Source organism: Mustelus asterias, chromosome 10, assembly GCF_964213995.1.
Source record: "Mustelus asterias chromosome 10, sMusAst1.hap1.1, whole genome shotgun sequence".
Classification (NCBI taxonomy): Eukaryota; Metazoa; Chordata; class Chondrichthyes; order Carcharhiniformes; family Triakidae; genus Mustelus; species Mustelus asterias.
The window spans coordinates 113058743-113202921 of NC_135810.1; the positions used below are offsets into that span (position 1 = coordinate 113058743).

At 47.0% G+C, this 144179-nt stretch overlaps 1 protein-coding gene across 1 annotated transcript; it reads right to left on the bottom strand.

The window, feature by feature from the left end:
* Window positions 1–42705: 42705 nt before the first annotated feature.
* Window positions 42706–115014, bottom strand: LOC144499873 (interleukin-13 receptor subunit alpha-2-like). Its single transcript, XM_078222478.1, has 12 exons — window positions 114853–115014; window positions 81994–82136; window positions 81724–81893; window positions 77241–77395; window positions 74446–74593; window positions 68937–69057; window positions 68682–68842; window positions 68442–68581; window positions 65186–65327; window positions 56137–56230; window positions 49361–49451; window positions 42706–44797 (listed from the first exon to the last, which is right to left on the bottom strand). Exons 3-12 carry the CDS (start codon window positions 81809–81811, stop codon window positions 44711–44713), a joined length of 1227 nt encoding a protein of 408 aa, XP_078078604.1. The 5' UTR covers window positions 81812–81893; window positions 81994–82136; window positions 114853–115014; the 3' UTR covers window positions 42706–44710.
* Between the last annotated feature and the right edge of the window lie 29165 nt (window positions 115015–144179).

Below are 144179 nucleotides of genomic sequence, written 5' to 3' on the forward strand. Positions count from 1 at the left end.
GATGTTGGATTTATGTCACATTATCAGTAACCCCCACAGCTTGTTCCCTGGTCTTGCAGAATCTCACTAGCTGTTCTGTCTGGAGACAATACACATCTCTTTAACCCGTGTTGAATGCTCCCTCCACCCACATTGTCTGTACATTTAAGACCTGGCTGGCTGTAGAGATTTGCATTCTAATCAGTATTCTGTAATTTGATTTCTGTGTCTGTTTGCACTGTTTGAGGACAGTTATCCACTCCATTTGACGAAGGAGCTGTGATCCGAAAGCTTATGGTATTTGCTACCAAATAAACCTGTTGGACTTTAACCTGGTGTTGTGAGACTTCTTACAGCATTTATTGCCCATCCCTCGTTGGCCTTGAGAAGGTGGCGGCGAGCTGCCTTCTTGAATCGCCGCAGTCCATAATGCCCACAATGCCGTTGACCCACAATGCCGTTAGGGAGGGAATTCCAGGATTTTGACCGAGCGACTGCGTAGAAGCAGCGATATATTTCCAAGTCAGGATGGCAGTGGCTTGGAAGGGAACTTGCAGGTGGTAGTGTTCCCATGTATCTGCTGCCCTTGTCCTCCTAGATGGAAGTGGTCGTGGGTTTGGAACGTGCTGTCTAAGGGTATTTGGTGAATTGCTGCTGTGCATCTTGTAGATAGTACACACTGCTGCTACTGAACATCAGTGGTGGAGGGAGTGGGTGTTTGTCGATGTGGTGCCAGTCAAGCGGTCTACTTGGTCCTGGATGGTGTCAAGCTTGGCCAATCCTTGTGTATGCTTGTCATGTTTACATCAAAGAGGGAAGAATGTTACATGTCAGTGGTGGGGAAAGGAGGTATTGGATCTAAGAACAAAGACTTGGTCAAAGAGTACGGCTTAAAAGAGTGTCTTCAGTGAGGTAACGAGTTGGAGAGGTTTAGGGAGGTAATTCCTGAAGCTCAGATCCTGGGCAGCTGAAGGCACAAATGTCCAATGCTGGATTAGTTAAAATTGAGAATGTGCAACTTAGTGGCACAGTGGTTAGCATTGCTGCCTCACAGCGCCATGAATAGAGGTTTAATTCCGGTCTTGGATAACTGCGTGTGTGGAGTTTGCACATCCTCCCTGTGTCAGCGTGGGTTTCCTCCTGGTGCTCTGGTTTCCTCCCACAGTCCAAAGACCAGTCTGCTTGCAATTCATGAGACTAATACATCACATTCTGTCAAGGTAATGATTGATAGCAGTTCAAGTTAAGATTCTTTAAAGATATACTCACATCACATCACAACATCCACATTTTCCAACTAAAGGTTTCCAGAATAAACTACTTACATGAATCCAAAAGAAAATAACATTGGGCGGTGCTGGTTCCAGTACAAAAACCAGATCTTACCACACTCTGATAACAGCTGCTGTGTTTCACGCCATCATGTGGGGGGGGTGGGTGACCTCATCAGGCTGGCAAAGCCCAGCTGCACGGAGATTAGGGCATCATGTTTAAAGAGTGCTCTGATCAGAACATAGCAATCCTAGAAACCCAACAGTGCAGAAGGAGGCCATTCAGCCCATCGATTCTGAACCGACAACAATCCCACGTAGGCCTTATCCTCATAACCCCACATATTTATCCTGCTAATCCCCCTGACACTAAGGGACAATTTAGCATGGCCAATCAACCTAACCCGCACATCTTTGGAGTGTGGGAGAAAACCGGAGCACCCGGACGAAACCCACACAGACACGGGGAGAACATGCAGACTGCGCACAGATAGTGATTCAAGCCGGGAATTGAACCTGGGTCAACGGCGCTGTGAGGCAGCAGTGCTAACCACTGTGCCACCGTGCCACTCATTTTACCATGTAATCACGCAGTTTGTAGCGTACTTCACAATCGTAGCCTTGTACTTTGACCAGTGGGCGATGTAACCCTGCTACTGCATAATGCCGAGGCTTGCTCCAGATCAGGGGTTCCCAAACCGAATTCTGTGGAACCCTGGGCTTCTGTACGAGCCTCTCAGGAGTTCCGCCGGTGGTCAGACAGATCTGCAGAGTTTAAGTTTTGTGCTGTTTCCAACATGTCCAATCAGAGGTTGGATTCTTCAGGGTCCAGCTTCGGGATTGGAAAATCTAGAAACAGCGCAAAACTCAAATTGTATAAATCAGAGTGATTGTGGACAGTGGAACTGGGAAGAGTGGTCAGTCCCAGGGGTTGGGTCCCAGGCCTGGAGCACAGCGGTCAGATTCCATTCCTGGAATGGAATGGGGAAAGATTCCATGAGGCCGGAATGAGTCCTGTGGAAGCAGGTAAGTTCTATTAAGTTAGATTAATTTTATGTTGATAGGATTCGCGCCCTCTTTGGGCATGAAGCCACTCTCGCTGGCAAAACAGGGCCGGGAAGGGAGTAATCCAATTTGCGCCAGATGGGAATTGGTTTTTTATCCTTGCCTGTTATCTTCCGACTCACCATGCTGATGGACCAGCGCGACGAACTGGTAATATCGTGCCCGAGTGCGTGTTTGTGTGTGTGTGTGAGAGAGAGAGGTGAGTGCGTGTGTACGAGAGAGAGAGAGATAAGTGTGTGTATGTGTGCGTGTGAGAGAGAGATGAGTGTGTGTGTGTGCAAGCGAGAGAGAGAGGTGTGTGTGTGTGTGTGTGAGAGAGAGAGAGAGAGAGAATGTGTGTGTGTGTGTGTGTTACCAATGTGGGAATCCAGTATTCCAGCAGCACTCTTCCCATTTGAACCAAAGGAACAGCAACATTCCCCCCAATTAAAAATGACAAAGGGAAGACCGGAGCGTATTTTCTTAACAAGAGAACTTTTAAATTATATCAAACAGTTACATAAAAAATAGAAAAGACTTCTGTAAATTAGGTCATTGTATGTTTCTTTTATATCCATTCATGGGACACGGGCGTCACTGGTTGGCCAGCATTTATTACCCATCCCTAGTTGCCCTTGGTGGTGAGCCGCCATCTTGAATCGCTGCAGTCCACATGCTGTGGGTTGGCCCACAATGCCGTTAGGGAGGGAATTCCAGGATTTTGACCCAGCAACTGCGAAGGAACGGTGATATATTTCCAAGTCAGGACGGTGAGTGGCTTGGAGGGGAACTTGTAGGTGGTGGTGTTCCCATGTATCTGCTGCCCTTGTCCTTCTAGATGGAATGTTGTATGTTTACAACATTGCATGAAAACAATCATTTTTTTTGTGGTTTAATTCTTCAACACAATAAAAATGTTTCTCATGGGTTCATTCAATTCTCTTAGGAGGTCAAAAGGGTTCGGTGGCTGGAGAGAGTGTGTGTGTATGAGATGAGTGTGTTTCTGTGCGAGTGTGTGATGAGTGTGCATATAAGTGTGTGTGAGAGGTGAGTGTGTGTGAGGTGATTGTGTGTGAAATGAGAGCTACTTCAGGGTAGGCGATGGCCTAGTGATATTATTATTAGACTATTAATCCAGAAACTCAACTACTGTTCTGGGGACTTGAGTACAAATCCTGCCACAGCAGATGGTGGAATTTGAATTCAATAAAAAAATATCTGGAATTAAGAATCTACTGATGACCATGAAAGCATTGTAGATTGTCAGAAAAACCCATCTGGTTCACTTTTTAAGGAAGGAAATCTGCTGTCCTTACCTGGTCTGGCCTACATGTTACTCCAGAACTGCTTTTCTGAGGCAGTGGGAAGTGTAGACAGAGTCAATGGATAGGAGGCTGGTTTGCGTGATGAACTGGGCTACGTTCACAACCCTTTGTAGGTTCTTACGGTCTTGGTCAGCAACTTGGTCTGATTCTTCACTGGGACATTTACTGATGGTTTTGTCTGCTCTTTTATGAGTTCATGGCTTCATAAGTATGGCAGGATTATAGGCATTTTGTGACTGGAATGGACACTATGAAGAGAGGGGTTATTGTAAAGTTAAAGTTCTCTGGATTCTGCAATTATCTACTTAGATTGTAAAATTGCAAACGTAACTCCATTATTTAATACTAGGTGAGAGGAACTAGGAAATGATAGACCCGCTTTTCGTTATTCTTTCATGGAAAGCTGGTGGGCTAGATAAAGCCAGCATTTGTTGCCCTTGAGAAGGTGGCAGTGAGCCGCCTTCTTGAATTACTGCAGCCCATGTGTTGTAGGCACACCCACAGTGCTGTTAGTGAGGAAGTTTTGGATTTTGACCAGTGACTGTGAGGGAACGGTGATACAGTTCCAAGTCAAAATGGTGTGAGGCTTGGAGGGGAACTTAGAACCATCGAACCCTACAGTGCAGAAGGAGGCCAATTGGCCCATCGAGTCTGCACCAACCACAATCCCACCCAGACCCTATCCCCATAACCCCTTGTATTTATGCTAGCTCGTCCCCTGACACTAAGGGGCAATTTAGCACGGCCAATCCACCTAACTCACACATGTGGGAGGAAACCGGAGCACCCGAAGGAAACCCATGCAGGCACGGGGAGAACGTACAAACTCCACACAGACAGTTACCCAAGGCCAGAATTGAACCCAGGCCCCTGTTGTGAGGCAGCAGTGCTAAACATTGTGCCACCGTCCTGCCCCAAACGTACAGGTGATGGTTTCCCCCTGCATCTGCTGCCCTTATCTTCTCAATTGTAAAGGGTTTGAAGGTGCTGTCAAAGGAGCCTTGGTGAGTTTCATGGATCTTGTAGATGGTGTTGATGATAGATGAAGTGAATGTTTAATGTGGTGGATGGGGTGCCAATCAAGCGGCTGCTTTGCCCTGGATGGTGTCAAGCTTCATAAGTGCTGTTGGAGCTGCAATTATCCTGGCAAATGGAAAGTATTTCATTGCACACATTCCTGATATGTGCCTTATAGATAGTGGACAAGTTTTGGGAAGTCAAGAAGTGAGTTACTCACTGCAGAATTCCCATCCTCTGATCTAATCTATTAGCCTCATTGTTTATGTGGCTGGTCTAGTTCAGTTTCTGATCAATGGTAACCCCCCCCGGATGCTGATCGTGGGGGCTTCAGTGATGGCGTTCCATTGAACAGCAAGGTGAGGTGGTTACTTTCCCTCTTGCTGGAGATGGTCATTGGCTGCAACAAGTGTGTAGCACGAATGTTACACGCCACTCATCACCAAAGCTTAAATTTTGTAGGTCTTGCTGCATATTGACATGGATTACTCCAATATCTGAGGAGTCACAAATGGTGCTGAACATTGTGAAATCATCAGTGACTTTCCACCCATTCTGACCTTATGATGGAGGGACGGTCACTGGTGAAGCAGCTGACTATGGTTAGACCTCAGACACAACCCTGAGGAAGTCCAGTGGTGATTGACAGCCACAACATCTCCAACCAGCAGAGAGTTTTCTCCTGGATTCCCATTAACTTCGATTTTACGAGGGCTCTTTGATGCCACACTGGATCAAAAGCTTCCCTGATGTCAAGGGCAGTCACTCACCTCTTGAGTTCAACTCTTTTGTCCACGGTTGAACCAAGGCTATCATGAGGCCAAGAGTGGGTTCGACCAGTCCTGGAGCACAAGTCTTCAGTGGTATTGCCAGAATACTGTCAGTGCCAATAGCCCTTGCAGTATCCAGTGCCTTCAACTGTTTCTTGATGTCAGCAAATCTACAGTGCAGGATGGGACCATTCAGCCCATCGAGTCTGCACCGATCACAATCCCATCCGGACCCCATTCCCATCACCCCATGCATTTTACCCAACCTAGCCCCCTGACACTAAAGTGCAATTTAGCATGGCCAACCCACCTAACCCACACATCTTTGGATTGTGGGAGGAAACCGGAGCACCCGGAGGAAACCCACACAGATGCAGGGAGAACGTGTAGACTCCACACAGACAGTGACCCAAGCCAGGAATCGAACCCGGGTCCCTGGCGCTGTGAGGCAGCAGTGCGAACCACTGTGCCACCGTGCTGCCGCATGTTGAATAAATCAAATAGGCTGAAGCCTGGAATCTGTGATGCTGCCGACCTCAGGAGGAAGCCAAAATGGATCATCCATTTCTGGTTGAAGGTTGCTGCAAATCCTTCAGCCTTGTCTTTTGCATTGATGTGCTGGGTTCGCCATCATTGAGGATAGGGAAATATGCAGGGTCTATTCCTCTCATTAGTTAATTCCCACCCCCATTCACTGGAATGGCAGAACACCCAATCCCCCAACCCCCATTGTATCCCACCCACTGACCACATAATTCCCTGGACACAATCTATCCTGCCACTGATCACCCTGACACCCCCGATACTCCCCAGTCTACCCAACCCCTCCAACCCATCCTCCCACCCCTTTCCCCGCTATCCAACTCACTTACTTAACACAATTAACTTCTCAAAGTGACTGGGACCTTTAAACTCACCTGCTTTCCGATCGCTGGTTCCATTCAAAGGGTTCATGCCTTCCTTTTCTCCGACACTGTTGCACTCTGGAATCTGCTACACTGCACTTTTCTTACCTGCCCCAGGCGGAAGGTCGGTGCGAAACATGCAGCTGCATTCTAATGGAAGCTCAAAGTCGTTGAGTGGAAACCCAACAGTGACAGCCGCTCCGTAGACATTCTGGCCCAATATTTCTCAATGGGGTCTCACCAAAACTCTGTACCTCTGAAGCACTACCGTGGGGCGGCACGGTAGCACAGTGGTTAGCACTGCTGCTTCACAGCTCCAGGGTCCCGGGTTCGATTCCCGGCTCGGGTCACTGTCTGTGTGGAGTTTGCACATTCTCCTCGTGTCTGTGTGGGTTTCCTCCGGGTGCTCCGGTTTCCTCCCACAGTCCAAAGATGTGCGGGTTAGGTTGATTGGCTAGGTTAAAAAAATTGCCCCTTAAAGTCCTGGGATGCGTAGGTTAGAGGGATTAGCGGGTAAAATATGTGGGGGTAGGGCCTGTGTGGGATTGTGGTCGGTGCAGACTCGATGGGCCGAATGGCCTCCTTCTGCACTGTAGGGTTTCTATGATACACCCTTTTAAATTCCAATTTCTCGAGATAAAGAACAGACACACTTAGAAACCGTAGAATCATAGGATCCTACAGTGCAGAAGGAGGCCATTTGGCCCATCGAGCCTGCACTGATAATAATCCCCTTAACCCCACACATTTACCCTAGCTAGTCCCCCTGGTGGTAAGGGACAATTTAGCATGGCCAATCAATTTAACCCGCACATCTTTGGAATGTGGGAGGAAACCGGAGCACCCGGAGGAAACCCATGCAGTCACGGGGAGAATGTGCAAACTCCACATAGAACAAAGAACAAAGAAAATTACAGCACAGGAACAGGCCCTTTGGCCCTCCAAGCCTGCACCGACCATGCTGCCCCCTAAAATCCCCTATCCTTCCGGGGACCATATCCATCTATTCCCATCCTATTCATGTACTTGTCAAGACGCCCCTTAAAAGTCACTACCGTATCCACTTCCACTATCTCCCCCGGCAACGAGTTCCAGGCACCCACCACTCTCTGTGTACAAAATCTGCCTCGTATATCTCCTTTAAATCATACCCCTCGCACTTAAACCTGTGCCCCCTGGTAATTGACTCTTCCACCCTGGGAAAAAGCTTCTGTCCATGCCTCTTATAACCTTGTAGATTTCTATCAGGTCTCCCCTCAACGTACGTCGTTCCAGTGAGGACAACCAAGTTTCTCCAACCTCTCCTCATAGCTAATGCCCTCCATACCAGGCAACATCCTGGTAAATCTTTTCTGTACCCTCTCCAAAGCCTCCACATCCTTCTGATAGTATGGCGACCAGAATTGAACACTACATTCCAAGTGCGGCCTAACTAATGTTCTATAAAGTTGCAACATGACTTGCCAATTTTTAAACTCAATATCCCGGCCGATGAAGGCAAGCATGCCGTATGCCTTCTTGACTACCTTCTCCACCTGCATTGCCACTTTCAGTGACCTGTGTACCTGTACACCCAGATCCCTTTGCCTATCAATACTCTTAAGGGTTCTGCCATTTACTGTATATTTCCTATCTGTATTATACCTTCCAAAATGCATTACCTCACATTTGTCCGGATTAAACTCCATCTGCCACCTCTCTGCCCAAGTCTCCAACTGATCTATATCCTGCTGTATCCTCTGATGGTCCTCATCGCTATCCACAAATCCACCAACCTTTGTGTCGTCCGCAAACTTACCAATCAAACCAGTTACATTTTCCTCCAAATCATTTATATATATTACAAACACAAAGTGAATGAACCTGGGCAGGTGTCAGATCTCTCAGCGGGAGAGCATTTTGGGGATAGTGATCATAACTCTATCTCCTTTACATTAGCATTGGAGAGAGATAGGATCAGTCAAGCTAGGAAAGTGTTTATTTGGAGTAAGGGCAATTATGAGGCTATTAGGCAGGAAATTAGAGGCATAAATTGGAAGGAGGTTTTCTCAGGGAAATGTACAGAAGAAATGTGGCAAATCTTCAAGGAAAATTTGTCTGGAGCTCTGCACAGCAACATTCCAATGAGACAGGGGAGTTATGGTCGGTTACAGGAACCATGGTGCACGAAAGCTGTAACGAATTTAGTCAAGAAGAGAAGAAAAGCCTACAGAAGGTTTAGGGAGCTCGGTAATGTTAGAAATCTAGAAGAGTATACAACTAGTAAGAAGGAACTTAAGAGGGAAATTAGAAGAGCCAAAAGGGGTCATGAGAAGGTCTTAGCAGACAGGATAAAGGAAAACCCCAAGGCATTCTACAAGTATGTTAAGAGCAAGAAGATAAGATGTGAAGGAGTAGGACCTATCAAATGTGACGGTGGGAAATTCTGTATAGAATCGATAGAAATAGCAGATGTACTCAATGAACACTTTATTTCAGTGTTCACAGTGGAAAAGGATCTTGGTAGTTGCAGTGCAGACTTGCAGTGGGCTGAGAAGATTGAGCTTGTGGATATTAGGAAAGAGGATGTGTTGGAGCTTTGGTTAGCACTGTTGCTTCACAGCTCCAGGGACCTGGGTTCGATTCCCGGCTTGGGTCACTGTCTGTGTGGAGTTTGCACATTCTCCTCGTGTCTGCATGGGTTTCCTCCGGGTGCTCCGGTTTCCTCCCACAGTCGAAAGATGTGCGGTTAGGTTGATTGGCCATGCTAAAATTGTCCCTTAGTGTCCTGGGATGCGTAGGTTAGAGAGATTAGTGAGTAAAATATGTAGGGATATGGGGGTAGGGCCTGGGTGGGATTGTGGTTGGTGCAGACTCGATGGGCCGAATGGCCTCTTTCTGTACTGTAGGGTTTCTATGATTTCTATGAAAAGCATGAAGTTAGATAAATTGCCGGGACCGGATGGGATGTACCCCAGGTTACTGTGGGAGGCGAGGGAAGAGATTGCTGAGCCTCTGGCGATGATCTTTGCGTCATCAATGGAGACGGGAGATGTTCGGGAGGATTGGAGGATTGCGGATTTGGTTCCGTTATTCAAAAAAGGGAGAAGAGTTAGCCCAGGAAATTATAGACCAGTGAGTCTAACCTCAGTGGTTGATAAGTTGATGGAGAAGATCCCGAGAGGCAGGATTTATGAAGATCTGGAGAGGAATAGTATGATCAAAAATAGCCAGCACGGCTTTGTCCAAGGCAGATCATGCCTTACAAGCCTAATTGAATTTTTTGAAGATGTAACTAGACACATAAGCGAGGGAAGAGTGGTAGATGTAGTTTATATGGATTTCAGCAAGGCGTTTGATAAGGTGCCCCATGCAAGGCTTATTGAGAAAGTGAAGGGGCATGGGATACAAGGGGACATTGCTTTGTGGATTCAGAACTGGCTTGCCCAGAGAAGGCAAAGAGTGGTTGTAGATGGGTCTTTTTCAGCATGGAGGTCGGTCACCAGTGGAGTGCCCCAGGGATCTGTTCTGGGACCCTTGCTCTTTGTGATTTTTATAAATGACCTGGATGAGGAAGTGGAAGGATGGGTTGGCAAGTTTGCTGATGACACAAAGGTTGGAGGTGTTGTGGATAGTGTAGAGGGATGTCAGCAGTTGCAACGAGACATAGATAAGATGCAAGACTGGGCGGAGAAGTGGCAGATGGAATTAAACCCAGATAAGTATGTGGTGGTTCATTTTGGCAGGTCGAATAGGATGAAAGAATATAATATTAAGGGTAAGACGCTTGGCAGTGTGGAAGATCAGAAGGATCTTGGGGTTCGGGTTCATAGGACGCTCAAAGCAGTCTCGCAGGTAGAGGCTGTGGTTAAGAAGGCATATGGAATACTGGCCTTCATCAATAGAGGAATTGAGTTTAGAAATCGGGAGATAATGCTGCAGCTGTATAGGACCCTGGTCAGACCCCACCTGGAGTACTGTGCCCAGTTCTGGTCACCTCATTACAGAAAGGATGTGGAAGCCATAGAAAGGGTGCAGAGGAGATTTACAAGGATGTTGCTTGGATTAGGTGGCATGCCTTATGAGGATAGGTTGAGAGAGCTAGGTCTTTTCTCCTTGGAGAGGCGAAGGATGAGAGGTGACCTGATAGAGGTGTATAAGATGTTGAGAGGTATTGATAGAGTGTATTCTCAGAGGCTTTTACCCAGGGCTGAAATGGTTGCCACAAGAGGTCACAGGTTTAGGGTGCTGGGGAGTAGGTACAGAGGAGATGTTAGGGGTAAGTTTTTCACTCAGAGGGTGGTGGGTGCGTGGAATCAGCTGCTGGTAGTGGTGGTGGAGGCGGATTCGATAGGGTCTTTTAAGAGACTTTTGGATAAGTTCATGGAAGTTAGTAAGATAGAGGGTTATAGGTAAGCCTAGTAGGTAGGGACATGTTTGGCGCAACTTGTGGGCCGAAGGGCCTGTTTGTGCTGTAGCTTTTCTATGTTCTATGTTCTAAGGTCCCAGCACTGATCCCTGAGGAATCCCACTTGTCACAGCCCTCCATTCAGAAATGCACCCTTCCACTGCTACCCTCTGTCTTCTTTGACTGAACCAGTTTTGTATCCACCTTGCCAGCTCATCTCTGAACCCATGCAACTTCACCTTCTGCACCAGTCTGCCATGAGGGACCTTGTCAAAGGCCTTACTGAAGTCCATGCAGACACCATCCACTGCCCTACCCTCATCAATTATCTTCGTCACTTCCTCGAAAAATTCGATCAAATAGGTGAGACACGACCTCCCCTTCACAAAACCATGTTGCCGCTCACTAATACGTCTACTTATTTCCAAGTGGGAATAAATCCTGTCTCGAAGAATCCTCTCCAATAATTCCCCTACCACAAATGTAAGGCTCACCGGCCTATAATTACCTGAATTATTCTTGCTACCCTTCTTAAACAAAGGTACAACATTAGCTATTCTCCAATCCTCTGGGACCTCCCCTGTATGTGGAGATGCCGGCGTTGGACTGGGGTAAACACAGTAAGAAGTTTAACAACACCAGGTTAAAGTCCAACAGGTTTATTTGGTAGCAAAAGCCACACAAGCTTTCGAAGCTCCCCTGTAGCCAGTGAGGATACAAAGATTTATCTCAAGGCCCCAGCAATTTCCTCCCTTGCCTCTCTCAGTATTCTGGGGTATATCCCATCAGGCTCTGGGGATTTGTCTACCTTAATGTTTCTCAAGGACCCCAATACCTTCTCCTTTTTGATCTCAACATAACTCAAACTATCTACACATCCTTTCCCAGACTCATCATCCACCAAGTCCTTCTCTTTGGTGAATACTGACGCAGAGTACTCATTTAATACCTCGCCATTTCCTCTGCCTCCATGCATAGACTCCCTCCCTTGTCCTTGAGTGGGCCAACCCTCTCCCTGGCTACCCTCTTGCTGTTTATATATGTATAAAAAGCCTTGGGATTTTCCTTAATCCTGCTGGCCAATGCTTTTTCATGACCCCTTCTAGCCCTCCTTACTCCTTGCTTAAGTTTCTTTCTACTTTCCTTGTATCCCACACTTGCTTCGTGTGTTCCCTGCCTCCTAGCTTTGACAAATGCTTCCTTTTTCTCTTTGACTAGGCTCACAATATCTCTCGTTATCCAAGGTTCCCAAAACTTGCCATACTTATCCTTCATCCTTACAGGTATGTGCCGGTCCTGAATCCCTATCAACTTACACTTGAAAGCCTCCCACATGCCAGATGTTGATTTGCCCTCAAACATCTGCCCCCAATCTACATTCTTCAGTTCCTGCCTAATATTGTTGTAATTAGCCTTCCCCCAATTTAGCACCTTAACTTGAGGACTACACTTAACTTTATCCATCAGTACCTTAAAGCTTACTGAATTGTGGTCATTGTTCCCGAACTGCTCCCCTACTGAAACATCAACCACCTGGCTGGGCTCATTCCCCAATACCAGGTCCAGTATGGCCCCTTCCCTGGTTGGACTACCTACATACTGTTTCAAGAAGCCCTCCTGGATGTTCCGTCCAAACTCTGCCCCATCCACACCCCTAGCACTAAGTGGGTCCCAGTCAATCTAGGGGAAGTTAAAATCTCCCACCACAATAACCCTGTTATTTTTACACCTTGCCAAAATCTGCCTACATATCTGTTCCTCTGTCTCCCGCTGGCAGTTGGGTGGCCTATAGTAAACCCCCAACATTGTGACTACACTTTTCCTATTCCTGAGCTCTACCCATATTGACTCGCTGTATGAGCCCTCCGAGGTGTCCTCCCGGAGTACAGCTGTGATATTCTCCTTAACCAGTAGTGCAACTCCCCCACCCCTTTTACATCCCCTTTTATCCCGCCTGAAACATCTGTATCCTGGAATGTTAAGCTGCCAACCCTGTCCTTCCCTTAAACAAGTCTCTGCCATGGCAACAACATCATAGTTCCTAGTACTAATCCAAGCTCTAAGTTCATCTCCCTGCTGTTACACTAGACAGTGACCCGAGGCCACAATTGAACCCAGGTCCCTGGTGCTGTGAAGCAGCAGTGCTAATCATTGTGCCACCTATTGCCACCATGCGGCCCACTTGCCTCATCATTGACCTGGACACTGGGGAGAAGTCCCCTGTTTCTCTCCGAAGTATGCCTCAGGATCATATTCTGAGAGAGCAGATGGGGCCTCAGTTTAATGCCTCACCCAAAAGATTGCAGCGTTGACAATGCAGCACTTCCTCAGTACTGGACTAGAGCAGCCTTACATAGAAACATAGAAGCATAGAAGATAGGAGCAGGAGGAGGCCTTTCGGCCCATCGAGCCTGCTCTGCCATTCATCACGATCATGGCTGATCGTCCAACTCAATAGCCTAATCCTGCTTTCTCCCCATAACCTTTGATCCCATTCACCCCAAGTGCTATATCCAGCTGCCCCTTGAATACATTCAGTGTTTTAGCACCAACTACTTCCTGTGGTAATGAATTCCACAGGCTCACCACTCTTTGGATGAAGAAATGTCTCCTCAGCTCCGTCCTAAATGGTCTACCCTGAATCCTCAGACTGTGACCCCTGATTCTGGACTCCCCCACCATCAGGAACACCCTTCCTGCATCTTCCCTGTCTAATCTTATTAGAATTTTATAAGTCTCGATCAGGTCCCCCCCATTCGTCTGAACTCCAGCAAAAACAATCCTCACCTCGTCAATCTCTCCCCATACATCAGTCCCACCATTCCCGGAATCAGCCTGGTAAACCTTCGCTGCACCCCCTCGAAAGCAAGAATATCTTTCCTCAGAAAAGGAGACCAAAACTGCACACAATATTCTAGGTGTGGCCTCACCAAGGCCCTGTGTAATTGCAACAACGCATCCCTGCTCCTGTACTCAAAACCTCTCGCAATGAAGGCTAACATACCATTTGCCTTCTTTAGCACAGTGGTTAACACTGCTGCCTCACAGCACCAAGGACCCAGCTTCGATTCCCGGCTTGGGTCACTGTGTGGCGTTTGCATGTTCTCCCTGTGTCTGCGTGGCTTTCCTCCGGGTACTCCAGTTTCCTCCCACAATCTGAAAGATGTGCTGGTTAGGTGCATTGACCGGAACAGGTGCCAGAGTGTGGCGACTAGGGGAATTTCACAGTAACTTCATTCCAGTGTTGATATAAACCTTACTTGTGACTAATAAATTAAAAAAACCTGCATGCTTACCTTGATTTTTGCGATCAAGCCCTGGAGCGCGGATGTCCCGAAGTAATTCCCTCCCTGTGCCCTGCAGGGAGATTTAGGAAGTAGTGGTGGCGGGAGGCCATGATGAGGCAATTAAAAATGGCGTCAGAGTCCTAATTGGTCTCTTGGTTAAATATATTTGTTTAACTCTTGCGTATTTCTGACAGGGGTGGAGACTGTCTCAGTTGAGGCCTGCTTGAAAATTGCAACAGACTGGCCGATGACAATAAGTTGGCAATTGTTTTTTTTTTCATTTTTCAAATCATTATCATCCCAGTCACAGTAGAACATGGCCAAAAGGGAAACAAAAATCCACCCCTTTCACTTCTTTCAAACCTGCTTTGGGGGCCTGCACAGAGGCAGACTTTTTTCCCCCAAGTAATTTTTAAAAATTTAATAGTCACAGGTAGGCTTACATTAACACTGCAATAAAGTTACTGTGAAAATCCCCGAGTCTCCACACTCCGGCGCCTGTTCGGGTACACTGAGGGGGAATCTAGCATGGCCAATGTACCTAACCAGCACGTCTTTCGTGGGAGGAAACCGGAGTGCCCGGAGAAAACCCGTGCAGACACGGGGAGAACGTGCAGACTCCACACAGACAGTGACCCAAGGCCAGAATTGAACTTGAGTCCCTGGCGCTGTGAGGCAGCAGTGCCAACCACTGTGCCACCGTGCCGCCCTTTGTATTGTAGCACGGAGGTGCTGTAGCCTATTCAGTAGATGGAACCTTCAAATCAGTGTTTGATCATTGGGAGAGACAGATGCAGCCAAGATCATGTCCGCTCTATACCGGAGGCTAGCCTGCCAATATATTTTGGTTCCATTATTGGAGTCTCATTCACTCTGCGGATGATTGACGTGATTTCTTAAACTGGAGGATGGAAGAGTGAATTGGTTTGAACCAGTATCAGAAGACATTGCGACAGCTTTGAAATGTTTTTTCTTTGATGTGGGATTGAACCATTCACATTAGCAAACTCCCACGTTGATGCCCTCACTATTAGACTCACGAATGAAGGTGGCCAAATCATACAGAACTGTAGCACAGCGTGAATCCACGTTTTTTTAGGACACTTATTATTGTTATTATTAATAAAATGAACACAGTGAAGGCTTTGGAGATATTTTATCAATTTATTTAGTCCCTCTATTTGATAGCACCCCAATCACAGCCAATGCTGTTAACCTGTTCTTAAGGAGAAAGGTCCACGCTACTTAATATGTGGTGTGTTCACTTTAAGTATGAAGTCTCGCAATGCCACGTGAAAGAGCAGCATGGTGGCACAGGGGTTAGCATTGCTGTCTCACAGTGCCAGGGACCCAGGTTCAGTTCCTGGCTTGGGCCACTGCCTGTGTGGAGTTTGCATGTTCTCCTTGTATCAGTGTGGGTTTCCTCCCACAGTCTGAAAGATGTGCTGGTTAGGCGCATTGGCCATGATAAAATTCTCCCTTAGTGTACCCAAACAGGTACTGGAGTGTGGTAACTAGGGGATTTTCACAGTAACTTCATTGCAGTGTTAATGTAAGCCTACTTGTGACACTAAGAAATAAACTTAAAGTCCAACAGATTTATTTGGACCTTGCTCCTTCATCAGGTGAGTGCAGCACTCTGAAAGCTCTTGATTCCAAATAAACCTATTGGGTTTTAACCTGGTGTTGTGAGGCTACTTACTGTGCCCACCCCAGTCCAACGCTGGCAACTCCACATCATGATTACCACTTTAATTATGTAAGCAATAGGCTTTTTACCTAGCAATACAATATACAATCATTAAGCTTTCTTAATGTTCTATGAGATGCTGATCCAAGCTTGTTCTAACTGACCACACTGCAGTAATGTTGATGAGTGATTAGGCTGGATTCGCAAGCTGCTCAGCCATGCAATTTTCTTTTCAGGCAGCAGGGAGCAATAGCTTCCCATCCACTGATAACAAAGCATTCAATCTCCATTTACATGTTCAACATAGAGCAATGTTCCTACTGAAAACTTTGAAGGCTTTATGGAATCTCAGAATCCCTGCAATACAGAATGAGGCCATTCAGCCCATCAAGTCTGAAACGACCACAATCCCACCCACGCCCTATCCCCGTTACCCCATGTATTTACTTCCTGGCACTAAGGGGGAATTTGGTATGGTCAATCAATGAACCTGCACATCTTTGATTTGATTTGATTTATTATTGTCACATGTATTAGTATACAGTGAAAAGTATTGTTTTTTGCGCGCTATACAGACAAAGCATACCATTCATAGAGAAAGAAACGAGAGAGTGCAGAATGTAATCTTGCAGTCATAGCTAGGGTGTAGAGAAAGATCAACGTAATGCAAGGTAGGTCCATTCAAAAGTCTAATGGCAGTAGGGAAGAAGCTGTCCTTGAGTCGGTTGGTACGAGACCTCAGACTTTTGTATCTTTTTCCTGACGGAAGAAGGGGGAAGAGAAAAGATCCAGGGTGCATGGGGTCCTTAATTATGCTAGCTGCTTTGCCGAGGTAGCGGGCAGTGTAGAGAGAGTCAATGGATGGGAAGTTGGTTTGCGTGATGGATTGGGCTACATTCACAATCTTTTGTAGTTTTTTGCGGTCTTGGGCTGAGCAGGAGCCATACCAAGCTGTGATACAACCAGAAAGAATGCTTTCTATGCTGCATCTGTAAAAGTTGGTCAGAGTTTAAGCTGACATGCCAAATTTCCTTAGTCTTCTGAGAAAGTAGAGGCGTTGGTGGACTTTCTTAACTATAGTGTCAGCATGGGGGGACCAGGACAGGTTGTTGGTGATCTGGACACCTAAAAACTTGAAGCTCTCAACCCTTTCTACTTCATCCCTTTGATGTAGATAGGGGCATGTTCTCCTCTACACTTCGTGAAGTCAATGACAATCTCCTTCGTTTTGTTGACATTGAGGGAGAGATTATTGTTGCCGCGCCAGTTCACCGGATTCTCTATCTCATTCCTGTACTCTTTCTCGTCATTGTTTGAGATCCAACCCACTACGGTGGTGTCGTCAGCAAACTTGAAAATCAAATTGGAGGGGAATTTGGCCACACAGTCATAGGTGTATAAGGAGTATCGTAAGGAACTGTAGGGCACCGGTGCTGAGGATGATCATGGAGGAAGTGTTGTTGACTATCTTCACTGATTGTGGTCTGTGAGTTAGAAAGTTTAGGATCCAGTCGCAGAGGGACGAGCCGAGGCCCAGGTCATGGAGTTTGGAGATGAGTTTCGAGGGAATAAAGTGTTGAAGGCTGTGGGTTGTGGGAGTGTGGTAAACCACTGTTCGCTTATTACCTGTATATGTGACATGCCTGGATGTAGGTACAGGGGAAATGTTAGGGAGAAGTTTTTCACACAGAGGGTGCCTGGCGAGTGGAATCGGCTGCCGTCAGTGGTGGTGGAGGCAAACTCAATAGGGTCTTTTAAGAGACTCCTGGATGAGTACATGGGACTTAATAGGATGGAGGGTTATAGGTAGGCCTAAAAGGTAGGGATATGTTCGGCACAACTTGTGGGGCCGTAGGGCCTGTTTTGTGCTGTAGTTTTCTATGTTTCTATGTTTTTATCCCTGCCGGCCCTACCCGAGACTCCTCCCCCACCCCGGTGCGGGTATAAAGGCGACTGCTCCTCACCCTCCTGCCTCAGTCTGGACCAGTTCATCGGCATGGGTGTGCTCCAAGTCTTTTGCTAATAAAAGCCTATTTGTTCTTGCATACAAACTAGTCTTTGCTCGATTGATGGTGCACCAGGGAGGAAACCGGAGCACCAAGAGGGAATCCATGCAGACACGAGAAGAACGTGCAAACTCTGCACCGACAGTGACCAAGGCAGGAAGTGAACCCGGGTCCTTAGCACTGTGAGGCAGCAGTGCTAACCACTGTACCACCCTGATAACACAGTGGCCAATAATCCCATAATATAAATGCTATTTGACAGAGCTGTCCAAATTAGTATCCTGCTAATGCTCCATAGAATTTTGTTATATTTTCAAGTACTTTTCAAACTTAACACTGAATGTGCTTCCAGGCGGTTCATTCCAACACATAACGTTTCACTGTGTAAATACTATTTGTTCCTTCACATTGCCTTTGGTTCCTTTGAAAATTATTTTAAATTTGTGTTCGCTAGTTACCGGCCTTTCTGCCATCTGAAAATGTTTCTCCTCATTTCCTGTCAGCACCCGTCATGATTTTGAACAACTCGATCAAATATCTTTTTATCCTCCTCTGATCTAAAGAGAACACATCCAACTTCTCTAATATCTTCAAATATCTGGGGTCACGATCTTCCCAAGAAAATTCAAAGTGTTAGCCCCCCCCCCTCCCCATGGCAACACGGACCACCAGCATTGGCACCCTCCCGATGAGCCCCCTATCAGGACCCCCTCTGCAGCCCTCCCCCTTTGACAATCAGCCCCCCCATGTATACACCCCGCCCCCCCCCCCCCGTTGCTGATCACTCCCCCACAGTTGATCATCTCCCTTTTCTGATCACCCCGCTTTTAGAGTCACCAAGTTATAGAGGTTTACAGCATGGAAACAGGCCCTTCAGCCCAACTTGTCCATGCTGCCCGTTTTTTTTACCACTAAGCGAGTCCCAATTGCCTGTGTTTGGCCCATTTCCCTCTGTACCTATCTTACCCATAAGACCATAAGACCATAACACATAGGAGCAGAATTAGGTCACTCGGCCCATCGGGTCTGCTCCACCATTCAGTCATGGCTGATATTTTTCTCATCCCCATTCTCCTGCCTTTTCCCCATAACCTCTGATCCCCTAATTAATTAAGAACCTATCTATCTCTGTCTTAAAATGACCTGGCCTCCACAGCCTTCTATGGCAAAGAGTTCCATAGATTCACCACTCTTTGGCTAAAGAAATTCCTCCTCATCTCTGTTTGAAAGGATCGTCCCTTTAGTCTAGTTGTGCCCTCTGGTTCTAGTTTTTCCTATTCATGGAAACATCCTCTCCACGTCCACTCTGTTCAGGCCTCACAGTATCCTGTAAATTTCAATAAGATCCCCCCTCATCCATGTAACTGTCTAAATGCTTTATAAAAGACAAAATTGTACCCGCCTCTACTACTACCTCTGGCAGCTTGTTCCAGACACTCGCCACCCTCTGTGTGAAACAATTGCTCCTCTGGACCCTTTTGTATCTCTCCCCTCTCACCTTAAACCTATGCCCTCCAGTTTTAGACTCCCCTACCTTCGGGAAAAGATGTTGACTATCTAGCTGACCTGTGCCTCAATCTAGCTGATCAACTGCCTTGCCTCCGCTACTGCAGAACTCTGCCACTTGCTTTCCCCCTGTCATAACCAACCCCCACTCAGGTCCCACCCCCTTGACACTGCCCCGGCACTGTTATGGTGCCCTTTGGGCAATGCGAGGGTGCCCGGTGGTTCCAGATAATTTCAGTTTTTGGATAATGCATGCAGGCCTAGGTCGAAGCCTGGGGTAGATACCGTCTAAAGTAAATAAAATGGCTAAAAAAGTAAGATATACCACTGAATAATAAATGCAGAGACTGTACCTGTAATGATTCCCTTCTTGACACCACCTGCGCTTCTGCTTGTAGGTAAGGGTTCAGAGTGTTGATCCTTCGCTGGCAGGCATTCTTGAATAGTTTTTTCCAGCTTTCTCTGCGTCATCAATATTGGGGTTGGTTTGGGTCAGAGACTTCCAGCGCTAACCATCAGGTACGGTCAGCCTGCTTCATGTCGGTTCAGCTCAGACTACCCATACTACAAGTCTGGTTCTTTTTAAAAATTCATTCATGGGACATGGGCGTCGCTGGCTGGCCAGCATTTATTGTCCATCCCTAGTTGCCCTGGAGAAGGTGGTGGTGAGCTGCCTTCTTGAATCGCTGCAGTCCCTGTGCTGTGGGTTGACCCACAATGCCGTTAGGGAGTGAATTCCAGGAATTTGACCCAGCGACTGCGAAGGAACGGCGATATATTCCCAAGTCAGGATGGTGAGTGGCTTGGAGGGGAACTTGCAGGTGGTGGTGTTCCCATTTGCTGCCCTCGTCCTTCTAGATGGAAGTGGTCGTGGGTTTGGAAGGTGCTGTCTAAGGATCTTTGGTGATTGGCACTGCTAGGATGCCAGGTGTGCCCTGATAGGATGGCACTGCCTGGTCAAACCCCCCACTACCCGGGGACTTCAATGGCCTCCAATCCTCCCAGCATGGTCATGGCTCCTGGTCCCTGCTGGTGGAGATCAATAGTGATTCTCGCTGACGTGATATCATGCCAGTGATGGGGGAGGAAGCCTTGCCGAACCCAGTAATCACATTGTAATTGAGGCAAGTCTACGCAAATAGCCTTTGTGCCTTCTCTGGGTGTGAAGTTATTTACACTAGCAAAACTAGCAATCCAATTCACCCCAGACCCGCACATTATCTTCCCGGCTTGCAATGCTGATCAACTGGTGGGTCAAACCGGTAAGATTGCACCCATATGTCTGCCAATTTCATTACTATATACCTTCCTGAAGTCTGTTACTATTCTTCTCACTTTTCATGATGTTTTTGAGTTTTGCCTTGCCTGCAAGCTTTAAAATTATGCTTTCTTTGTCAAAGTGCTGGTGGGCAGCATGGTGGCACAGTGGTTGGCACTGCTGCCTCACAGCGTCAGGGACCTGACTTCGATTCCCGGCTTTGATCACTGTCTGTGTGGAGTTTACACATTCTCCTTCGTGTCTGTGTGGGTTTCCTCCGGGTGCTCCAGTTTCCTCCCACAGTCCAAAGATGTGCGGGTTAGGTGGATTGGCCATGCTTAATTGCCCTTTAGTGTCAGGGGGACTAGCTAGGGTAAATGAATAGGGTTATGGGGATAGGGCCTGGGTGGGATTGTGGTTGGTGCAGATTTGATGGGCCAAATGGCCTCCTTCTGCACTGTAAGATTCTATGATTAGTATATATCAAAATGTCCCAACACTGCCCCCTGAGTGATACCACTGCACAATTCCTTTCACCCTAAACAAATTTACTAATTTCTGCTTTCTGTCCCTTTGTCTACTTTGGATAATCACATCCTTTTAATCCCACAGGCATTAGGTTTGCTTACAAGTCTGTTGTGTGATACTTTGTCCCAATGCCTTTAAAAAGTTTCTCTACACACCAACTGCACTACGTAACTTTGTAGCACCCATGTGCCAGGCAATATTATCTCCAACAAGAGAGAATCTAACCATCTCCCCTTGACATTCAATGGCAATTCTCAAATATTAACATCCTGGGGGTTAGCATTAATTAGAAGCTGAACTGAAAAAGCCACATAAGTACTGTAGCTACAAGAGCAGGTTAGAGACTGGGAATTCTGTGAAGGATAACACACCTCCTGAACCCCCAAAGCCTGTCCATATTCTTGGCCTAAGTCAGGAGTGTGATTGAGAACTCTCCGCTTGCCTTGCAGGTTCAACAGCACTTAGGATGCTTGATGAAATCCAGGACAAAGCAGCCCACTTGATTGGCACCCCACCCATTACCTTCAACATTCGCCACCTCCACCATTGTTGTACAGTGGCAGCAATATGTATCAGCTACAAGATGAACTGCAGTAACTGTGGAAATTGTGTTCTAATCCCGGTTATGGCCAAATATTTAATTCACTTTGTTCTGTAAGATTAAGGATGCTCACTTTAAATAGAGAACCATGGGGTTGCTGCGAAACTATAGATAACCGCAGTTAAAAACTGCAGATGCTGGTGTGGAAAATTAAGTTACAACAACAACAAGACAACTCTGTCAGTGAGAATGGAAAGAAAACTTAGCAATAAGGCCTCCAGTGAGGCCAGCGCTTGGGTATTCAGGATAAGCGACTAATCTAAACCTTGTGCCAGTTTCACAAACACTGTGTTCCCTGCTTTGACCACAGGATGAAAATAAAACCCTTTCAATAACAAAATTCCAAACAGCAAGAGACTCCTGGGTGAGTACATGGAGCTTAATAGGATGGAGGGTTATAGGTAGGTCTAGAAGGTAGGGATGTGTTCGGCACAACTTGTGGGCCGAAGGGCCTGTTTGTGCTGTAGTTTTTCTATGTTTCTAAGATACAGTGAACTATAACTATTAATGTGACTTTTAAGGGGTGCCTTGACAAATACATGAATAAGATGGGAATAGAGGGATATGGTCCCCAGAAGAGTAGGGGGTTTTAGTTCAGACGGGCAGCATGGTCAGCGCAAGCTTGGAGGGCCGAAGAGCCTGTTCCTGTGCTGTAATTCTCTTTGCTCTTTGTTCTTTGTAATTATCTGTATGAATCAACAGATCTCCATAGTGAAATTCACTGTGTCTATTTTCCTTGCTCGCAAGTAATAAAAGCTTAAAAGATTTGAGATCCTCAACATAACTCACCATGGTCTCAAAAACAGCACCATCCAAACCGTGACCACTTGGAGGGACAAAGGCAATAAGTGTATGGAACGACACCGGCTGAAAATTCTCCTGCAACCACATAACATCCTGAATTTATCGCCATCCCATCATTGTAGCAAGGGAAACAATCTCCTGAACGCACTTCGTAAACTCTTTCCCCTCCTGGGCCCTTTACACTATTATTATCACAACTTTACATTAGGATAATTAATTCCACATTGTCACTACTCCAGAGAATTTCTACTTTGCCATAATTGTCCCTGCAAGTTTATTCCACTTTAATTACTTACACATCGATAAAATTCTAATATAGTTAAATGAGTGAAGAATTCCAGGATTCCAATTAATTCAAGATTTTTAATCTGACAATACTACATGGTTGCGTTTTTATATTTGTTTCCAATTCTAAATTCAGTCTACTGGAAGAATCAGGCCGTGAATGTAGCCCAATCCATCACGCAAACCAGTCTCCCATCCATTGACTCTGTCTATACTTCCCGCTGTCTTGGAAAGGCAGCCAGCGTAATTAAGGGCCCCCATGCACCCCGGAAATACTCTCTTCCATCAGAAAAATTATACAAGAGTCTGAGGTCACGTAACAGCCGACTCAAGGACAGCTTCTTCCCTGCTGTCACCAGACTTTTGAATGGACCTATCTCGCACTAAGCTGATCTTTCTCTACACCCTCGCTATGACTGTAGCAATACATTCTGCACTCTCCCCTTTCCTTCTCTATGAAAGGTATTCTTTGTCTGAATAGCGCGCAAGAAACAATATCTTTCACTGTATACTAATACATGTGACAATAATAAATCAAATCTAATCCAATCAAATGAGGTCAATAATAATCAGTAAAAGAATTCAGTGTGTAACTCAGGCATTTAACACCAAAGGTACAATGTACACTCTTGAAAACACAAGATGAGTTTAAAGTTTATTTATCAGTGTCACAAGTAGGCTTGCATTAATACTGCAATGAAGTTACTGTGAAAATCATCTTGTCGCCACACTCTGGTGATGTTTGGGTACACTGAGGGAGAATTTAACATGGCCAATGCTGTAAACCTAACCAGCACACCTTTCGGACTGTGGGTGAAAACCAGAACACCCAGAGGAAACCCACGCAGTCACGGGGAGAACATGCAGACTCCGCACAGACAGTGACCCAAGCCGGGAATCGAACCTGGGTCCCTGGGAGGCAGTGGTGTTAACCACTGTGCCACCGTGCCACCCTTACCAAGGCCAAGGTAACTTAGTGTCAGAGCGATTTGAGTAATTCAACTCACAATATATAATGTACAGTTTGTACGAACAACTGCATAGCACAATTAAAACCTCTTGAAAGAGCAGACAGAAAACACTGAAGGAGAGATTTAGGGAAGGAATTGCAGAATGGCTAAACTATGAAAGGAAAAGGATGAATTGGAAATTGGATTAGAAGACAATAAACCACTCAGAGAGTCAGAGCTGCCAAAACTAATCCAGCCCTTCCGGCTTGAGCACAATGTGGTTTCAACCTCTTGCTTATTTACTTGTGAGGTTTGCCAAAAATCCTGCTGCATTGTACTGTTTGAACAAATCAGGTGACTTTTCACCTCATGTGTCGTTATGTCTTGTGGTTCCCAGAGGTTTAAAATAATCACACTTTTAGACACAAAATGCTGGAACTTTCTGCAGTGGACGGCACGGTGGCACAGTGGTTAGCACTGCTGCCTCACAGCGCCAGGGACCCGGGTTCGATTCTGGCCTTGGGTCACTGTCTGTGTGGAGTCTGCACGTTCTCCCCGTGTCTGCGTGGGTTTCCTCCGGGTGCTCCGGCTTCCTCACACAGTCCAAAGATGTGTGGGTTAGGTGGATTGGCCATGTTAAATTCTCCCTCAGTGTCAGTGGGAGTAGCAGGGTAAATATGTGGGGTTACGGGGATAGGGCCTGGGTGGAATTGGTGTTGGTTCAGCAACAGCATGACATGGGTGCTTTCAATATTGGTGTTTACAGCACTCTATAGATGCAAAAAGTGAAAGCAAAGGTATTTTGAGCCTTGTCCTCTGTGCTTTTTCACCCAGGTTCCAGCCCTTATCTCCTATGTTCTCCTGCAGGTACTGACTCTTTGAGCACAAATTTACCTCAGGCCCAAAAGAACCCCCCAAGAACTTTGCTCAAATGGCCATTCCTTATAAGAACATAAGACTAAAGATATAGGAGAAGAATTGGACAATTTGGCCCATCTAGCCTGCTCCGCCATTCAATCATAGAACATAGAACATAGAAAGTCACAGCACAAACAGGCCCTTCGGCCCACAAGTTGCGCCGATCACATCCCCACCTCTAGGCCTATCTATAGCCCTCAATCCCATTAAATCCCATGTACTCATCCAGAAGTCTCTTAAAAGACCCCAACGAGTTTGCCTCCACCACCACCGACGTCAGCCGATTCCACTCACCCACCACCCTCTGAGTGAAAAACTTACCCCTGACATCCCCCCTGTACCTACCCCCCAGCACCTTAAACCTGTGTCCTCTCGTAGCAACCATTTCAGCCCTTGGAAATAGCCTCTGAGAGTCCACCCTATCCAGACCCCTCAACATCTTGTAAACCTCTATCAGGTCACCTCTCATCCTTCGTCTCTCCAGGGAGAAGAGACCAAGCTCCCTCAACCTATCCTCATAAGGCATGCCCCCCAATCCAGGCAACATCCTTGTAAATCTCCTCTGCACCCTTTCAATGGCTTCAACATCTTTCCTGTAATGAGGTGACCAGAACTGCGCGCAGTACTCCAAGTGGGGTCTAACCAGGGTCCTATAAAGCTGCAGCATTATCTCCCGACTCCTAAACTCAATCCCTCGATTAATGAAGGCTAGTACGCCATGGTTGATAAGTTTCTCAACACCATTCTCTCACCTTTTCCCCGTAACCTTTGATTGCCTTACCAATCAAGAACCTATCTCTGTCTTAGATATACTCAACGACCTGGCCTCCACAGCCTTCTGTGGCAATGAATTCTATAGATTCACCACCCTCTGGCAGAAGAAATTCCTCCTTATCTCGGTTCCTATGTCCCCTAGTTTGAGTTTCACCTGCCAGTGGAAACAACTTCCCTGCTTCTATCTTAACGATTCCCTTCATAATCTTATATGTTTCTATAAGATCTCCCCTCATTCTTCTGAATTCCAATGAGTATAGCCCCAGTCTACTCAGTCTCTCCTCATAAGCCAACCCTCTCAACTCCGGAATCAACCTAGTGAATCTCCTCTGCACCACCTCCAGTGCCAGTATATCCTTTCTCAAGTAAGGAGACCAAAACTGTACACAGTACTCCAGGTGTGGCCTCACCAGCACTTTATACAGCTGCAACATAATCTCGCTGTTTTTAAACTCCATCCCTCTGGCAATGAAGGACAAAATTCCATTTGCCGCCTTAATTACCTGCTGCACCTGCAAACCAATTCTTTGAGATTCCTGCACAAGGACACCCAGGTCCCTCTGCACAGCAGCATGCTGCAATTTTTTACCATTTAAATAATAGTCAATTTTGCTCTTATTCCTAGCAAAATGGATGACCTCACATTTACCAACATTGTACTCCATCTGCCAGACCTCGCCCCCTCACTTAGACTATCTCTATCCCTTTGCAGACTTTCAGCGTCCTCTGCACACTTTGCTCTGCCACTCATCTTAGTGTCATCTGCGAATTTTGACACACTACACTTGGTCCCCAACTCCAAATCATCTATGTAAATCGTAAACAATTGCGGTCCCAACACTGATCTCTGAGGCACACCACTAGTCACTGATCACCAACCTGAAAAACTCCATTTGCCCCCATTCTTTGCTTTCTGTTCATTAACCAATCCTCTATCCATATTAATACAGTACTAACACTGTGCACCTTTATCTTATGTCGCAGTCTTTGCACCTTGTCAAATGCCTTCTGGAAATCCAGATACACCACATCTACAGGTTCCCCATTGTCCACTGCGCATGTAATGTTCTCAAAGAATTCCACCAAATTAGTCAAACATGACCTGCCCTTCATGAACTCATGCTGCATCATACCAATGGAACAATTGATATCCAGATGTTACCAATGGGACAATTTATATCCAGATGTGGTTCTAAAAGGTTTACCCCTTATCCTCAAACTATGACCCCTTGCTCTGATCTCCCGCACCATCGGGAAAATTCTTTCTGAATCTACCTTGTCTAACCCTGTTAGGATATTATAAGTTTCTATGAGATCAGATCCCTTTTCACTCTTCTAAACTCCAATGAATATAATCCTAACTGATTTAGTTTCTCCTCATATGACAGACCTGCCATCCAGGAATCAGCCTGGTAAACTTTCGCTATACTCCATCTATAGCAAGGACATCTTTCCTCAGATAAGAACACCAAAACTGCACATAATACTCCAGGTGTGGCCCCAGAAACACCCATACAATTGCAGCAAACTGCCCCTATTCCTATACTCAAATCCACTCGTTATGAATACTAAGATGTCCATTCATTAAAGTACAGAGTATTCCACTGGAATCCTGACTTGTGTCATGTGGATGATGAAAAGGTTTTATGGAATTAAAAGTTGAACCACTCTCATCACATGGTGACACAGTGGTTAGCACAGTGCCAGGATCCAGGTTCGATTCCCGACTTGGGTCACTGTCTGTGTGGAGTCTGCACATTCTCCCTGAGTCTGCGTGGGTTTCCTTCAGGTGCTCTGGTTTCCTCCCACAGTCCAAAAGATGTGCCAGTTAGGTGGATTGGTTATACTAGTTAGGTGCCGGAGTTTGGCGACTTGGGGATTTTCACAGTAACTTCATTGCAGTGTTAATGTAAGCGTACTTGTGGCGATTGTTTCACACAGAGAGTGGTGGGTGTCTGGAACAAGCTGCCAGAGGTAGGGGTAGAGGCGGGTACAATTTTGTTTTTAAAAAAGCAATTAGACAATTACATGGGTAAGATGGGTATGGGGGATATGGGCCAAATACGAGCAACTGGGACTAGCTTCGTCGTAATACAAATGGTGGCATGGACAACTTGTGCCAAAGGGTCTGTTTCCATGCTGTAAATCTCTATGACTCAATGGGCCTGATTTTACGGGCGCGAAAACTTGGTAAAGTCGGGCTTGAGGTGAGTAGCGCGATCCGTGTCCGCCTCCATGCTGGTTCCCCCTTTACCAAGGCTTGAAAATGGCCGCGATCAGGACCACGCCCAAAATGGACATGACGGCGATTTAAATGCATTTGCATGCATTTAAATTGAGTTAATGGGCTGTACGCCCAACTTTCCCGGCACTTCCTCCTTTACCACCACGTTCGCCCGTCCAGAATCTGCGCGAAACAGACATGCTCCACAAAAGTCCGATTTGGACGTCCCAGTTCGTGAGGGGGTAAGTGCCGAGCATCCGATGGTTCTCTGCTTCAGATCAGTGGTGTGGGGGGCAAGGGGGGTCCGCTGCCACTCTGCTTGAGATCGGTGGAGGGGAAGGGGGGGAGGGGCCTGTGATCAGTCTGCGTGGTGGAGAAGGTGGGGGAGATAAGGGGGTCAGTAATGTTGGGGGGGGTGGGGCGATGTGTACACTCTGTCTACACTGTCCGCTGCCTTGGCAAAGCAGCCAGCATAATTAAGGACCCCATGCACCCCAGACATTCTCTCTTCCATCTTCTTCCTTCGGGAAAAAGATACAACAGTCTGAGGTCACGTACCAACCGACTCAAGAACAGCTTCTTCCCTGCTGCTGTCAGACTTTTGAATGGACTTACATTGCATTAAGTTGATCTTTCTCTACACCCTAGCTATGACTGTAACACGACATTCTGCACTCTCTCGTTTCCTTCTCTATGAATGCTTTATCTGTATACTGCGCAAGAAACAATACTTTTCACTGTATGTTAATACATGTGACGATAATAAATCAAATCAAATCAAATCAAATCAAATGTCTGTGGGGGCCGAGGGGAGGCATTATCCAGCCCGGGAGTGATGTGGCAATGAATCCGCACTCTTATCACTTTTTTTCTGCGCACGCGCAGTTGGAGGCGTCAATCGGAGCTGCAGGGTTTCAGGCGCGTTAAGCCACGCTCACAGGCTTCTGCAGCGTGATTCAGAATCACTGATTTTTTTTCAGCCAGAGTGCAGATGGGGGCACCTGAGAACGGGTCTAAAAGTCGGATCTGAAACACTCCCAGTTTCAAGTCTGCCCAGCGCTTAGAATAAAAATGGTAAAATAGAGCCCTATGACTCCATGACTAATAAAATAAACTTTAAACTTTCCTGGAGTGGTCATGACATTTATGTGGTTACCTGGCTGGGCCTCTTCCATCCCCAAGACCCAGTGTCTGAGCAGTGAGGCCCGGTGGGGAAGTCATCACTGCTCCTCTGCTCCGATCTCTGACTAATAATTACGGACCCCCAGATCGCTGGGATTATTGCTGCTTTTTATACACAGACCTGATTCGGACTCAGAAATCAAAAATACCATTTGCAGATGCTACCAAAACAGGGGGTAGAGTTAATACTGAGGAAGAAATAGCAAAAAAACAAGAAGGCATTAGTAGACATGAAGGATAGACGTTTAAAAGGTAAATGAATTTCAATGCAGACATTTGTTCAGTGGTGGCTTTGATTTGGAGAATACCTGAGGCCCAATACTCCTCAAAGTGCGGTGGATGCTGGGACGGTGAGTAAGTTTAAGGAGGAGTTAGACAGATTTTTAATTATGGGTTGAAGGGTTATGGGGAGAAGGCAGGAGAATGGGAGTGAGGAGCATATCAGCCTGATGCGCGATAAATCACACGGGATGCTGGATGTACCCGGGAAATAAAGGCTTTTATTGCCAACAATAACGGAGCTACTATATACAATATACAATCCCAGACTAAAGGGTCACCAGGCAGAGCAGTGACCTTTATACCTCTCCCGGAAGGCGGAGCCAACTGGGGTGTACCATAGGACTATATTAACAGGTAGAACAGCCCAACCCTAACCCCAACAGTAACATACCTACAGACTCATAGTGCTGGCCAGACCATGGCTCAGCACTCCTGGTGGTAACCAACAATGGTTCACCACACAGCCATGATCGAATGGCGGAGCAGACTCAATGGGCCGAATGGCCTAATTCTGCTCCTATATCTTATGAACTTATGAACTTCTTGGATAATAAGAGTTTAGATCTTTTCTTTGGTCGTTCATGGAATTTGATGATGAGCCATGATCATAATGAATGGTGGAACAGGCTCAAAGGGCTGAATGGCCTACTCCTGCTTTTAGTTTCTATGTTTCTATGTAGAGTGCAGACGTTGCTGGCATTTGTTGCCGAATTTTCCTCGAACCAAACTTATCATAGGCCAGTTATGAGTCAACCATATTGCTGTGGGTCTGGCGTGATGCAGGCCTGGCTAGGCAAGGATGGCAGATCATTAGTGGGATGCAATTTTATGATGATTCATGGCAGATTCACATTCATCATTCCTGAGGGTAGATTTATGAATTGAAATTAAATTTCACCAGCTGCACAACTATGGCCCCATCACCGCGTTCCAAGGACTGCAATATTACAGTGGGAGGCGATGGCCTAGTGGTATTATCGCCAGACTATTAATCCAGAAACTCAGCTAATGTTCTGGTGACCCAGGTTCGAATCCCACCACGGCAGATAGTGGAAATTGAATTCAATAAAAAATATCTGTGATTGAGAATCTACTGATGACCATAAAACCGTTGTTCAAAAAAACCCATCTGGTTCACTCATGTCCTTCAGGGAAGGAAAATAGGGCGGCAAGGTGGCACAGTGGTTAGCATTTCTGCCTCACAGTGCCAGGGACCTGGGTTCGGTTCCCAGCTTGGGTCACTGCCTGTGTGGTCTGCACATTCTCCCCGTATCTGCATAGGTTTCATCCAGGCGCTCTGGTTTCCTCCCACAGTCCAAAGACATGCAGGTTAGGTGGATTGGCCATGCTAAATCACCACTTAGTGTCAGTGGGACTAACTAGGGAAAATACATGGGGTTATGTCATAGAAATCTAACAGTGCAGAATGAGGCCATTCGGACCATCGAGTCTGCACCGGCAATAATCCCACCCCATGCCTTATCCCCACATGTTTACCGCGCTACTCCCTCTAACCTATACATCTTGGGTCACTATGGGCAACTTAGCATGGCCAATGCACCTACCCCGCACACTTTGGACTGGGGATAGGGATATGGGGATCGCGCCTGGGTGGGATTGTGGTCAGTGTAGACTCAATGGGCCAAATGGCCTCCTTCTGCACTGCAGGGATTCTATGATTCTATGTCTGCTGTCCTTACCTGGCCTGGCCGACATGTGACATCTGTGTTGATATGCGCAATCTTCTTGGAGATCCTCTCCACTTGGAGCCGGCAGTTTGCGGTATCGATGGTAACCATATCTTGCATCTTTGTAGAAACTTGATGTCTGTCTCGATGGCTACCATCGACACCGCAAACTACATGTGACTCCAGGGCCACAGCAATGTGGTTGACTCTCGACTGCCCTCCAAGGGCAACTAGGGATGGACAATAACCGATGCCCATGCCCCATGAATGAATAAAAAAAAGTTAGTTGAATGCATAAAACTGACATCCAATATTGTTGAATAATTTGTTTGAGCTGTGGTCCATTGTGTCTGTGCAGTTCAACAGTATCCAGCAGATGGAGCTGTGGCGTCAAATCTCATACCTCAGCTAAACAACTATAATAAGGCTCACAATATAAGGACGCTGCCATTGGCAGATTGTTCAAGTAAAGTGAAGTAAAGTTTATTTATTAGTCACAAGCAGGCTTACATTAACAGTGCAATGAAGTTACTGTGAAAATCCCCTAGTCGCCACACTCCTGTTCGGGTACACGAAGGGAGAATCTAGCCTGGCCAATGCACCTGAGCAGCACGTCTTTCAGACTGAGAGGAAACTGTGAATCTCTAAGGGGCAATTTAGCACAGTGAATCCACCTAACCCGCACATCTTTGGACTGCGAGAGGAAACCGGAGCACCCAGAGAAAACCCACGCAGACACGGGGAGAATGTGTAAACTCCACACAGACAGTGACCCAAGCTGGGACTCAAACCTGGGTCCCTGCGCTGTGAGGCAGCAGTGCTAACCACTGTGCCACCGCGCCCCCTCATTCAGAACATCAGGAATAATTCCCATGCCCTTCTTCAAAATGGAAAAGCTGGAGGGCTCTGGATAGTCATGATGTGGAGATGCCGGCGTTGGACTGGGGTAAACACAGTAAGAAGTTTAACAACACCAGGTTAAAGTCCAACAGGTTTATTTGCGAAGCTTAATAAGCTTAACAGCGAGCTCCGAAAGCTTGTGTGGCTTTTGCTACCAAATAAACCTGTTGGACTTTAACCTGGTGTTGTTAAACGTCTTCCTGGGCTCTGGATAGAGCAGGTAGGGAGAAACTCTCCCCATTGGTAGAAGGGTGGAGAGTCAAAAGCCAACACTTCAAAGTGATTGGCCAAGGAACCAATGGGCGATATGATTGATAGAATCTTGGAATCCATACAGTGCTGACCACTGTGCCACCAGTGCCGCCCAAGCTGCCTGTTGCCGGGTAAAATACAGTAAAGTTTGTTGACAAATGGAAACATCGTGACATAACAAGCAGAGTGACAAAGTGGTGAGTAGCAGAGACAGTTGGGATGACGAAAGATGACTAATGTGGCAAGAGTGAAGTTGCGCAGCTGCTGAGGAAGATGAGCAAATCTCAGTGTAAACCTGTGGCTACAACTGACGTGTTCTGTGGTCACCCTAGTGTCGCAACTGGATTTAGACAGTGCTATTTATTTCATACTCTACATCATCGGTTCCCATTATGTAAAGAACTTAAGGGATTCCTGAAGTCATGAAAGGTGTTAAATGATAGATAAATGCAAGCTCTGATGAAGCGCCATCCAGACTCGAAATGTTGGCTCCAGTCTCTCTCCACAGATGCTGTCAAACCTGCTGAGGTTTTCCAGCATTTTCTGGTTTTGTTTCAGATTCCAGAATCTGCCATATTTTGCTTTTATCGGAGACAAATGCACATTGTATTTTCTGCAGTTTTCACAGAGGGGTATTGCAATGGATATTGACATACCTGTGTTTCTATGGCAGAAGTCATTATGGGCGGAACTTAGAACATAGAACATAGAGAAAATACAGCACAAACAGGCCCTTCGGCCCACAAGTTGCGCCGGTCATGTCCCTACCTACCTAGGCTTATATATAGGCTTACCTATAACCCTCAATCCTATTAAGTCCCATGTACTCATCCAGAAGTCTCTTAAAAGACCCGATCGAGTTTGCCTCCACCACCACTGACAGCAGCCGATTCTACTCACCCACCACCCTCTGAGTGGAAAACTTACCCCTGACATCTCCTCTGTACCTACTCCCCAGCACCTTAAACCTGTGTCCTCTCGTAGCAGCCATTTCAGCCCTGGGAAAAAGCCTCTGAGAATCCACCCGATCTATACCTCACTTGGCACAGTGGTTAGCACTACTGCCTCACAGCGCCAGGGATCCAGGTTCAATTCCGGCCTCGGGTGACTGCCTGCGTGGAGCTTGCACATTATCCATGTTTCTGCGTGTCTTTACTCTGAGTATTCCGGTTTACTCCCAAAATCCAAAGATCTGCAGGTTCGATGGATTGGCAATGCTAAATTACCCCTTAGTGGCCCAAGGTTTGTAGGTTAGGGGCATTAGTGGAGTAAATATGTGGGGTTACGAGGATAGGGTCTGGGTAAGATATTCCGTCAGAGAACAAGTGCCGACTCAATGGGCTGAATGGCCTCTTTCTGTACTGTAGGGATTCTATGATTTGAAAATCTTATATAAATGTTAGGTTACCTGAGGAAAAGGCCAATGGTGGCTCTGTTTGGTTTGCTAGGCCTAACTTTCACATGGAGAGCAAAAAGCAGGTGTACGACTGCTGCAATAGGAAGTACTTGCCCCTCCATCATCACTGCCCACATCCTCCTCCCATTTGTTTAATTCTTCTGACAGTGAAGAATCCAGATTTCAAAGAATGAGGTTGGGGAATGGACTAAAAGGGGTCACAAAAAAGCATTGGCCAGCAGGATTAAGGAAAATCCCAAGGCTTTTTATACATATATAAAGAGCAAGAGGGTAGCCAGGGAGCGGGTTGGCCCACTCAAGGACCCAAGGGTGGGAATCTATGCATGGAACCAGAGGAACTGCGCGAGGTATTAAATGAGTACTTTGCATCAGTATTCACCAAAGAGAAGGACTTGGTGGATAATAAGTCTGGGAAAGGGTGTTTAGATAGTTTGAGTCATGTTGAGATCAAAAAGGAGGAGGTATTGGGGTTCTTGAGAAACATTAAGGTCGGCAAGTCCCCAGGGCCTGATGGGAATTACCCCAGAATACTGAGAGAGGCAAGGGAGGAAATTGCTGGGGCCTTGAGAGAAATCTTTGTATCCTCACTGGCTACAGGGGAGGTCATGATGTGGAGATGCCAGCGTTGGACTGGGGTAAACACAGTAACAGTTTTAACAACACCAGGTTAAAGTCCAACAGGTTTATTTGGTAGCGAATACCATTAGCTTTCAGAGCGCTGCTCCTTCGTCAGATGGAGTGGAAATCTGCTCTCAAACAGGGCACAGAGACACAAAATCAAGTTACAGAATACTGATTAGAATGCAAATCTCTACAGCCAATCAGTTCTTAAAGGTACAGATAATGTGAGTGGAGGAGGGAGCATTAAGCACAGGTTAAAGAGATGTGTATTGTCTCCAGACAGGACAGCCAGCAAGTCCAGGAGGCAAGCTGTGGGGGTTACTGATAGTGTGACATAAATCCAACATCTCGGTTTAGGCCGTCCTCATGTGTGAGGAACTTGGCGATCAGTTTCTGCTCAGTGACTCTGCGCTGTCGTGTGTCGTGAAGGCCGCCTTGGAGAACGCTTACCCGAAGATCAGAAGCCAAATGCCTGTGACCGCTGAAGTGCTCCCCCACAGGAAGAGAACAGTCTTGCCTGGTGATTGTCGAGCGGTGTTCATTCATCCGTTGTCGCAGCGTCTGCATGGTTTCCCCAATGTACCATGCCTCGGGACATCCTTTCCTGCAGCGTATCAGGTAGACAACGTTGGCTGAGTTGCAAGAGTGGATACCGTGTACCTGGTGGATGGTGTTCTCACGTGAGATGATGGCATCCGTGTCGATGATCCGGCACCTCTTGCAGAGGTTGCTGTGGCAGGGTTATGTGGTGTCGTGGTCACTGTTCTCCTGAAGGCTGGGTAGTTTGCTGCGGACAATGGTCTGTTTGAGGTTGCGTGGTTGTTTGAAGGCAAGAAGTGGGGGTGTGGGGATGGCCTTGGCGAGATGTTCGTCTTCATCAATGACATGTTGAAGGCTCCGGAGGAGATGCCGTAGCTTCTCTGCTCCGGGGAAGTACTGGACGATGAAGGGTACTCTGTCCACTGTGTCCCGTGTTTGTCTTCTGAGGAGGTCGGTGCAGTTTTTCACTGTGGCGCGTCGGGACTGTCGATCGATGAGTCGAGCGCCATATCCTGTTCTCGTTTTTCGAACTGTGGGAGGAAACTAGAGCACCCGGAGGAAACCCACGCAAACATAGGGAGAATGTGTAGACTCTGCACAGATAGTGACCCTAGACGGGAATTGAACTGGGTGGGAGGCAGCAGTGTTAACCGCTGTGCCACCGTGTGGCCCATCAGAAGCCTAACACCTCTACATTTCCTACTTACTTGCTTATCTGCATGTTAACCTTTTGTGATTCATGCACTAGGACACCCAGATCCTTCTACATCCCAGAACCCTCACAGTATGTTGATGGAAGGGTCATCAACAGTGCTGTCAAGGAGCCCTTACTCAGCAACAAACTGCTGACTGACCCACAGTTTAGGTTTCACCAGGGTCACTCAGTTCCTTACCTCATTACAGCCTTGGTCAAACATAGACAAAGGAGCTGAACTCAAGCAGTGTGGTGAGGGTGCCTGCCCTTGATACCAAGGCCGCATTTGACTGAGTGTGGCATCAAGGATCCCTAACAAACTGGAGTCAGTGGGCATTGGGGAAAAATTTGCACTGGTTAGAGTTATAACTAGTAGAAAGAAAGATGGTTGGAGGTCAATTATCTCAGTCCCAGGACATCACTGAGGGAGTTCCTCAGGGTAGTGCCCTCAGCCCAACCATCTTCAGCTGCTTCATCAATGACCTTCCCTCCATCATAAGGTGTCAAGTGGAAATGTTCACTTAAGAATGTGCAACATTCAGTACCAGTTGTGACTCGTCACATACTGAAGTAGTCCCAGTGGCCGAAGTCCATGGCAGCAAGACCTGGGTAACATTTGGGCTTGAACTGATAAGTGGCAAGTAGCACTGGCAGCACACAAGTGCCCGGAAATGATCATCCCCAACAGAAGATAATCCAACCATTGCCCTTGATATTCAATGGCATTACCATCACTGAATTCTTCACTATCAATGCCCTGAAGTAGCCAACGGCCAGAAAATGAACTGGGCTAGCCATAAGAATACTGTGGCTACAAGAGCAGGTTAGTGGCTGATAATTCTATGGCAAGTAACTCACCTCTTGACTCCCCCAAAGCCTGTCCATTATCTACAAGATACAAGTCAGAAGTGTGGAGGAATACTCTCTAATTGCCGAGATGTGTGCAGCTCTATCAACACTCAACGCTCAACACCACCCAGAACAAAGTCACCTGCTTAACTGGCACCCTATTTGATTTGATTTGATTTATTATTGTCACAAGTATTAACATGCAGTGAAAAGTATTGTTTCTTGCACTCTGTACAGACAAAGCATTCTGTTCATAGATAAGGAAACGAGAGAGTGCAGAATGTAGTGTTACAGTCATAGCTAGGGTGTAGAAAAAGATCAACTTAATGCAAGGTTAGTCCATTCAAAAGTCTGACAGCAGCAGGAAAGAAGCTGTTTTTGAGTCGGTTGATACGTGACCTCAGACTTTTGTGAAGGTGGAAGAGAGAATGTCCAGGGTGCGTGGGGTCCTTAATTATGCTGACTGCTTTGTTGAGGCAGCGGGAAATGTAGACAGACTCAATGGATGGGAGGCTGGTTTGCGTGTTGAATTGGGCTACATTCACGACCCTTTGTAGTTTCTTGTGGTCTTGGGCAGAGCAGGAGCCATACCAAGCTGTGATACAACCAGAAAGAATGCTTTCTATGGTGCATCTGTAAAAGTTGGTGAGACTCGTAGCTGACATGCCAAATTTCCTTAGTCTTCTGAGAAAGTAGAGGCGTTGGTGGGCTTTCTTAACTATAGTGTCCGCATGGGGGGACCAGGACAAGTTGTTGGTGATCTGGACACCTGAAAACTTGAAGCTCTCGACCCTTTCTACTTCGTCCCCATTGATGTAGACATCTACTACGTTCAACATTATCTCCACCACTACCACGCACAGTGGCAGCAGTGTGTACTATCTAGAAGATACATCACAGCAACTAACCAAGGCTCCTTCGACAGCAACTTCCAAACCCATGACCTCCAACATCTCGAGAGCAGCAGATGCATAGGAACACAACCATCTGAGTTCCCCGTCAAGCCTCAGCTCATCCTGACTTGGAACTATCATACCATTACTGCACTATCGTGGATTTCTCTCCCAACTGCACTGAGGGTGTCCCTTCACCACATGGACTGCAGCAGTTCAAGGGGTCAGCTCACCACCCTCTGAAGGGCAATTAGAGATGGGCAGTAAAAATGTTGGCCTTGCCAGCAACCTTCTGAAATACTAAAAAAAAGGCCAGAATTCTCTGGTCTCAAACGCCCTACCACCACTGGCAGCAAGAATAGAGAATGTAGCACACAGCCAAATTTCCATTCACCGCAGCGGGACCAGAGAATTCCTGCCTCGGGCGAGGTTGGGGAATTCCAGCTTATACTTTCTTTTATTCATTCATGGGACATGGGCGTCGTTGGCCGGCCAGCATCGAATACCAAGCTCCAATTGTCCTTATTCAGAGGGCAGTTGAGAGTCAACCATATTGCTGTGGCTCTGGAGTCACATGTAGGCCAGACCAGGTAAGGATGGCAGATTTCCTTCCCTAAAGGACATTAGTGAACCAGATGGATTTTTCTGACAATCGACAATTGTTTCATGGTCATCAGTAGATTCTTAATTCCAGATTTTTTTATTGGATTCAAATTCCACCATCTGCTGTGGCGGGATTCGAACACAGCTCCGCAGAACATTAGCTGAGTTTCTGGATTAATAGACTAGCAATAATACTACTCAGCCATCGCTTCCTTTATCTCCCAGAGGATACTAACAACTAGGTGTGTTGCTGCGAAATCCCTGTGATCTGTCTTGGTCACATTAACCACTTATTGCGCAGTGTAGTGCATCTGACCACAGGTCATCTTTAATTTACAGGTGCCTTGTATTGATTCAAATTTTAGAGTATAAGATAGATCTTGTAAATTGTTTTATTTTACTAACGTGTTAAGTGATGTTTGCTTTGTTCACAAATTGTGGAATATTGTGGCTTTGTTCCCCTAGTAAATACATGGGATTTCATACTTCGTCTAATCTAAACACAATAGGGCGAATCTCCCATCCCGCTCCGCTAAGTTCTAGCACAGTGAGCCAGGAAATTCCAGCGGTACTCGATGCGCAGGATCTGCACTGGGCGTCCTGGCCCACTAGCATCTCCTAGCACCAGATTTCTGGCAGGGTCACATCCACGACAGAAACTGGCAGGGAGGTGCATAAATTACCATATATTTTAAATGCGATTAGCGGGCCCAGGACTGAAGTTTTCGGGCCCACAAACATCTCTCCGCACCGCCAGAGTGGTTCGTTCCAATAGGGTTGAGTCTAGTTCCCCACTTTCAGGGAGCTAGCAGCCCAACCCCGTTGGAGTGAAGGGGGCAATTGGGGCTTCCGAGAGTCGGGTGGTGCCCCCTGAGCATTGGCACCTTGGCAGTGCCAGCCTGTGTCCCCAGCACTGCCCAAGGTGCAATGTGCCAATACTTGACAGTGGGGCCTATGGGGATGGGGGGAGGGGGGTCTCTCTGCCACCGCATAAGGATTGGTGGAGGGAGGGAGGTCAGCATTCGGGGCTGGCCAATGGGATGGGGATGTGGGGGGGCAGAAGGGTCAGTCTGCTAGTTGGGGTTGCTTGGGGGGGGGGGGGGGGGCGCGCGCTGGGACCACTGGGTAGGGGGTCAGGACTGCACTGGAGGGAGTGGGGGGCGTCAGATGATTGGTGCTGCAGGGTGGGGAGTGGAAGCTAGGTTGGGCATGGTCGGGGAGCCAGCGATCAGGCCATGTGGAGGGCTGACATTGCAGGGGTTGGGGGGGCTGGCCAGCAATGGGGAGGCCGGCAGTGTGGGGCCACTGCGCACACTCCAATCTCAGCACTGACAGATCGGCATGTGCACCATGGCCCGCTCAGCATTATGCTGCTGGCTTCCCGGCTGGGGATAGGCCCCACTGAATTCTGGAGTGATTCATGCTCGTGCACTCTCTAGTGCACAGAGCGTGGGAGACTCATTTTGAAAATCCCGCTGAAAAAACAACAAAGGGATTTACTCCAGTTCAGGCGAATTCGACACTTAATTTTGGGGGGGGAAAGAATTCTGGCCAAAGTCACTGGTTTCTGACCAGATTGAATCCAAAACATGAGGATCAAATCAGATCGACATACAACTTACTCAATTTGCAAATTGCAGAAGCTAGTATTGAGCGGCGTCAAGAGCTTGCTCATTGCGTTGCACAATGTGTGGTAACTGTGTGGGAGAGCAGGCTGGATAGACCAGTCTTCCTGCTCAGTAACTGTTTATGTTCCGATCCTGTACTGTGTGTTAAGGGATGTTGAGAAGGCCAAAGGCATTCATAAGAACATGACCATCAATGGTGATGATCAAATTTCAATGTAAACCTGTCGCAGTAACCAGCAAGGTCTGTAGTCACCTGTTTCCCCAGAATACAGTGACAGAGTCAGAAGATGGACTGGAACTTGATTACAGATGATGCGGTAAATCAGGAAATAACGATCATACTTTAAAATGCTGAAAAGCAGAAAATGATTCAGATTGAAATTTTGTCTGCCCAGAGGGAAATAAATTGGGGTTGAACGCTTGGGAAGAAGTGATTTTACCTCCGCCATGACAAGGAAGGATGACCATTCGAAAAGACAGCAGAAAATGCATTCCTGCCGATCCCACAGCAATTTCAGATTTAAGCCCCCCCCTGTCCAAATGCAAAATTGTGCAGCGGGCAGGGACCATGCCAGAAGGCCATCAGGAAATAGTATACTCAGGCCCCTCCCTCCTCCATATCCACGAGCAGGGGAAAAGGAAAATTATGTCCATGGATTTCTCAATCCATAATCAACTGTCATTTTGTTGTGAAGGGAATGGGGACGAACATCTGGGAACCAAGAGGCTGCTTGAGCATTTTGACCTGACCTTTAATAAGCAGGTCTGGCAGCCTCTGCAGAGAGAGAGAAACAGAACTGAATTTAATTTAGGTGATGGGGTGGCTTGGTGGCACAGTGGGTGGTATGGTAGCATTGTGGGCAGCAAGGTGGCACAGTGGTCAGCACTGCTGCCTCACAGCTCCAGGGACCTGGTTTCGATTCCCAGCTTGGGTCACTGGAGTTTGTACGTTCTCCCTGTGTCTGTGTGGGTTTCCTCCCACAGTCTGAAAGATGTGCTGGTTAGGTGCATTGGCTATGCTAAATTGCCTCTTAGTGTCCAGGGATGTGTTGGTTAGAGGGATTGGCAGGGTAAATGTGGGATTGCAGGGATAGGGCCTGGGTTGGATTGTGGTTTATGCAGACCTGATGGGCCAAATGGCCTATGGTTCCTATGTTTCTCACTTGCTGGAAAGCTAGCAAGGTGATGGCCTAGTGGTATCATCATTAGGCTATTAATCCAGAAACTCAGCTAATGTTCTCAACATCCCTTAATACACAGTACAGGATCAGAACATAAACAGTTACTGAGCAGGAAGACTGTCTGGTCTATCCAGCCTGCTCTCCCACACATTGTGCAACGCAATGAGCAAGCTCTTGATGCCGCTCAATACTAGCTTCTGCAATTTGCAAATTGAATAAGTTGTATGTCGATCTGATTTGATCCTCATGTTTTGGATTCAATCTGGTCAGAAACCAGTGACTTTGGCCAGAATTCTTTCCCCCCCCAAAGGCATTGGAGTCAGGGAAAGTCCCAGAGGATTGGAAAATCGCTGTTGTAACCCCACTGTTCAAGAAGGGAACAAGAAAAAAGATGGAAAATTATAGGCCAATTAGCCTAACCTCAGTTGTTGGCAAAATTCTAGAATCCATCGTTAAGGATGAGATTTCTAAATTCTTGGAAGTGCAGGGTCGGATTAGGACAAGTCAGCATGGATTTAGTAAGGAGAGGTCGTGCCTGACAAACCTGTTAGAGTTCTTTGAAGAGATAACAAATAGGTTAGACCAAGGAGAGCCAATGGATGTTATCTATCTTGACTTCCAAAAGGCCTTTGACAAGGTGCCTCACGGGAGACTGCTGAGTAAAATAAGGGCCCATGGTATTCGAGGCAAGGTACTAACATGGATTGACGATTGGCTGTCAGACAGAAGGCAGAGAGTTGGGATAAAAGGTTCTTTCTCAGAATGGCAACCGGTGACAAGTGGTGTCCCGCAGGGTTCAGTGTTGGGGCCACAGCTGTTCTCTTTATATATTAACGATCTAGATGACGGGACTGGGGGCATTCTGGCCAGGTTTGCCGATGATACAAAGATAGGTGGAGGGGCAGGTAGTATTGAGGAGGTGGGGAGGCTGCAGAAAGATTTAGACAGTTTAGGAGAGTGGTCCAAGAAGTGGCTGATGAAATTCAACGTGGGCAAGTGCGAGGTCTTGCACTTTGGAAAAAAGAATAGAGGCATGGACTATTTTCTAAACGGTGACAAAATTCATAATGCTAAAGTGCAAAGGGACTTGGGAGTCCTAGTCCAGGATTCTCTAAAGGTAAACTTGCAGGTTGAGTCTGTAATTAAGAAAGCAAATGTAATGTTGTCATTTATCTCAAGAGGCTTGGAATACAAAAGCAGGGATGTACTTCTGAGGCTTTATAAAGCACTGGTTAGGCCCCATTTGGAGTACTGTGAGCAATTTTGGGCCCCACACCTCAGGAAGGACATACTGGCACTGGAGCGGGTCCAGCGGAGATTCACACGGATGATCCCAGGAATGGTAGGCCTGACATACGATGAACTTCTGAGGATCGTGGGATTATATTCATTGGAGTTTAGGAGGTTGAGGGGAGATCTAATAGAAACTTAGAAGATAATGAACGGCTTAGATAGGATGGACGTAGGGAAGTTGTTTCCATTAGCAGGGGAGACTAGGACGCGGGGGCACAGCCTTAGAATAAAAGGGAGTCACTTTAGAACAGAGATGAGGAGAAATTTCTTCAGCCAGAGGGTGGTAGGTCTGTGGAATTCATTGCCACAGAGGGCTGTGGAGGCCGAGACGTTGAGCGTCTTCAAGACAGAAATTGATAAATTCTTGATTTCTCGAGGAATTAAGGGCTATGGGGAGAGAGCGGGTAAATGGAGTTGAAATCAACCATGATTGAATGGTGGAGTGGACTAGATGGGCCGAATGGCCTTACTTCTGCTCCTATGTCTTATGGTCTTATGGACCTGGGTTCAAATCCCACCATGGCAGAAGGTGGAATTTGAATTCAATAATAAAAAAAGTATCTGGAATTAAGAATCTACTGATGACCATGAAACCATTGTTGATTGTCAGAAAAACCCATCTGGTTCTCTAATGCCCTTTAGGGAAGGAAATCCTTACCTGGCCTGGATTACATGTGACTCCAGAGCCACAGCAATGTGGTTGACTCAACTGCTCTCTGAACAAGGGCAACTAGAGATGGGCAATAAATGCTGGCCCAGCCAGCGACGCCCATGTCCCACAAATTAATAAAAGGGAATGTCTTGTTTCCTTCAGAAAACAATGTCACAACTCAGCAACAAGTACTGCAAAAATCACAAAACTGTCCCTTAAAACTTTAATAAAAATCAGGGGACATGAATATATATTTCATGCAAATTGTACCTCAGATCACTTGTTACTCGTTCGGTGATTAAATACCATTTAGACAATATGGGCAGGATTTTATGACCTCACCCGTCCCACAGCCAGAAAATCTCACCCAAGCTCAACGAACCTGTCCATGCTCCGCCCCCTCCAATTCCCATGGCAGGAACGGTGGCAAAATTCCAGCTTATAATTTTACCACAGTACTACTTGCTTAATGCAAGAAAATAAAATGCACGCAGTCATTTTAGATTTTGAAAAAATAAAACTATTTAATGCAATGAGACATTCTCACAAATCACAAAATATTTAAATCAATACACATCCCGGAATTATTTGCACATTTCTCTGCTAGTGAGCTGTAACGCTACCTAAAAGACTTAACGTATCATTTTTAAAATTTCAGATAGGCTAAAATAGGTAACCATTATCAAAGTCTTAGCTTAAAAATACTCTTAGCAGTAATCTGCTTTGCACACATTGACACGTTTCCACATCTCGTGAAAAGCTTTACACTGAGATAGCTGTGGCAAAGGTTTCCCTCAAGATGTGAAAAATGCTACGAAAGGGAAGTGCAAGTAAGTTTCCACAAGTGTAGAAATTGCTGATGTTATTCAGCAAACATTTGAAAGTATTTGTTTGACATTTTATCCTTCACTTCAAAAGAACAAAGAAAATTACAGCACAGGAACGGGCAATCCAAGCCTTTGCCAATCATGATGCCCTAACTAAAACTAAAAAAAAAACTTCTGTTCTTACTCAGTTGATATCCTTCTATTCCCTCCCTGTTCATGCACCCATCCAGATGCCTCGAATGTTGCTCATGTGCCTGCTTCCACCACCTCCTCTGGCAGCACATTCCAGGCTCCCACCACTGCGTGAAAAACTTCCCCTGCACATCTCCCTTAAAACTTTCCTCCTCACACCTTGAACCTGTGTCCCCTTGTAAGTGGCACTTCCACCCTGGGAAAAAGCTTCTGACTATCCACCCTGTCTGTGCCTATCAATTTTGTAGACCTCTATCAGGTCTCCCTCAGCTTCCCTCTTTCCAGTGAAAACAATACTAATTTATTCAACCTCTCCTCATAGCCAATGCACTTGAGACCAGGGAACATCCTGGTGAACTTCTTAGCACCCTCTTCAAAATGTCCACATCCTTTTGGTAGTGTGGTGACCAGAACAACACACAATACTCCAAATGTGGCCTAACCAAGGTTTTATATAGCTGCAAAATGATTTCCCAACTCTTGTACTCAGTGTCCTGGCCGATGAAGGCAAGCATGCCATGTGCCTTCTTAATCACCTTGGCCACCTGTGTTGCCACTTTTGGGGACCTGTGGACCTGCACACCCAGATCCCTCTGTTTGCTAATGTTCCTCAGGGTTCTGCCATTTACTGAATAATTCACACCTACATTTGACCCTGCAAAATGCAGCACCTCGCAGTTATCCACAGCCAGCAACTGCAGTGTGCCAATGAAAATTAACATCTCCATTTAAATAGCGGGCAAACATGTCAAATAGTCCAATGTTAACAAATGTATACTGGCTCTCAAGATGGAGATTACTCTGCCTTTATTGTAGAATCTAGTAATTTCTTGACAACAAACGTTAGGCTCACTAATTCCCTGGTATCCCCTCTCATCTATCAATTGTGGCATCTGAAGTATTGATTCCTGAATCGGGAGCACAGTCCAAGGATATAATTCGGGAATCTGCAATATTCTCATCTACATCCATCAGTTCCCTGGGATTTGTCAGTCTGAGCAATTGCACAGCTAAAAAATAAAGACAAATTGTAGAAATAAAAAAAGTTAGAATTACTTTCACATTCAGATTTTTCATCCTTATTTTTACCTGTCACCATTTACCCAATGACAGCTGCGAACAAGATAGAAACAGCAGAGTTGAGGTTGAGCAAATATAAAAGATTTTATATTAATATAACAGTTGAACAAATATAAAAATCAGCTGAATAAACAAAGCTAAATTGCTAGAAATAACTTCATACTTAAGAGGATTAAAGCACAACAGAGTAGGTTGCAATAAAACAGAAAATGCTGGAAATACTCAGTCTGGCAGTACTTATGGAACTGATCCTGAGACATATAGAAATACTGACTGACAATAAAGAGCAGCTTATAATGGATAAGGCACGGGTGGAATGAAGCACTCTGAACACTGGTTTGTACGTGCACTCAGGATGATGGCAGTCCGCCAAATGCAAAGGTTTGTTTTGGTGAAAGCTTCTTCATTTATGTTTCAGTCTGTGGATTTTCTTCAATGGTAACTGGATAGCATTCATCAACTTTTGAGTTTGGTATCTGATAGTTAATCCAGTTCTGCGGAGGGAGGAAAGACTCAATTTAATATTAATGCTTTCAGTTATCATAGAATCATAAATGGAGCTGGCACCAAAGCAGGCCATTCAACCCATCATGCTTGTGCACTGTAATGACTTCAATCAGGCCATTGAAGTTGGCCTATCGGATTATGAACTCCCTGATTAAGGGGCCAATTGATGGGTCAATCAGGGAGACTTTACTTTGTATATATCTGACAGTGTCAGTTCCTCTCTCACTCCTGAAGGTAGACTGTTAACTGACAGCACTCTGTACACTGCTGATGGAATTGTAAATAAAGAGGTTCTGTTGAAGGGACTTCTGCCTCTGAACTTATTACATGCACACACTGAATTGTAGAATGGTTACAGCACAGAAGGCTATTCAGCTTCCTGCAACAACCCCATGCCTTCTTCCCGTAGCCCTGAACATTTTTCCATTGCAGATAATAATTCCATCGCACCTCTGACCCATTCTACCACCAACTTCTCAGGCAGTGCATTCCTGACCACATGAGGTGCAAAAAGTATTTTTTCTCATGATGCCGTTGTTTCTTTTTGCCAATTATCTTAGATTGGTTTCTCAAGTTCAAAGTTTATTTATTAGTGTCACAAGTAGGCTTACATTAACACTGCAATGAAGTTACTGTGAAAATCCCCTAGTCGCCACACTCCAGCACCTGTTCGGGTACACTGAGGGAGAATTAAGCATGGCCAATGCACCTAACCAGCACGTCTTTCAGACTGTGGGAGGAATCCAGAGCACCCGAAATCTGTGCCCTCTCATCCTGATCCTTGAACTAATGGGACCAGTTTCTCCCTATTTACTCTGTCCAGACACTTCATGATTTTGAGCACCGTGATCAAATCTGCTCTCAACACTTAGCTCATAGAGTTCACAGAATCCTACAGTGCAGAAGGCCAATTTCCCCATCAACCAATCCCACCCAGGCCCTATCCTCATACCCTAGCTAGTCTTCCTGACACTAAGGGGCAATTTAGCATGGCCAATCTACTTAACTCAGACATCTTTGGACTATCTCAGTCGGTCCTGCCACCTTGTGGTTTATGCAAATATGTATCCAGATTCCTCTACACCCACACCACTTTTTGCATTGTACATTTTATATGACCTCCCCTGTGCTCTTCCTAAAATATCACTTCACACAACTGAGTTTACAATTCCATCAGCAGTGTACAGAGTGCTGTCAGTTAACAGTAACATTTCATCGGCCACTTGTCTACCTATTCCACCAACTTGTCTATGTCCTTTTGAACTTCTACATTCTGTCCCTCAGGGTTCCAATACTTAAGTTTTGTATCATCTGCAAATTTTGAAACTGTGCCCTTTAAGCCAAGATCTAGGATCTTAATATAGAATCAGAGTGATAAAGGAGACCATTCAGCCCATCAAGTCTGCATTGACCACAATCCCACCCAAGCCCTATCCCCATAACCCCACGCATTCACCCTAGCTAGTCCACCTGACACTAAGGGGCAATTTAGCATGGCCAATCCACCTAACCTGCACATCTTTGGGAACTGGAACACCCAGTGGAAACCTATGCAGACACTGGGAGAACGTGCAAATTCTACACAGACAGTGACCCAAGCCAGGAATCGAACCCAGGTCCCTGGTGCTGTGAGGCAGCAGTGCTAACTACTGAGCCACCGTGCTGCCCATGGTGGTTACAGCGCAGGATATATATCAGGAAGAGCAGGAGTTCTAACACCGATTCTTGGGGACTCCACAATAAAATTTCCTCCAGTCCAATAAACAACTAATATTCACTGTTTCCTATCACTCAGCCAACTTCATATCCTTGTTACTACTGTCCCTTTTATTCCAGGAGCTGGCACTTCGCTCAGAGATCTGTTTTGCAGGAAACACCTTTTGAAAGCCATGTACACCACATCAACAGCATTGCACTCATCGACCCTTTCTGTTGCCTCATTTAAAAACCCAGGTAAGTTGGTTAAACTGGATTTAGCCTGAAATCAACATCACCTTCACCCAAGTGACTATTGATTGTGATCTGTTTCTGGAAGCTCTCTAATGATTTTAATCAGGCAATTGAGGTGGGCCTGCTTTAATATGAATGCCCTGCCAAATGGATGATCCAATCAGGGAGCCCTATGCTCTGTAGTTAAACAGGTGTGTCAGTTCCTCTGGCACTCCATCTGGAGACTGCTAATTGAGTGCAATCTGTACAGTGTTGTTAGATCTTGAAAATAAATGAATTTGGGTGTCAGGACTTCTGCCTCTGAGGTGAAACTGACCTGTCAGCTATTCAATTTTAGAGGAATATAAAATAAATGGGGGCATAGATCAGCTAGATAGTCTCCCCTACCTTTGGGAAAAGATGTTGACTAAAACTAGAGAGCATAGGTTTAAGGAGAGGGGAAAGATACAAAAAGGCTCCAGAGGGGCCATTTTCTTTTTAAACAGAGGGTGGAGTGTGTCTGGAATAAGCTGTCAGATAGTAATAGAGGTGGCTACAATTTTGTTTTAAGCATTTGGACTGTTACATGGGTAAGACTGGTATAGAGGGATATGGGCCAAATTCAGGCAATTGGGACTAGCTTAGTGGTTAAAAGGCAACATGGACAAGTTGGGCTGAAGGGCCTGTTTCCATGCTGTAAACCTCTAACTCTAATGTCCTACTCGCTATGCTTTCCCCTTAGCCCCCATCATTTTATTCCTTCATTTCACCAAAGCTGAATGATATGATTGAATTCATTTTCTGCATCTTGAAAAGTTGCATATCTGAGATCATTACAACGTGTGCAAAAATAAATGTTTCCTCAGGTTCTTTTCCCAATTACCTTAAATCCATGTCCTTCACTTCTGCCATTTCTTTAGTCACAACTAAAAACACTTCATTTTGAACAACTTTATCAAATCCCCTCAGCTCTTAGAACAATTAAAGCTTTTCCAGTCTTTCTACATTAAAAAAAAACACCTTCCCATTGCTGGTACTATTTGTAATAAGTCCAGAGGCAAAAGTACCATCACCAAAAGTTGCTTTATTTATTTATAAGATCCCACCATACCATACGAAGTATGGTATCAATGGGGACAAAGTAGAAAGGATTGAGAGCTTCAAGTTTAGGTGTCCAGATCACCAACAACCTGTCCTGGTCCCCCCATGCCAACACTATAGTTAAGAAAGCCCACCAACACCTCTACTTTCTCAGAAGACTAAGGAAATTTGGCATGTCAGCTTCAACTCTCACCAACTTCTACACCATAGATGCACCATAGAAATCATTCTTTTTGGTTGTATCACAGCTTGGTATGGCTCCTGCACTGCCCAAGACCACAAGAAACAACAAAAGGTCATGAACAGAGCCCAATCCATCATGCAAACCAGCTTCCCACCCATTGACTATCTACACTTCCCACTGCCTTAAAGCAACCAGCAGCATTAAGGACCCCCCACACATTCTCTCTTCCACCAGGAAAAAAATACAAAAGTCTGAGGTCACATACCAACCAACTCAAGGACAGCTTCTTCCCTGCTGCTGTCAGACTTTTGAATGGACTTACCTTGCATTAAGTTGATCTTTCTCTACACCCTAGTTATGACTAACACTACATTCTGCACTGTCTCATTTCCTTCTCTATTAACAGTATGCTTTGTCTGTCTAGCACACAAGAAACCATACTTTTCACTATGTTAATACATGTGATTTTTTTTTTTAAATCAAACAGCATGTGTTATCTGCATCAGGATTAAAGAGAGACTGACACTCCTGTTTAAATACAGGACATGGGGCTCCCTGATTGGGCCATCAATTAGAAGGGTTCATACTTAAGCAGGCCAACCTCAATTGCCAACTATGATTGTGAGTGAACCCTTCCTAAATAGAAGGTAGTAACTGATAAATGGATGGCATTAGCCATTGGTAATGTATTTTTCACATTTGTTTTTTGTGTATTTGTAATTGTTTTGTATTAACATATTTGTAATAAACGAAAATAAACCTCAATTGCCTGATTGAAGTCATCACAAGATTCAAGTAGGTAAAGGCAAAATACTGCAGGTGCTGGAATCTGATAAACAAAATGCTGGAGAAACTCAGCAGACCTGACAGTGTCTGTGGAGAGATAATAGAGCCAACATTTTGAGTCTGGATGACCCTTCATCAGAGCTCTGATAATCAGGTGCCGAGTGTGGTGAACCATCGTTGGTTCCCACCAGGTAGTGCTGAGCCAGGGTCTGGCCAGTACTATGAGTCTGTATGTATGTTACTGTTGGGGTTAGGGTTGGGCTGTTCTACCTGTTACTGTTGGGGTTAGGGTTGGGTTGTTCTACCTGTAATATAGTTCTTATGGTACATCCCAGTCGGGCTCCGCCTCCTGGGAGAGGTATAAAGGTCACTGCTCTGTCTGGGACCCTTCAGTCTGGGATCGTGTATTATATATGGTAGCTCTATTGTAGTAGTCAATAAAAGCCTTTATTTCCTCGAGCATCTCTAGCCTCGTGAGTTATATCGCGCGTCACCGAGTATCTGAATTTCTGACCGTGAAGGATGTAGTATTTTGTTAGTGCCTGCCTACCTGGAAATTACCGTTATATTCATCAAACAATGCTTTGAACTTCTTTTGAGGATCAGGGATTGGCTTGAATACAATTTCCAACACTTTGTACCTAAGCAACATTAAACACATTAATTAAACCCACATAAGCTTTACATTTTCTTGCATATAAACACAGAAGAACATTTTGGGTTGCTCATGGCTTTGTGTGACAGTGAAAAATGTGTGGGTCGGAATTTTACCGTCACGCCTGCTATGGGAATCGGAGCGGGTGAGGGGTGGACCATGGAAAGGTCCATTGACCTCAGGCAGGATTTTCCGGTTTCGGGACGAGCGGGGCTGTAAAATCCCGCCCGTGATATCAGGCCAGTGGCTTGGTACAGGTCTGTCCTCATTACTATCTCCATTGAAATCAATGGGAAAGCTGTAAAATGAACTGCAATTCATTATCACCCATTTTACACTATCACGCAAAATCAAAATCTAACTTTTGCATTAAAATAAATCTTATATGCAGGGGCGGCACGGTGGCACAGTGTTTGGCACTGCTGCCTCACAGCGCCAGGGACCCAGGTCCAATTCAAAAACAAAAAAATGCTGGACAATCTCAGCAGGCCTGACAACATCTGCGGAGAGAGAGTAGAGCCAACATTTTGAATCGAGATGACCCTTCGTCAGAGCAAATCGCGGCTTGGGTTACTGTCTGTGCAGAGTCGGCACATTCTCCCTGTATCTGCGTGGGTTTCCTCCGGGTGCTCCAGTTTCCTCCCACAGTCCAAAGATGTGCTGGTTAGGTGCATTGGCCAAGCTAAATTCTCCCTCAGTGTACCCGAACAGGCGCCGGAGTGTGGCGACTCGGGGATTTTCACAATAACTTCATTGCAGCGTTAATGTAAGTCTACTTGTGACTAATAAATAAACTTTAATTTTTGGCATTGAATCATATAATCCCTACAGTGCAGAAGGAGGCCATTCAGCCCATTGAGTCTGCACCGACCACAATCCCATTCAGGCCCTATACCCGTAACCCCACGTATTTACTTTGCTAGTCCCACTGACACGAAGGGCAAATTTATCATGGCCAATCAACCTAACCCACGCATCTTTGGATGTGGGAGGAAACTGGAGCATCTGGAGGAAACTCACACAGACACGGAGAGAAAGTGCAAACTCCACACAGACAGTGACCCAAGGTGGAATTGAACCCAGGTCCCTGGCACTGTGAGACAGCAGTGCTAACCACTGTGCCATATGTAGTGGCTTAGTTCAGACTTTTTTGCACTGTCAGAATTGGTCTGTGACCCTTGTGGAATGGGCTGCCAGACTGTCACACTTGGCAGCAGGGCAATGATCCCTTCCACAAACTGCACACATGAAGATGTTGGCTGTGCTCAAGAGTGATGCCTGGCCGTGCAGTGATCTACAGACATCCATTGTCTGGTTCATGGTCACTTAGAAACTGTAAGCGGACACAAATTTCTATGATTCCTTAGATAAATATTTCTCAGAATAAAATCAAATAAATGAAACAGGACAAAGCAGCACCCAGGCACAAAGTGTGAACAGACAAGCAGGTATTTTAAAACGCAGAAACAAGGCTAACAAAAGGACTCAGGAACTCACATTAGCATTTAAATAAATTGGCTCCAAGGATATCAGGAAGCCCTTATCAAACACTTCAGAAGGTCTCTGAGACCTGGAAGACTTCCTGATATCCAATTAAACACCTATTGTATAAGAAACTCCAGAGATCTCAAAAAATTATCACCTCCCTAGACTGGGCAATCACCAGACTTAACACATCAACTCCGCACCTAAAAACCCATTAAGCAGGATGACCATATCAGAATACTGTAAACAAAACATTAACATTTGAATCATACAAAGTGTCAAAGTTTGAGTATAACTGTAGCCCATTGCGGCAGGCCTTCAGAGTACCTTTGGGACTGTTATTGTATGTGTGTCCTGATTGTACCTCCGTCGACGTAAAAGCAATAAAGCTGTGCCATTGTTGAACCTGACTCTGGGTCTGTAGTGGTCGTATTCGCCCACTCGCACTAACAAAAATGAAACAAGTCAACCTACTTGGAAGAGAAGGTGATGGCAGAGAGAAAGAAAACTACTGGGGAATTATACAGGAGCCAAGCCTGTCCCACCATTCGATGAGATTATTGCTGAGCTATATACTCATTCCATCCTGCATGGGCTTGGCTAAGGAATGGATTTCAGATTCAAAGTTATTAATTCATTACAATAATAGAAATAGAACAGTTTGTGATGCGATTAGACAAGAATTAGGGGGCATAAGTTGGGAACAGAAACTGTCAGAGAAAGGAACTAATGAAAAGTGGAACTTTTTCAAGGAACAAATACTGGGTGTCCTTGATAGGTATGTCGCTGTCAGGCAGGGAGGAAATGGCCGAGTGAGGGAACCATGTTTCACGAAAGAGGTGGAATGTCTTGTGAAAAGGAAGAGGGAAGCTTATGTAGGGATGAGGAAACAAGGTTCAGATGGCTCGATTGAGGGTTACAAGTTAGCAAGGAATGAGCTGAAAAAGGGACTTAGGAGAGCTATGAGGGGACATGAGAAGTCCTTGGTGGGTCGGATCAAGGAAAACCCCAAGGCGTTTTACTCTTATGTGAGGAATAAAAGAATGACCAGGGTGAGGTTAGGGCTGGTCAAGGACAGTAGTGGGAACTTGTGTATGGAATCAGTAAAGATAGGCGAGGTGATGAATGAATACTTTTCTTCAGTGTTCACCAAGGAGAGGGGCCATGTTTTTGAGGAAGAGAAGGTGTTACAGGCTAATAGGCTGGAGGAAATAGATGTTCGGAGGGAGGATGTCCTGGCAGTTTTGAATGAACTGAAGGTCGATAAGTCCCCTGGGCCTGATGAAATATATCCTAGGATTCTTTGGGAGGCAAGGGATGAGATTGCAGAGCCTTTGGCTTTGATCTTTGGGTCCTCACTGTCCACGGGGATGGTGCCAGAGGACTGGAGAATGGCGAATGTTGTTCCTCTGTTTAAGAAAGGGAATAGAAATGACCCTGGTAATTATAGATCGGTTAGTCTTACTTCGGTGGTTGGTAAATTGATGGAAAAGGTCCTTAGAGATGGGATTTACGACCATTTAGAAAGATGCGGATTAATCCGGGATAGTCAGCACAGATTCGTGAAGGGCAAGTCGTGCCTCACGAATTTGATAGAATTTTTTGAGGAGGTAACTAAGTGTGTTGATGAAGGTAGGGCAGTTGATGTCATATACATGGATTTTAGTAAGGCGTTTGATAAGGTCCCCCATGGTCGGCTTATGATGAAAGTGAGGAGGTGTGGGATAGAGGGAAAGTTGGCCGATTGGATAGGTAACTGGCTGTCTGATCGAAGACAGAGGGTGGTGGTTGATGGAAAAGTTTCGGATTGGAGGCAGGTTGCTAGCGGAGTGCCGCAGGGATCAGTGCATGGTCCTCTGCTCTTTGTGATTTTTATTCATGACTTAGAGGAGGGGGCTGAAGGGTGGATCAGTAAATTTGCTGATGACACCAAGATTGGTGGAGTAGTGGATGAGGTGGAGGGCTGTTGTAGGCTGCAAAGAGACATAGATAGGATGCAAAGCTGGGCTGAAAAATGGCAAATGGAGTTTAACCCTGATAAATGTGAGGTGATTCATTTTGGTAGGACTAATTTAAATGTGGATTACAGGGTCAAAGGTAGGGTTCTGAAGACTGTGGAGGAACAGAGAGATCTTGGGGTCCATATCCACAGATCTCTAAAGGTTGCCACTCAAGTGGATAGAGCTGTGAAGAAGGCCTATAGTGTGTTAGCTTTTATTTACAGGGGGTTGGAGTTTAAGAGCCGTGGGGTTATGCTGCAACTGTACAGGACCTTGGTGAGACCACATTTGGAATATTGTGTGCAGTTCTGGTCACCTCACTATAAGAAGGATGTGGAAGCGCTGGAAAGAGTGCAGAGGAGATTTACCAGGATGCTGCCTGGTTTGGAGGGTAGGTCTTATGAGGAAAGGTTGAGGGAGCTAGGGCTGTTCTCTCTGGAGCGGAGGAGGCTAAGAGGAGACTTAATAGAGGTTTATAAAATGATGAAGGGGATAGATAGAGTGAACGTTGAAAGACTATTTCCTCGGGTGGATGGAGCTACTACAAGGGGGCATAACTATAGGGTTTGTGGTGGGAGATATAGGAAGGATATCAGAGGTAGGTTCTTTACGCAGAGAGTGGTTGGGGTGTGGAATGGACTGCCTGCAGTGATAGTGGAGTCAGACACTTTAGGAACATTTAAGCGGTTATTGGATAGGCACATGGAGCGCACCAGGATGATAGGGAGTGGGATAGCTTGATCTTGGTTTCAGATAAAGCTCGGCACAACATCGTGGGCCGAAGGGCCTGTTCTGTGCTGTTCTGTTCTATGTTCTATGTTCTAGTTTGTCACAACAAACTGATTGAAGCCAGATGGGTATTCCAAGTGGGAATGTAAGACAGTGTGGGAATACATCAACCAACCAACAGATGATAGAGGCATAGAATCCCTGCAGTGCAGAAGGAGGCCATTTGGCCCATCGAGTCTGCACCGACCACAATCCCACCCAGGCCCTATCCCCGTAACCCCACGTATTTACCCTGCTAGTCCCACTGACACTAAGGGGAAATTTAACATGGCCAATCCACCTATCCCCGCACCTCTTTGGACTGTGGGAGGAAAGCGGAGCACCCGGAGGAAACCCACGCGGACACAGGGAGAACGTGCAAACTCCACACAGTCAGTCATCCAAGGCCAGAATTGAATCTGGGCCCCTTGCGCTGTGAGGCAGCAATGCTAACCACTGTGCCGATCTTGCAACCAATTAACCAAGCACATATTGAAGATACTGTCTGTGAGTTATTCATAACTGTTTTGTATCTAAACCCAAGTGCCGCACAGGAGGACTCAAGAAGGAAGACAGAAGCTATGTGCCAATGCTGAGTGCGCCAGAAAGAAGAAAATAAATCTTAAATGTGAGTTAAAGAAAGAAATACATAGAATCATAGAAACCCTACCGTGTATAAGGAGGGCATTCAGCCCATTGAACCTGCATTGACAACAATCCCATCCAGGCCCTATTCCCGTAACCCCATGTATTTACCCTGCTTAATCCCTCTGACACTAAGGGGCAATTTGGCATGGCCAATCCACCTAACCCGCACATCTTAAAGATCAATCTCACGTAACCTCTAATCATCTTGAATTCACCACTGAGAAGTAACTGTCTCATTTCATTTCTATCTGTACACTCATCACTGGGAAGAGTCCCGGTGCAGCAGCCAGGAAGATTTCGGTTAAAGTTCATGGCGTGTGTCCCGCGGGATTCCTTGGTCCCACCACTGTCAATGGGAATTCCTATTGGCTTATAATAACGACATGACTTATTATTCTTTGAAGTTCACAACCCTCATAATCTTGAACTGTCTCAATCATTCTGTGTTTTCCCTATAATCAAAACAAAATCATGATTACAATGGGAAATCTTGGACCTGAAGACCACTATTTTGGACCAGACCACTATTTTGGAGAATGGCGCGGTGGTTAGCACTGCTGCCTCACAGCACCAGGGACCCTGATTCAATTCTGGCCTTGGGTGACTGTCTGTGTGGAGTTTGCACGTTCTCCCCGTGTCTGTGTGGGTTTCCTCCGGGTGCTCCCGTTTCCTCCCACAGTCCAAAGATGTGCAGGTTAGGTGGATTGGCCATGCTACATTGCTCCTTAGTGTCAGGCGAACTAGCAGGGCAAATGTGAGGGGTTATGGGAATTGGGCCTGGTTGGGATTGTGGTCAGTGCAGACTCGATGGGCCGAATGGCTTCCTTTTCTACTGTAGGGATTCGATGAATATTCATCTCACATGGAGAATCCCACCACCACGAATGGCTAGAGAAATCCGGCCCACATCTAAGTGACATCCAGTCATCTCAGTTTGACCATGGGGGGGTAACTGTCTGGCGTAATTGAAACTTTTGTTTAAAATTCTCAATAAATGTGTTGGATTTAGTGCGTGTTTGTGTCAAGCATAATTCTTGACCTCCAAAACATAAAGGTAACAATAAGGACAAATAATTCTGACCACCTTAAGAAGTAAATGGTAAGACAAGAATGTGCAAGAAACTTAATAGAGATACAGAGAGTAAAATAAGGGAGAAAGGTCAGCGGTTATATTTCCAAGTGTGATTTACCAGAATACTAGTGAGCACCGGCAACCTGAACCTCCGCAGAGAAATAGCACAAGCTTCCAGTTGAACAGTTTCTCAGAGAGTTCTAGTTTTAAAGTTTATTTATTAGTGTCACAAGTAGGCTTACATTAACACTGCAATGAAGTTACTGTGAAAATCCCCTCGTCGCCATACTCCGGTGCCTGTTTGGGTGCACTGAGGGAGAATTTAGCACAGCCAATGCACCTAACCAACACGCCTTTCAGACTGTGAGAGAAAACCGGAGCACCCGGAGGAAACCCACGCAAACACAGGGAGAATGTGCAGACTCTGCACAGACAGTGACCCAAGCTGGGAATTGAACCTGGGTCCCTGGCACTGTGAGGCAGCAGTGCTAACCATTGTGCCACCATGCTGGTCTCACATCAAGCCTGTGGCGGGAGATTGGGAGAATCCCTGATGAATTTCAATAGTCCTGACTTTTCGGCAGAGAGCTGAAACCCTTTGGAGCTGAACTCTGATGCCAGTCGGTGACATCAGGACAGGCGCTGAGCGAATCCTGATACTGATTAGAACTCAATAAAACCTCTGGAAAGAGTCTTACCTTGTGAATGTAAACAGTAGAAGCAGCACTATCATCATTGTGACTATGGGCAGTATAAGCAACACCAAATATTCACGAGACAAATTGCTACGTTCTGTAAATAAACAAGTCCATTATTATAGATCACAAATAACATTTATTGTTTCAATACATGTGAAAGTTGATTGAAAAGGAGTTGCAATGTGATACATAGGGCAGGATTTTCCAACCCTTCCCTCTGGTGGAATTTTCCGTTCCTGCCACACGTGACACCCCATGGCATATTCCCCAGCGGTGGAATGGGCGTGCCAATACAAAATGCCATAGAGACCCTCTGGCGGCCAGTGTTAGGCTAACTTCCATCACCAGAGAGCATGCAGTGGGGGGGGGGGGGGGGGAGGGGGTGGACCTGGAAAATCCCACCCATAGAAAAATGTTTGTGCATGGACACATTCAAAGATCTTAACTGATAACACCTTGACCTCCAACACAGATAGGGCAAAGAAGCAGGTCCCAAAATCCATTGCCAGAACAGGGATCAAACCCCTCTTCCTCCCCAGGAAGTGCACGTTTACTGTGCATCTTGTATTCTGGAGCTGTGGACAGTGCTGGTCAAGGCTCCAGTTTCTTTCCAGCACATGGCTGACCAGGAATCTCGCCCACGCTCAGTGCCTGCCATTGGCGTGTATTGAAAGGATGTTCGAGTGCCTTCTTTGCCCATCAAGTTCTAGACTGGGTCTTGGAACCCAGAGCTACAGGGAGGGACAGTAATCACCACACCACAAGGCCTTCACATTCAATGATATGACCACAGAGATTAGATTGCAGTCTCATTAGGTGTATGCAGTCTGCATGTGCTGCACCGGGATCATACACTAATTCTGTGCAGTCACATTTCCAGACCTGGTTTAATTAAAATATTCATATGTGAGACAAATAAAAGAATTAAGACATTCCAAAATGCTTTCCAACCCAGGAGTGCTTAGTCACTGTAGTAATGGAGGAAATGTGGCAACTCAATTTTACACAGAAATCTTCCACCAATAGCATCGTCATAATAACCACATAATCTGATTTGTGATGCCGATTGGGAGATTCCAGGATACCACGGTTAACTCCCTTGCTTTCATAGAAACCATAGAAATCTCCACAGTGTAGAAGGAGTCTGCACTGACCACAAACCCACCCAGGTCCTATCCCCGTAACCTCACATATTTACCCTGCTAATCTCCCTGACACTAAGGGGCAATTTTATCTTGGCCAATCGACCTAACCCCCACATTTTTGGACTGTGGGAGGAAGCCGGAGCACCCGGAGGAAACCCACGAGGACACGGGGAGAATGTGCAAACTCCACACAGACAGTGACCCAAGCCGGGAATTGAACCCGGGCCCCTGGTGCTGTGAGGCAGCAGTGCGAACCACCCTTTGTTTTGAAATAATGCCTTTGAATCCTTTCTATCCACTTGAGAGAGCAGACAGGGTTTGACATCTCATCCAAACAATGACACCTCCTGCAGTGTAGCACTTCCTCAGCTGGAATATCAACCTAGATTTTTGTGTGCTCAAATCCCTGGATTGGGAGCAGTGCCGGATTTAGACTTGGTGAGGCCGTAAGCTATACAAAGCTTGGAGGCCCCTTGTTAAAAAGTTACACCAAAAGGTCTCACAAAGGTGCGTACCAAAACAGGACCTTGGGTCGCCACAAAAAAATTGAAAACATAATTATGCCTTTTAATTAATTAATAGCAAGGTATTTAAAGTGAAAAATACAAATTATTTTCAAATGATTGCATTTACTGATTACATATTTATCATTTTGCCATTTTAAAACTACACATAAAAATTTGCTACACAAGCCATTTCAAAAACTACAGAACACATAAAAAGCCACGTGTAATTTTAAAACACCTCAAAAAAAATTCTGAAATTTTGTGTGGCCCCTGCAGATTGTGAGGCCCTAAGCTGTAGCTTGTTTAGCTTATGCCTAAATGTCGGGATATGGGGGTAGGGCCTGGGTGGGATTGTGGTCGGTGCAGACTCGATGGGCCGAATGGCCTCTTTCTGTACTGTAGGGTTTCTATGATTCTATAAATCCAGCACTGATTTGGAGCCAAATGCAGAAGCTTTTCACTCTGATACAAGACTGATGTTCCCTGACCTGCTGAGAGTTGTCAGTATTTGCTGTTGTTAATTTAAATTTCCAGCTGTATTTTGTTTTTCTTTGCGTATGCAGATAGACATATCTGACTATGTGGATAGAGGAAGGATGTCCATGCTATAGAGGGATTACAGCAAAGGTTAACCAGGCTGATTTCTGGGATATCATGTGAGGAGAGACTAAGTCAGTTGGGATTATATTCATTGGAGTTTAGAAGAGTGAGAGGGGATTTCATAGAAACTTATAAAATTCTAACAGGGTCATAGAGGGTAGATTCAGAAAGAATGTTCCCAATGGTGGGGGGAGTCCAGAACTAGGGATCATAGATTGTGGATAAGGGGCAAGCCATTTAGAACTGAGATGAGGAGAAATTTCTTCATCCAGAGGGTGCTGAATATGGGAATTTCACAGTAACTTCATTGCAGTGTTAATGTAAGCCTTACTTGTGACTAATAAATAAACTTTAAAAAAAAGAATCCACTGTCACAGAAAGTAGTTGAGACCAAAATGTTATCTGATTTCAAGAAGAAATTAGATATAGCTCTTGGGGCTCAAGGGATATGGGGGGAAGGGGGGATCAGGATATTAAAATTGATGATCAGCCATGATCAAAATGAATGGCAGCGCAGGTTTGAAGGGCCGAATGACCTCCTCCTGCTTTTAGTTTCTATGTGACTAATGAAATGGAGAATTTACTTCCCTTCATGAAGAAATGCTATCAATGGGTTTATTGAAAGCAGATATTTTTTAAAATAATGTATAAATAATCTGGCACACAACCCAGAACTAATTATTTGCTCATGAATAACCATTGTCACATTATGGGTCAGCATTTAAAATTCATTATAGACTGGTGGTCCAATTTCATTTGCAATCCATTATTTTTAAGGCTAAATATCTCTTCATCTTTTTCGGGAAATGCTTTTCCGATAAACCACAGTTAAAGCAATTTGTTTTCAAACACATTCAGGAGGAAGAGCAGAGGGTGTGGGACTAATTGGATAGGTCTTTCAAAGAGCCAGCAGAGACATGATGGGCCAAATGGTCCCTCACTCTGTGGAATGATTCTGTGATTTACTCCTGATTGATAACTCATTGACTTCTCCAACATGGCAAGTTTTTGAAGAATTGCTGAAGAACTCAGCTGCCTGGTCTGTGTGGAGGAATGAACATCAGAAGGCTTGGGGAAAAGAGGCACCATATTACTGGACCCCATTTTGTGCAGAATGATAAGGCTTATAGGAACATAGGTATTAGAAGAAGACAAATTCAGCCCTTCAAACCTGCTGCACAATTCAATCAGATCATGGCTGACCTCTCCCTGGTCTCAAATCCACCTCCCCACCTGTTCCCCATATCCCTTTAACCCATTTTCTATTAGGAATACATCTATTTCTTTCTTGAAACCCTTCAATGATTCAGACTCCACTGCGCTATGGGGCAGTGATGCGTGTTATCACACACGAGGCTTGAGATGCTCAGGAAATAAAAGCTTTTATTTGCTGTAACAACGAAGCTACTAATTATATACACGATCCCAGACTGAGGGGTCCCAGACAGAGCAGTGACCTTTATACCTCTCCCAGGAGGCGGAACCCGACTGGGATGTACCACAATAACTATAATACAAGGTGTAACAGCCCAACCCTAACCCCAACAGCAACAAGTAGAACAACCCATCCCTAACCCCAACAGCAACATATATACATACTTGTAGTACTGGCCAGACCCTGGCTCAGTACTATCTAGTGGGAACCAACGATGGTTCACCACATTCACCCCTCCTTTGAAGACAAAGGCCGGCGGGGTACAAAAAAACAGAATAATTTGTCATCAGTCTATAAGTTCAGACGGTCAGGGGGACCGCACCGTCGTTGTGACCTCCTCAATACCGGCGATGACACCAGAGTAGGCACTCGCGGTGGCGTTCTCCCCAAGGCGATGTCCAACTGTTCCTCCACAGTCTCACAGGCCGGTTGACCCTGAGGTGATGGTAATCCATGGAGTTCCGACACGCCCTGAAGTGGCGACCATCCTCTGGACTCAGGCAAGCTGTACACGGGGGTAAAAGGGTTAAGTAATGGTCCTGATGTTGCTCGCGCCGTGTCCGGAGGGGAAACAAGAGTTATGGGGTTTGTAACAGAGGGTATGGGAGCGACAGGGGTTTCTACGTCCCCTGCTGGCGCCAGGTCTCGGATCGAGACCGTGTCCTCTCGCCCGTCAGGGTATGCCACATAGGCATACTGAGGGTTGGCGTGGAGGAGATGGACCTGTTCGACCAACGGGTCGGACTTGCGGGCCCTTACATGTCGCTGCAGGAGGACAGGTCCTGAGTACGTCAACCAAGACGGTAATGAGATCCCAGAGGAAGACTTCCGAGGGAATGAAAACAGCCTTTCATGGGGAGTAGCGTTGGTTGCCGTACACAGGAGTGAGCGTATGGAATGGAGCGCATCAGGGAGCACCTCTTGCCAACGGGAGACTGGAAGACTTTTTGACTTCAACGCCAGTAAGACAGCCTTCCAGACTGTAGCATTCTCACGTTCCACCTGTCCGTTACCCCTAGGGTTGTAGCTCGTGGTTCTACTAGAGGCAATCCCGTATGAAAGCAGGATTGCCTCAAGTCATCGCTCATGAACGACGAGCCCCTGTCGCTGTGAATGTAGCTGGGGTACCCGAACAGGGTAAAAAGATCACGGAATGCCTTGATAACCGTGGCAGCGGATATATCAGAGCAGGGAACAACAAAAGGGAATCTCGAGTACTCATCAATGATGTTGAGGAAGTACACATTCCGATCTGTTGAGGGAAGGGGGCCCTTAAAATCGACACTCGGTCTTTCGAAGGGACGAGTGGCCTTGACTAATTGTGCCCGGTCAGGTCGGTAAAAGTGCGGTTTGCATTCCGCGCATCCCCGACAGCTTCTTGTTATGGACCTGACATCCTCCACCGAGTAGGGCAGATTGCGGGCTTTTATAAAGTGGTAGAGCCGAGTGACCCCAGGATGACATAGGTCATTATGGAGAGCCTGCAAACGGTCCTCCTGTATACTGGCGCATGTTCCACGCGAGAGGGCATCCGAGGGCTCATTGAGTTTCCCTGAACGATACATGATGTCATAGTTATAGGTGGAGAGTTCAATTCTCCACCGCAAGATCTTGTCGTTCTTGATCTTGCCCCTCAGCTTGTTATTAAACATGAACGCCACGGACCGCTGGTCCGTGATCAGGGTGAACCGTTTTCCCGCCAAGTAATGGCGCCAGTGCCTGACGGCCTCCACAATGGCCTGGGCCTCCTTTTCCACCGCTGAATGCCGAATTTCGGGGCCTTGGAGGGTGCGGGAAAAAAAGGCGACGGGCCTGCCCGCCTGGTTAAGTGTGGCGGCCAGGGCGAAATCAGATGCATCGCTCTCCACCTGAAAGGGGATGGACTCATCAACAGCGTGCATCGTAGCTTTCGCGATGTCGGCTTTTAGTTTATCAAAGGCCAATCGGGCCTCTGGTGTTAGGGGAAAAGAAGTGGACTTGATGAGCGGACGGGCTTTGTCCGCGTAATTGGGAACCCACTGTGCATAATAAGAGAAGAAGCCTAAGCATCATCTCAGTGCTTTTGCACTAGTGAGCAGGGGAAGTTCAAAGAGGGGACGCATACGGTCTGGATCAGGGCCAATGACCCCGTTTTCCACCACGTATCCGAGGATGGCTAAACGGCGCATACGAAACACACACTTCTCCCTGTTGTAGGTCAGGTTCAGGCGAGATGCAGTGCGTAGGAAATTCAGGAGATTTGTGTCGTGGTCCTGCTGGTCATGGCCGCAGATGGTGACGTCATCCAGGTACGGGAAGGTAGCCCACAGCCCGTTCTGGTCCACCATTCGGTCCATAGCATGCTGGAAGACCGAGACCCCATTGGTGACACCAAAGGGAACCCTGAGAAAATGATACAAGCGACCATCCGCCTCAAAAGCCGTGTAGTGTCGGTCCTCTGGGCGAATGGGGAGTTGGTGGTAAGCAGACCTGAGGTCTATGGTGGAGAACACCCGGTACTGCGCAATCTGATTGACCATGTCAGATATGCGCGGGAGGGGATACGCATCCAGCTGCGTGTACCTATTAATGGTCTGACTATAGTCAATGACCATCCGGGGTTTGTTCCCACTCTTGACCACCACGACCTGCGCTCTCCACGGACTAGCGCTAGGTTGTATGATCCTTTCCTTGAGGAGCCGCTGAACTTCAGATCGAATGAAGATCCGATCCTCAGTGCTGTAACGCCTACTCTTAGTCGCAATGGGCTTGCAGCCTGGCACAAGATTCTGGAACAGGGAGGATGTGGTAATCTTCAGCATCGAGAAGCTACAGGTGGGGCGCGTTGGGCAATTTGGAGGCTGCTGTTCTCCCACTGAAAGCGAAGGGAGTGGCCCACCGTACTGTAGGGTTACACTCCTCAAGTGGACCATGAAGTTTAGTCCGGGAAGTATTGGCGCACAAAGGTACGGCAACACCAGGAGCTTGAAACGCTCGTAAACTGTGCCTTGCAGCATTAAAGTTACCAAGCAACTCCCTAGCACGGTGACAGACCGGGACCTTGATGCCATAGAAATTGTCTGTTTGACAGGTTGAATCCGGAGTCCACACCGCTTCACAGCGTCTGGGTGGATAAAACTCTCAGTGCTCCCGCTGCCAAACAGACAATAAATCAAGTGGTCATTTACCTGAATGTCCATCATAGACTTGTCAAGTCTATGAGGCTTGGCCTGGTCCAGGATGATCGACGCCACCGTTGGTTTATGAGCGCCACTGCAGGCGGCTGAGATTGACGAGGATGACCCCTGCTGGTCATTCGCGGTCGGTGCCGACCAACATGGCCGCTCCCATAAGTCGCACGTGGGTGATGGCGCCAAACTCAGTGACCCCTGGTGGTCACACCTCTCCGACGCCATCGATTGGAATGGCATCGTCCTGGCCTCGCACGTGGACGAAACCCTCGACGATGCCGACGACGAAGTACCGGGCTCCGAGGAATCGCAGGCCGCACTGCTGTTCCGAGAAGCAGATTTAGATCGGCACACTTTCGAATAGTGCCCCTTCTTACCGCAGGCAGAGCACAACACAGCTTTAGCGGGACACCGTTGCCGAGTATGCTTCGCTCCCCCACAGAAGTAACACCGCGGGCCGCCCGGAGCTGCTGCCATCGTCTGGCCCGAGTGTGAGCACGCCATCACGCAGCATTTCGAACCCGAGGGACGAGGAGGGATCAGCGACTGCTCCTGACATGTTGTCTCCACGTGGTCTTCAGGATACAATACTAGGCTTTTGGAGGCGGTCTCCAACATCTCCGCTAGTTCTATCGCCTGGGTGAGGTCAAGATTACCTTTCTCCAGTAGTTTGAGTCGGATGTAAGATGATCCGACTCCCGCCACAAACGCATCTCGAGCGAGGTCGTTCATATTCTGCTCAGCCGACACTGCTTTGCAGTTACAGCCCCTGGCTAGCTGTTGGAGCTCGTTCGCGTATTCATCCGTCGTTTCGCCGGACTGCCGTCGTCGAGTGGCTAAGAGGTAACGAGCGTGTATTTCGTTGGGCGGTTTAATATAACGCTTCTTAAGAAGCTCGAGGGCCTTTGTGTAGTCGGTGACCGCACAGATCGCGAGGTAGACAGTGTCGCTTACCCTCGCATGGAGGACCCGGAGTCTGTCATCATCTGTGGTGACCACTGCGGAGGCTGCCAGGTAGTCCTCAAAACATTTCAACCAGTGGTCGAAGGTGTTAGAGGCGCCCGCCGCACGTGGATCCAGTGTAAGGCGTTCAGGCTTCAGTATCTGCTCCATACTCTCTATATCGGTTTTTTTTCCGACGAGAGTTTATTTACAGCAAATAAAATTGATGCGCGTTATCACACACGAGGCTTGAGATGCTCAGGAAATAAAAGCTTTTATTTGCTGTAACAACGAAGCTACTAATTATATACACGATCCCAGACTGAGGGGTCCCAGACAGAGCAGAGACCTTTATACCTCTCCCAGGAGGCGGAGCCCGACTGGGATGTACCACAATAACTATAATACAAGGTGTAACAGCCCAACCCTAACCCCAACAGCAACAAGTAGAACAACCCATCCCTAACCCCAACAGCAACATATATACATACTTGTAGTACTGGCCAGACCCTGGCTCAGTACTATCTAGTGGGAACCAACGATGGTTCACCACAGGCAGCGAGTTCCACAAATTCACCACCCTCTTTGAGGTGTAGTTCCTCCTCATCTCAGTTTTAAATCTACTGCCTCTCAACCTATACCTGTGACCTCTTGTTCGAGATTCCCCCATAAGAGGAAATATTTGGCATAAATTTACTTTATCAATCTCTGTTAGAATTTTATATACCTTGATCAGATCCCCTTTCATCCTTCTAAACTCCAGTGAGTATAAGCCCAAACTGTTCAATCTCTCCTCATGCGTCAACCCTTTCATCCCCAGAATCAAGCTGGTGAACCCCCTCTGAGCTACCTCCAATGCCACTGCATCCTTCCTCAAATAAGGAGACCAAAACTGGACACAAATACTCCAGATGTGGTCTCATCAACACCCTATATATGCTCCAGTCTGTTCCTTGCAGGGACATTGGCTAACTACACCCAGCTCTTCTCAGGCAGCCTTCAGGAGTAAGAGGGGCAGAGAGAAAGTCAATGGTAAGTTTATTTATTGCAATCTTTTTCTCTCGCTAATGCCACATTCAAGCTGAAAAACAAGTAAAGGGAGAGGAACAAATAACAAAAAGCAGGCCGCATTCTCGCTGGCATCAGTGGTGAAAATGTACAGGTTTCAGAATCATTCAATCCATGCAGCAACAGAAAGGATGAGAAACTCTCAATGGACCTAACAATGGTTCAAGGAAAGAGAAAGCTTACCAATAAAATCCTCGTTGCTCCACTCACTCCAGAAGCGAGTCTCTTTGCAATATTGTAATTTCATCCTTACTTTCACTGAGTGCCGTTTTGTTGGGTTGAGGTTGACAAGAACATACTCTGTTTCACCACGGATGCTTAAAAGCTAAAGCAAAACAGATAGGGATGTAGACAAAACAATTAGGGATACAAAAAGTATTCTTTCTGGTTGTATCACAGCTTGGTATGTCTCCTGCTCTGCCCAAGACCACAAGAAACTACAAAGGGTCGTGAATGAAGCCCAATCCATCACTCAAACCATCCTCCCACCCATTGACACTGCCTACACTTCCCGCTGCCTCGGCAAAGCAGTCAGCATAATTAAGGACCCCACCCACCCCAGACACTCTCTTCACCTTTTTCGGTCGGGAAAGATAGACAAAAGTCTGAGGACACGTACCAACCAACTCAAGAACAGCTTCTTCTCTACTGCCGTCACAGACTTTTGAATGGACCTACCTCTCACTAAGTTGATCTTTCTCTACACCCTAGCTATGACTGTAACACTACATTCTGCACTCTCTCCTTTCCTTCTCTACGAATGGCATGCTTTGTCCGTATAGCACACAAGAAACAATACTTTTCACTGTCTACTAATACATGTGCCAATAATAAATCAAATCAAATCAAATTAGACTTTGTGCAATACAATACCCTATAAAGATAGCAGAGGAGAGTTGAGAAGCATTTTTCTTTTCTATGCAGTGAGTTATGATGATTGGGAATGTTCTGGCTGAACGGAGTCATGGAAGCAAATTCAACAGTAACTTTCAGAAGGGAATTGGAAGCACATTTGAAAAAGAAACATTTTACAGGACTTTGGGGAATGGGACCAATTGAAGGGCTCTTTCAAAGAGCTAACACAGGAACGATGGACCAAATGGCCTACCACTGTGCTGTGCAGATATGCAGCGGATCTGCCTTCCCCAATTCTTACTTAGAGGAGGTAATTAATTGGCTCTGAAATCCTGTAAGTGTTTCTGTCAGTCTCCTGCCTCAAAAGAAATGGCATAAACAGCAGCCATTTGCCTGTGAGAGTTTCCACTGGAGTTATGACATGGGTCATAAGCCCAGTCTATCACTCAAACTAGCCTCCCATCCACTGACACTGTCTACACATCCCACTGCCTCAGAAAAGCAGCCAGCATAATCAAGGACTCCACGCACCCCGGACATACTCTCTTCCATCAGGAAAAAGGTACAAAAGTCTGAGGTCACATGCCAACTGACATCTTCCCTGCTGCCATCAGACGTGTGCGATTTTCTATGAACGGTATGCTTTGTCTGTATAGCGTGCAAGAAATAATGCTTTTCACTGTATGCTAATACATCTGACAATAATAAATCAAAACAAATCAAATATGGAGACTAGCAAAATGCATTTAAGGCAAAGCATGGTAAGTATGTGAGGGAGAAATGACGTGGAGATGCCAGCGTTGGACTGGGGTGGACACAGTAAGAAGTCTCACAACACCAGGTTAAAGTCCAACAGGTTTATTTGGAATCATGAGCTTTCAGAGCGCTGCTCCTTCATCAGGTGAGTCAGAGAAAGGAATGGGTGGAAAGGATGGTGAATTAAGATGAAGTTGGGGGGAAAAGGGCTCATATGAAGCATAAAAACTGGTATACGACCAACTGTGCTGGAAAATTTTAATTTATTTATTAGTGTCACAAGTAGGCTTACATTAACACTTCAATGAAGTTACTGTGAAAATTCCCCAATCGCCACACTCTGGCACCTGTTTGGGTACACTGAGGGAGAATTTAGCATGGCCAATGCACCTAACCAGCACATCTTTCAGACTGTGGGAGGAAACTGGAGCACCTGGAGGAACTCCACACAGACACGGGGAGAACGTGCAGACTCCGCACAGACAGTGACTCAAGCCGGGAATCTAACGCGAGTCCCTGGCACTGTAAGGCGGCAGTGCTAACCATATGCCATTGTGATATTCTGTGGAAGATTACTCTTTGGTAGTTGAGGTTGGAGAGATCGTACAATCTCGACAGTGCAGGAGAAGGCCATTTGGCCCATCGACTCTGGACCGACTCTCCAACAGAGCACTTTTACCCAGTTGCATCTCCATAACTCCACGTTTTTACCCCGCTAATCCCCCTAACCGACACAACTTGAGATACGAAGGACTATTCAGCAATACCAATCAACCTAACCTGCACATCTAGAGAGGACAGTGCACCTTAATTACCACGATCAATGGGCAGGATATTGGGACTTCCTTTTCACTACCCAGTGCAGCCTCTCATTTTTCAGTCTTTTACGGGGATTTGAGCAGAGGGGAGGGCCTGGGTGGGATGCTCTATCAGAGAGTCGGTGCAGACTCAATGGGCCAAATGACCTCTTTCTGCACTGTAGGGATTCTATGGTTCTATTATTTTGTGAAATGGAAATTATGTTTAACCAATTTTTTGGTTATTGAATAATGAAGCAGGCTCGGGAGGCCAAGTGGCCTATTCCTGCTCCTAATGCGCACCAAGAGAAACCTCTTCCATTGATTTAATAGACCATTAACTTCTTGAGTAAGCCACTGATGGATCTTTCTTGCCATGTTTTATTTTCCATCGGAAATGTATTTTGGCTGAATAGTTTGAACTTTAAAATGAAATGTTTCCCACCATTTATTAACCACAACACCTTTTAGCCCATCTACACGATCAACCTTTGGGATTTTCCCCTGATACTTCTTACGCCATTGTCTTTATTTAATTTTAAGATTCTTGTTTCTGGTTGGAGAATGTGGGCGGGATTTTACCATCCTGCCCGTCACGGGAATCGTAGCGTGGGTGGGGGAACGGACCATGCAAAGATCTGTTGACCTCGGGTGGGAATTTCCGACCTTGAGGGCGAGCACGGCCGGAAAATCGCGCCCTGCCACTTTCGAATTTAACATGCAATTTGGAATTCAATTGTAGGCACAAATCTGTGTTCGATTCCCCATTTGGCGGAGTCTGCATGTCCTCCTCATATCTATGTGGGTTTCCTCCGGGTGCTCTGGTTTCCTCCCACAGTCCGAAAGACGTGCTGGTTGGGTGCATTGGCCATGCTAAATTCTCCCTCAGTGTAACCCGAATGTGCGCCAGAGTGTGGCGACTAGGAGACTTTCACAGTCATTTCATTGCCTCCTTGTGACACTAATAAATAAATTATATCAATGGTTAGCAACTCACAAGACAGTGATGCAAGGTAATTCATAAACGTTACCTTGGTACTACCCTCATCCAAATCTGTGACTTCCAATTCGAATGCAAAGCAGTCAATACCGATGTTGTAACCTGGAGGCATGTCCCATTTCACAGTCAGATTTGGTGAAACCTCAAGATTTACTGGTGGGTTGTATATCTCTGAAAGTTAAGGAGACAACCAATCACAATCGATTGAACCTTTAATCCGATGAGAAACAGAAGAGTCGAATACAGCATGATGAAAGGGGCTGTTTTGTACCATACAACTGAGGATCAAGCTCTGTATAATATGGTCGAATTGCTGTAGAGTCGCTGGATCCATTAACGCATATTAGAATGCAATTTTTCTCAATGTGGTCAGCATGGCAGCCCTCGTTCGCATCCGTCAAATGAGGAACACATCTCTTGATACTCCCCTGACTTCAAAGAAAAATATCTTCAATTAACATGGAAATAATTATCAGAAAATTTGGAGTTGTTTGAGCTTATTATGGACTCACGTTTTGACAGTTACCTGTAATGCATTACATACTGGGTGTCTGTTGGTGCTTTGCTACCTGCTCTCCATGTACAATTCATGGATGAATGATTATACACAATACACAAAAAGTTGGAAACCATTGTTTTTAGATCACCTGTGTTAATAAAATAAACGAGAGTTTAATTAAAACATATTTTCATCATATATATGGCCCATTAACAGTAAAGTTAGCACATTAAAATTATCAGAAAGGCTTTCTCTCAGAAAATTAGCTCTAATACATGTGATTATAATATAGAATGGAAGTGCTAGTCCAAATTGTAAAACAGTTCAAGTTAATTAATAAGAATTTCCCCAGATCTTTGCTTTTACAACGCATGTTTTTCTTTAATATGGTTTCTTTAATGCGTGTGGGACAAGGGCGTCACTGGCTTGCCAGCAGTTGAGAGTCAACCACATTGTTGTGGCTCTGGAGTCACATGTAGGCCAGACCGGATGCAATATATTGTATGCAGCCTAACCAAACTTTTGCAACGGTTCAACCCAACCTCCCTGCTTTTGTACTCAGCATCTCACTCATCGGGCAGGATTTTATGGCCTCACTCGACTGGTAATTGGAAAATCTTGCCCGAGATCAACGGACCTTCCCATTGTCCGTCCCTCACCTGCTCCAATTCCGGTGGCGGGCGGGGTGGTAGAATTCTGGCGAAGATGTCCTGCCCCCTTCAGAGAGTTAGAAACATACACATAGAGACTGTACTTGTTTAAAAAGGCTCGGCACAGCCTTCTCAAAGGCAATAAATGTTGGCCTTGCCCATGTCATTAACGTCCCGAGAATCTGGAATTAACAGTCTACTAATGACCATGAAACCACTGTCGATTGTCGGAAAAACCCATCCGATCACTGATGTTCCTTCAGGGAAGGAAATCTGCCATTCCTTCCTGGTCTGGCTTACATGTGATTCCAGAGTCGCAGCAATGTGGTTGACTCTCAAATGCCCCCTGAAATGGAGGGCAGTTAGGGAGGGGCGATAAATGCTGGCTCAGCCAGCAACACTCCCATCCTGTAAATGAATTTTTAAAAATTATTTGTGGCTGGCTAAAAAACAGCATGTTCTCATGAGATGTCATCTCTGATACTCATGATGTGGAGATGCCGGCGTTGGACTGGGGTAAACACAGTAAGAAGTTTAACAACACCAGGTTAAAGTCCAACAGGTTTATTTGGTAGCTTTTGCTACCAAATAAACCTGTTGGACTTTAACCTGGTGTTGTTAAATATCTCTGATACTGCCATATTGCTGGCTCTATTTGCCAAGGCCAACCCTGGATCACTTGCTGAGAGAGGATCTGTAACCCTTCATCATGACTGGATGCCTCCCTAATTTGACCCAGTTTCAGTGACATTGACTCGGTCAGGCGTTCCCACACTGGGGTCTATGGACTTAGGGGGTTGGCAAAGCTGGTGGCAAACGCCAGTTCAAAGTTCAAAGTTTAAAAAGAATTGGAGAAATCAAATGGGCTAATCAGAGCAAGGCCTCTCAGCTAGTCAGCCGATCAGCATCCAGTGCTCCAAGACGTCTTGCTTTGATTTATTCAATCTTGCTGTTGCTAGGCAGAAATTCCCGCTGCCTACAGCGAGGCCGAGGTGAGTCAGGAGCTGGCAGGTGATGAAGAGCGGCATGGTGGCACAGTAGTTAGCACTGCTGCCTCACATCGCCAGGGATCCGGGTTCAATTCCCGGCTTGGGTCACTGTCGTGCGGAGCTTGCCTGCGTCTGTGTGGATTTCCTCCGGGTGCTCCGGTTTCCTCCCACAGTCCAAAGATGTGTGGGCAAGGTGGATTGGCCATGCTAAATTGCCCCTTAGTGTCAGGGGGACTAGCTAGGGTAAATGCATTGGGTTACGGATATAGGGCCTGGATGGGTCTGCTCCGTGCAGACTCGATGGGCCAAATGGCCTCCTTCTGCACTGTAGAATTCTATGATTCTATGATTCTATGAAATTGCCAGAAGCATGGCAGCAACACAGGATGGGGTTCAGGCCTCAAGAAAGGAGCGGAGAAGTGGCCTCGGGCCTCAAAAAAGAATCAGTGGGGTTCAGACCTTGGGAACGGAGCGGTGGGGTTCAGGGCTTGGGAAAGGAGTGGCGGGGTTAACGCCTTGGGAAAGGAGTGGTGGGGGGTCAGGGCTTGGGAAAGGAGTGGTGGGGTTCAGGGCTTGGGAAAGGAGCGGTGGGGTTCAGGACTTGGGAAAGGAGCAGTGGGGTTCAGGGCTTGGGAAAGGAGTGGTGGGGTTCAGGGCTTGGGAAAGGAGCGGTGGGGTTCAGGGCTTGGGAAAGGAGTGGTGGGGTTCAGGACTTGGGAAAGGAGTGGTGGGGGTTCAGGACTTGGGAAAGGAGTGGTGGGGTTCAGGACTTGGGAAAGGAGTGGTGGGGGTTCAGGACTTGGGAAAGGAGCGGTGGGGTTCAGGGCTTGGGAAAGGAGCAGTGGGGTTCAGGGCTTGGGAAAGGAGTGGTGGGGGTTCAGGGCTTGGGAAAGGAGTGGTGGGGGTTCAGGACTTGGGAAAGGAGCAGTGGGGTTCAGGCTTTGGGAAAGGAGCGGTGGGGTTCAGGGCTTGGGAAAGGAGCGGTGGCGTTCAGGGCTTGGGAAAGGAGTGGTGGGGTTCAGGACTTGGGAAAGGAGTGGTGGGGGTTCAGGACTTGGGAAAGGAGCGGTGGGGTTCAGGGCTTGGGAAAGGAGCAGTGGGGTTCAGGGCTTGGGAAAGGAGTGGTGGGGGTTCAGGGCTTGGGAAAGGAGTGGTGGGGGTTCAGGACTTGGGAAAGGAGCAGTGGGGTTCAGGCTTTGGGAAAGGAGCGGTGGGGTTCAGGGCTTGGGAAAGGAGCAGTGGGGTTCAGGGCTTGGGAAAGGAGCAGTGGGGTTCAGGGCTTGGGAAAGGAGCAGTGGGGTTCAGGCTTTGGGAAAGGAGCGGTGGGGTTCAGGACTTGGGAAAGGAGCAGTGGGGTTCAGGCTTTGGGAAAGGAGCAGTGGGGTTCAGGACTTGGGAAAGGAGCAGTGGGGTTCAGGGCTTGGGAAAGGAGCGGTGGCGTTCAGGCTTTGGGAAAGGAGTGGTGGCGTTCAGGACTTGGGAAAGGAGCGGTGGGGTTCAGACCTTGGGAAAGGAGCGGTGGCGTTCAGGCTTTGAGAAAGGAGCGGTGGGGTTCAGACCTTGGGAAAGGAGTGGTGGCGTTCAGGCTTTGGGAAAGGAGCGGTGGGGTTCAGACCTTGGGAAAGGAGTGGTGGCGTTCAGGCTTTGGGAAAGGAGTGGTGGTGTTCAGGGCTTGGGAAAGGAGTGGTGGGGTTCAGACCTTGGGAAAGGAGCGGTGGGGTTCAGGCTTTGGGAAAGGAGTGGTGGGGTTCAGGCTTTGGGAAAGGAGTGGTGGGGTTCAGACCTTGGGAAAGGAGCGGTGGGGTTCAGGCTTTGGGAAAGGAGCGGTGGGGTTCAGGCTTTGGGAAAGGAGCGGTGGGGTTCAGACCTTGGGAAAGGAGCGGCGGGGTTCAGGCTTTGGGAAGGGGTTCGGGCCTTGGGAAAGGAGGGGTGAGTTTTACTAACCATATCCAGGCTGTGCAACTACAACTTCTTAACCTTTCTTACCTTGCATCTTGGTGCATCCCCAACACGCAAATCAGAGGTGGAGGCTGCCTGCTGTCTGCTTTGCCCCGTTGTCTGTGGTGGTTTGGTGGGCATCTCCTGGAGGGCTGAAACCTGGAGGAGGGCCCCAGCCTGCTTTTGGAGTCCTGCTGTGTGGCAATGTTACCCCTCTCAGCCTGTGGAACTAAAGCTAATGAGATCACAGGAAGAGGGGACTCATGACTCCCAGAGTCATCTGGTGGATGGCCCTAGGGTGTGCACCAACTGATCCTCCTAACTATGGGTGCCCAAGAGCCTATAGCTGCTTCCTTGAGAGACGAGCGGGACAAGAAACTTTTTAAAAATGTATTTGTGGGACATGGGCGTCGCTGGCTGGCCAGCAATTATTGCCCATCCCTAATTGCCTTTGGAGGGCAGTTGAGAGTTGACCACATTGCTGTGGCTCTGGAGTCACATGTAGACCAGACCAGGTAATGACGGCAGATTTCCTTCCCTAAAGGACATTAGTGAACCAGATGGGTTTTTCTGATAATCGACAATGGTTTCAGGGTCATCAGTAGATTCTTAATTCCAGATATTTTTTTATTGAATTCAAATTCCACCATCTGCTGTGGCAAGATTCGGCCCCCGGCCCCCAGAACAAAGAATAAAGAAATTATAGCACAGGAACCGGCCCTTCGGCCCTCCAAGCCTGCACCAACCATGCTGCCCGACTTAACTAAAACCTCCTACCCTTCCGGGGACCATATCGCTCTTTTCCCATGCTATTCATGTATTTTTCAAGACGTCACTACCGTATCCGCTTCCACTACCTCCCCCGGCAACGAGTTCCAGGCACCCACCATTCTCTGTGTAAAAAATATGCCTCATACATTTCTTTTAAACCTTGCCCCTCGCACCTTAAACCTGTGTCCCCTAGTAATTGACTCTTCCACCCTGGGAAAAAGCTTCTGACTATCCAACATTAGCTGAGAACATTACTGAGTTTCTGGATAAAGATAATAATGATAGCACTAGGTCATCGCCTCCTCCGGCGATTGCAGCAGTGGGCGGAACCAGAAAATCACATCCTATGTATCAATGTGCCCTGCATTGAAGATACATTGGAAAGCATGGCACAGTGAAAAGTCCATTCAGTCCAAGTAGCCCATGCGTGTTTTTTTTCTCCAAACAAACTTTCATTAAAGCCAGAAGCTGCCAGTGCAATAAATTCCTACAGGTATTAAATAACATATATACATATTTATAGCCAATATATGTAACCTATGGACACTTACGTGTACATACATGCCGACACTTTAGCTAAGAAAGCCCACCAAAGCCTCTACTTTCTCAGAAGACAAAGGAAATTTGGCATGTCCACTACGACTCTCACCAACTTTTACAGATGCACCATTTAAAGCATTCTTTCTGGTTGTATCACAGCTTGGTATGGCTCCTGCTCTGACCAAGACCGCAAGAAACTACAGAGGGTCATGAATGCAGCCCAATCCATCACGCAAACCAGCCTCCCACCCATTGACACTGTCCACACTTCCCGCTGCCTCGGAAAAGCAGCAGCATAATTAAGGACACCACGCACCCTGGACATTCTCTCATCCACCTCCTTCCATTGGGAAAAGGATACAAAAGTCTAAGGGCATGTACCAATCGACTCAAGGACAGCTTCTTCCCTGCTGCCATCAGACTTTTGAATGGACCTACCCTGCATTAAGTTGATCTTTCTCTACACCCTAGCTATGACTGCAACACTACATTCTGCACTCTCTCCTTTCCTTCTCTATGAACGGTATGCTTTGTCTGTATAGCGCGCAAGAAACAATACTTTTCACTGTATCCCAATTTAAAAATAAGATCAAAATATAAAAAAACAAATACATATGATATTGGTATATATACAGCCAGCTGCCATACCTGATGGTGGTTGGATATCCTTGACAGTCCAGTTACTTTCTTTTCTTGTTTTTCTTCTTTTATCAATGAGCACATTTTTAATTCGTAGCGAAACACCCCTGTGCAATTCAAATATTTTAGAATATTCTGGGTCACGGAGCCTGGAATCCTGTGACACAAGTTAAAACAATTGGTGCCCTTAAAGATCACCCATTCAATCCGATGTCTCTTTATGTATTTTTCTAAATAATAAGATATGAATCCCTACAGTACAGAAGAAGGCCGTACCAACCACAATCCCACCTAGGCCCTATTCCCATAACCCCACGCATTTACCCTGCTAACCCCACTGACACTAGGGTCAATTTAGCACAACCAATCAACCTAACCTGCACATCTTTGGACTGGGGGAGGAAACCAGGGCACCCGGAGGAAACCCACGCAGACACAGGGAGAATGTGCAAACTCCACACAGACAGTTCCCTGAGGCTGGAATTGAACCTGAGACCCTGGTGCTGTGAGGCAGCAGTGCTAACCACTGAGCCACCGTGCTGCCTCATTGTTTGAACACTTAAGGGTCTTATCGGTTTCACAATGGGAATGGCCACCCAATTCTTTCCCTGTACCACAGCTCACCTGATGGACAGCTTGACGGCAAATGGGTAGATGGCAGGTTCAGTTACCCGCTGGATTTTACATATCCCCTGCCTTCAAACCTGCCTACTGGAAATGTAAAATCCATCCCTATGTGTGCTAGCTGTGACTCAGTAGGTAGCACACACACATCTCAGTCACAAGGTTCAGTAAAGTAAAATAAAGTTTACTTATTAGTCACAAGTAGGCTTACATTAACACTGCAATGAAGTTACTGTGAAAATCCCCTAGTCGCCACACTCCAGCACCTGTTCGGGTATACTGAGGGAGAATTTAACATGGCCAATGTGCCTAACCCGCATATCTTTGGACTGTGGGAGGAAACCAGAGCACCCGGAGGAAACCCACGCAGACATTATTAAAGAGGAGATAGCAGGGCATCTGGATAGAAATGGTTCGATCAATCAGACGCAGCATGGATTCATGAGGGGAAAGTCGTGCTTGACGAACATGTTGGATTTTTATGAAGATGTGACTAGGGCGGTTGATGGAGGAGAACCGGTGGATGCGGTGTTTTTGGATTTCCAAAAGGCGTTTGATAAGGTGCCCCATAAAAGGCTGCTGAAGAAGATTAGGGCACACGGAGTTGGGGGTAGTGTGTTAAAGTGGATTGGGGACTGGCTATCCGACAGGAAGCAAAGAGTCGGAATAAATGGGTGTTTTTCCGGTTGGAGGAAGGTAACTAGTGGCGTGCCGCAGGGATCGGTACTCGGGCCGCAACTATTTACTATTTATATAGATGATCTGGAGGAGGGGACGGAGTGTTGGGTAACGAAATTTGCAGACGACACAAAGATAAGTGGAAAAGTGAATCGTGTGGAGGACGGAGAAGATCTGCAGAGAGATTTGGACAGGCTGAGTGAGTGGGCGAGGATATGGCAAATGGAGTATAACGTTGAGAAATGCGAGGTTATACACTTTGGAGGAAATAATAACAAATGGGATTACTATCTCAATGGAAACAAATTAAAACATGCTACCGTGCAAAGGGACCTGGGGGTCCTTGTGCATGAGACGCAAAAGCCCAGTCTGCAGGTACAACAGGTGATCAAGAAGGCAAATGGGATGTTGGCCTATATTGCGAGGGGGATAGAATATAAAAGCAGGGATGTCTTGATGCACCTGTACAGGGCATTGGTGAGGCCGCAGCTGGAATACTGTGTGCAGTATTGGTCCCCTTATATGAGGAAGGATATATTGGCATTGGAGGGAGTGCAGAGAAGGTTCACCAGGTTGATACCGGAGATGAGGGGTTTGGATTATGAGGAGAGGCTGAGGAGATTGGGTTTGTACTCGTTGGAGTTTAGAAGGATGAGGGGGGATCTTATGGAGACTTATAAGATAATGCGGGGGCTGGATAGGGTGGAGGCGGAGAGATTCTTTCCACTTAGTAAGGAAGTTAAAACTAGAGGACACAGCCTCAAAATAAAGGGGGGTCGGTTTAAGACAGAGTTGAGGAGGAACTTCTTCTCCCAGAGGGTGGTGAATCTCTGGAATTCTCTGCCCACTGAGGTGGTGGAGGCTACCTCGCTGAATATGTTTAAAGCGCGGATGGATGGATTCCTGATCGGTAAGGGAATTAAGGGTTATGGGGATCAGGCGGGTAAGTGGTACTGATCCACGTCAGATCAGCCATGATCTTATTGAATGGCGGGGCAGGCTCGAGGGGCTAGATGGCCTACTCCTGCTCCTATTTCTTATGTTCTTATGTTCTTATGACACAGGGAAAACGTGCAAACTCCACACTGACTGTGACCCAAGCTTGGCGCTGTGAGACAGCAGTGCTAACCACTGTGCCACCGTGCCGCCCCATCCTCTACTAGGATGTGAATATAAAAATAGAGCTGGCGCGCCAGAGTAGGAATGCTGTATTGTCAGAGGTGCCACCTTTTGGGTGAGACGATAAACTGAGGCTTCATCTGCCTGTTGAGGTGAATGTAAAAGAGCCCATGGTACCATTTTCAATTAGAGAAGGATAGTCATTGCCGATATATTGGCCAATGTTCATCCATGCTTGATGGACGAAACTATGACGGGACAGGACTGGGCAGGGAAAAAGAAACTGTCCCCAATGATGGAAGGATGGAGAACCTATTTAAGATGACTGACAACATATTGGAATTAGCTTTGAACATAATAGAGAGAAAAGAACTCAATCTTACTTCTTGCCAAGTGTGAGAATCGAGGTACTTATACTCAAACAGATATCTAACATTACTCTTCTTTATGTCTTCACTGAGGCTGTCATTCCAAGTAAATGTCAGTTCTCCGAGCTGTATATCTACAATCGTAATGTTGGTCGGTGGATTAAGTTCGGCTGTTTTAAAGATAATAAACAAACATTAATGAGCGAAAGAAGAAGCTGTAAATGTGGAAGTTGCATTCACATTCAGGCTCCTGTTCAACACGAGCAGATAATGAGAGTAAATGTACTTCTAGAAACTCTGTACAACTCTTAGTGAGATAGCAAGGCAGGAAAAGCCCATCTACGTTACCCATCTAAACTTTCTATCCTGCTCCTTACTGGAATTCTGCAAATAAACTTTAATTTAAAGTTTAAAATAATTTAAAATTAATAACTTAAAATTAATTTCAAGTAATTTAAAACTTTAGCAAAGTTTAATAAATAAACTTAATTTTCAGGGCGCACGGTGACACAGTGGTTAGCCACTGTGGTGCGGGCGCAGAGGAATCTGGATACATATATGCATGAACCACTGAAAGTGGCAGGATAGGTCAAGAGAGTGCAGAATAAAGTATATTACTTCCTGGGCTATGTTATGTTAAAGCAACGTGAAATATTGGCATGGCTTCAAATGGAATGTCTTGTCCAGTCCTGGGCACTCCACCTCAGGAAGAATGTGGAGGTATTAGACATGGCCAATCAACCTAACCCGCACATCTTTGGACTGTGGGAGGAAACCGGAGCACCCGGAGGAAACCCACGCAGACATGGGAAGAATGTGCAAACTCTACACAGACAGTGACCCGAGGCCGGAATCAAACCTGGGACCCTGGCACTGTGAGGCAGCAGTGCTAACCACTGTGCCACCTCAAGCACGTTACTACATAACACCTATTGCACATTAATTATCTTCCACCAAATCTCATCACTTTACACTTGGTGGTATTGAGTTTCATAAGAACATAAGAACATAAGAAATAGGAGCAGGAGTAGGCCATCTAGCCCCTCGAGCCTGCCCCGCCATTCAATAAGATCATGGCTGATCTGAAGTGGATCAGTTCCACTTACCCGCCTGGTCCCTATAACCCCTAATTCCCTTACCAATCAGGAATCCATCTATCCGTGATTTAAACATATTCAACGAGGTAGCCTCCACCACTTCAGTGGGCAGAGAATTCCAGAGATTCACCACCCTCTGAGAGAAGAAGTTCCTCCTCAACTCTGTCCTAAACTGACCCCCCTTTATTTTAAGGCTGTGCCCTCTAGTTCTAGTTTCCTTTCTAAGTGGAAAGAATCTCTCCATCTCTACCCTATCCAGCCCCTTCATTATCTTATAGGTCTCTATAAGATCCCCCCTCAGCCTTCTAATTTCCAATGAATACAAACCCAATCTGCTCAGTCTCTCCTCATAATCAACACCCCTCATCTCTGGTATCAACCTGGTGAACCTTCTCTGCACTCCCTCCAAGGCCAATATATCCTTCCGCAAATAAGGGGACTAATACTGCACACAGTATTCCAGCTGCGGCCTCACCAATGCCCTGTACAGATGCAGCAAGACATCTCTGCTTTTATATTCTATCCCCCTTGCGATATAGGCCAACATCCCATTTGCCTTCTTGATCACCTGTGCACCTGCAGACTGGGTTTTTGCGTCTCATGCACAAGGACCCCCAGGTCCCTCTGCACAGTAGTTTCACCCGCCACTTGTTTGGCTATTGACTGAGTTTATTGAGAACCTTTTTTGGTGGTAGATATTGGCCAATGCACTCAGTTTGACTTTAAATGTAAGCACTTTGATCGATATTCTGTCCTCTAAGCTGTTACAAAAATGATAGGGAGTAGAGGTTTCAACTCTGTGGGTTCCTACTCTGCCACCTTCCTCTACATGACCAACCTTTTCTATCTACCTTTCAGTCATGTATCAGTCTAAATGAATATCTTGCCATCTATTCATTCTGTATGAGTCGATTGGGATACTAAAGAAATCGTGCCAAACGATCAAGAAAGTTGGTCTTTTCAGCAAACTGCGAGTCACAATCTTATGGCTCTCAGTGCAAAAAAAGTGCCAGGATGCGATTCTCGCCAGTGGGGGTGGGGGGCCTGAGATCGCCAGTGAAGCCGGCTGCTGAACTCTTCGGGCACCATTGCACTGGGAGGTTTCCTGCCACACAGCCCCCCCCACACACCCCACGGACATCGGGACCCCCCCCCCTGCCGATCATCACCCCTGCAGATCTTCCCCCTTGTCTTCCCTTCCCTCCCCAATTACCCCCGTCCACATAATTCCCTCCCACCTCAATCACCATCCCTGCAGAGCTCCCCCCCTTTTCTGCCCCTGTCATTGCTCCACCACTATTCTGGCCCACTTGGCACTATGGCTGGCGCTGTTTTGGTGCCTGGTGGGCAGTGCCAGAGTGCCAGGCGGGCAATGCCAGGCTGTCACTGTCCCATGGGCAAGGCCCGGCCCTGCTCCCAACCACCGGGGGGCTTTAACAGCCTCCAATTCCCCCCAGAAGGCTATCATGCCTGGTCTCCGCAGATGGAGACCGGCTGTGATTCTCGCCGGTGGGAAGCTCGACTAATGAGCAGGTAGGTGCAGCGAGCCCGGACGATAGGATCCAGGACTCACTGTTGACACGCTAACATGTCGTAAATATTTAAATCGGCTTTGTTCCCTGTTGCTGATTTCGCCAGCAAAACGGGGCCAGTATGATCAGGGGAGGTGAGAAATTGGGCACGTTTCTCATTTTTCGCCTCTTGCCCAGTTATACCACCTCACCTCATCGAACGACGGTGGGTAACATTAACTGCCTCACCTGTGTGTAATTGGCCGTGTGACCGCATCAAGTTCCTCAAAGTTAGCCAGCCATGGTATGCCCCTTGTGAACTTATGATCGCTCTTTCTAATCAGCCACTGTCCTTCCAATTAATTAATAATGGTCTCTCTTCATCAAAGTCTCAACTGCCTTCTCCGCAATGGCGATAAGGATGATCTTTAAGGTTTGTAATTTGAGGGATTATCCTTGTCACAAAAACCCATCTGGTTCACTGATGTCCTTTAGGGAAGGAAATCTGCCATCCTTACCTGGTCTGGTCTATATATGGCTCATGGTGCAGCACAGTGGCACAGTGGTTAGCACTGCTGCCTCACAGCGCCAGGGACCCGGGTTCAATTCTTCATCGGGTTGCTGACTGCATGGAATTTGCACATTCTCCCCGTGTCTGCATGGGTTTCCTCCGTGTGCTCCGGTTTCCTCCCACAGTCCGAAAGATGTGTGGGTTAGGTTGTTTGGCCATGCTAAATTAACCCTAGCGTCAGGGCAATTAGCAGGGTAAATATGTGAGGTTACGGGAAAAGAGCCTGGGTGGGATTGGGGTCGGTGCCGACTCAATGGGCCGAATGGCCTCTTTCTGCACTGTAGGGATTCTATGACTCTATTGTCTCTTTTTATCAGGAACTGCACAGACCTTTGCTACTTTCCAATTAATATTGCTTGATTCCAATAAACTCTGAAGAAAACTCTTACATTTATTTAACAGCTTTCACATCCAAAGGAGCTGCCTTGTATCTTTGCCTTCAAACCCATCTGAAAATTGAACTGAGCCATTTCAAGGTGGGATATGTACTTACCTGGAAAGGAAGGGCATTAAGCAACTTGGAAGTGGGATTAAAAAGATGGAGCTACTATTGATGGAGTGAGCAATGTGCGACAAGGTGGTACAGTGGTTAGCACTGCTGCCTCACAGCGCCAGGGACCTGGGTTCAATTCCGACCTCGGGTCACTGTCTGTGTGGAAATTGCATATTCTCCCCATGTCTGCCTGAGTTTCCTCCGGATGCTCCGATTTCCTCCTGCAGTCCAAAGATGTGCTGGTTAGGTGGATTGTCCATGTTAAACTGCCCCCAGGATCGGATTTTCCAGTCCTCAAGAGCAATTTTCCGGCTACGATTCCCATGACGGGCGGGATGGGAAAATTCCACCCTTATTGTCCTAAAATGTGTAGATTAGGGGTATTGCGGGGTAAATACATGGGGTTACGGTCATAGTGCCGGGGCAGCATGGTGGCACAGTGGTTGGGACAGCATGGTGGCACAGTGGTTAGCACTGCTGCCTCACAGCACCAGGGACCCGGATTCAATTCCGACCTCGGGTGACTGTCTGTGCGGAGTTTGCACATTCTCCCCGTGTCTGCGTGGGTTTCCTCCGGGTGCTCTGGTTTCCTTCCACAGTCCAAAGATGCGCGTGCAGGTTAGGTTGATTGGCAATATTAAATTGACCCTAGTGTCAGCGGATTAGCAGGGTAAATATGTGGGGTTGCACCAATAGGGTTGGGTGGGATTGTGGTCCGTACAGACTCGATGGGCTGAGTGGCCTCCTTCTGCACTGTAGGGATTCTATGATTGTTGGAAGGAAATGGAAAAATAGACTCTGCAGCTGGCGAAAGTTGAATACTTACTCATGTTTACTGGGAGCTCTTGTGTTCCATCACTTGATGCAATTTGTAATGCAAAGGAGATCATAAAGCAAGGTGCCAGTTGGAACATCTTGTTGGAAACTTTAAGCGGAAATACTGCCGACTCTGAAATATGTTCAGATGTCAGATAATAAAAGTCCCTGAAAAAAAAACTGAGTGAAACAATATTTCATTATAAAACTTGAAAAAACTTTATAAATATATTTTGAAATTGAGGATTTCTTCAGGATTATTTTCAGAACTTTAACTCACAGCTAGCCAAGCAGTCAAGCACGGTAAATTTTGATTCAAAAGATGATGGATCTGACAGGGTCAGCTTGGATTGTGTTCTCATGCCTCTGACTCAGAGGTGAGCATGCCAGTCCTTGAACCACAGCTGACCAACGGATCTATCACTTCAGAGAGGAACAGGAAGTTACAGAAATGAATATGGAAACAACAACTGGATTAACTTTACACAATGTTGAACAGAAACTATCACAAGACAGTCTTCTGCCTTGCAAAAGTTAATATCATTTTACTCCTTTTGAACTGGAGACCGTTTCTGGAAACAAAATCAAGGCCGGAATTCTCCCAATTCTAAGTGTTGAAACTGGGTGAAAACTGGAGTAAATCACACTGGTTTTTTTTCAGTGGCAGCTCAGAGAAGAATCTCCCACAATCTGTACACTGCAGAGTGCGCTAGCATGTATATCATTATAAGGCTGTGGGTGGGGCCCATTACCGCTGGATAGGCCGGCAACATAGCACTGAGCGGGCCACTGCGCATGCACCAATATGTCAGCACCGGGATTGGCGCATGCACACTGGCCCCTACCTACCGGCCTCCCGATTGCTGGCCAGCTCAATCGCTGGCAAGCCCCACGACCCCACAACGCCAGTCCTCCGAGCCCCCACACGGCCTGATCGCTGCCCCCCCACCCCCCCAACCATTCCTGGGCCAGACCCTGGGCATTGGCACTTTGCCTTTTGGGCAGTGCCAGGGGGCACAGACTGGCACTGCCAAGGTGCCAATGTCCAGAGGGCACCACCCCCCGTCACCCAACTATCTCCAGTGGGGTCAGGCTGCTAGTTCCCCGAAAGTGGGGAGCTACTGTGAACCCCGCTGGAATGAACCACTCTGTTGGGGCGGGGGAATGCTAGCGGGTCTGGAGACTTCAGTCTTGGGCCTGCTAATCTCATTTAAATGAAATTCAAATGAATATGTAAATGATTTCAACGCCTCCCCACCGATTCCTGGCGTGGAGCCGGCGCCGCCGGAAATCCAGCGCTGGGAGACGCTATCGCGGCTGGAACGCATGAGCGAATTCCACACATTGGCCGACGCAAGAATCTCCCGGCCCGCTCGCTAAAATATTAGCACAGCGGGATGAGAGAATAACAGGCCTTAATAGTGGGAGCATCAAATTCCCATTATCCCTATTTAAGCTGATTCATGGCTTACGAAACAGGACAATCCGGCCCCGGCTGCGGGCTGCGAACTTTCCTGGGTTGGCTTGGAATCTCCAGGAGCTGAAGATCAGCCTTACAGGACAACCCTGGAGGTAAATCATCAGGATGTTCAAAACTATTGTGCGTTTGCCATTTTCTTTGAGCACTTCTCCTTACCAGATAAACAAAATAATGACAAAAGGGGCGGGGGGAATAATGACCGGGATTTTCCGACCGTTTATGCCAGCGGCATTCTCCAGTCCCGCTGGCAGCGCACCCCCATCCGGGGGTTTCCTGCCAGCGTGAGGTGACGTTTATGGTAGTTCCTATTGACAGCAGTGGGATCCACGGGGATTCTCTCCAGTGGGAAAGAATCTCGCCGCCAACAGACAGCGGGCCACCTCTCGTTGGCGGGAAGCACACGGCTAGGAGGTCGAAGAATCTGGCCCAATCAGTTTGGCTAACAATCAAGCATCATCCAAATTGGTAATGAATCTTTTTTCCTTTATCCAATTGGCTTTGGAAGACAGTGCATCACAATGGGCGGCACGGTGGCACAGTGGTTAGCACTGCTGCCTCACAGCTCCAGGGACCCGGGTTCAATTCCCAGCTTGGGTCACTGCTTGTGCAGAGTCTGCACGTTCTCCCCGTGTCTGCGTGGGTTTCCTCCGGGTGCTCCGGTTTCCTTCCACAGTCTAAAGATATGTGGGTTAGGTGGATTGACCGTGCAAAATTTCCCCTTAGTGTTGGGGGGACTAGCTAGGGTAAATGCATGGGGTTATGGGGATAGGGCCTGGGTGGGATTGTGGTCGGTGCAGACTCGATGGGCCAAATGGTCTCTTTCTACACTGTAGGATTCTATGATTCCATGAAATGATAGGGCCCTGGACCAAAAACCCAAATTCCATTTGGAAGCTAGACGAGACCCCACCAATTTATCTCATTTGAAATAAATGTGAAGATAGGTTGCTTCACTCCTGGAGTAACTCCACTGGCGAATTAGGGATCCTTTATAGTAAAACAAACTTTATTTAATAACACAGTTTAAGTATAATTCTAACAAAATGAAACAACGTAACTCTTAACAGTTGAACAATGTTACAAAATGAAAGGAAGCCACTTTAATTTCTAACTTAAACAGCATTCTCTTGCAGACTTTAAATTCCACTTTAAATACAGATGGCAACCATAAATATACTTGCTCTAAGTGATGTAATCAGTCTTGGAGATTTCAGGGAGAGATGTTGAGTTTCAGAGCAGCTTACAGACCTCTGTCTTTAAAACAAACTTCAACCAGAACTGAAAGCTGTGTTTCGCTGCTACGTACCTAGCTCCTCCCATTAACCACATTGTCAAATGACCCTGTCAATCAACCTACTCAGAAATCCCAGGGCAAATCTGCATCTATAAATAAAAATCCATTCGTTCACTCCTAAATAAACACTACTTGGCCAAAATGAGTAATTAATCCTGCTCTCCCAGCATTGGCGCTGTATTCCCTCCAGACATGACGACTGCCTGTAGAAAAAAGCTGAACTTTAAAACATTCCCCTTAAACATTGATATATATATATATATATATATATATATCAATGGCAACTACTCTCATCACACATGGATGGATGTGTTCATCAACTAATGGCTGGAACATGGGACGAGTCATGTAACCAATCCTCTCGGAACACATTTAATCACAATCCTGGCAACCCTCGTCCCAGCAATTACACACATGGGATTTCATAAAAGCATCATAGAATACTTGCAGGTATCATAATTACAGCACTGTCTCTTCGGAGTTGCATCAAATTGTAAGTAATGAAAGGGATTGTCTATAAACACTGCAAGCCAAGGGAGGGCCTGTGATTCCATCAAAGTCAAGCATGTGATACAAAACTTCTCCAACTTTAGTTCTCCCTTAATAATGTACTGTCAGTGCTTGTGAAAGCACATCCCAATCACAGTAGTAATTATTAAAACATCATAACATCGGGGCAGCACCGTGGCACAGTGGCTACCACTGCTGCCTCACAGTGCCAGGGACCAGGGTTCAATTCCAACCTTGGGTCACTGTCTGTGTGGGTTTCTCCCCGTGTCTGCATGGGTTTCCTCCGGGTGCTCTGGTTTCCTCTCACACTCCAAAGATGTGCGGGTTAGGTTGATTGGTCGTGCTAGATTGCCCCTTAATGTCAGGCTGATTAGCAGGGTAAATGCGTGGGGTTATGGGGATTATGCCTGGGTGGGATTGTCGTCAGTGAAGGCTCGATGGGCCGAGAAAAATGGGGCGGCATGGACAAGTTGGGCCAAAGGGACTGTTTCCATGCTGCAAACCTCTATGACTCAATGACTCGATGAAAGGCCTCTTTCTGCAATGTAGGGATTCTATAATTCTGTAACATCAGTGAGAAATTCCAGAAGTGTATTTCTGAAAATTCTCAAACAGTTGTCAGATCCATCAGTCTGTGATCGACAATGCAATGAGAATGTGTTTGTCATGCAGGACAAGGTGATACAGCATTGTCAAACAGAATGGCAGCTGAATATTCCGGGGTATAAGTGTTTTAGGCGAGACAGAGGAGGGGCTAAAAAAGGTGGGGGAGTAGCGATATTAGTTAAGGAGCATATTACCGCGGTGCAGAGGGTAGACAACTTAGAGGGGTCATGTACTGAGTCGCTGTGGGTGGAACTCAGAAACAGGAAGGGTGCAGTCACTATGCTGGGGGTGTACTACAGACCACCCAACAGCCCACGGGAAGTGGAGGAAAGGATATGTCAGGAGATTCTGGATAGGTGCAGAAAACATAGGGTTGTTGTAGTGGGGGACTTTAATTTCCCTGGCACAGACTGGAAAGTGCTTAGAGCTGGGGGACCGGACGGGGAGGAATTTGTAAAATGCGTACTGGAAGGTTCTTTGGAACAGTATGTCGATAGCCCGACTAGAGAGGGGGCTATACTGGACCTAGTTCTGGGAAATGAGCCTGGTCAGGTCGTCAAAGTTTCGGTAGGGGAACATGTGGCAAATAGTGACCACAACTCTGTTAACTTTAGGATAGTAATGGACAAGGATGAGTGCTGTCCTACGGGCAGGGTGCTAAATTGGGGGAAGGCTGACTATAGCCAGATTAGGCAGGAATTGGTGGATGTTGATTGGGAGAGGATGTTCGAGGGTAAGTCCGCGTCTGGCATGTGGGACTCTTTTAAGGAACTATTGATAAGGCTGCAGGATAGGCATGTGCCTGTAAAAAGGAAAGATAGGAAAGGTAGGATTCGAGAGCCGTGGATAACCAGGGAAATTGAGGAGCTGATTAAAACGAAAAGGGAGGCGTACGTTAAGTCCAGGCAACTGAAAACAGATGGAGCTCTGGAGGAATACAGAGAGAGTAGGAAAGATCTCAAACGGGGAGTTAGAAGGGCAAAAAGAGGTCACGAGATGTTCTTGGCAGGCAGGATTAAGGAGAATCCTAAGGCATTCTATTCATACGTTAGGAACAAAAGAGTTGTCAGGGAGAAAATCGGACCTCTCAGGGACAAAGGAGGGGAATTATGCTTAGAACCCAAGGGAATAGGGGAGATCCTAAATGAATACTTTGCATCGGTATTCACGAAGGAGAGGGGCGTGTTAACCGGGAGTGTCTCGGAGGGAGGTGTTGACCCGTTAGAGAAAATCTCCATTACAAGAGAGGAAGTGTTAGGTTTTTTAGGGAACATTAAAACTGACAAAGCCCCAGGGCCTGATGGCATCTATCCTCGACTGCTCAGGGAGACGAGAGGTGAAATTGCTGGGCCTCTGACGGAAATCTTTGTCGCTTCTTTGGACACGGGTGAGGTCCCTGAGGATTGGAGGATAGCGAATGTGGTACCGTTGTTTAAGAAGGGTAGCAGGGATAACCCAGAAAATTATAGGCCGGTGAGGTTGACGTCCGTGGTAGGGAAGTTGTTGGAGAGGATTCTTAGAGACAGGATGTATGTGCATTTAGAACGGAACAATCTCATTAGTGACAGACAGCATGGTTTTGTAAGAGGGAGGTCGTGCCTTACAAATTTGGTGGAGTTTTTTGAGGAAGTTCTGGGACCCTTGCTGTTTGTCATTTTCATAAATGACCTGGATGAGGAAGTGGAGGGATGGGTTGGTAAGTTTGCTGACGACACCAAGGTAGGTGGTGTTGTGGATAGTTTGGAGGGATGTCAGAAGTTGCAGTGAGACATAGATAGAATGCAAGACTGGGCGGAGAAGTGGCAGATGGACTTCAACCCGGATAAGTGTGTGGTGATCCATTTTGGCAGATCCAATGGGATGAAGCAGCAGTATAATATGAAGGGTACCATTCTTAGCAGTGTAGAGGATCAGAAGGACCTTGGGGTCCGGGTCCATAGGACTCTTAAATCGGCCTCGCAGGTGGAGGATGCGGTCAAGAAGGCGTACGGCGTACTGGCCTTCATTAATCGAGGGATTGAGTTTAGGAGTCGGGAGATAATGCTGCAGCTTTATAGGACCCTGGTTAGACCCCACTTGGAGTACTGCGCGCAGTTCTGCTCACCTCATTACAGGAAAGATGTTGAAGCCATTGAAAGGGTGCAGAGGAGATTTACAAGGATGTTGCCTGGATTGGGGGGCATGCCTTATGAGGATAGGTTGAGGGAGCTTGGTCTCTTCTCCCTGGAGAGACGAAGGATGAGAGGTGACCTGATAGAGGTTTACAAGATGTTGAGAGGTCTGGATAGGGTAGACTCTCAGAGGCTATTTCCAAGGGCTGAAATGGTTGCTACGAGAGGACACAGGTTTAAGGTGCTGGGGGGTAGGTACAGAGGAGATGTCAGGGGTAAGTTTTTCACTCAGAGGGTGGTGGGTGAGTGGAATCGGCTGACGTCGGTGGTGGTGGAGGCAAACTCGTTGGGGTCTTTTAAGAGACTTCTGGATGAGTACATGGGATTTAATGGGATTGAGGGCTATAGATAGGCCTAGAGGTGGGGATGTGATCGGCGCAACTTGTGGGCCGAAGGGCCTGTTTGTGCTGTGGCTTTCTATGTTCTATGTTCTATAAGTGACAAAAACGGTTGATGAAGGAAGGGCCGTGGATGTCGTCTATATGGATTTCAGTCAGGCATTTGACAAAGTCCCACATGGCAGGTTGGTTAAGAAGGTTAAGGCTCATGGGATACAAGGAGAAGTGGCTAGATGGGTGGAGAACTGGCTTGGCCATAGGAGACAGAGGGTAGTGGTCGAAGGGTCTTTTTCCGGCTGGAGGTCTGTGACCAGTGGTGTTCCGCAGGGCTCTGTACTGGGACCTCTGCTATTTGTGATATATATAAATGATTTGGAAGAAGGTGTAACTGGTGTAATCAGCAAGTTTGCGGATGACACGAAGATGGCTGGAATTGCGGATAGCGAAGAGCATTGTCGGGCAATACAGCAGGATATAGATAGGCTGGAAAATTGGGCGGAGAGGTGGCAGATGGAGTTTAATCCGGATAAATGCGAAGTGATGCATTTTGGAAGGAATAATGTAGGGAGGAGTTATACAATAAATGGCAGAGTCATCAGGAGTATAGAAACACAGAGGGACCTAGGTGTGCAAGTCCACAAATCCTTGAAGGTGGCAACACAGGTGGAGAAGGTGGTGAAGAAGGCATATGGTATGCTTGCCTTTATAGGACGGGGTATAGAGTATAAAAGCTGGAGTCTGATGATGCAGTTGTATAGAACGCTGGTTAGGCCACATTTGGAGTACTGCGTCCAGTTCTGGTCGCCGCACTACCAGAAGGACGTGGAGGCATTGGAGAGAGTGCAGAGAAGGTTTACCAGGATGTTGCCTGGTATGGAGGGTCTTAGCTATGAGGAGAGATTGGGTAGACTGGGGTTGTTCTCCTTGGAAAGACGGAGAATGAGGGGAGATCTAATAGAGGTATACAAGATTATGAAGGGTATAGATAGGGTAAACAGTGGGAAGCTTTTTCCCAGGTCGGAGGTGACGATCACGAGGGGTCACGGGCTCAAGCTGAGAGGGGCGAAGTATAACTCAGACATCAGAGGGACGTTTTTTACACAGAGGGTGGTGGGGGCCTGGAATGCGCTGCCAAGTAGGGTGGTGGAGGCAGGCACGCTGACATCGTTTAAGACTTACCTGGATAGTCACATGAGCAACCTGGGAATGGAGGGATACAAACGATTGGTCTAGTTGGACCAAGGAGCGGCACAGGCTTGAAGGGCCGAAGGGCCTGTTTCTTGTGCTGTACTGTTCTTTGTTCTTTGTTCTTTGATCGCAGGAAATGAACACAGACAGCAAATGTGGTTGCGGGTTAGAGTTGTGGGAAGGTTGCACTCACAGATGGCTTGACATAAATACTTGAGGTGACTGTTAAATGATCCTGAATGAAAGCAAGTAGGGGATAGCAGGATGCTCACTGCAATTTATCTCTACAGGAGCTGGAAGCAAGAAAAATGTTCCATTAAGAACAAAGGAACCAAGGAGTAATCACTACCAAAAGATTGAGACTTCATCTTGAATCCCATCTTCACTGAGCAGTTTGGATAGATTAACCAGCAGTGACAGAAAGGCGCAACAAGGAACTGACATTCTAGATAAACTGATGATTTTCTGATTGGAGAGAAGTAGGTAGTGGGGTCTCCCAGAGGCAGGTGTTTTATTACTCGCATGGCTGTCTGGTCTCTTAGCCATGACGTGGAGATGCCGGCGTTGGACTGGGGTAAACACAGTAAGAAGTCTAACAACACCAGGTTAAAGTCCAACAGGTTTATTTGGTAGCAAATGCCACTAGCTTTCGGAGCCCTGCTCCTTCGTCAGACGAAGGAGCAGCACGCTCCGAAAGCTAGTGGCATTTGCTCCCAAATAAACCTGTTGGACTTTAACCTGGTGTTGTTGGTCTCTTAGCCACAGTTCCCTAAAAGTAGCAACACAGGTGGCCGAGCTGATTAAGAAGGCACATGGCATTCTTGCCTTCATCGGCCGGGGCATTGAGTACAAGAGTTGGGAAATCATGTTGCAGCCTTGGTTAGGCTGCATTTGGAGTTTTGCGTGCAGTTCCGGTCACCACACTAACAGAAGGATGTGAGCACTTTGGAGAGAATGCAAAGAAGGTTCACCAGGATGTTGCCTGGTCTCCAGGGTGTTGGCTATGAGGAGAGTTTGAATAAACTAGGATTGTTATCACTGGAAAGACAGAGGCTGAGGGGAGACCTGATAGAGGCATTATGAGAGGCTCAGACAGGGTGGAAGTCAGAGGTTTTTTCCCAGGGTGGAAGTGTCAATTACAAGAGGGCACAGGTTCAAGGTGAGAGGGGGAAAGTTTAAGGGAGATGTGTGGGGGAGGCTTTTCACGCAGAGAGTGGTGGGTGCCTGGAACGCGCTGCCAGAGGAGGTGGTGGAAGCAACATTTAAGAGGCATCTGGATGGGTATATGAATAGGGAGGGAATAGAGGGATACGGTCCGAGGGAGGGCAGAAGCTTTCTTTTTAGTTTAATTAGGGCATCATGATCGGCACAGGCTTGGAGGGCCGAAGGGTCTGTTCCTGTGCTGTGCTTTTCCTTGTTTTTTGTTCAGGCATACATATTGAAGATTGGCCACGAGCGCCGATAACTGTTAGGATTGTTGAAGCAGCTACTGGCCCGAGGAAGTATTGACAACTGAGACTCTCTGATCTCATAGGCTGGGATTTTCCAGTCCCATTGGCGACGGATGTCAATGTGTGTGGGAGCAGAAAGCATCAGGAAATCACAAAAGTTGGTTTCACATCATCATAAAACCAGTTTGCAACCGCCTGCTCCGCCAGTCAATGGCGGGCTATGTTTCCCACTGCTGCACATTGGGAGCCTAATTTCAATACTTTGGTATTTCATTGTAAGCCTTGCTCACTGGAATCATCCCCCACCCCTGCAGAATCGTGAGCTCACGTCAGTGTGACTGCGTGACAACACGTTTCGCACTGGTACATGAGTAATGTATACCTGGCGACCAGCACTTTGCTCGAGATTTTGAGCTTGACCGCTGCCACCACCTCCCACGCCAGAGTGGTGAGGTTTCTGGACCTCCTCTCGCCAGAGCGGAGGTGGGGGATATCACAGCGAGCCTCCAAGAGGCATTCCAGGGGCAAGTCACTGAACACTTTTTGGCTTCCATGTCTTCACTGGAGCAGTCCTGAGCTACAGGCATTGTTAACTGTCTGTGTGGCTGCAATTTAGATACAGCACCAGGAGTGAGAAAACAGTGAGGTAAGGGCAGAGTGGGTGACTCAGAGGGTGCCCGCCAATGCGTTTCCTGTGCCTGTTCCGCACTTCACTGAGCTGACACTATCCCTGGGCCTCTTTGAGCCCCACACGCAGGAAAACAACCACATCACTTAAGCTGTATGGAACTGGCATCCTCCCACTGCCTCGCCAACTCTGGACTAATCTGGGAAACCACCGCTCACCACATGCTATTCACAGAATCCTACAGTGCAGAAGGAGGCCATTTGGCCCATCAAATCTGCACCGACCACAATCCCACCCAGGCCCTATCCCCATGACCCCATGCATTTCGCCTAGCTAGTCCCCCTGACACTAAGGGGCAATTCAGCATGGCCAATCCACCTAACCCGCACATCTTTGATGTGTGGGAAGAAACCGGAAGAAACTCACACAGACGCGGGGAGAACGTGCAGACTCCGTACAGAGAGTCACCCAAAGCCGGAATCGAACCTGGGTCCCTGGCGCTGTGAGGCAGCAGTGCTAACCACTGTGCCACCGGGCCACCCCTTTCACTGCCCTTTGAACTGATCTGTGACCTTTAAAATCGCCCAACAGGGTCGGCACCCGTCCTTGGGCAGGGTCGAATGTATCAGCCTTTGGTGCATTCTGTACATGAGATATTGCAATCTCTAGTCAACCAAAGGTGATTCCCGCATGTGCGAACCAACAATGGCTCCACATCAAATACACACACAAAAAAATAGATTCTCTCACAAATAAAAAATAATAAAAGCCTCAAGACATGATGCGCAGTAGAAATCTGATTAAATCAGAGCTTCATTCTGCCACAACAATGTAATAAATTGAACTTTTTAATCTGTTTCCCTTATTGGACTGAGGCGTTTAAGATGCACCTGGAATTTTGCGACTCGAAAGATGAGTTTTGATATCACAGATCAACTCACACAATCAGAAACTTATTCTTGGTGCAATTTCTTCATGGGAAGGAAAAGCGCCGTATTTTAACCTTAGCGTTTTGAAATTAGGATCATAGAATCCCTACAGTGCAGAAGGAGACCATTTGGCCCATCAAGCCTGCACCGACAACAATCCCACCCAGGCCCTATCCCCATATACTTTCCCTGCTAATCAAACTAACACTGAGGGAGAATTTAGCATGGCCAGACCACCTAACCCGCACATTTTTGGACTGTGGGAGGAAGCTGGAGCACCCGCGGGAAAACCCACGCAGACACGGGGAGAACGTGCGAACTCTACACAGACAGTGACCCGAGGCTGGAATCGAACCCAGGTCCCTGGCACTGTGAGGCAGCAGTGGTAACCACTGTGCCACCGTGCTGCCCAAATTAGCCCCGAGTGATTTTCATGGTAATAATGCCAGGTAAAAATGATGCTGTCAAGTTCTTCAATGAAATTCGCAACACTTATGGTTCTGGATTTCGCCGGAGCCTCCGTGAAATAAAGACTAATCTCCAGGATTTTCTGTGTTTGACATATTTGTTCACTGGACAAAATATATTGGGCAAGAATTATAAAAACAAAAGGCTGTTTAATTGGGTGCAGCAGGAGGGGAGGTGTTGAAACCTCCAGGAACATGGCCACCTAGAATTGGCAACTCAAGCAGTGGCACAATGCACGAGCAACACATTTGTAACCAATGAAATTAACTTCCAGGAAATACCTTTGTCCTCGAGGTCAACTCACTTTAAAAGGTTAAACAGTTAAAGAGAATAGTAAAAAGTCTCACAACACCAGATTGAAGTCCAATAGGTTTATTTGGAATCACGAGTTTTCGGAGCGCTGCTCCTTCATCAGATGAGTGGATACACCATAACGTTTAATTCCTTTACTGTTCAAAAATCTATCAATCTTTGCCTTAAAAACATTCAATGAGGTAGCCTGATGAAGGAGCAGCGCTCTGAAAGCGCGTGACTCCAAGTAAACAAAGAACAACAAAGAACAAAGAACAATACAGCACAGGAACAGGCCCTTCGGCCCTCCAAGCCCGCGCCGCTCCCCGGTCCAGGATTGAATCCTGAATCCAGGATCCCCGCCCAATTTTCCAGCCTATCTACATCCTAATATCCTATCCACCGAGCTGTCCCTCACAGCTACCTGTTGGACTTTGACCTGGTGTTGTGAGACTTCTTATTGTGCCCACCCCAGTCCAACGCCGGCATCTCCACATCATAGTTACAGAGAATGGTTAGCATTAAACATTGCTCTGTTCCTTCCAATTTATTGTCTAACTTGTTCTTGTCTCAGCCATGGAGCTATCATCATCGGGAGTACTTTCTTCGAGAGGTTATTGAGTTTCCTCAGCAGTGGGAAACAATTGTCAAATTCAATCCCATTCACCCATCACCTTTACACTCACTGACCTCTGCTGACTGCCAGTCTCAATTTTAAATTTTCATCTCTCCTGGGTCTTATTCACCCCCCTATCTCTCTACCCTCCAACCCTTCACAGCAAGAGGTGGCATGGTGGCACCGTGGTTAGCACTGCTGCCTCACAGTGCCTGGGACCCGGGTTCAATTCCCAGCTTGGGTGACTGTCTGTATGGAGTTTGCACATTGTCCCTGTGTCTGCGTGGGTTTCCATCGGATGCTCCGGTTTCCTTCCACAAGTCCAAAGATGTGCAGGCTAGATTGATTGGCCATGCTAAATTGCCCCTTAGTGTCCCAAGATGTGCAAGTTAGGGGGATTAACGGGGTAAATACATGGGGTAACGGGGATAGGGGCTGGGTGGGATTGTTGTCGGTGCAGGCTTGATGGGCCAAATGGCCTCCTTCTGCACTGTAGGAATTCTAGGAACCTGTGACCTCTTACCCAATTCTGAATTTTATCTTAGCACCTTAGACAGACCTTCATGCCTAACCTGAAGCTCTGGAATTCCTGATTTCTATCTTTCATCTAATAAAATAGCTCCTAATGTGGCTTGGTGTCCAATTCCGATTGATAATACAGCTGTGAAGTATTTTGGGATGATTTATCATGTTCAAAGTGCTGTGGAAACACAAGTTATTGTCAAAAGTTGGAATTATATAAATGACTTGGATGAAAACATAAATGGGTAGGTTAGTAAGTTTTCAGATGACACTAAGATAGGTGGAGTTGTGCAGAGTGTAGAAGGTTTTCAAAGGATGCAGTGGGATCAGTTGCACATATGGGCAGAGAAATGGCAGATGGAGTTTGATCCAGGCAAGTATGAGGTGCTGTACTTTGGGAGATCAAATTAAGGGTAAGTATACAGTTAATGGGAGGACCCAACAGCATTGATGTACAGAGGGACCTTGGGGTTCTCGTCCATAGCTCCCTGAAAATGATCACACAAGTAGATAGGGTGGTAAAGAAGGAGTATGGCATGCTTGCCTTTATTGGTCGGGGCATTGAGTACAAGAGCCAGCTTTATAAAACTTTGGTTACGCCGCACTTAGAATATTGCGTTCAATTCCGGTCGCCACACTACAGGAAGCATGTGGAGGCTTTGGAGAGGGTGCAGAAGAGGTTTACCAGGATGCGGCCTGGATTAGAAGGTATGAGCAAAAAGGAGAGGCTGGACAAACTAGGGTTGTTTTCATCTGGAGCGGCGGAGGCTGAGGGGAGACCTGATAGAAGTCTATAAAATTATGCGATAGAGTTTACAGTCAGAATCTTTTTCCCAGAGGTGAAATGTCTAATACTAGGGGGCGTGCACTGAAGGTGAGATGGGGAAAGTTCAAAGGAGATGTGAGGGGCAAGTCTTTTACACAGAGAGTGCTGGGTGTCTGGAATGCGCTGCCAGGGATGGTGGTGGAGGCAGATACTCTATGGGTGTTTAAGGGGCTTTTAGATAAGCACATGAGTATGCAAGGAATGGACAAAGAGCAGGCAGAAGGGATTAGTTTAATTTGGCATCGTGGGCCGAAGAGCCTGTTCCTGTGCTTCACTTTTTTATGTTCTGTGTTCTACATCCTGTTAATGGATGATGGTTTAAAGCTTTTGTACCGCAATCCCAGTTTGTTATTACAAAGTTGACCTGTCTCTGAAGTGGAACGTGAACTTTCTGACTCAGAGTTGTGAGTGAAACTCACTGAGTCATAGATATCACCTCAGAAGGAGGTTCTTTCTGTGAAGGAGTCAGGGTGTCTGAAGGGTAACTATAGAGTTCAGGTTTGATTACTTACTGACAAACTGCTGTGACCCAAGAGGTAATGTTATCTCCTGCAGTTTTCAAACTGTGAGACACAATATAGTTACGGAAAGGTGTAGGATATAGTGAAACTGAGCACAAAACACAGAACTAATATCTGCTGTTTGTCATTTTTATTAATGACCTGGATGAGGGCATGGAAGGATGGATTAGTAAATTTGCGGATGACACTAAAGTCGGTGGAGTTGTAGACAGTGCGGAGGGAAGTGGCAGGTTACAGAGGGACATAGGTAAGCTGCAGAGCTGGGCTGAGAGTTGGCAAATGGGGTTTAATGCGGAAAAGTATGAGGTGGTTCACTTTGGAAGGAGTAACAGGAATACAGAGTACTGGGCTAATGGTAAGATACTTGGTAGTGTGGATGAACAGAGGGATCTGGGTGTCCATGTGCATAGATCCCTGAAAGTTGGCACCCAGGTTGATAGGGTTGTTAAGAAGGCGTACGGTGTGTTAGCTTTTATTGGTAGAGGTATTGAATTTCGGAGCCAGGAAGTCATGCTGCAACTGTACAAAACTCTGGTGCGGCCATACTTGGAGTATTGCGTACAGTTCTGGTCGCCGCATTATAGGAAAGATGTGGAAGCGTTGGAAAGGGTGCAGAGGAGATTTACCAGGATGTTGCCTGGTATGGTGGGAAAATCATATGAGGAAAGGCTGAGGGACTTGAGGTTGTTTTCGTTAGAGAGAAGAAGGTTAAGAGGTGACGTAATAGAGGCATACAAGCTGATCAGAGGATTAGATAGGGTGGATAGTGAGAGCCTTTTTTCTCGGATGGTGATGGCTAGCACGAGGAGACATAGCTTTAAATTGAGGGGTGAGAGATATAGGACAGATGTTAGAGGTAGGTTCTTTACTCAGAGAGTAGTGAGGGCGTGGAATGCCCTGCCTGCAGCAATAGTGGACTCATCAACATTAAGAGCATTCAAATGGTTGTTGGATAAACATATGGATGATATTGGAATAGTGTAGATTAGAGGGGCTTTAGATTGGTTCCACTGGTCGGCACAACATTGAGGGCTGAAGGGCCTGTACTGCGCTGTAATGTTCTATGTTCTATGTACCTCCTAAAGATCTGATATAACACCAAATACTACTCACTATGCTATGGATTTATTGTACACAGTTTAAACCAGGGTAACTACGTGAATCATGAACACTAAAGTCGCAAGTAAGTTATAATTAGTTGCAGCCTTGAGAATATTAATCATCCTCATTGCATTCTAATGAAAAACCCCAGACTTGTTCCCCTAATGTGTGAGATGGGTGGCGTGAATCTGAGTCAGACAGAGGAAGGTACTCCCACGTACTGAAGCCCTCATTGAGTTAAGAGTTCAAATTCGAAGGACAGTTGACATTAATTCTTTGAGGAAAGAACAATGGTGAAGGCACTTTATATTTGTCAATAACAACTTGAAGATGGACTAGCGCTTTTAGTGCAGTGGAATATCCCGAGACATTGGCCAGAACTCTACCACATCACCAGCCACCGAATCATAAGAACATAAGAAATAGGAGCAGGAGTAGGCCATCTAGCCCCTCGGGGATGCCTCGCCGTTCAACAAGATCATGGCTGATCAGAGGCGAATCAGTTCCACTTACCCGCCTGCTCCCCATATCTCTTAATTCCCTTATCGATCAGAAATCTATCTACCCGTGATTTAAACATATTCAACGAGGAAGCCTCCACCACTTCAATGGGCAGAGAATTCCAGAGATTCACTACCCTCTGAGAGAAGAAGTTCCCCCTCAACTCTGTTCTGAACCGGCCCCCACTTATTTTGAGGCTGTGCCCTCTAGTTCTGGTTTCCCTTCTAAGTAGAAAGAATCTCTCTACCTCAGCCCCTTCATTATCTTATATGTCTCGATAAGATCACCCTCAGCCTTCTAAACTCCAACAAGTACAGACCCAATCTGTTCAATCTCTCCTCATAAGCTACACCCCTCATCTCCGGTCTCAACCTGGTGAACCTTCTCTGCACTCCCTCCAAGGCCAATATATCCTTTCACAAATAAGGGGACCAAAACTGCACACAGTACTCCAGTTGCGGCCTCACCAGTGCCTTGTATAGTTGCAGCAAGACCTCCCTGCTTTTATATTCTATCCCCCTCGCGATAAAGGCCAACATTCCATTCACCTTCTTGATCACCTGCTGCACCTGCAGACTGAGTTTTTGCGATTCGTGCACGAGGACCCCCAGGTCCCTCTGCACAGTAGCATGATGTAATTTTTCTCCATTTAAATAATATTCCAATTTACTATTATTTCTTCCAAAGTGGATAACCTCACATTTGCCAACGTTATATTCCATCTGCCAGATCCTCGCCCACTCGCTCAGCCTATCCAAATCTCTCTGCAGACTTTCCGCATCCTCCACACAATTCGCTTTCCCACTCATCTTCGTATCATCAGCAAACTTTGATACCCTACACTCGGTCCCCTCCTCCAGATCATCTATGTAAATGGTAAACAGTTGAGGCCCCAGTACCGATCCCTGCGGCACGCCACTGGTCACCAACTGCCAACCAGAAAAGCACCCATTTATTCCAACTCTCTGTTTCCTGTTGGATAGCCAATCCCCAATCCATGCCAACACCTTACCCCCAACTCCGTGTACCCCAATCTTCTGCAGCAACCTTTTGTGAGGCACCTTATCGAATGCCTTCTGGAAATCTAAAAACACCACATCCACCGGTTCCCCTCTGTCAGCCGCACTAGTCACATCTTCATAAAAATCCAGTAAATTTGTCAAACATGACTTTCCCTTCATGAATCCATGCTGCGTCTGCTTGATCGAACCATTCTTATCCAGGTGCTCTGCTATTTCCTCTTTAACGATGGACTCCAGCATCTTCTCAACTACGGACGTTAAACTAACCGGCCTGTAGTTACTCGCCTTTTGTCTACTTCCTTTTTTAAACAGCAGTGTAACAGTAGCTGTTTTCCAATCAGCCGGCACTACCCCAGAGTCCAGCGAATTTTGATAAATAACTACTAACGAATCGGAGCGGGCGAGGGTCCGACAATGGAAATCTCCGCTGACCTCAGGTGGGAATTTGCGGTCTCGCCCGAGCGGGGCCATAAAATCCCACCCATTACGTCAGAGGAGTATTGTCAAACATAATTTGACTTTGAGTCACGGAAGGAGATATTAGGTCAAAAAATAGATAAGATACAGATAAAAATATTAGCGTCACAAGTAGGCTTACATTAACACTGCAATGAAGTTACTGTGAAAATCCCCTAGTCACCACACTCTGGCCTGTTCGGGTACACTGAGGGAGAATTTAGTCAATGCGCCTAACCACCACGTCTTTCAGACTGTGAGGGGGGGAAACCGGAACACCCGGAGGAAACCCACGCAGACACGGGGAGAACGTGCAGATCCGCACAGACAGTCACCCAAGCTGGGAATTGAATCCGGGTGCTGTGAGGCAGCAGTGTTAACCACTGTGCCACTGTAGGTTGTCTAAAAGGAGGGAAGAGATGGAGAGACACAATCAGGCAGAGAAATGTTGAGAGCTGATTCCAGTGCACAGGATCTCAGCAGCTGCCAGCGGTTTTGTGATTAAATTGGGGTGTACAAGAGATCGGAATTTGAAGAATGCTGATATCTCGGATAGTTGTCCAGCTGGAGGAGGTTATGGAGGGGGTGAGGCCTTGAAAGAATATATAAATAGGATGAGAATGCGATATTGTTTAACTAGGAACCAATGTGAACACAACGGTGATTGGTGATGAGACTTGATGCGAGTTAAGACGCAGATAGCAATATTTGTGCTACACAGTTACCAGGCAATGCTCATCTCAAACGAGCAAGAATCTAACCATCTGACTTTCAATGGCATTACCATTGCTGAATCCCCCACTAGCAACGTCCTGAGGGATGCATTGAGCAAAAGGTGAACTGGACCAGCCAGCTAAATATGGTAGCTACAAGAGCAGGTCAGAGGCTGGAGATTTTGTAGAGAGTTATTCATCTCGAGGCTCCCTTTCCACCATCCACAAAGCACAAGTCAGAAGTGCGATCGAATGCTCTCCACTTGCATGGAAGAGTGCAGCTCGAACAATATTAGCCAAAGCATAGAATATAATGATGGGCAGCACGGTGGCACAGTGGTTAGCACCGCTACCTCACAGCGCCAGAGACCCAGGTTCGATTCCCAGCTTGGGTCACTGTCTGTGTGGAGTTTGCACATTCTCCTCGTGTCTGCGTGGGTTTCCTCCGGGTGCTCTGATTTCCTCCCACAGTCCAAAGATGTGTGGGTTAGTTTGATTAGCCATGCTAAATTGTCCGGTAGTGTCAGGGGGACTAGCAGGGTAAATATGTGGGGTTATTGTGATAGGGCATGGGTGGGATCGTTGTTGATGCAGGCTCAATGGGCCGAATGGCCTCCTCCTGCACTGTAGGTATTCTATGATTCTATGAAGAACAGGGTTATCGTGGTGCTGTAAAAACAATGGGCGGCACGGTAGCACAGTGGTTAGCACTGTTGCTTCACAGCTCCAGGGTCCCAGGTTCGATTCCCGGCTCGGGTCACTGTCTGTGTGGAGTTTGCACATTCTCCTCGTGTCTGCGTGGGTTTCCTCCGGGTGCTCCGGTTTCCTCCCACAGTCCAAAGATGTGCGGGTTAGGTTGATTGGCCAGGTTAAAAAATGCCCCTTAGAGTCCTGGGATGCGTAGATTAGCAGGATTAGCGGGTAAATATGTGGGGGTAGGGCCTGGGTGGGATTGTGGTCAGTGCAGACTCGATGGGCCGAATGGCCTCCTTCTGCACTGTAGGGTTTCTATGATTTCTATGATTTCTGTGCAGTTCTGGTTACCACACAATAGGAAGGATGTGATTGCAGTCAAGAGGGTGCACAGGAGGTTCGCCAGGATGTTGCCTGAGCGTTTCAGCTATGAAGTGAGACTGGGTTTTTTTCCTTCGAGCAGAGAAGGCGGAGGTGAACCTGACCGAGTGGCACACAATTATGAAGGATATTGACCAGAGAGAGAGGAAGGAATTTTTCCCCTTAGTAGCGGCAGGAGGTTTAGAGGGGATTTGAGGAAAATTGTTTTCACCCAAAGGGTGGGGGAATCTGGAACTCACTGCCTGAAAGGGTATTGGGGGGGTGACAACTGCCACAACAGTCTCCCATCCATTGACTCTGTCTACACTTCCCACTGCCTCGGCAAAGCAGCCAGCATAATTAAGGACCCCGCGCACCCCGGACATTCTCTCTTCCACCTTCTCCCGTCGACTCAAGAACAGCTTCTTCCCTGCTGCTGTCAGACTTTCGAATGGACCTACCTCGCATTAAGTTGATCTTTCTCTACACCCTAGCTATGACTGTAACACTACAATCTGCACTCTCTCGTTTCCTTCTCGATGAACGGTATGTTTTGTCTGTATAAGAACAAAGAACAAAGAACAATACAGCACAGGAACAGGCCCTTCGGCCCTCCAAGCCCGCGCCGCTCCCCGGTCCAGGATTGAATCCTGAATCCAGGATCCCCGCCCAATTTTCCAGCCTATCTACATCCTAATATCCTATCCACCAAGCTGTCCCTCACAGCTACGATGCTTTGTTCATCACAACCTATTAACTCACCCCCACCCCCCCATTCCAGACCATGTGATCTCCAGGGAGAGGCAAAAACCCAGAGTGAAAACCCCAGGGCCAATATGGGGAAAAAAAATCTGGGAAATTCCTCTCCGACCCCTGAGGCGATCGAAACGAGTCCAGGAGATCACAATGGCCCTGATCAGAAAATGCTTCCCAACCCTATTCATTTCCACTTCTGCTTTACGAACACCATCTGAATTCCCTGCCCCCGAGACAGGTTCCCAACTATCCGCAGTCTCGCTCTGTACTGGCACCAGCAAGATGATCATAGAATGAAGCCTTGAAACGAGAAACAAAGAACAATTAGCCCGCGCCACTCCCTGGTCCAAACTAGACCACTCTTTTGTATCCCTCCATTCCCACTCCGTTCATATAGCTGTCTAGATAAGTCTTAAACGTTCCCAGTGTGTCCGCCTCCACCACCTTGCCCGGCAACACATTCCAGGTCCCCACGACCCTCTGTGTAAAATATGTCCTTCTGATATCTGTGTTAAACCTCCCCCCCTTCACCTTGAACCTATGACCCCTCGTGAACGTCACCACCGACCCGGGGAAAAGCTTCCCACCGTTCACCCTATCTATGCCTTTCATAATTTTATACACCTCTATTAAGTCTCCCCTCATCCTCCGTCTTTCCAAGGAGAACAACGCCAGTTTCCCCAATCTCTCCTCATAACCAAGCCTCTCCATACCAGGCAACATCCTGGTAAACCTCCTCTGTACTCTCTCCAAAGCCTCCACGACCTTCTGGTAGTGTGGCGACCAGAACTGGACGCAGTATTCCAAATGCGGCTGAACCAACGTTCTATACATCTGCAACATCAGACCCCAACTGTTATACTCTATGCCCCTTCCTATAAAGGCAAGCATGCCATATGCCTTCTTCACCACCTTCTTCACCTGTGACGTCACCTTCAAAGATCTGTGGACTTGCACACCCAGGTCCCTCTGCGTCTCTACACCCTTTATGGTTCTTCCATTTATCGTCTGGCTCCTCCCTACATTATTCCCACCAAAATGCATCACTTCGCATTTATCAGGATTGAACTCCATCTGCCATTTCCTTGCCCAAATTTCCAGCCTATCTATATCCTTCTGTAGCCTCTGACAATGTTCCTCACTATCTGCAAGTCCTGCCAGTTTTGTGTCGTCCACAAACTTACTGATCACCCCAGTTACTCCTTCTTCCAGATCATTTATATAAATCACAAACAGCAGAGGTCCCAATACAGAACCCTGTGGTACACCACTAGTCACAGGCCTCCAGCCGGAAAAAGACCCTTCCACTACCACCCTCTGTCTTCTATGACCAAGCCAGTTCTCCACCCATCTAGCCACCTCCCCCCTTGCACGTATAGCGTGCAAGGAACAATATTTTCACTGTATGTTAATACATGTGACAATAATAAATCAAATCAAAAGTGCATCTGGATTGGTACTTGAAATGCCACAGGATACAAGGCTACGGATCAAATGCTGGAAAATAGGATGAAAGTAGATGGGTTCTTGATTGCCGGCTGGCACAACCATGATGGGCCAAAGGGCCACTGTTTGTGCTGTAAAACTAAATGACTCAAGAAGCACAACACCATTGAGGACAAAAGCAGCTTGTTGGCACCTCATCCACCACTTTTTGGAGTTGAAACAGTCAACTGGAGAAGTAACAAAACCACAGATGAAGGTCTCAAAAGATAAACTGAGGTTTGGACAGAGTTGTGCAATGTTCAAAATGTAGGAATAGGTGGCCGTGGTGATGATATGGACATACGGTTAGAAGCAATAGATGGACAAGAACAAGGAGGGGCCCAAGAAGGACACAAGAGGGCGGCACGGTAGCACAATGGTTAGCACTGCTGCTTCACAGCTCCAGGGAACTGGGTTCGATTCCCGGCTTGGGTCACTGTCTGTGTGGAGTTTGCACATTCTCCTCGTGTCTGCGTGGGTTTCCTCCGGGTGCTCCGGTTTCCTCCCACAGTCCAAAGATGTGTGGGTTAGGTTGATTGGCCATGCTAAAATTGCCCCTTAGTGTCCTGAGATGCGTAGGTTAGAGGGGTTAGTGGGTAAGTGTGTAGGGATATGCTGGTAGGGCCTGGGTGGGATTGTGGTCGGTGCAGACTCGATGGGCCAGTTGGCCTCTTTCTGTACTGTAGGGTTTCTATGATTCTATGATTCTATGAAGAGGCAACAGTGCAGGAAAACAAAAGGGGATACACTCAATGCGATTAGAGAGGTAAGAATGAGACCAGGTGAGCGCAGTCCCACCTATCAGGAAAGGAATAGAATAGTGTTGTCAACCATATGCAAAGGCTACAGACAGCACAAAAACAATGAGGAAGACAAACTTACCATGTTTTACAGTCGATTGTGCCTTCTGTGAAAGGTTTTTCAGTACTGTGGAGGCTGGACACTTGATTAGACGGATTGAATATGGAGTTCCAGGAAAGATCAGATTGGATTTGAGACACAACAAAAGGGTCAGGCAGCGGATGGGATGGTAATTTACAAGGACGGAGCGGTCAAGGGTCACTGTTTTTGAGGAGGGCAGGTTCGAAGGGGATGGTGACAGCGCCTGAGGAACCAGAACCATTCACAATATCAGCTGACACAGGGGCCAAGAAGCCACTTGGATCGTCTGAGGTTTAGTGGGACTAAGTTATAGGGAGTAGGAAGTGGGTCTCATGAGGACTGTTGAATCATAGAATCCCTGCATGCAAAAGGAGGCCATTTGGCCCATCGAGTCTGCACTGACCACAATCCCACCCAGGTCCTATCCCCATAACCGCACATATTTACCCTGCTAGAACCTCCTGACAATCGGGTCAATTTAGCATGGCCAATCAACCTAACCCGCACATCTGTGGACTGTGGGAGGAAACCGGAGCACCCGGAGGAAACCCAGGCTGACATGGGAAGAACGTGCAAACTCCACACAGTCAGTGACCCGAGCAGGGAACCGAACCCGGGTCCCTGGCGCTGTGAGGCAGCAGTGCTAACCACTGTGCCATCATGGTTAGATATAAGTAGAGATTAAGGAAGTTTGAGAGGGTTAGTATCAACTCAGTTGATATTAATCAATGCTGGTGGCAAAGTGGTATTTTCACTCGATTAGTAATTCAGAGGCCAAAGTAGTGTTCTGGCGACCTGGGTTCGAATCCCACCATGGCAGAAACTTGAATTCAATAAAAAACTGGAATTAAAGGTCCAAAGGTGACCAGGAAACCATTGTTAAAACACCCAGGGTTCACGAGTGACCTTTAGAGGAAGGAAATCTGCCGTCCTTACCTGGTCTGCCCTACATGTGGCTCCAGAGCCGCAGCAATGTGGTTGACTCGGAAATAACCACTCAGTTCAAGGAAAATTACGGATGGGCTTTAAATGCTGACCTGACCTTACAAGTGGTGTCCACATCTTATGAATAAATTTTTAAAAATCAAGGAGTATCTTTAGTTGCCGGAACTCGACCATCTCGTCTGCCACGGAATCGGAACAGGCGAGGATCCGACAACAGAGATCTCTATTGGTCGCGGGCGGAAATATCCGGCCTCGCCCGAGCAAGGCCGTAAAATCCTGCCCAGTGATTTCCTGCCTCTGAGTCAGCAGCTCCAGGTTAGAGTCCCACCCCAGGACTTAATGACATCCATAACTCAACCAACGGGTTGAGTGAGTATCAATCTACAAAACCAGGTGGTGAAAACCGAAGAGAGTCCTGGTCAGCCATGCTTAATGCTGGCGCCCTCAAGCTATTAGCCTCTGGTGATAGGCTAATGATCTGATCTGAAGCAGAGAGTCGGAATAAATGGGTGCTTTTCTGGTTGGCAGATGGTAACGAGTGGCGTGCCGTAGGGATCGGTACTGGGGCCTCAACTATTTACCATTTATGTAGACGATCTGGAGGAGGGGACTGAGTGTAGGGTAACAAAGTTTGCAGACGACACAAAGATAAGTGGAAAAGTGAATCGTGTGGAGGGCGTAGAAGGTCTGCAGAGAGATTTGGACAGGCTGAGTGAGTGGGTGAGGATCTGGCAGATGGAGTATAATGTTGACAAATGCGAGGTTATTCACTTTGGAGGAAATAATAGCAAATTGGATTATAATCTAAATGGAAAAAAATTACAACATGCTCCTGTGCAAAGGGACCTGGGGGTCCTTGTGCATGAGATGCAAAAACCCAGTCTGCAGGTGCAACAGGTGATCAAGAAGGCAAATGGGATGTTGGCCTATATCGCAAGGGGGATAGAATATAAAAGCAGAGATGTCTTGCTGCATCTGTACAGGGCATTGGTGAGGCCGCAGCTGGAATACTGTGTGCAGTATTGGTCCCCTTATTTGCGGAAGGATATATTGGCCTTGGAGGGAGTGCAGAGAAGGTTCACCAGGTTGATACCAGAGATGAGGAGTGTTGATTATGAGGAGAGACTGAGCAGATTGGGTTTGTACTCGTTGGAATTTAGAAGGCTGAGGGGGGATCTTATAGAGACCTATAAGATAATGAAGGGGCTGGATAGAGTAGAGGTGGAGAGATTCTTTCCACTTAGAAAGGAAGCTAGAACTAGAGGGCACAGCCTCAAAATAAAGGGGGGTCTGTTTAGGACAGAGTTGAGGAGGAACTTCTTCTCTCAGAGGGTGGTGAATCTCTGGAATTCTCTGCCCACTGAAATGGTGGAGGCTACCTCGTTGAATATGTTTAAATCATGGATAGATGGATTCCTGATCGGTAAGGGAATTAGGGGTTATAGGGATCAGGCGGGTAAGTGGAACTGATCCACTTCAGATCAGCCATGATCTTATTGAATGGCGGGTCAGGCTTGAGGGGCTAGATGGCCTACTCCTGCTCCTATTTCTTATGTTCTTATGTTCTTATGATCCAAGAAGAGATGCAATTGTGCCTTGTGCACCACTCGATGTGGGGAGAAAAACAAACAATGCAAAGGGAAATTACGTTTAAAAAATGAAACGTTGTTTCACCCTGTGTCCTCACAGTGCAGAAAGAGGTCATTCGGCCCATGCAGTCTGTACCGACCACAATCCCACCCAGGCCCATTCCTGTAACCCCACATATTTACCCTGCTAATCCCCCTGACACTGGGGTCAATTTAGCATGGCCAATCAACCTAACCTGAACATCTTTGGACTGTGGGAGTCCAAAGTTTCCTCTGAGGAAATCCATGCAGACACGGGGAGAATGTGTAAACCACACAGACAGTAATCCGAGACCGGAATTGAATCTGGGCCCCTGGCACTGTAAGGCAGCAGTGCTAACCACTGTGCCACCAGTGTCCTTCTTGCACACCAAAAGTTTTCAAAGCATAAATCAAGGATAATTGAAAGAAACCAAAACAATGAATGCTGAAAAAGATGGATTTACTGGAAATACTGGTAGATGAGTCAACAGGAAATAGGGGAACATTGAGGAAATGAATACCAATGAGGCATCATGTCCAGCAAAATGTCTCTTGGCAATTCCTGATTGTCAATGTGAAACATTTAGAATTTAAGGTTGTCCATTGCACTGAGGGTGACACCCTGAAATGAAATGCCGTTGGTCTAATGAAGTGCAGCTTCCGTTGAGGCCAATACTTGTTTGGGACTGAGTGTTGTAAAAAAGGAATGCTTCAATACCTCTTTTTTGATCCTTCTATGGGAAGTAGGGGGTTGCTAGCTAGCTAGGCCAGCAATTATCACCCATTTCTAATTGCTCTTGCTGGCAAGTTGCCTTCTTGGAATGCTACATTCCATGTGGAGCAGGCACAGCCCCAAGGGGCTTTCAGGAAGGGAGTTCCAGGATTTTGACTGACCGACAGCTCAGGAACAGGAATATAGCTCCAAGTCAGGATAGTGAGTGGATTGGAGGGGAAATTGTGGATGGTGGTGTTCCCATGTGTCTGCTACCCTTGTCCTTCAAGTTGGTAGAATTTGCGAGGTGCTGTCAGAGAAGCGTTGGTGAGTTACTGCAGTACAACTTATCTATAGTACGCATTGCTGCCACAATTCATCAGTGGTGGCGGGAGTGAATGTTTAGGGTAGTGAATAGGGGTGCCAATTAAGCAGGCTCCTTTGTCCTGGATGTTGTCGAGCTTCTTGAGCAGTGTTGAAGCTGCACTCATCCAGGCAAGTGGAGTGTATTCCATCACACTCCCGACTTGGTGCCTTGTAGATGATGGACAGGCTTTGGGGAGCCAGGAGGTTGAGTTACCCACCATAGAATTATCAGGTTGACACTTGTAGCCAGAGTATTTATATGGCTGGTCCAGTTCAGTTTTTGGTCAATGGTAACCTTTGTTGGTGGGAAATCCTGTGAAGGTAAAGGCATTGAATGTCAAGAGGAGGTGGCAAGATTCTCTCTTGTTGGAGATTTTCATTGCCTGGAACTTATATGGCGTAAAAATCAGCCCAAGACTGAATGCTGAGCAGCTGGAAAATTAAGGAACCATAATCCACAAGATAAAAGCAGAATTGCAAGCAATCTTAACTTTATTCAGCTGAGTGTGCATTATTGTGACAAATTGCTCAGTCCATATGCACAGGATATGATCTGATTTCCTTTGTCCCCTCTACACCTTGGTGCCAAATAGCCATCAGTTCAGAAAAGAGTTGTTCACCACTCTTCAATCAACTGGTTCATTAATGTAGTTTAATCACAATCACCCCCCCACACCCTCCTGCCCCACTGTCCTTTAACCCTCTGAAGGTGGGATTTAATGCCCCCTCCCCTCCCCCCGCCAGGGGATTTCCGAGGCAGGGTGCCTATTTGATTGGGTAGGAGGATGTGGGTTGCAGATCTTGCTGCTTTAACAGTGTCCTCTGATCAATCTCACGGCATGAAGGGTGCAGGGTGGGGCGGCACAGTGACACAGTGGTTAGTGCTGCTGCTTCACAGCGCCAGGGATTCGATTCCAGCCTCGGGTGCCTCTCTGTGTGGAGTCTGCACATTCTCCCCATGTCTCCAGTTTCCTTCCACAGTCCAAAGCTGTGCGGGTTAGGTGGATTGCCCCTTAGTGACAAGTAGATCAGCGGGGGTAAGTATGTGGGGTTACGGGGATGGTGCCTGGGTGGAATTGTTTTCACGGGGAGAACGTGCAGTGAACAAAGAACAAAGAAAATTACAGCGCAGGAACAGGCCCCTTGGCCCTCCAAGCCTGCACCGACCGTGCATTACTTGAGCCTGGGTCTCTGGCACTGTGAGGCGCCCTGTTTGAGAACAGAGACCACTCCATCTGACGAAGGAGCATTGCTCCGAAAGCTTATGGTATTTGCTACCAAATAAACCTGTTGGACTTTAACCTGGTGTTGTGAGACTTCTTACTGTGAGGCAGCAGTGCTAACTACTGTGCCACTGTGCCACCCCAAGTATCAAGTAAAAAAAATAAACTAAGAATCAGCCTTGGCTGTGATGTCCTTCACAATCACTGTCTATGTTCACGTATGAATTATGACTTGATTGAATTCCTGGAGCATGACACAGGATATACGGCACAGAAACAGGCCATTTGGTCCAACTAGCCAATGCTGGTGCTTATGATCCACTTGAGTCTCATCCCATCATTCTTTGTCTGAATCTACCATTGAAACCCTCTATTCCTTTCTCCCTCAAATGCTTATCTAACTTCCCTTTAAATGCATCTATAGTGCTTGTCATTCTATTATGTGCAACAAGGATACAAAGCTAGCTGAGTCACAGGAAACAGAGAATAATTGTTAGTGGATGTTTCTCCGGCTGGAAGTTTACAGTGGAATTCCCCAGGAGTCAGTCCTGGAGTATTTGCCCTTGGCCCTCCAAGCCTGCTAAATTCTCCCTCAGTGTATTCGAACAGGCACCGGAGTGTGGAAATCAGGGGACTTTCACAGTAACTTCACTGCATGTTAATGTAAGCCTAATTGTGACAATAATAAATAAAGGCGTGTGGTGGAAGCAGGTTCAAATTAGGCATTCAAGAGGGAATTAGATGATTATTTGAAAATAGACGTCAGGCGAAATTCTCCAGCATCCCAGCTATGGGGCAGCACGGTAGCACAGTGGTTAGCACTGCTGCTTCACAGCTCCAGGGTCCTGGGTTCGATTCCCGGCTCGGGTCACTGTCTGTGTGGAGTTTGCACATTCTCCTTGTGTCTGCATGGGTTTTCTCCAGGTGCTCCGGTTTCCTCCCACAGTCCAAAGATGTGCGGGTTAGGTTGATTGGCCAGGTTAAAAATTGCCCCTTAGAGTCCTGAGATGCGTAGGTTAGAGGGATTAGCAGGTAAAATATGTGGGGGTAGGGCCTGGGTGGGATTGTGGTCGGTGCAGACTCGATGGGCCGAATGGCCTCCTTCTGCACTGTAGGGTTTCTATTCTATGATCATGTGTTTCCCGCCAGTGGGAGGTGGCGTGTTGTTTGCTCACGGCGGGATTCTCTGGTCCCGCCGCCGTCAATGGGAATTTCCATTGATATCACCCCACGTTGGCCGGAAACCTGCGGACAAGCGTGAGCTGCCAGCGGGACCGGAAAATCCTGCCGGCCGGAGAATTCCAGCCACTGGGGCTACAGGGAGATGGCGAGAGTGTGACACTGAGGGAAATGCTCCATCGGAGAGCTGGTACAGACATGCTGGGCCGAGTGGCCTCCTTCTGCTCTGTAACAATTCTGCGATTCTCTGAGCTGCTTCAGTTTGTGGCAAAGTGTCCCACATTCTAACAGCTTAATTTGGCGTAATTTGGATAAATCAACTTTAAAAGAAACCTTTAAGAAATGGCAATCACAGGGGGGTACAAGTTCAAGGTAAGTGGGGCGGGGGGGGGGGGGGGGGGGGAGTTCAAAGTTAAGTTTATTTATTAATCACAAGTAAGGCTTACATTAACACTACAATGAAGTTACTGTGAAATTTCCCTAGTCGCCACAGTCCGGTGCCTGTTCGGGTCAATGCACCTAACCAGCACGTCTTTCAGACTGTGGGAAAAAACCGGAGTGCCAGAGGAAACGCACGCAGACACGGGAAGAGCATGCAAACTCCATACAGGCAGTGACCCAAGCCAGGAATCAAACCCAGGTCCCTGGCGCTGTGAGGCAGCAGTGCTAACCACTGTGCCATTGAGCCGCCCAGTGGAGCTGCGTGGAGGAAGCTTTTTTACACAGAGGGTGGTGGGGGCCTGGAATGCGCTGCCAAGTGAGGTGGTTGAGGCGGACACGTTAGCGACATTTAAGACTTATCAGGATAGATGCATGAGCAAACGGGGAATAGAGGGATACAGGCGGTTGTTCTTGATAGGATAATGTGATCAGCGCAGGCTTGGTGGGCCGAAGGGCCTGTTCCTGTGCTGTACTGTTCTTTGTTCTTTGACTGCCTTACGTTGAAGGTCCCTTGCAAGTGGAGAGGAAAGTTAAACTAGAGTCAATACTTTCAGGAACAGAGGAAATAAATTATCGAAAGGAAGTCCAAAAGAAATGTGTCAATAAAGGACAATTTGACAAGGTTTGCATTTTCACTTTACGCCAAGCTGCAAAATGACTGGAAGAGAATGAAAAATGGAAGTGATTCAAAGTGCTTTCTGAATCTTCCAGGAACTTGCAACTCAGAAATCCCCGTCCCTCCCGCCCCCAGCCCCATTCCATGAAATCTAAACATTCCACCTCAAAAATGCAGCTATCTCTCACACTTCCAAATATTTTTAATCTCTTCAAAACTTCCAGTTAGAACATCAGTTTTCAAAGGCTTCGGATTGGACGCCGACATTTCATTAAAGGAAATTACCATTTCATAAATAGTTTCAGAAAAAAAGAGAGATATCCCACCGAAATACCAGCCAACATGCTCTCCAGATAGCTTGGTTTGCGCATATGACAAAAGCAAACTGTCTCCAAATCAAACGACTGAGTAAACAGAGAGATCACCGGTCACGATTACACCCGCTCAACAACACGGTGTTGTAGGTCATTAAAGGCGAACACTGTTTTCTAACTAATATGGGGGAGGAGCAGGGGAAATGGAGGAATAGGGTGGCATGGTGGCACAGTGGTTAGCATTCCTGCCTCACAGCTCCAGGGACCCGGGTTCAATTCCACCCTCTGTCTATGTTAAGTTTGCACGTCCTCCCTGTGTCTGCATGGGTTTCCTCCGGGTGCTCGGGCAGTGCCCACAGTCCAAAGATGTGCGGGTTAGGTTGATTGGCCGTGGTAAATTGTCCCTTAGTGTCGGGGGGATTAGCACAGTAATTACGTGGGGTTAAGGGGATAGGGCCTGGGTGGGATTGTCATCTGTGCAGGCTCAATGGGCCGAATGGCCTCCTTCTGCACTGTAGGGATTCTATGAACCTCAACCCAGGGGAGGGAGAGAGCTCATGGCCTGGGCGCTTCTCCTGTTTCAAGGCTCCTTATCACCTTGGTTAATCTCACCCCAATATGAGATCTGGCAAACTTTGCATCAGAAGTGTGTACATGTACTGCAAATGTCATTTTGGAACTACCAAAAAGCTACTTTCACCCCCAGTACCATGTCTTTTTTCTTTTTTGAACCTCACAAGGTGCAAATTGGGTGTCAGAATTTATTACACAGCAGCACTAACTACAGAAGTACTTCACAGTAGCTGAGAGAAACGCTTTTGTGAGGTTGTGAAAGGAATTTGATAAACCAATTAGCCATCAAAGTGGTACCAGGGTTACATAATCAGGGGAGGACAGGTCCCAGAAAGGGCAATGCCATCGAAGGAGGAGGCGGAAACGAAAGCCACATCGTTGAGGGAGGAGGTCAGGAAAGGAGGGCTGCACCAGTTAGAGAGGAGGTTGTGAAAGGAGGGCCGCACTATTGAGGGAGAAGGTCTTAAAAGGAGGGCTGCACTATTGAGGGAGGAGGTCTTAAAAGGAGGGCTGCACTATTGAGGGAGGAAGTCTTGAAAGGAGGGCTGCACTATTGAGGGAGGAAGTCTTGAAAGGAGGGCTGCACTATTGAGGGAGGAAGTCTTGAAAAGAGGGTTGCACTATTGGGGGAGGAGGTTGGGAAGGGATTTGTGGAGATCAGCTTAACATAAAGGCACAAGGCACTTTATCTTATCTTGGATCTCAGTCTGGTCTGAAGAGTAAAGAAAGTACCCACTGGTGCAACATCCAACAAAACCAGAACAGAACACAAAGTGAGCAAGAAAGCGAAACAAGTTGTTGTGACATTGTCCAAAGTAGCTGCCCTGTCCTGTAGAGAATCCCAATTGATAGGATGGTCAGCCAATCATCCCGAGCCACCTTGCCGCAAAGGCCCTGGTGCTTTGCACCTTCTGCACCCCCTTCTGCCGCACCCTACCCCCCCACCATTGTCCCAGATCCTTTACTTGTCTCTATATTGCTCTCTCCCAAACTCATTATCAAAGATTACACTTGCGCTTATAGTTTTCCAGAATGTTCAGTCTGGCAATCTTAAAACAGAATCCACCTTCTCTAAAGACATTCTTCTTTCACATTTACAAACCAACACCATAACAAGATAAATCACATTGAAATATCCATTGTTGCTTCAACTGATGCATAGAAAATGATAGTCTGGCTCACTTTCTCGAAACTGAGAAGTTCTCACTTGATGTATTGGTTCATTTGTCAAGGCAACATCGAGTGTGAGAGTGAGATACACAGAGTAGGAAGGTCTGAAATTCAATCCTTGGTCTGTGCTGAATTTGGAAAGGACGGATTTCCAGAAGATAGGGTCGCAGTGACTGAACAGACATCATTAATGATGGAGTGAAGGGAGGGGGAGAGCCACAAGAGACCAGACTCAGAGGAAGGTATGGGAGTAAATAAACTGGGCAGTGTATAACTACAAAGTGAGCTTCAATCTATCTCTCTTCTGTTTTAATTTTGGAATCCAGCAGTATATTTGCTATGTTTAATTTGCACTGGACTTATAACTCCGTTCAAATTATTCTATCCCATTCTTTGTTGTTTAGTTTAGTTTATTTATTAGTGTCACGAGTAGGCTTAAATTAATACAGCAATGACGTTACTGTGAAAATCCCCTAGTCGCCACACTCTGGCGCCTGTTTGGGTACACTGAGAGAGAATTTAGCATGGCCACTGCACCTAACCAGCACGTCTTTCGGACAGTGGGAGGAAACTGGAGCACCCAGAGCAAACCCCCGCAGACACGGGGAGAATGTGCAGACATCTACTAGTTACATCCTGAAAAACATCTTCAGGTTTGTGAAACATGATTTGAATTTGAAACAAGAAACATAAACAAGAAACTACAAAAGATCGTGAATGTAGCCCAATCCATCATGCAAATCAGCCTCCCATCCATTGACGCTATCTACACTTCGCACTGCCTCAGAAAAGCAGCCAGCATAATTAAGGACCCCATGCACCTCGGACAATCTCTCTTCCACCGTCTCCCGTTGGGAAAAAGATACATAAGTCTGAGGACAAGTACCAACCGACTCAAGAACAGCTTCTTCCCTGCTGCCATCAGCCTCTTGAATTGACCTACCTTGCATTAAGTTGATCTTTTGCTGCACCCTAGCTATGACTGTAACACTACATTCTGCACTCTCTCCTTTACTTCTCTTTGAACGGTATGCTTTGTCTGTATAGCACGCAAGAAATAATATTTTTCAATATATACTAATACATAAGACAGTAATAAATCAAATCAAATCAAATCCCTTTAACTCAAACCAGCACATTCATTCACCGCGTTGGCACTCCAGGCACTAGACAGACACAACAAGGTCAGATCACAGTTAGCTTTCATTTTCTTGTGGGGGAAGCTAGAACCTGATGACCCAGTTTAAAAAATAAGTGAACTCACATTTGAGAAAGAGATGAGTGATTTAATCTTTCAGTGAGTCTTTAGTCTTTGGAATTCTCTCCAAGAGAGCAGTTGGAGGCTGGGTTATTGAATACATTCTAATCTGAATTAGGCAGATTTTTGATTGGCAAAAGAGTTAACAGTTATCCACCCAGTCAGTAAAGTGGAGTTAAGACCACAACCAGATCATCCATGATCTTCCCAATGGTGGAGCAGGTTGGATGGACAGAATGGCCTAATCCTCATGTTAATTGTCATAGTTATAGGATTATATTCATTGGAGTTTAGAAGAATGAGAAGGGATCTCATAGAAACTTATAAAATTCAAACAGGGTTAGACATGGTAGATTCAGAAAGAATGTTCCCGATGGTGTGGGAGCCCAGAACGAGAGATCATAGTTTGAGGATACGGGCTACATGTTTTAGAACTGAGGTGAGGAGAAATTTCTTCATCCAGAGGGTGGTGAATGTGTGGAGTTCACAGAAAGTAGTTGAGACCAAAACATTGTTTGATTTCAATTAGATATAGCTCTTGGGGCTAAAGGGATCAAGGGATAGGCGGGGGGGGAATGGGATGCGGGGGTTCAGGATGTTGAATTTAATGGTCAGCCACACTTATCGAGCAGGCTCAAAGGGCTGAATGGCCTCCTCCTGCTTCTGGTTTCCAAGCTTCTGTGGTCTTACGTTCTAATTCCACGAAAACCACCTTAGAAATGCCCCGCACTGTGTAATCATACATCAACCGGACGCTGAGAGAAGTGAAAGAATAACTTCAACAGAGTTACATTTGTGCCAGATTTGTGACAAGAATTAAATCAATCTAAATCTGAGACAAAACAGTGAACAAGTTGAGTATGAAAGGTTTGTTGCAAGAGGAGTTTTTACTTGTGCAGTCAAAATAACGAATTAAAGTCTCACCGTTAGAATCAGAGCCGCAGCGGTTGTGAGAGAAGAGAGAATCAAACTGTCCCTTTCTTTCCCAGGATTGACTCAAAGTACAAGGTGGACACTTCATCCAAGCCACAAGGAGATTCTCCTGTAGGTGTCAGCTTGTCGCTCTGTACAGTGCAGCGTGAAAGCAGCTATTTAAGAAGGAGGTTCCTCTCTGTCTGCCTCCTGCTGCTGAGGTCATTAACAAAACTTCCTGTTCATCTGATTTACTGCAATCTCTGAAGCCAGTGAGGCATTAGACAAATATCTCGATGGCCCCGTGGTATTATCATCACTAAACTATTAATCCAGAAACTCAGCTAATGTTCTGGGGACCTGGGTTCGAATCCCGTCATAGCAGGTGGTGGAATTTGAATTCAATTTTTTAAAATCTGGAAATAAGAATCTACTGATGACCATGAAACCCTTGTCAATTGTCGGAAAAACCCATCTGGTTCACCAATGCCCTTTAAGGAAGGAAATCTGCCTGTCCTTAGGGTGGCACAATGGTTAGCACTGCTGCCTCACAGTGGCGGGGAGCCAGGTTCAATTCCACACAGTCTGTGTGGAAGTTGCACATTCTCCCTGTGTCTGCGTGGGTTTCCTCTGGGTGCTCCAGTTTCCTCCCACAGTCTGAAGATGTGCGGGTTAGGTGGATTGGCCATGTTAAATTGCCCCTTAGCAGGGTAAATACATGGGGTAGGGCCTGAGTGGGATTGTGGTCAGTGCAGGCTCGATGGGCCGAATGGCTTCCTTCTGCACTGCAGGGATTCTATGATCTCATCAACTTATAACCTTGAACTCCGACTGAAAGAATTAGATGCAACGGGTGCACACGCCTTTTCCAAGTTAGAGTGAGTCACACATTGCATCTATCTGGCTGGATTGAATTCGTCGTTCTTTTATCAACGTCAAGTCCGAAAGACGTGCTGGTTAGGTGCATTGGCCCTGCTAAATTCTCCCTCAGTGTACCCGAACAGGCGCCAGACTGTGGCCACTGGGGGATTTTCACAGTAACTTCATTGCAGTTTTAATGTAAGCCTCCTTGTAACACTAATACATTTTATTTATTTACATTAACACTGCAATGAAGTGATTGTTAAATTCCCCAGTCGCCACACTCCAGCGCCTGTTCGGGTACATTGAGGGAGAATTTAGCATGGCCAATGCATCTAACCAGCAGGTCTTTCAGACTGTGGGAGGAAACCGGAGCACCCGGAGGAAACCCACGCAGACATGGGGAGAATGTGCACAGTCACCCAAGCCAGGAATCGAACCCAGGTCCCTGGTGCTGTGAGGCAGCAGTGCTAAATTTAATCCTAATCAGGCCATTAATTCCGATTCCCTCTCAAGACTCATTAATACTGGAACTATATTGATGGTTTAAGTATGAGCTGTGTAAGGTTATTTTAATATCAAAGCAAAATGCCAAAAATTGGAAATCTGGAATACATTCTCTCCACAAATGCAGCCAAACCTGCTGAGTTTCTCCAGCACTTTCTGTTTTTGATTGTCTATTTTTATTTAACCTGGGGATGTGGGAATTGTTGTGAAAGCCCAGCATTAAGGCCCATCTCTGATGGCTCTTGAGAAGGTTAACTCTTGATGAACAACCTTCATAAACCATGACAGCCATATGGTGTAAGTAAATCGACTGTGCTGTTGGGGAGGGAGTTCCAGGTATTGATCCGACAACAGTGAAGGAATCACTGGTGTAATTCCAAGTCAGGCTGGTGTGTGACTTGGAGAGGAACTTAAAGTTGGGGGTGTTCCCATCCATCCGCTGAACTTGCCCTTCCAGGTGTAAAAGGTCAGGAGTTCAAAAGATGCTGTCTTAGGAGGATTAGCAGACAGTTGTAATACCTGTTCTAGACACACTAGTGCCCTGTTCACTCGTAGTTAAGATCATGAATGGGGTGCCAATCAAATGGGTAGTTTTGTCCTGGATGGTGCTTCATACAATCCCTACAGTGCAGGAGGAGGCCATTCGGACCATCGAGTCTGAACTGACAACAATCCCACCCAGGCCCTAGGCCCTTAACCTCATGTATTTACCCTGCCAGTCCTCCTGACAACAAGGGGTAATTTAGTATGGCCAATCAATCCAACCCGCATATTTTCTTTGGAGTGTGGGAGGAAACCAGAGCACCTGGAGGAAACCCACGCAGGCACAGGGAGAACAATGAGGGGTGGTGATGGCCGAGGATTATTAATCCAGAAACCTAACTAATGTTCTGGGGACTTGGGTTCGAAACCCGTCATGGCAAATGGTGGCATTTGAATTCAATAAAAAATATCTGGAATTAAAAATCTGCTGATGACCATGAAACTATCATCCAGTTTTGTAAAAACCCACCTGGTTCATTAATGTCCTTTAGGGAAGGAAATCTGCCATCCTTACCTGGTCTGGCCTACCTGTGACTCCAGAGCCACAGCAATGTGGTTGACTCTCAAATGAAATGGCCTAGCAAGCCACTCAGTTCAAGGGCAACTAGGCATAGACAATGAATGCTGGCCCAGCCAGCGACGCCCATGTCTCATGAATGAATTACAGAAAACACACGGAAGAACACACAGACTCTGCACTGACAGTGACCTAAGGTTGGAATTGAACCCGGGTCCCTGGAGCTGTGAGGCAGCAGTGCTAACCACCGTGCCACCGTGTCGCTGTTCTTGAATGTTATTGGAGCCTAATTCCATGATCTGGGCAAGTGGAGAGTGTTTTGTCGCATTCCTGTCGTGCACTTTCTAAATGGTGGACATGCTTTGGAGGATCAGGAGGTGAGTTACGCGCTGCGAAACTTTCAGCCTCTGACCTGCTCTTGTTTTTACATGGCTGGTCTAGTTCAGTTTCAGTGAGGTTTTACTATTTCTCAATAGTGGTCCTGTAACATTGTACGTTGTGACGAATAATACGACAATCATAATCTGGTGCTCTTACTCATAAATAGCCTCTCCCAATATTCAACTGATGTAACTCCCACTTTTAATTGTCACTGATAGTGCTTTGATCGCGGACAGAGATAGAAGGAAATATATAATCGGCACAACATGATGTTCAGAAAAGGAGCAGAAACCTCTTCTGCTATGAAACCGAGCTTCAGTCTTGTGGTTTATGACTCCTCTCAGTACAGAAAGCAGCAGTGCACGGACGAAAAATTCAGCTCAGAGGAAGCCCCATTTCTTGATCTAAATTCCAAGCTGCTGCTGCAGGTTGTGAGTTTAATAATGTAAAACAAAACTGGAAAATGCCAGAAGTGCACAGCCGATTCATTAATTGGACGGACATTAAAGGCATGGGTGGAGTTTCCCCTCTGAATGTAGTTCGGGAATTGTGCACAAATTGCCCCCGACATTGCGCTGGCTTGGTTACAGTTTCTGTTAAAACACATGAGCTGAATCGCAGATATAAAATCTTCCATGAATCTGCAATCGGACAGCATAATAAAGGAAGGATGTCAATGATGGTAACTTGGAGAAGTCTTCTCAATAACGCAGTCAGTAGGTTAATCATGTCTGGAAATATTTAATGTCCAGGATGGGAGATTCCAAGAAATCCCATGCAAATATCAGGAGGCATTCCAGAGAGAACTGGGTTGGATAAACAGGGTTAAAACTAAAATTTACCGAAGCCCTATCTACACCTCGGTGTTTCCGAGCTGGCTCAGTGGCCTGTGCGTTATACCAGAGAGTAGAGGTGGAACTGAAGAGGGTGGAAGGCCAGAGTAGCACCAAGCCTGTGCATCTTTCCGAATGGGCCACGTCTGATATTGACAGAGGAATTAAACAAAGAATTGGGCAGTGTGAAGTTGCCTGACCCAGCAAGCATCACCGCCAACAGCGAACCTGCACCCTGGGGAAGTGGCCGGGCTGTCCATGGTCGCGGCTTCATGCAGATTTTGTTGGGCCTTTTATGGGCCACATGTTCCTAATCCTAGCAGATGCCCATTTCAGGTGGCCGAATGTTGAGCTCATGTGATCCACCACGGCCACATCTACGACTGATAAAGTGAGGCAGATCTTTGCGACCCATGGTCTTCCCAAATGGAAACGGCATTCACAACTGATGAATTTCAGACTTTCGTCAAGTCTAATGGCATTTATCATGTCACTACCATCCCCTACCATCCTGCCTCAAATGGGTCGGTGCCATTAGCCAATCTTTAAGAGGTGATGCTTCACGAGCCACGTGACCTGACTGGAACCAATGGAGCGTGACCATGTGCACCTTAGTCAACTGGGAACGAGGGGGTGCATCCCTGGGCTGGGAGTCGGCAGAATGATTTGGGGAGTTGTTGGGAACAGACCTGTGTTGTAGTGTTGCAAATCCTTCAGTGTAAATAGTTCATTCTCATTGAACCAATCTTGTTTTATACTTGCCATACTGAGTCACCTTATTTTAATACATATCAACATTTCAAAATATGCCAACTGGTGCCCATGTGAAAACATTCACAATTTGAAGAGCCTTTTCAAATAACCATAAATAGATGTACGTGATGGGACCTTGCCATCAAAGTTCTGATGAAAGGCCATGTTGAATGTTTTATACCTCAGATCTATGCAGAGCTGACCCTAGTTTCTATGGGCAGCATGGTGACACAGTGGTTAGCTCTGCTGCCTCACAGCTCCAGGGACCCAAGTTCAATTCCCAGCTTTGGTCACTGTCTGTGCCGAGTCTGCACGTTCCCCCCTGTGCCTGCATGGATTTTCTTCGGGTGCTCCGGTTTCCTCCCACAGTCTGAAAGACGTGCTGGTTAGTTGCATTGGCCATGCTAAATTCTCCCTCAGTGTGCCCAACGGGCGTCGGAGTGTGGTGACTCAGGGATTTTCACAGTAACTTCATCGCAGTGTTAATGTAAGCCTACTTGTGACTAATAAATAAACTTTACACTTTGATCGTAAGAAGCTTTATTTGCAGTTTCCGTACTGTTGGGTATTTCCAGAAATTTCTGCTTTTATTTCATATTTCCTGCATATTTTGCTTTTGTCTGAAGTGGAACTGTCAAAGTAAGAAGGTGCCAAGTTATCATTGTGCAGGTACTAACCGCAAGATAACATGAGGGAGCTTTGTATACCAGGTGGCTACCTGATATTTCATTCCAGCACCAGGTAGCTAGCAATCCTCCAGGTCTCTGTCCCTGATGGCCCGGTACTTTGAGACTCAGTTTGCCTCCTTGGCAGCAGGATTCTTCAATTTTGATTCTAGATTTTTTTTTAATTGACTAAATTTACAACCAATATTGGGACTCAATAGCCGGAATTCTCCCAACCTGCCTGCCACTGGAATTTGAGCGGGCGGGTTACGGACAATGTGAAACCCCATTGACAGTCGGGCGGGAATTTCCGGCTCTTAGACCAGCGCGGCCGGAGAATTCTGCCCAATGACTGGAAATGTTGGGCGAAATTTTGTGAAGGCAACATTTCTCTTTGATTTGATTTGATTTATTATTGTCACACGTATTAGTATACAGTGAAAAATATTGTTTCATGTGCGCTATACTTACAAAGCATGCCATTCATAGAGAAGGAAAGGAGAGAGTGCAGAATGTCGTGTTACAGTCATAGCTAGGGTGTACAGAAAGATCAACTTAATGCAAGGTAGGTCCATTCAAAAGTCTGATGGCAGCAGGGAAGGAGCTGTTCTTGAGTCGGTTGGTACAGGACCTCAGACTTTTGTATCTTTTTCCTGATGGAAGAGGGTGGAAGGGAATATGTCCAGAGTCTGTGGGGTCCTTGATTATACAATCATACAATTATACAATCATACAAACAATCATACAAGCCATTCAGCCCATCAAGTTTGTACCAACCACAATCCCCTATTCTCGTAACCCCACATATTTACCCTGCTAATCCCTCTGACACTAGGGTCAATTTAGCATGGCCAATCAACCTCACCCGCACATCTTTGGACTGTGAGAGAAAACACGAGCACCCGGAGGAAACACATGTAGGCACGTGGAGAACGTGCAAACTCCACACAGTGACCCGAGGCTGGAATTGAACCCGGGTCCCTGACGCTGTGAGGCAGCAGTGCTAACCACTGTGCCACCGTGCCACCCCATGGCTGCTGGCTGTTTTTCCGAGGTGTGGAGGCTCTGGCCCCAGACTTGCTGGTCTGGCCATCGGGTTCGGTGGAGGCTGCGGGGTGGGGAGGAGACCCCAGCCCAAGGGATGCAGATCTGGCCAGTGGAGACCGGCAGAGTAAAAGCCCTGGCTTCTAGGGTGTTCCCCTGTGCACTGGGAACCGGTGTAGGGAAGGCCCCGACTCTCGGACTACGTACCAGCTGCGGGTCCCAAGTAGACGGATGATCCAGGTAAGCCTCAGGTTGGGTGTCTCCAGGGTCCTAAGGATTAGTGAGGCTTCCCGCAACTTGTGCCAACCAGACACTTAACAGCTGGGAGCTGGGTCTTCCCCCCGGGGTCAAGGATCCTGGGGATGCAAGTCCCATATGCTGAGGCCTGCCAATTACTCAGAGGCCGACAGCTCATCATCAGTGCTACCAGGGAGGTTGCAGCTGCTGCTGGTATACCACCCAAACGGAGCCCCAAATTGAGTGGAACTGAGGCAGGATGGGGTGCCCCTGGGGTAAGTGTTGTGGGGGAAGGGTTGGAAAGGACCAGCATCCAGGGCAGTGGGTGGCCTGGCTCTCAGTGAGGCCTGCCCCCTTTTCTGATGCCATGTTCCTTGACCAGGCACTGAGTGCCCATGAAAGAGTTTACGTTTAAGTTTATTTATTAGTGTCACAAGTAGGCTTACATTAACACTGCAATGAAGTTACTATGAAAATCCCCTCGTCGCCACACTCCGGCGCCTGTTTGGGTACACTGAGGGAGAATTTAGCATGGCCAATGTACCTAACCAGCACTTTCAGACTGTGGCAGGAAACCGGAGCACCCGGAGGAAACCCACTCAGACACGAGGAGAACGTGCAGACCCCATACTGACCAAGCCGGTAATCCAACCTGGGTCCCTGGCACTGTAAGGCGGCAGTGCTAACCACTCTGCCACCATGCTGCCCATCGGGAGCACCCCCCCCCCCCCCCCCCCGCCCCTTCCTCGCTTACCAGGGTTTGCACATTCTCACAGCTCGGTTAATAACAGTGGCAGTGGGGGATGAGTCTTTTGAAGTGGGTATCAATTGCCCACCTGAGGGGCCTCAATTGGCAGCGCGGTATATGATAGCCATCCATAGCCCTACCTAATCACAGTGGAGGCAGTGAAGGCACATCCACCACCCTCCTGCCTGATGAAATGCTCCCCAGCACCAAACGTGCGACGGGGAGGTCAGGAGATTGTGCCCGTTTGCTCTGTTTGTCTCTCAAAGGGTGTTGCAAGGTTATCTGAGTGTTTTCAGCATTTCCTGTCTTTCTTTCAGTTACTTTTACAGTCAGTTGTGCATCTTTTCTCTTTGCAGAAATGACGAGTAACCTTCCCTTTATGAATAAGCCCGTGGACGCTTCCCCCTTAATGTTACCCATTTAAGTCTCCTCATGAAATTAATTCCTCAAAGTACAAGCAGAGTTTCTCAACTCGAGATTTCTGTAGTGCTGAAATGACAGTTATCAGGAATCTCCCCTTTTCCTCTTAGCCACTAACTGCTGAACAATTGCTTTAACTAAGACCACAGAATCTTATGCAGGTAACAAATGGTACTTCAAGCATCTTGCGTCGATCATTAAGGAACATCTCAATGTCTCCCAAACTGATTTTAATTTAATCCAGAGCACTTGAGGAGTCCATTCTAGGTTTTGATCACTCTTTGCTCGGTGGTTAGCACTGCTGCCTCACAGCGCCAGGGATCAGGATTCGATTCCTGGCTTGGGTCACTGTCTGTGAGGAGTCTGCACGTTCTCCCCATGTCTGCGTGGGTTCCCTCCGGATGCTCTGGTTTCCTCTCATTGTCTGAAAGACGTGCTGGTTAGGGTGCATTGGCCATGCTAAATTCTCCCTCAGTGTACCCGAACAGGCGCTGGACTGTGACAACTCGGGGATTTTCACAGTAACTTCATTGCAGTGTTAATGTCAGCCTACTTGTGACACTAATAAACCTTAAAAAACAAACTTTATGTGAAGAAATCTTTGGAAGTGGCAGGAACAATATTAAAATGGTTGAAAAATAACATACAGGATACTTGGCTTTATTAATATAGGCATTGAGTACAAAAAACAGAAAATTATGCTAACGCTTTATAGATGAATAATTAGGCCTCACATAATACCATTGGCAGAATCTTGTGGAGGCGATTGGGATTCCAGTGGCGGCTGGAGGGTTGGTGAGACCCTCGCTTCACCTCTTTTCGAGAAGGCCACTCACGCCCGTGACAGGCCAGCAATGGGCCTTCTTACAGAGCAAGGACCCCGGGGTTGGAAGTCCCATCTTCCAAGAGCTGCTGGCCAATCAGACGCCGACAGCTCTTCATTGCCCAGCGATATCACTGGGGAGGCAGTAACTGCTATCAATACAACACCCATCCAAGGCATCAAAGAGAGGAGGATACCTAAGTACAGGGGAAGTGATGGCAGAAAGGGGCGGGGGTCACAGGAGGAGGATTTTGATTTCATTTGATTTGATTGGATTTATTATTGTCACATGTATCGGGGTGCAGTGAAAAGTCACCTTGGCCCAAGACCGCAAGGAACTACAAAAGGTCATGAATGAAGCCCAGTCCATCATGTAAACCAGCCTTTCATCCATTGACTCTGTCTACACTTCCCACTGCCTTGGCAAAGCAGCCAGCATAATTAAGGACCCCACGCACCCCCGGACATTCTCTCTTCCATCGGGAAAAAGATACAAAAGTCTGAGGTCACGTACCAACCAACTCGAGAACAGTTTCTTCCCTGCTGCTGTCAGACTTTTGAATGGACTTACCTCGCATTGAGTTGATCTTTCTCTACATCTTGGCTTTGACTGCAACACTGCATCCTGCACTCGTCTCCTTCTCTGTGAACAGTGTGCTTTGTCTGTATAGTGTGCAAGAAACAATACTTTTCACTGTATGCTAATACATGTGACAATAATAAATCAAATGAAAGTCTGCGTGGGTTTCCTCCAGGTGCTCCGGTTTCCTCCCCAGTCCAAAGATGTGCGGGTTAAGTGGATTGGCCATGATAAATTGTCCATAAGTGTGGACATGATTCTATGACTCTATGAAGCAGATTCAGTCATAACTTTCAAAAAGGAATTGGATCTTGACTTACAAAGGAAGCAATTACAGAGCTATGGGAAAAGAGCAGGGGAATTGGACTTGGTAGCCCTCCCAGAGTACTGGCAAAGCGATAAGCTGCTGAATGGTCTCCTGTGTTCTGTGATTTTCTGATTTTGGTTGTTCACACTCATGTGAGCTGTCTTGGGATCTTTTACTGAATTATTTATTGAGAGAAAATATCAAGGTCATGGAAGTGGTACTACAAAGAATCCAGGAAAATGGTTATATTTACAAGTGTGTCTTAAACCAGGCTCATCCAAGCAGCAGCCTGCAGGTCAGACTGTTATTCCCGAAGGCATTCTCTGTGACCTGCGGAGCAGGTTGCAATGTTTCTCACACAGGTAAGTAGAGTGAAAGATTCTGGGAAAAAAAACCCACAGCATTATGGACACCCTACAGTGCAGAAGGAGGCCATTTGGTCCATCCAGCCTCCCCCGACAACAGTCCCACCCAGGCCCTATCCCCGTAATCCCTCATATTTACCCTGTTAATCCCCCTGACACTAAGAGTCAATTTAGCATGGCCCATCAACCGTAATCTGCACATCTTTGGAGTGTGGGAAGAAACTGGAGCACCCAGAGGAAACCCACACAGACATGGGGAGAACATGCAAACTCCACACAGACAGCGACCCGAGGCCGGAATTGAACCCTGGTCCTGGAGTTGTGAGATAGCAGTGCGAACTACTGTGCTACCGTGCCACCTGTGCACGAACTCTACACGGACCTGCTTCTCCAATCACAGTCTATGGGGGCTTCAATTCTATAATCGTGCTACTCATTGGGTGGGTGGTCCTCTTGCAGCTTGGAACGTTCTGCAGTTTGTCCTTTCACTGTCTCCTCTTTTCTTTGAACTGCTTCTTCAGCTCTTCAGTCAGTTTCTTTTAGCTTTCGGCTACTTCCGGGAATAGAGAACATTGCTGAGTTTTCTTTTAACTCATTTACAGAATATCTGCTCTGCCAACTGGTTCTTCAGTCTGTTCAAAGTGTCCTTAAGTTCATTTGTCTTCTCTGTGTAATTGTCCACCTGCATAAACTTTATGCTGAGTGATTCCTGTGGTGTGTGTAGGTCTGTCAACAGCTTCCTTTTCATAGATTCATAGAAGAATCATAGAACTCTTCTATAGGAAACCTTCTATGAATCCCCACAGTGCAGAAAGAAGCCATTTGGCCCATCGAGCCAGCACCGACAACAATCCCACCCAGGCCCCATCCCCGTAACCCCATGTATTTACCCTGCTAATCTCCCAGACACTAGGGACAATTTAGCATGGCCAATGCACCTAACCCACGCATCCTTGGACTGTGGGAGGAAACTGGAGCACCCAAAGGAAACCCACGCAGACACAGGGAGAATGTGCAAACTCCACACAGACAGTGACCCGAGGTGGAATTTGAACTCAGGTTTCTGGCACTGTGAGGCAGCAGTGCTAACCACTGTGCCACCATGCCACCCCTTTGTGAAACTCACTTGCTTCTTCTTGAGTTTTCTTGTAATTCAGTCGAGTCTTCTGGAGTCTCTTCTGCTCTGCTTCTATCTGCTGTTTAAGTCTGCATTTCTTTATGTTGTGGAATGGTGATGAATTTCTTTTGCATTTGATCCTGAAGGGCGAGCAACTGTTCTTTCAATTGTTAATTTTCTTGTTGATCTCTTACCAGCTCACTCTGGGCTTCAGTGCATCATTTTGTATTTACTGATACTTCCAATGCATCTTTTTCCGAAGTGAAATTCAATGTCCTTTTGATCCCTTCATGTTTGTCCATGGCTACATGTTGGTTCTTCAAGGAGCCTTTCAGGGTTGGAGCTTCTCTGTGCATCTTTCCTGCCTGCAGTTTTATCTCCCTGTGCATCTGGTTGAGTTTTCCAACCTTCTTCTAACTAAGTGTTGATGAAGGTAGGGCAGTTGATGTCATATACATGGATTTTAGTAAGGCGTTTGATAAGGTCCCCCATGGTCGGCTTATGATGAAAGTGAGGAGGTGTGGGATAGAGGGAAAGTTGGCCGATTGGATAGGTAACTGGCTGTCTGATCGAAGACAGAGGGTGGTGGTGGATGGAAAATTTTCAGATTGGAGGCAGGTTGCTAGCGGAGTGCCACAGGGATCAGTGCTTGGTCCTCTGCTCTTTGTGATTTTTATTAATGACTTAGAGGAGGGGGCTGAAGGGTGGATCAATAAATTTGCTGATGACACCAAGATTGGTGGAGTAGTGGATGAGGTGGAGGGCTGTTGTAGGCTGCAAAGAGACATAGATAGGATGCAAAGCTGGGCTGAAAAATGGCAAATGGAGTTTAACCCTGATAAATGGGAGGTGATTCATTTTGGTAGGACTAATTTAAATGTGGATTACAGGGTCAAAGGTAGGGTTCTGAAGACTGTGGAGGAACAGAGAGATCTTGGGGTCCATATCCACAGATCTCTAAAGGTTGCCACTCAAGTGGATAGAGCTGTGAAGAAGGCCTATAGTGTGTTAGCTTTTATTAACAGGGGGTTGGAGTTTAAGAGCCGTGGGGTTATGCTGCAACTGTACAGGACCTTGGTGAGACCACATTTGGAATATTGTGTGCAGTTCTGGTCACCTCACTATAAGAAGGATGTGGAAGCGCTGGAAAGAGTGCAGAGGAGATTTACCAGGATGCTGCCTGGTTTGGAGGGTAGGTCTTATGAGGAAAGGTTGAGGGAGCTAGGGCTGTTCTCTCTGGAGCGGAGGAGGCTGAGGGGAGACTTAATAGAGGTTTATAAAATGATGAAGGGGATAGATAGAGTGAACATTCAAAGACTATTTCCTCGGGTGGATGGAGCTATTACAAGGGGGCATAACTATAGGGTTCGTGGTGGGAGATACAGGAAGGATATCAGAGGTAGGTTCTTTACGCAGAGAGTGGTTGAACGTAGAACATAGAAAGCCACAGCACAAACAGGCCCTTCGGCCCACAAGTTGCGCCGATCACATCCCCACCTCTAGGCCTATCTATAGCCCTCAATCCCATTAAATCCCATGTACTCATCCAGAAGTCTCTTAAAAGACCCCAACGAGTTTGCCTCCACCACCACCGACGTCAGCCGATTCCACTCACCCACCACCCTCTGAGTGAAAAACTTACCCCTGACATCTCCTCTGTACCTACCCCCCAGCACCTTAAACCTGTGTCCTCTCGTAGCAACCATTTCAGCCCTTGGAAATAGCCTCTGGGAGTCTACCCTATCCAGACCTCTCAACATCTTGTAAACCTCTATCAGGTCACCTCTCATCCTTCGTCTCTCCAGGGAGAAGAGACCAAGCTCCCTCAACCTATCCTCATAAGGCATGCCCCCCAATCCAGGCAACATCCTTGTAAATCTCCTCTGCACCCTTTCAATGGCTTCAACATCTTTCCTGTAATGAGGTGACCAGAACTGCGCGCAGTACTCCAAGTGGGGTCTAACCAGGGTCCTATAAAGCTGCAGCATTATCTCCCGACTCCTAAACTCAATCCCTCGATTAATGAAGGCCAGTACGCCGTACGCCTTCTTGACCGCATCCTCCACTTGCGAGGCCGATTTAAGAGTCCTATGGACCCGGACCCCAAGGTCCTTCTGATCCTCTACACTGCTAAGAATGGTACCCTTCATATTATACTGCTGCTTCATCCCATTGGATCTGCCAAAATGGATCACCACACACTTATCCGGGTTGAAGTCCATCTGCCACTTCTCCGCCCAGTCTTGCATTCTATCTATGTCTCGCTGCAACTTCTGACATCCCTCCAAACTATCCACAACACCACCTACCTTGGTGTCGTCAGCAAACTTACCAACCCATCCCTCCACTTCCTCATCCAGGTCATTTATGACCTGGGGTGTGGAATGGACTGCCTGCAGTGATAGTGGAGTCAGACACTTTAGGAACATTTAAGCGGTTATTGGATAGGCACATGGAGCACACCAGGATGATAGGGAGTGGGATAGCTTGATCTTGGTTTCAGATAAAGCTCGGCACAACATCGTGGGCCGAAGGGCCTGTTCTGTGCTGTACTGTTCTATGTTCTATGTTCTCTGATTTGCCACTCGGGGAATTGAAGGTCATTATTTCCTTTTGATACCTCTGTGTCATCTCAGATCTCAAGGAACATTTTGGTTCCTTGAAGATATCAGTTTACCATATGTTTTGTAAGGTATATACCCAGTGCCAACGGTGCACTGCCCCCGGCACGCTGGCACTAACATCTGGCCTAGAGCCTTGGACCCCGAGGGGGTTCAAAGGGATAGGTCCAGTGGTCATTTGTTTCTCTGCCACTGCCAGATTGCAGAGAGAGAGTCCCCATAGGGTCTTGAGGATTGGATAGGCTTAGGCTGCAGGCTGCGTGCCACTCACTGCCGGGGTGGGTGTCCCATGGCAGGACTGCCCCTTCCAACCCTGGCAGACCTGGAGATCACTAGTGACATGGTGATTTCAGGCAACTCTGTGATCTTCATTTCCCTTGCAACCCCCTCTATTCCACTGAAAACCTTTGATCTCTTTCAATTTCATAGTGCAGGCCTTTGAAATAGGCTTTGATTGACAGCATAATGGTTTTCTACTCAGCCTCCAGTTAGCTATGTTTATTTACCTTGCCCTTGATGCTTGAATGTATCTCAAGTACTCTCATTGTTCCAAACTGCAAGGTTTACACAAAAGAGGAACCGGGAAACTCTTCCCGAAAAGTTTAGGGAGAAAATTCCAATGAGTGAATTCCAGGCAGCTGAAGATGCTGTCATTAATTGTGGGAAGAAGGAAGAGGGAAAAGTGAGAGAGAGAGAGCACAAAATGAACTGACCCTAAGAACAAGAAAAATGAGTTAAATGTACAGTATACTTTTAAATATGATCAAGAGCAATAACAAATTAAAACAGAGAATCAACAAACCTGTGTCAAATCTTTGTCTTTTTATTTATAAACTTCCATCCTTCCCCTTTTCTCAATTGTTGAAGCTAACTTCCTCAATGTCATCACTCGCCTCCACATTCAAGCTGAACTCTTTGCTATTATTTCTTTCCATCTGGGTGAGGCAGAGAAGTAAGGCGTTCTGTGGGAGATATTGGGGCTCTGGGAATTTCTTTTAATTCTGGCTGGGCCAGCATTCATTGCACATCCCTAATTGCCCCTTGAGAATCAGACAATCATAGAATCCGACAGTGCAGAAGGAGGCCATTTGGCCCATCGAGTCTGCACCAACCACAATCCCACCCAGGCCCTAATCCCAAAAGCTCATGCATTTTACCCCAGCTAGTTCCCCCCCCCAAACACTAAGGGGAAATTTAGCACAGCCAATCCAACTAACCCGCACATCTTTGGAGTCTGTGAGGAAACCGGAGGAAACCCTCGCAGACATGGGGAGAACATGCAAACTCCACACAGACAGTGACCCAAGCCGGGAATCGAACCCAGCTCCTTGGCACTGAGAGGCAGCAGTGCTAACCACTGCGCCACTGTGACTCGTTATGCTTCACGGAGACCAAGGGCCTGATTTTACCATTTTCATTCTAAGTGCCGAATCTGGGCGTAATGCAGATCCGACTTAGAAATCTGCTTTCAGGCGCCCCCATGCACTCTCAGCCATCTCCAGTCCCATTCGCGCTGTGGGCGGGGCTTAGCGCGGCCGAAGCGATCGGAGCTCTGAACTGCGCATGCGCAGTTTGAAAAAAATTTGAAAAAGCACGCCCGTGTCAGAACGCTCCCGGGCCGCAGAAAGCAGCCTGGGAGCGAAAATCGGGAGCGAGGGTGCACACACACATCACTGTCCCCCTTATCAACCCCCCCCACTAACCACACACATCACTGTCCCCCTTATCAACCCCCCCCACTAACCACACACATCACTGTCCCCCTTATCCACCCCCCCCACTACCCACACAGATCACTGTCCCCCTTATCCACCCCCCCCCCACTACCCACACACATCACTGTCCCCCTTATCAACCCCCCCCACTAACCACACACATCACTGTCCCCCTTATCAACCCCCCCCACTAACCACACACATCACTGTCCCCCTTATCCACCCCCCCCCACTACCCACACACATCACTGTCCCCCTTATCCACCCCCCCCCCCCACTACCCACACACATCACTGTCCCCCTTATCAACCCCCCCCACTAACCACACACATCACTGTCCCCCTTATCAACCCCCCCCCACTAACCACACACATCACTGTCCCCCTTATCAACCCCCCCCACTAACCACACACATCACTGTCCCCCTTATCAACCCCCCCACTACCCACACACATCACTGTCCCTCTTATCCACCACCCCCACTACCCACACACATCACTGTCCCCCTAATCCATCACCCCCACTATCCACACACATCACTGTCCCCCTTATCCACCCCCCCCACTATCCACACACATCACTGTGCCCCTTATCCACCCCCCCCCCCCACTACACACACACATCACAGTCCCCCTTGTCCACCCCCCTCACTATCCACACACATCACTGTCTCCCTTATCCACCCCCCCCCCCACTACCCACACACATCACTGTCCCCCTTATCCACCCCCCCACTACCCACACACATTACCGTCCCCCTTATCCACATCCCCACTACCCACACACGTCACTGTCCTCCTTATCCACCACCCCCACTACCCACACACATCACTGTCCCCCTTACCCACCCCCCCACGACCCATACACATCACTGTCCCCCTTATCCATCACCCCACACTACCCACACACATCACTGTCCCCATTATCCACCCCCCGCACTACACACACATCACTGTCCCCATTATCCACCTCTCCCCCACTACCCACACAAATCACTGTCCCCAATATCCACCCCCCCCCACTAGCCACACACATCACTGTCCCCATTATCCATCCCCCCACTACCCACACAAATCACTGTCCCCCTTATCCATCAAACCCACTACCCACACACATCACTGTCTCCCTTATCCACCCCCCCACTACCCACACACATCACTGTCCCCCTTATCCACCCCCCTACTACCCACACACATCACTGTCCCCCTTATCCACCCCCCCCTTCGACCCACACACATCACTGTCCCCTTTATCCACCCCCCGACTACCCACACACCTCACTGTCCCCCTTATCCACGCCCCCACTACCCACACACATCACTGTCCCCCTTATCCACCCCCCCACTACCCACACACATCACTGTCCCCCTTATCCACCCCCCCCTTCGACCCACACACATCACTGTCCCCCTTATCCACCCCCCCACGACCCACACACATCACTGTCCCCATTATCCACACCCCCACTACCCCACACATCACTGTCCCCCTTATCCACCCCCCCACGACCCACACACATCACTGTCCCCATTATCCACACCCCCACTACCCCACACATCACTGTCCCCCTTATCCACCCCCCCACTACCCACACACTTCACTGTCCCCCTTATCCACCCCCCTACTACCCACACACATCACTGTCCCCCTTATCCAGCCCCCTCACTAAACACACACATCACAGTCCCTCTTATCCACCTCCCCCCAATACCCACACACATCACTGTCCCCCTTATCCACCCTCCTCACTACCCACACAAATCACTGTCCCACTTATCCTCCCCCCCCACTACCCACACACATCACTGTCCCCCTTATCCAACTCCCACTACCCACACACATCACTGTCCCCCTTATCCACCCCCCCACTACCCACACACATCACTGTCCCCCTTATCCAACCCCCACTACCCACACACATCACTGTCCCCCTTATCCAACCCCCCCACTACCCACATACATTTCTGTCCCCCTTATTACCCCCCCCACTACTCACACACATCACTGTCCCCCTTATCCATCCCCCGCACTACCCACACACATGACTGTCCCCCTTATCCTCCCCCCCACTACCCACACACATCACTGTCCCCCTTATCAACGCCCCCCCCACTACCCACACACATCACTTTCCCCATTGTCCACACCCCCACTACCCCACACATCTCTGTCCCCGTTATCCACCCATCCCACTACCCACACACATCACTGTCCCCCTTATCAACCCTCCACTACCCACACACATCACTGTCCCCCTTATCCTCCCCCCCACTACCCGCACACATCACTGTCCCCCTTATCAACCCCCCCCCATGACCCACACACATCACTGTCCCCATTATCCACACCCCCACTACCCCACACATCACTGTCCCCCTTATCCATCCCCCCACTACCCACACACATCAGTGTCCCCCTCATCCACCCCCCCAGCTACCCAGACCGATCGCCACCCCTGCCCACCCCCCCTCCCCACCGATCGCCCGCAGAGTGGCAGCAGACCCCCGTGCCCTCCCACCAGAGATCCATCCACCCCCCCCCCCTCCTCCACCCCCCGACAATGAACTGGCTTCACTCCCCCCCGCCCCCCGCCAGAGAATGGTCTGGCCTCATTCCCCCTCCCCTCCAGAGGAACATCTGACCCGCCTCCTCCTCCCTCCCCACCAGACAACATCAGCCCTCCCCCCCACCACCAGACAACATCAGCCCTCCCCCCACCACCTGACAACATCAGCCTTCCCCCCCACCACCAGACAATCATCAGCCCTCCACCCCACCACCAGACAACGGTCAGCCCTCTCGCCCCCCCCCCCCGCCCCCCCCCAACCAGAGAATGATCTGACCCGCCTCCCTCCTCCCCCTCACCACTGGTCTGAGCCAGAGAGCCATTGGAAACACTGAACTCGCTCTTCAGAAGCTGGAGCGCCCAATTCAGACTTTTATTTAGCAGGTCCATTACGGCGCGGTTCCGGATCGGCGAATGCGGTGGTAAAGGGGGAAATGCTGATAAAGTTGGGCGGGCAGTTCATTAATTCAATTTAAATGCATGCAAATGCATTTCAATCATCATTGCACCCGTTTTGGGCGCCATTCCCGGGTTTCAATAAAGTGGAATCTGCGCGGACACGGGTGCAGATCACGATAGTGGCCTCTCACCCGACTTTACCACGTTTACCACGTTTCCGAGCACGAGGCAATGGTAAAATAGGGCCCCAAGAGTCTACAGAGCTCTGAGAGGTGGTCACATGACCCAACTCAGGTGTAAGATGTTGAATTTTCAATAGTCAGCGAGAGGCTGCCACAGAGTCACATGGACGTCGCTGGTTGGCCAGGATTTATTGCCCATCCCTAGTTGCCCGAGGGCAGTTGAAAGTCAACCACATTGCTGTGGCTCTGGAGTCACATGTAGGCCAGACCGGGTAAGGACAGCAGATTTCCTTCCCTAAAGGACATAAGTGAACCAGATAAGGTTTTACCGACAATAGACAATAGTTTAATGATCGTCAGTAGATTCTTAATTCCAGATATTGTTTATTTAATTCAAATTCCACCACCTGCCACGACGGGATTCAAACCTGGGTCCTCAGGACATTAGCTGAGTTTCTGGATTAATAGTCTAACAATAATATCACTCGGCCATCACCTCCCCAGTTACATTCCCCAGTTACATTCTGATGAAGTGCCTCTATTCCCTTGCATCCTTTTCTGAAGTGTGGTGAGCAGAACTAAATGCAATATTCTTGTTATGGCCTACCTAGAGTTTTATAAAGGTTCAGCATAACTGCCTTGCTTTTGCATTCAATGCATAAATTACACCTTCTTTACATATAACTTACATACAACTTTACATATAACTCACACATAATAACTCACACAGAATCTTTGATCTTGGTTTCAGATAAAGCTCGGCACAACATCGTGGGCCGAAGGGCCTGTTCTGTGCTGTACTGTTCTATGTTCTATGTAATCTGTGGCACAAAAAGAAGCCATCTGCCTAACCAGTATTCCAATGCTTCGTAGCAGCCTCCTCCATCCAGCCTTGGTCATCAAACCCTATTTGTAACTGAGCAGCTCAGTTTTTTCTCTCTGCCTTAAATGCATCCATGCTATTTGCTTCCAGCAATCCAGGTGGGAGGATTTCCACATGCTGATCTCGCTTTCTGGCTAAAGGAGTGGATGGCAGGGTGGCACAGTGGTTAGCACTGTTGCCTCACAGCACTAGTGACCCGGGTTCAATTCCAGACTTGGGTGACTGTCTGTCTGTGTGGAGTTTGCATGTTCTCCCTGTGTCTGCGTGGGTTTCCTCCGGATGCTCCAGTTACCGCCCACACTCCAAAGATGTGCGGGTTGGCTGGATTTCCCAAGCTAGAATCAAAGAATCCCTAAAGTGCAGAAGGAGGCCGTTTGGCCCATTGAGTCTGTACTGACCACAATCCTACCCAGGCCCTATCCCCGTAACCCCACTTATTTACACTTGTTAGTCCCCCTGGCACTCAGGGGCAATTTAGCATGGCCAATCCACCTAACCCACAGATCTTTGGACTGTGGCAGGAAACCGGAGCAATTGGAGGAAACCCACGCAAACACAGGTAGAACATGCAAACTCCACACAGACAGTGACCCAAGCCAGAAATCAAACCCAGGCATCTGGCGCTGTGAGGCAGCAGTGCTAACTACTGTGCCATTGTGCCACCCTTAAATGCTAAATTGACCCTTTGTGTCCAAGATGTGTTAGTTAGGTGGATTAGCTCAGGGCTCTGTGGATAGGGTGGGGGCAGTTGAGTAACTTCATTGCAGTGTTAATGGCAGCCTATTTGTGACACTAATAAATAAACTAAACTTTAAAAACTGCTCTTCAGAGAGTCGGTGTCGGCTCGATGGGCTGAATGGCCTCCTTCTGCACTGTAGGGATTGTATGGTTCTATGGAAGTCCTTGCCATCCCTGCTGATTTTATTGGACCATAAGATCATAAGACATAGGAGCAGAATTAGGCCACTCGGCCCATCGAGTCTGCTCTGCCATTCAATCATGGCTGATCTTTTTCTCATCCCCATTCTCCTGCCTTTTCCCCATAGCCCCTGATCCCCTTATTCATCAAGAACCTATCTATCTCTGTCTTAAAGACACTCAATGATCTGGCCTCCACAGCCTTCTGCAGCAAAGAGTTTTACTAATGACCATATAAAGCTTATTGCCTTTAGTTTTACACTCCCCTGGCACGTGAAGGTTCCCACATAGCTACTGATCTTGTGGGGAATTGTGGTTCACTTCAGGTTTCCTTGTTTTGTTTTGCTCCACCTCCACTTGCTCCCTGTAGCCTTACCTTCGTCTATCAACTATACTGGCGATAAACCACAAATATACAAAAGAACCCAATTCTAGCTCTCGTCGTCTTGAACTTTTGACCTGTAAAGTTACACAAAGGTTTCTAACCATGCTTCAATCTCAATGTAGATTTTATTTTGCAGATACAATCTAATTACTGATGGTGCCACTGTAAGAGGTTGACAGATTCAAAACAAAACAAATCTCATACCTGATTTAACTATATTAAAACAAATGTTTGACGTGGCTCAGTAGGAATCGCCCTCACCTGAGTCAGAAAGTGCGAGCTTAAGTTCCGGAAACTTGAGCACAAAATGCAAGATGATGCCAGTGCAGCGCTGAGGGTATGCTGCCCTATCAGAGGCACTGTCTCCTGGATGGGACGTAAAATCAAGGCCCCAACTGCATGCATGTCCTAGTTGAAGAAGAATCATAGAATCCCTACAGTGCAGAAGAGGCCATTCGGCCCATAGAGTCTGCATTGACTCTCTCTGACAGAGTATCTTAACCAGGCCCTCATCCCCACCCTATCCATGTAACCGCACATATTTGCCATGACTAATCAATCTAACCTACACATCTGGGACACTAAGGGGCAATTTAGCATGGCCAATCCACCTAACATCTTAAAGCTTAATTATTAGTGTCACATTTAGACTTACATTAACACTGCAATGCAGTTACTGTGAAAATTCCCTAATCGCCACACTCTGGCGCCTGTTCAGGTACACTGAGGGAGAATTTAGCATGGCCAATGCATCTAACCAGCATGACCTTCGGAGGAAACCGGAGCATCCGGAGGAAAGCCACGCAGACACGGGGAGAATGTGCAGACTTCACACAGACAGTGACTCAAGCCAGGAATCGAACTTGGGTCCCTGGCGTTGTGAGGCAGCACTGCTAACCACTGTGACACCGTGCGGCCACAGGCTGCACAGGAGAGTTATTCCTGGTGACTTGGCCAATATTCATCTCTCAACCCTTAAGAGTAGAACCCTTCAGAGTATTGCTAGGCAAAGGCATCTGGGTGTACAGGTACACAGGTCGCTGAAAGTGACAATGCAGGTGGAGAAGGTAGACAAAAAGGCATACGGCATGCTTGCCTTCATTAGCCATGGCATTGAGTTTAAAAATTGGCAAGTCATGTTCACAGAATCACAGAATCACGGATGCTGCAGATTCGGCAGAATCACAGATGTTGCAGCATTATAGAACCTTAATTAGACTGCGCTTGGGATATTGTGTTCAATCCTGGTCGCCACGCTACCTGTTCCTGTGCTGTAATTTTCTTTGTTCTATGTTCTTGTTCTTTGTTAACCCACATCACTATCATTATTAGGTTGCTGTTTATGGGAGCTTGCTGTGCACAAATTGGCTGTCATGTTTCTGACGATACGGCAGTGTCTACACTTCAAAAAGTACATAATTGGCTGTGAAGTGCTTTGAGAAGTCCTGAGGTTATGAAAGGTGCTACATAAATGCAACTTCCTTCATTATTCCAAACCTGTGCGCCGGAATGTGTGGGCAATTCAAGGGGGAGCTGTTCTCGTCAATGGGAAGTAGTGATAGTCAGTGGAAAGTGACAGTAATTCAGTACAATGATGAAGGACTGAAACCAATAAAATTGCACCAACCTGCTGTTACTACAACACGAACCAATGACAGTCATTCTTCGAAATTCTGTTTACAGTTGAGATAGTGGAAACTTTGCTGGGAGAAAGACTTGCATTTATGTAGCACCTTTCACAACCTCAGGTCATCTCAAAAAGACTTTTGAAGTGTAGTCACTTTGATAATGTGCAAAAAATAGTGCATAGTTTATGCAGTCGGGAATGGGTTAATGAACTTTGTCACACTTAAGCATTAAGACCCAAACTCTGTGATTTTGTTGAGAACACTGCAGAGTCCATGTTTTTGTCAGAGTTCGGTGTTTTTCATGTCTGTGCCAGATAAAAGGAACAGCTATTCCTCTGTCTCCATTTGTTATCAAGAAATGCGATTAACCCAGCTCGAAATAAGCTAAACAGTCTCCATTTCTATGTACCTTTGTTTAACACGGTGGAGTTGACATGTATGCCTTCTGTCTTTGTATAACCATAGATTCATATATATATATATATTCATCATACGTTATTCATCTTATCCTGATATAAAGTATTATACAAACCTGCATGTAGATTAGTTAACTTGTTTGTGCAAAACCTGTGATGTTGTTTCAAGGATATAAATGATGAACAATCGTGGCCTTGGAGATCAAACAAACTACGCAGAGGAAGATACTGCTAATACAACAAGAATCTCACGGGGCCCGGGACATATATAAACTCTGTTCTTACTTGTGTTCGATGAGAAGGCCTGGGTCCACTGTTAGGAACCTCACTTCTCCCACAATTGTGAAAATAAACCTGCATTTTGATCTACTGATAGCGTCAGAGGTTTTTTACCTACAACAATGCACAACACCCACAAACAGCAATATGATAACAACCAGATTATATTTTCTTGCAATATTAATTGAGGGATACAAATTGACCAGGACACTGAGGTGAACACTCCGATCCTCTCCCAACAGTGTTGTGGTGCTTTTCTGGTCTATCTGAAAGGGCAGGTGAGGCCCTGGTTTAATGCTTCAGATGAAAAATAAATGTGAAAGGACGTATCTGCTGTAATATGCGCATCATCACTAGAATGGAAGTGCATCATGCGATTCAGTCTCAATTTCACTTTGGCCTGTGAGCAGAACGTAGCACAAACAGCTCTGCTGCTTCAAAACATCTACCTTTGTATAAATGCTCCTCTGTGCACAAGTCTTAATCAATAAACCCACCACGCATTTACACAGTCCCTCTGAGTAATTGGATAAAAGCAAATTGCTGAGGATGCTGGAATCTAAGCTTTGACAAAGGCTCATCTGGACTAGAAACGTCAGCTCTTTTCTCTCCTTATAAATGCTGCCAGACCTGCTGAGATTTTCCAGCATTTTCTCTTTTGCCTCTGAGCAATTTGTGTCTTTAGATCATTATAGAAAGGAGAGAATAATGCCCAGGTTCGAATCCCACCACTGTGGATGGTGAAATTTAAATTCAATAAAAGGTCTGGATTTAAGAATCTACTGATGACCATGAAACCATTGTCAATTGTCGGAAAAACCCATCTGCTTCACTAATGTCCTTTAGAGAAGGAAATCTGCCGCCTTTACCTGGTCTGGCCTACATGTGACTCCAGAGCCACAGCAATGTGGTTGACTCTTGAAAATATCCTCTGAAATGGCCTCGCAAGCCACTCAGTTCAGGGCAATTAGGGACGGGCAAGAGATGCTGGCCCAGAGACATCCATATCCCATGAATGAATCAAAAAATATTGAATGCTGGTAGCACAGGGGAGGATAACCTGCCTGCCTCCACCAGAGATTCACCATATTCCACACAGGTGCAAAAATAATGAGCTGAATAGTATACGGTCGTCCGTGTCTAGAAAAGATAAAGAATGAGAATAATACGGATCTGTAACAAGTCGTCAGAGGCACGAGTCCCTTCACCTTAATCCCTATCCAACATCAGTACGCAGAGTGCTATCAGTCAGCAGTCTACCTTCGGGAGTGCCAGAGAAGCTGACACTCCCAGTTAAATACAAGGCAAAGACTCCCTGATTGACCCATCAATTGGATTCTTAATCAGGGAGTTCATTCTCCAAAACGCCAACCTCAACAACCTGAGTGAAGTCATTACAGGATCCAGTGCTAAAATAATAATTATATTTTTTAAATTGTACAATGTTTTGCTCAGTTTATTTGACAGATATGATTAAGGGAAATGGGCAGCTTAAGATGCTTACCAGAATAGAACTTGGGCTGATGAATCAACCTTCTGAACACCCTGTCATTTTGATGTTATTTCCTTGGAACTACAGTTTGATTTTGAGACAGCTGATGGATTTGGCAATCCATGGCGTGATTACTTTGTGGGCACAGTTATGCAATATTTAAATGAAAACAGAAATACGCTGGGAGTATGAATAGATTCAAACAGTAACTGAATTGTTCCTTGATCACATTCGTTAAGTAGCCCTCATGCTGTGATAATTGGTTCACATGGGGTATGGCGATATTCCTGTTTATTGCACTCGCATCTCTGGATTCAGGGTTAAAGGTTAAAGTTCCACTCCAGAGATATGTGACCTAGACTGACACTCCAGTGTAGTACTGAGGGAGAACAGCACTGTTGGAGGTGCCATTCTTTGAGTAAGATGTCTGCTCTCTCAAGTGGACACAAAGGGCCCAATTTTGCCATTGCGCCGTGCCCGCTTTTGGGTGCAAAAACGTGGTAAAGTTGGGCGTGAGGCCATTAACGTGATCCGCATCCGCGCAGATGCCCACTTTACCGAGGCCCGGGAATGGCCACGATCCGATTCGCGCCCGAAACGAGTGCAACAGCGATTTAAATGCATTTCATGCATTTAAATTGAATTAATGAACTGCTTGTCCAACTTTACCAGCATTTCCCCCTTTACCATCGCTATTGCCTGGGCTCACTTATGTTTCTGACCTCACCGGTGAAAGTCCTCACCAGCTGGATCACAGATGACCCCCCCGCCCCCCGCAATCAGGACCTGATGTGATGGCCTTGCTGGTAGGACAGGAGGCCATTGAGGCCCCCTGGGAGATCGAGGGTGCGAGGGGGGCAGTGTCCCTTGGCACTGCCAAACTAGCACTGCCACCCTGAAACACTGGCACTGCCAGCTTGGCACCCTGGCACTGCCTGGCACACTGGCAGTATCCACCTGGCACCAGGCAGTGCCAAGGGGATGGGGTCTGAGGGGGCAGGGCCTCAGGGGGCAGGGCAAGACAAGGGCAGATATAGGCAGGGAAGGAATGAAGAACTCTTCATTGGGCGTGGGGGGTGGAGGCTGATGTGGGGCCAGTGATCGGAGGCCAGGGCCAGCCATCAGGAGGCAAGGGCTGGCCATCAGAGGTCTGGGCCGGCAATCGAGAGGCCGGCCATTGAGTCGGGCAGTTGGGAGGGAAGTGGGGGGTCGGGGCCGGCGATGTCCGGGATGGTTCTGGACCAGCAATTGGGAGGCTGGTGAAGACTGGCGGAGGGAGCATCTCAACCAGTCTCCCAGTTTACTGGGAGATCGACGAATGTCCGATGGCCCCCTGAACACTCTGCTACTGGCCTCTCGAGTTGGATTAAGCTCTGCCCCCTGCCCTACTGGCGTGAATTCCCTGAGAGCCTCTGCGTTGCACAGAGTGCCATAAATTTATTTAACTAAACTAACCCAAAAAACGGGCGAGCAAACCTCCCAAATTCCCGCCCGTTCGGCACTTAGAAATTTTTGGGGGGAATCGCCCCTCTGGAATTAAGAATCTATTGATGCCAAAGGGACCGTTGTCAATTGTTGTAAAAACATATTTGGTTCTCTAATGTCGTTTAGGGAAGGAAATCTGCTGTCCTTCCTTGAGACTCCAGAGCAACAGCAACGTGTGGTTGACTCTTAAATGCCCTCAGGGATGGACAATAAATGCTGGCCCTGCCAGTGGCACCCACATCCCATGAGCGAATCAAAAAAAGAGTCATGTGGACCAATTATCATTAATTTTGACATATGCGACCATTGATGATGAAGTTGTAGAACGATTTCTTTGATTTGTCCAACTACAATCACACAATTCTGATCATCTGGTGGAGACAATTGTTATAGAAATCATTGCAAATTTAGGTTTGGCATCACAATTTGTCATGGGCACAACTTCGATAAAGCTGCAAAGTATGGCAGGAAAATATTCAGGTCTACAAGCAAGGCTGAACATTGTACATTATTCATCCCATGTTCCAGTTACTCCTTAAATTTAATCTGCAGCTGAATCCTTTGAAGCAGCCGTACATTTAAACATAGAACATAGAACAGTACAGCACAGAACAGGCCCTTCGGCCCACGATGTTGTGCCAAGCTTTATCTGAAACCAAGATCAAGCTATCCCACTCCCTATCATCCTGGTGTGCTCCATGTGCCTATCCAATAACCGCTTAAATGTTCCTAAAGTGTCTGACTCCACTATCACTGCAGGCAGTCCATTCCACACCCCAACCACTCTCTGCGTAAAGAACCTACCTCTGATATCCTTCCTGTATCTCCCACCACGAACCCTATAGTTATGCCCCCTTGTAATAGCTCCATCCACCCGAGGAAATAGTCTTTGAACGTTCACTCTATCTATCCCCTTCATCATTTTATAAACCTCTATTAAGTCTCCCCTCAGCCTCCTCCGCTCCAGAGAGAACAGCCCTATCTCCCTCAACCTTTCCTCATAAGACCTACCCTCCAAATCAGGCAGCATCCTGGTAAATCTCCTCTGCATCCTTTCCAGCGCTTCCACATCCTTCTTATAGTGAGGTGACCAGAACTGCACACAATATTCCAAATGTGGTCTCACCAAGGTCCTGTACAGTTGCAGCATAACCCCACGGCTCTTAAACTCCAACGCCCTGTTAATAAAAGCTAACACACTATAGGCCTTCTTCACAGCTCTATCCACTTGAGTGGCAACCTTTAGAGATCTGTGGATATGGACCCCAAGATCTCTCTGTTCCTCCACAGTCTTCAGAACCCTACCTTTGACCCTGTAATCCACATTTAAATTTGTCCTACCAAAATGAATCACCTCACATTTATCAGGGTTAAACTCCATTTGCCATTTTTCAGCCCAGCTTTGCATCCTATCTATGTCTCTTTGCAGCCTACAACAGCCCTCCACCTCATCCAATACTCCACCAATCTTGGTGTCATCAGCAAATTTACTGATCCACCCTTCAGCCCCCTCCTCTAAGTCATTAATAAAAATCACAAAGAGCAGAGGACCAAGCACTGATCCCTGCGGCACACCGCTAGCAACCTGCCTCCAATCCGAAAACTTTCCATCCACCACCACCCTCTGTCTTCGTTCAAAATTTGTATAACTTTATTTTTGTTTCCAGGTATCGGTGGAATACATGGCAATCGTGTTTGGAGCAGGCACACGGGAAAGGGTTTGATGGTCAAAAGATTTTGTGACACCGGGTGATCCACTTCTGCAGCTGCCGTTTTGACTTTGAAACGGAACTTTGTCGATTTTAAGGAAAGTTCATCAGACATAGCCACAATAAATTCATAGAAAGCACATGTGAAAGCTGAAGCAAAATCCATAACACAGAAGTTTGAAAAGTACAATATTGCTGTTTTTACTCTTTGGTAGAGCCCCTTACTTCAAAGAATTAATGTCATCAGCAAATCGCTGCAAAATATTGATACAACCTTGTAGAATGCTGCACAATTGCTAACCTCAGTTAAAAGTTTTGTGGAAGAAATTCAAAATGGCTGTGTCTCAGTGGAAGCAGTGGCACTAACATTAATAAAATGTACACACCCCTCTGATGATGAAAAGCATGCCAGATGCTCTGAGTTGTTTATCAATGAAACTAGATGCACTGAATTGCCTTTAAAAGGGGGAAAGAGAAGATCATCATTGGGATTGCCAATGTTGGGAGGGATTCTCTGTGCCGCTAGCTCCAATTGCAAATCATGATAGCCCCGAGAATGGGGAGTCGGCGGAAAAGCCAGTTTTACGCCAATCACCAAACCCGTTGCGACCCTCCCAAGCTGCACTGCTGGCCCTGATTGGGTTCCTGGTGGGTAGGAACCCAATGTATGTTCAAAACCACATATTTAAATTCAATTAGTGGCCTTGCAGCTCAAGTCAAATGGCTCTCGCTATTTACCCACCTCCCCAGTGGGATTTGCACTGGGTGGGCCTTTCATACAGGTCCTCACAAGTGAAGGCCTGGCATGTTGGACCCCAAGGGTTGAGGAAGCACCATCAATCCCTCAGCAATGAGAAGCATTCCCCCTCCCCACCCACATCAGGCAGGCATGAGGTTTATTTAACCTGACGCCCCACTCAGGTCCCTCCTCCTCAAACCCCACACACACATATGGCCCCCTTCTCCCTCAGACTCCCACTCACCCCCCCCTTCCCCCTCAGATCCCCACTCAGCCTCCTTTCCCTCTTAGACCCCACTCAGCCCCCTTTCCCCCTCAGATCCCCACTCAGTCCCCCTTCACCCTCATATCCCCATTCAGCCCACCCTTCCCCCCACAGACCCCCACTCAGGCACCCTTCATGCCTTGTCAGTGCCAACAGTGCAGTGCCCCTGGCACCCTTGCAATGATGGCATGGCACTCCGCCTTCAGCTCCGTGGGGGCTCAAGGAGGTAGTTCCAGTGGTCTTTTGCCCCTCTGCCACTGCCGGGGCTCCAGAGGATGGGTCCCTCAAGGGTTCTGGGGATTGGGGGCAAGGGGCTGACCTCTCCACTCTCTGCCGGGATGGCGGTGCCATGGCTGGACTGCCCCTTCTAGAGATGGCAGACTTGAAGATCACCCCTGGCATGGTGATTTCAGGCATCCCTGTCTGTCAGCTCTGCAAATTCTGAAGTGGACTGATCACTTTACCCACCATGCCGCCCCCCCCCCCCCCCCCACCCCCCCTCCCCCGGGTCACCTGGGAGGATTTTAAATAATTGCAGCACTCCTTTCTGCAACAAAGAATTTCCTTTTCCCTGTCAGATGCTGCAGGTGGGAGCTGACCCCTTTGAAGTCCTCTGTCAGAGAGGAGATGTCAATTTCATCTGGTGGGAAGTGTGTGGGGTGGGGGAGGGGGGGGGGAGAGCGGTGCGGGGTTGAGGGGGGGCTGGTTCCAGTTTGCCCAGTTCTGTACTCAATCCCAATGTATGCACACAGCTTTGATTTGAAGTTGCTGTGGCTTCCCAGCAAGCTGAAATCATTGAAACCTTCTCCATTGTACTGGAAACCTTTGAGCTGTAACAAGTTCAATGTGCAGTGCCTTGTAAGTTCAATGGATTTCTATCATCCTCCAGACACTTGTGTTTATTTTGATTTCCCTTCACGGTTGACTGCATCTCAAGTACCCCATTGATCCTGACT

Coding starts and splice junctions, on each gene's coding strand:
- LOC144499873 (XM_078222478.1), bottom strand. CDS start 81,811: ATGTTCCAACTGGCACCTTGCTTTATGATCTCCTTTGCATTACAAATT. Junction 69,058..74,445: donor GGATATCCAACCACCATCAG/GTATGGCAGCTG, acceptor TTATTAACACAG/GTGATCTAAAAACAATGGTT. Junction 68,582..68,681: donor GCTTGATCCTCAGTTGTATG/GTACAAAACAGC, acceptor CTTAACTTTCAG/AGATATACAACCCACCAGTA.